The sequence below is a fragment of the Pristis pectinata genome, chromosome 11 (genome assembly GCF_009764475.1).
Source record: "Pristis pectinata isolate sPriPec2 chromosome 11, sPriPec2.1.pri, whole genome shotgun sequence".
NCBI classification, from domain to species: Eukaryota; Metazoa; Chordata; class Chondrichthyes; order Rhinopristiformes; family Pristidae; genus Pristis; species Pristis pectinata.
The window spans coordinates 57,025,977-57,170,155 of record NC_067415.1 but is presented as its reverse complement, the minus strand read 5'-3'; the positions used below and the strand labels follow the sequence as shown (position 1 = coordinate 57,170,155).

General features: G+C 39.7%; 2 protein-coding genes and 1 long non-coding RNA gene across 4 annotated transcripts in view; 1 reads left to right on the top strand and 2 right to left on the bottom strand.

Annotated features, from left to right (window-relative positions):
• Positions 1-23,891: 23,891 nt before the first annotated feature.
• Positions 23,892-37,454, top strand: LOC127576231 (uncharacterized). The gene is made up of 3 exons (XR_007957190.1): positions 23,892-23,965; positions 32,171-32,307; positions 37,096-37,454. It is a non-coding gene; the product is annotated as an uncharacterized LOC127576231 (long non-coding RNA).
• Positions 37,455-57,887: 20,433 nt separating this feature from the next.
• LOC127576214 (ephrin-B2-like) lies at positions 57,888-107,943 on the bottom strand. Of its 2 annotated transcripts, XM_052026642.1 has the most exons (5): positions 107,318-107,943; positions 85,016-85,299; positions 66,803-66,895; positions 65,338-65,436; positions 57,888-61,226 (listed from the first exon to the last, which is right to left on the bottom strand). In XM_052026642.1, the coding sequence occupies exons 1-5, from the start codon at positions 107,434-107,436 to the stop codon at positions 60,814-60,816; spliced, it is 1,008 nt and encodes a 335-aa protein (XP_051882602.1). In that variant the 5' UTR covers positions 107,437-107,943; the 3' UTR covers positions 57,888-60,813. The 2 variants fall into 2 exon arrangements, with proteins under 2 accessions (XP_051882602.1, XP_051882603.1); XM_052026643.1 differs by lacking the exon at positions 65,338-65,436 and having other exon boundaries at positions 57,911-61,226; positions 107,318-107,925.
• Positions 107,944-138,746: 30,803 nt separating this feature from the next.
• arglu1b (arginine and glutamate rich 1b) overlaps positions 138,747-144,179 on the bottom strand; it is a 23,890-nt gene continuing 18,457 nt past the window's right edge. Inside the window, exons 3-4 of the mRNA XM_052026604.1 lie at positions 143,793-143,876; positions 138,747-139,641 (exon numbers count right to left, since the gene is read on the bottom strand). Of these exons, the coding sequence (XP_051882564.1) occupies positions 139,474-139,641; positions 143,793-143,876 (252 nt within the window). The 3' untranslated portion in view covers positions 138,747-139,473. The remainder of the gene's footprint in view (positions 139,642-143,792; positions 143,877-144,179) is intronic.

The following is a 144,179-nucleotide window of genomic DNA, read 5'->3' as shown; positions in this document are numbered from 1 at the left end:
ACACAGGTGCACATCAAGGATGTGTGCTTAGCCCACTGCTCTACTCTCTCTACACTCATGACTGTGTAGCTAGGCACAGCTCAAACACCATCCATAAATTCACTGATGACACCACTGCTGTTGGCTGAATCGCAGATGGCAACAAGGAGGTGTACAGGAGTGAGATAGATCAGCTGGTTGAATGGTGTCATAACAACAACCTCGCACTCAACGTCAGCAAGAACAAGGAATTGATTGTGGACTTCAGGAAGGGGAAGTCAGGATAACATACACCAGTCCGCATTGAGGGGTCAGCAGTGAAAGGGTGAGCAGCTTCAAGTTCCTGGGCATCAACATCTCAGAGGATCTATCCTGAGCCCAACACAAAGATGCAATCATGAAGAAGGCATGCTAGTGGCTCTACTTCATAGGAGTTTGAGGAGATTTGATATGCCACCAAAGACTTTTGCAAATTTCTTCAGATGTATGATGGAGAGCATTCTGACTGGATGCATCACAGCCTGGAATGGAGGCTCCAATGTGCAGGATCGAAAGAAGCTACAGAAGGTTGTAGTCTCAGCCAGTTCCATCACGGCCACCACCATCGAGGATATTTTCGAGAGGCAGTGCCTCAGGAAGGTGGAATCCATCATTAGAATCCTTACTATCCAAGACATGCCCTCTTCTCATTACTACCTGAAGGCCCACAGTCAGTGTTTTAGGAACAGCTTCTTCCTCTCTGCCATCAGATTTCTGAATGATCTGAATCCATAACCACTACCTCTTAATTCCTCTTTTGCACTATTTATTTATTTATTGTAACTTATAGTAATTTTTATGTCTTTATGTCTTGCATTGTACTGCTGCCACAAAACAACAAATTTCACGACATATGTCAGTGATAATAAACCTGATTCAGATTCTGATTCTGAGAATAAGGCCATTCAGTCCATGGCAACTGCCTGGCCATTCAACTATGGTTGATTTTCTTTTTCAACTCCATTCTCCTGCCTTCTCCATGTAATCCTTAACCCCCTTACCAATCAGTCTCTGCCTTAACTACACCCTGCGACTTGACCTCTCCAGCCCTCAATGGCAACAAATTCCACAGATTCACCACCCTCCGGATAAATAAATTCCTCCTCATCTCAGTATTAAAGGGACATCCTTTCTGAGGCTGTGCCCTCGGATCCTGGACTCTCCTACTGATAGAAATATCCTTTCTATGTCCACTCTATTTAGGCCTTTCAGTATCCAGTAGACTTCAATCAGATCCTCCCTCATCCTTCTGAAATCCATCAAGTACAGGCCCAGAGCCATCAAATGCTCCTTATATGTTCCTTTCTTTCCTGGGATCATTCTCGTGAACCTCCTCTGGACCCTGTCTAGGGCGAGCACATTTTTCCTTAGATGCGAGGCTCAAACTTGCTCACAATATTCCAGATGCAGTCTGACCAATGCCTTAAAAAGCCTCAGCAGTATATCCTTGCTTTTACGTTCTACTCTTCTCAAAGTGAATGCTAACATTTCATTTGCCTTCTTTACAACCGATTCAACTTACAAGTAAACCTGAACTAGGACTCCCAAGTCCCTTTGCACCTCGAATTTCTGAATCCTCTCCCTATTTTGAAAATAGTCTGTACCTTTACTCTACCAACCAAAGTACATAACCCCACACTTCCCTACACTGTACCAATGAGTCTGAGTTGATGAAAGTGAACAAGAAGCCAGATTTTTTTGCAGCATCCAGTTCCATGAAGGCTTCAAATCATGTCCAGAAAAATTAGCAAAGACAAACAGCGAGCTTCATTAAGGCTCCTTCAATAATATTAATCCTGAGGAACATCTTCTCAGTGTGAAAATATAAGGTTGAGACAATGTAGCAGTTCTGGCCCTCATCAAATCAAGCCAGTAACATGGTACTTTGGTGTACTTGGACTGTTCTAACTAAAGCGGGTAGTCAATGTATCAACCTTTAACAATCCAAAGGCTGGAGATCCTGGAGATTGGAGATATCAGTGGTTTTTCCTATCCTGTACAGTTAATTTAAGAAGACTGACCTTCACCAAAGCATTGCATCTCTCAACTGCAGAGGAAATTACAATGATTGCACGTGGCCTAACAAAATAAACCCTGGGAACATTCGCTGTGAAGACCATAAAGAATGTGTGCTCACCAAAATGCGAGCAAATTGCCTTAACTTCCCATCAATCTGATCTCAGAACTCCTGCTGGTGGTCATGATCAGAGGACGCTGGTTGCAGATAATTCACTAGCATAGACTTCCAGAAATTGCAATTTCCAGAGATTATCAATACCCTCATATAATCCTGGCTAATTAGGATGATGTAAATCATCATAGCAATCTCGGTTGACATAAGCCTGAAGAGCACATTCCACTGAGCAGAGTGTTGCCACTCGGGAATGACTTTATTGTAGAACCATAGCAAGATGTCTTCCCTACCACAGCAATGGTTTATGGAGTAATACTGAGTCTATTATTATCAATTCTTGACTAAAGCTCAAATCATTCAAACATGTCACTCCTGCATTTAAATAAGATCGCAATTGATCTGTGATGGGATCCACTACAGGAGCCCATCAATTGCAGAGTTTTGCCCAGACTTCAAATACCCTTTGTCAGAAGTTCCACCGACCTACACACAGTTTCCATTGTGCTGAGGAGCAAGGTAACCTGGTGTTCCTTTAAGATAAGATAAGATATGATAAGATAGATAACATAAGATACCTTTACTAGTCACATGTACATTTAACCTGAAGGCCCTGAGCACTACTGACTACAGATGGGGGTGGGGGTGGGGGTGTGGGTGCTTCCTCTCTTCTTCGTAAGGGGGAAGGCCAAAGAAGTATCATCAGCTGAGGCCATGATGTCATATCTTTGTATTTTGAAGCTTGCTTGCCTCTCCTTACTTCAGACATATATGCCAGACACATCACTTTCCACCTGTACAAAATGTATGCAGTTGTGGAAATGGAATTAACCTCCAATAACACATGTGCTACAAAAATGGTCACCTCCAGGATCTACACTTTGCCTCAGTATCCCTCTCTGTCTCTCTCTCGCTCTCTCTCTCTCTTTCTCTCTCTCTCGCTCTCTCTCATCATCTCTGACCATTTTATCCTGCAGATAGAAAAGACTTCCGAATGCTCCTCAATATCCCTCACAGGCTCTCAGGCAAGCAAGGCAATGTATCAATCATATTAACCATATTAACATACTTCCACAACAGCTTGCAGATCTAATGTGCAACTTTACCTGCTGAAAAGCCACCAGCTTCCCTCAGCCTCTTGTTTAAGCACAGCCTGTCCATGCCAGGTGTCTTCCCACATGAAATGCTCTTCTGTATTGTAGTCTGTTCAGTCTTGCTGTACCAGTATCTGAGCAGATGCTCAGCGATGTCTGGTGTGATGACAAGGTAACCTCTTTCTCCTCCTCCTCCTCTTTGCTTGAGCCTTCCTTGACTGCAGGGTGGACCTGTTTCACCTGTGATTCTGGAATAATAATATTGAAATTAAAAACGTAAGAATGGTGAGTTCATGCCATCTTATTGCACCCCATTTAGGAGGAGTGTCCAGCAGACATGTGGATACACAGGGACACAGTGGCACATTTCTGGTGGCCTGATCATGATCTAGGGTGCTGTCTGTGTGGAGTTTGCATGTACTCCCTGAGATTGCATGAGTTTCCTTCAGAAGCCCTGGTTTCCTCCCACATTCCAAAGACATATAGGTTGGTAGGTTAATTGGGCACTGTAAATTGCCCCTAGTAATAGAATCTGGAGCAAGTAAGGGGAATCTAGGGAGAATAAGAAAAATGGAGTAAGCATAAGATTATTGTGTATGGGTGTTTAATAGTCTGCACGAATACAATGGGCAGACAGCCCTGTTCCTGTGCCATATGACTCTGTGACTCATTTGTTGCCCTGAGGGGAGCAGGCATTTAAATGAGTTGGTTGGATATGGGTGTGCTTGTGCTTGAGGTCAAAGTCAAAGTCGAGCTTATTGTCATATGCACAAGTACAAGAATGCATAGGTGCAATGATAAACTTACTTGCAACAGCATCATAGGCACATAGCATCAGAGGCACAACATTCACAAGAAAAGCATAAATTACACATAAATTATGCAAAATTATACAAGGAGAACACAATTAGAACAAAAATAAGCAAAGTCCATTGTAGTGCAAGGTTGTCAAAGTTGTCATAGTCTTGTTATACTGAGATAGTAATTAGGTTTGTACAGCCAAGAACCTAATGGTTGAAGGGAAATAGCTGTTCTTGAACTTGGTGGTGTGGGACTTCAGACTTCTGTACCTCCTGTCCGATGGTAGCTGTGAGAAGATGGCATGGCCCGGATGGTGAGATCTTTGATCATGAATGTTGCCTTCTTGAGGCAGCACCTCTTGTAGATACTACCGATGGTGGAGAGGGATGTGCCTGTGATGTATTGGGCAGAATCCACTACTCTCTGCAGCTTCTTATGTTCCTGTGCATTCGAATTGCCAAACCAGACCATGATGCAACCAGCAAGACATTTTCAACAGTGCATCTATAGAAGATGGTTGGAGTGTTTGGCGACAAACCAAACTTCCTTAACTTTCTAAGAAAGTAAAGATGCTGGCGCGCCTTCCTTGTGATTGTCTCTGTGCTGGACCCAGGACAGCAGTACATGAAGGAGCAGTTGAAGCAGATTTAATGACATCCCTCAATAATGAAAATGAGTGGGAAGAGTCTTGTAGAGAGTACAAACACCAGCATGGACTAGTGAGCCAAAGCCTTGTCTCTCTCTGTAAATACCATGTAATAACCATTACATCACTACAGTAATAATAGTCTGCTACTGTTGCCTCCTCTAGGTTAGAAATGGTTTGAGTAAAGTTTCTGGAAAAGGAATCCAGATGATGGAATAATATATAATTTGTTAAGTAATATTTCTCCGCACACAGGTAGATGGGTTGGCAAAGATAATGTTTGGCACGCTTGCCTTCATCAGTTAGGGCATTAATTACAGGGGTTGGGACGTCACTGGTGAGACCACACTTGAGTATTGTGTGCAGTTCTTGTCGCTGAGCTATAGGAAGGATGTCAATAAGCTGGAAAGGGTGCAGAAAAGATTTACAAAGCTGTTACTGGGACTGGAGGACTTGAGATATAAGGAGAGGCTGGATAGGCTGGAACTTTTTTCCCTAGAGGCTGAGGGGTGACCTTAAAGAGGTTTATAAAATCATGAAGGGTGTAGATAAGGGGAATGGCCATGGTCTTTTTTCCAGGGTAGGGAAGTCTGAAACCAGAGGGCACAGGTTTAAGGTGAGAGTGGAAAGAATCGAAAGGGACTTGATGGGCAACTTTTTCACACAGAGGGTGGTGGGTATATGGAATGAGCAGCCAGAGGAAGCTGTAGAGGCAGGTACAATTACAATGTTTAAAAGACATTTGGACAGGTACATGGATAGGAAAGGTTTTATGTGTAATTTATGCTTTTCTTGTGAATGTTGTGCCTCTGATACTATATGCCTGTTATGCTGCTGCAAGTAAGTTTTTCATTGCGCCTGTGCATACATGTACTTGTGCATATGGCCATAAGCTCAACTTTGACTTTGACCTCACGCACAAACATACACATAGCTAACCAACTTATTTAAATGCAGGCAAATGGGACTAGCTCAGGTAGACAAGATGGTCAGTATGAACAAGTTGGGCTGAAGGGCCTATTTCCATGCTGTATAACTCTATAACTCTATGACACTTTGAATTGTCTGCCTTTTCCAGTGAAATTCCATCTCCTAAAATAACCATCCAGTTTATCAACCAACAACTATTTATATCCATGTGCTTCTTCGGGGAAAACTTCCTGCAAATAAACACAGATTAAATATGTCACCTTATAAGGTTGCTTAAAGGACACTCAATTCCAAAAAAAGATTCAGCAAATAAGCAGGGGGGTGGGGGGGACTTGCAGGGAAATGCTGACAATTCCAAGCTGAATTGTCAGCAATTCATGGTGTAAGTGTCACTGGGTTTGGGATGCTCTTGGGAACATAAAATTCCTGAACTTGTTTGGAACTGCTCACTTACAGTTTATCTAATATGCTCCATCATGGAGGTCCTTAGGGAGTTGTGGGTTACCTGTGGTTTCCAAGCAATTAGTCAGGGATTTCACCTGATGAACTTATCACTGCATTCAGTGTTCCATGTAAGAAACAGCTTGTTGAGAAACTCCCTGGGAAATAAATCTTCCTGATAGGATAATTCATTGGCTATTGAGTTATGTGCAATCAATCAATCTGGCACAGGAGCAGGAAGTCCATTTTTTTTCAGTGGAGTGTTTAGCTGTGGGCAAAAAGGCGAATATTAGTATATTTACATTATGTATTAATTGAGCTTATGTTTGTAATCATTCTCCAGTGTTTTCAAATATTTTAATTGGTGGTTTTTAACTTTTTTTAACTTTTAGAATGTTTCATTAGTTTTTAATTGTTTTTGAAATTTGAATCTTTCTGAATATCAGGGAAATTTAGAAGCATTCAGAGTCCTCAGAAGATTTGATACACGGCTCAGCTAGAGGGCATGCCTTAGGCATCTGTCAAACTTTTATTCAGTTGTTTTGTGGGTGGAGTTTGCTCCGTCCTGCTCACCTTACAGCATTTACGTGCACAAGGCCCTGGCACCACACAGATGTTCAACATTTAGGGTCATGAGGACTTCAGGCAGCAAATCGACACCAGATCTAGAAAAGGTGCAATTGTATTTTCCACACAGCTCAGCCCCAAGCATAGGTGGATCGCCACTGGCAACAGGTTCTGGTCCATTTTCTTTACATAAACACCTGATTTTTTTTCTCCCAGCTTTATAACTCTAACACTCACTTGGGCATGGAAGTCAGTGGGGTCCTGTAGTTTTTAAAGATAGTGGAATGAACTTAGGTCCTAATAGCTTCTGTGAACAAATTCCTATTGGAGGCCACAACACATAAAAACCATTCTTGGTCTGCCATTTCATGAAGTCCTTCCTTATATGTAGAAGTTGTGGGAAAAATGCAGACAGCATCGTGTTATGAATGTCACACACCGCAGTTTCAATGGGTCACTTTTGTAAGAGGTGAGTGCTGCAAAAATACTAATTAAAGCCAGAGTGGTTTCCTAGTCTTGTCACTTAATATATTCCAGACTTCTTTCCCTTCTGATTGACTTGTTTTTAGATCTCTTTTATCACTCCAGAAAATTATATAGCTTTAGATGAGGTAACAGAGTGAACATATATGTTATGTGAGTGTTTGAGACCATACGATGTACAAGGTGGGACGGGCTGGACTGACCTGTTCTTTGCCCTCTGAAATTTCATAAACTCCAATAACACAATATCATAAAAGCATTACTTTGCGTAACACACACTATAAGACGTATGATCCTAGAAATAGTAACAAGTCTTTATATATGAGCTATATGGCAAACATTTTGGTCATGGGTCCACTGCTGTAAAGTTGCTACTGATATGATATTATATTTTTCCTACACAGGCTACAAAGAAGGAAAAGGAAGAGGCTTCACCAAGGTCTAGGGCTGCAAATGGCAGTTCCATTACAGCACTTAAACAAGGACTGACAAGCAAACTGATTAAATGTTAAAATGAAGGAAACAGTGCAATGTGTGACATTCATGAAATGACATGATCTGCATTCAGCCTAGGTATTGAATTTGGACACTGCAAAGTCATCCTCACAATCATCTGTGGACTGGTTTATATTTGGAAGCAACAGCCTGACGCTCACGTGCACAAAATCCTAATTACAGAAACTGTGCCAGCCTCCTGGATATATCCTGTTGAATCAGGATGACAGACCCACCAAAGATGGTGGTAGAGCAGCTGCAGAGTACTGATGAGAGGGAGCAGACCTGGGAGCCCCAATGACTCCACACCCCATCAAGTTTCATGGCAGCAGGTCTATAATGGGTAAGGAAAATGCCTTCAGATTACCACCTATCATCCTCCCTCAACTGACGAATCAGAGCTCCTCCAGAAGTGTCTAGCAGACATGCAGATATACATGAAAGAAGCACTGAAGGCCAGGGAATATTCTTTGCTGAGGGACTTCAATGCCTATCATCGAAGGTGGCTTGGTAGCACCACCACTGATTGAGCTGGCCAAATTCAAAACAGCATTGGTGCAGGTTTGGGTCTGCAGCAGGCAGTGAATGAACCAACGAAAGGGTTAAGCATACTTAACCTTCTCCTTACCAGTCTACCCGTGGCTGCTGCATTTGTCCAAGAGAGCATTGGTAGAAATGATCATCACACAGTGTTTGATCACCTTCAACAAGACTGAGTCCATATTTGACATTCAAGAGGGTTACCATTACCAGGTTCACTATTATGAACATCGTGGGGGGTCACCATTGGCCAGAAACTCAACTGAACCATCCATGGCCACAAGAGCAGGGCAAAAGATGGATATATCCTATGGTGGATGAATCACCTCCTGATACCTCAAAGTTTTTCCACCATCTGCAAGGAATAAATCAAGAATGTGATTTATTTCTCTCCATTTGCTTGGATGAGTGCAGCAGTTTAACACCATCCAGGTCAAAGATGCCCACTTGCATCAACCATCTTAAACATTCATTCCCTGCATCCTGGTGCATATTAGCTGCAGTGTGTAGCATCTATAAATGCATTGGAGTTACTCTCCTAGGTATTTTTCAAACATGACTTCTACTTTTATGAGGAAGAAGAGTTATGGGTCCATCGGAACACCATCACATGCATGTTCCCCTTTAAGTTGCACACAATCTTTGACTTGGAAGTATGTCGCTATTCCTTCATCGACATTGGGTCTAAATCCTGGAAAGCCTTCCCCAACAACATTGGGGGAGTTACTTCACCAAAGTGACTGTGACAGTTCAACGATGCAAAAGGATGCCCCAAAGCAACAAATACAGACTTTATCAAAAGTGTCCAAATCCCAAAAAATGAATGAATATAAAAATACTAGGATATTTTTCAGACCAGGTTCTTCAGACAGGCACAAATTGTTTTACTGTCTGAGGAATTACAAGTCATCAGCAAATATCTCACTTCTAACTTAACTGGTGGAACACCAGAAAATGGTTGAGACCAATACAAAGCTCCATGGAATCCCTGCAATGGTGGCCTGGAGGAGAAGTAATTGTCCTCCAACAACCACAACCACACGGCAAGGCCAGGCTTCCTGTAATGAAGGAAAAGAATGGTTAGGAAAGAGTGACAGGCAAGCTGGTCATTTTCTCTTGAATGGTATCAAGACTTTTTTATTGTTGACCACGTTGCATTGTTCCTGGCAACTCACAAGTACGCCGTCACTCCCAACTCATGCCTTGTGGTTGGGATGTCCAGAGATGAGTTACCTGCCAAAGAATGCACAGCTGTGTTCTGACAGAGTGTGGCAAAGCCAAAATGTTGATTATTTCTCTTCCTACAGATGCTGCTTGACTTGATGAGTTTTTCCAGTATTTTCTACTTGTGTTTCAAACTACCAGCATTTGCAGTTTTCTGATTTTCACATCCTCTAGATTGGGTTAGGAAAGCACATTTCCTTCCCAAAAGACATAAATGAATCAGATGAGTTTTTACAAGAATCCACTAGTTTTATTTTTATCAGCATTAACACAAGTCTTCTTTTAATATTGCAGGTTTTTAAAAATAATTTAATTTTAAGATTGTTCATATTTAAATTCTGTGTAAACCTCTGGAGCTATTTATTTTATCCCAATCTTTCAACATAGCCATCAATCCTCTCTCCCTCAGGCAATTATGCATCTTCTTTTAAAAACATTTCTGCTATCCCCCTTAACAATTCTACATGGTAGCACTTTCCACATTCTAACTCTTCTCTAGGTAAATTCCCCTAAATTTCTTATTCAATTTATTAATAACTATTTTATATTCATAACATTACACACTGATTTCAGTGTCTTCCCAGCAGTCTCTGTGCATTTGCTTGCAATACATGTGGACATCGGAAAAGAATCTTGCAAATGTGCTCTCACAAACCACCTGATCACATTTACCATTTGGCTGTCAAATTTAAACTCTGTCATGTAACGCATAAAAGTATTATACTATGGGATAGAATTTCTTGGCCATAGCTTTTCAAGTTAGCTGAACCTCATATTGAAGTTTTTAACTTTGAAGCATATGAAAGCCATAATTCTGTCGAAGGGGTTCTGCTGATGAATTAACAGCCAATTCACGTTATGAGTTCAGAAGAATCCAACAATAATGTTACGGTAAGTCTTTCAAGAAGTCATTTCTGCAAACATTTTTTCAGTGTTTTATGTTTATTGATTTTAAGGTTTTAGCGTTAAAAGTGGAAACCTGTTCTGGTGCAGTATATTGAGAAGAGAAAATAGGGCAGAAAGTACCGCCCACCAGTTCACCTTCAACCTCCGTATCTTCCTAAAGTCAGAAACGTTTAACTCTTCCATAATCGTGACAAGGTAGGTAGTTCAGTAGCAGGAGGGAAACAGCTCCCATTGTTCAGTCATGAAACTTGCCAGGCACAAAGACTGCAGCTTTCCCCATCAATACTTCGTGACAAAAATCAATGGTAATGTTATCATTGCACATTTTATAGTAAGCTTCTCCCAGTTTAAGCCCAAAAAAACATGAAACCTTCAAGAGAGGAAAAGATTTGAATGTCTATTCAGACAGATAAGTACCAGTTTTCTGCATCGTATGCTGTTACTGCCACACTCATTTCAAAATAATTATTTTAAGAATAATGCCGTAAGCTATATAATAATTATTGTGATAAAGTAACTTAATATAAATAGCCCTGTGGAAGAAAGTATGGGCAATGAATTAATACATTCACTTTAAACAAACATTTTAATTAACACATGTTTCTTGTATGGTAACAATAAGGAAATCCCAATTACCAACAGATTTTTACATATATGCAAATGAATGTATCCAAATGCCAAATAGATTTCTGTCAGGTATGCCCCAATGGTAGTACTCTCATTTTTAAATAAAAATATTTGGAGTAAAAGACATAGGTGAGAGCAATGGTACTCATGGTAATGTGACTTTGGAGCCAGATTGATAATCACCATTAACTAGAATTGCCACTTGACAATTTTATATCCAGTGCACCACCTTACCAAACACACATACAGTCATATTAAATATTTAACTTTATAGTCAAATCCTCATTCTTAAGGGGGGGGGGGGTGGTGAGCAGCAAGAAGTTGTGGTCCACATTGGTACCAATGACAAAGACAGGAAGAGTGACAAGGTCCTGCAATGTGAGTTCAGGGAGTTAGGTGCTAATCTAAAAGACAGGACATCAGGGGTGGTGATCTCAGGGTTGCTACCCATGCCACATGCTAGTGAGGCAAGAAATAGGAAGATAGTGCAGTTTAACACGTGGCTAAGGAGATGGTGCAGCAGGGAGGACTTCAAATGTTTGGATGATTGGCAGGTAGGACCTGTACAAATGAGACAGCTTGCACCTGAAATTGAAGGGGAGAAAATATCCTTGCAGGAAGGTTTGCTAGTGCTGCTCAGGGGTGTTTTAAACTAGAGCTGTAGTGGGTTGGGAACCAGAGTGGCAGGGCAGCAAGTGGAGTGGCTGTGGGGAAAGTGGATGTTAAGCCTACAAACGATGACAGAAATTGACTGATTGATGAGCATGATGGGACTAATGTTCTGAGATATGTCTACTTCAATGTGAGGAGTATTGTAGGTAAGGCAGATTAACTTAGAGTATGGAACGGCACGCAGAATTATGATATTGTAGCCATTTGTAAGACTTGGTTGCGAGATCGACAGGATTGGCAGCTCAATGTTCCAGGGTTCCGATGTTCTAGACATGACAGAGAGGGAGGTATTAAAGGGGGAGGGGTGGCACTACTCATTAGGGAAAATGTCACAGCAGTGCTCAGAGAAGACATACTGGAGGATTCATCTACTGATGCAAGATGGGTGGAACTGAGAAATAAGAAAGAGATGACCATGTTAATGGTACTATATTATGGACCTCCCAATAGTCAGTGAGATGCAGAGGAACACATTTGTAGAGAGATAGCTGACAGCTGCAAGAAATATAAGGTTGTAATAGTAGGTGATTTTAACTTTCCACATATTAATTGGGACTCCCATACTGTAAAGGATTGGACAGGATAGAGTTTGTCAAATGTGTTCAGGACAGTTTCCTCAATCAATATTTAGAGGTCCCAACTGGAGAGAGCACGATACTGGATCTCCTCTTAGGAAATGAGATGGGGCAGGTGACAGAAGTGTGTGTAGGGGAACACTTTGGATCTAGTGATCATAATTCTATTAGTTTCAAGATAATAATGGAGAAAGATGGGACTGGTCATTGGGTTGAGATTCTAAATTGGAGTGAGGCCAATTTTGATGGCATCAGAAGGGATCTGGTAGACGTGGATTGGGATAGGCTGTTTTCCAGCAAAGAGATGTTTGGTAAGTGGGAGGCTTTCAAAGGTGAAATATTGAGAGTACAGAATCTGTTTGTTCCTGTGAGAATAAAAGGCAAGGCTAACAGGTTTAGGGAACCTTGGTTATTGAGGGATATTGAGGCCCTGGTAAAGAAAAAGAAGGTGGCGCATATCAGGTATAGGCAGTCAGGATCAAATGAGGCACTTGAGGAGTAGAAGAAATGCAAGAGGACACTTAAGAGAGAAATCAGGAGGGCAAAAAAAGGACACGAGGTTGCTCTGGTAGACAAGGTGAAAGAGAATCCCAAGCATTTCTTTAGTTATATTAAGAGTAAAAGGGTAGCAATGGACAAAATTGGTCCTCTTGAAGATCAGCATGGTCATCTATGCGTGGAGATGGGGGAGATCTTAAATGAATTTTTTGCATGCGTATTTACCCTGAAGACAGACAAAGAGACTATGGAACTGAGGCAAATGAGTAGTGAGGTCATGGACTGTATCTGGATGACAGAAGGTGAGAAGCTTGCTGTCTTGAGGCAAATTAAGGTGGATAAATCCCCAGGGCCTGACAAGGTGTCCCTTCAGACATTGTGAGAGGCTAGACAGAAATTGCAGGGGCCCTGGCAGAGATAATTAAAATGTCCTTAGGAACATGTGAGGCGCCGGAGGACTGGAGGATAGCTAATGTTGTTCCATTGTTCAAGAACCGCTCTAAGAATAAGCCAGGAAATTATAAGCCAGTGTCTGACATTAGCTGTGGGTAAATTATTGGAAGGTATTCTAAGGGACAGGATATACAAGTATTTGGATAGACAGGGCCTAATTAGAGATAGTCAACATGGCTTTATGCGTGGTAGGTCCTGTCTAACCAATCTTAGAGTTTTTCGAGGAGGTTACCAAGAAGGTTGATGAAGGAAAGACAGTGGATGTTGTCTACATGGACTTTAGCATGGCCTTCGACAAAGTCCTGCATGGGAGGCAGGTACAGAAAGTTAAGTCATTTGGCATTCAGAATGAAGTAGCCAGTTAGATTCAACATTGACTTAGCAGAAGAAGCCAGAGAGTGGTAGTGGATGATTGTCTCTCTGACTGGAGGCCTGTGACTGGTGGTGTGCCGCAGGGATCGGTGCTGGGTCCGTTGTTGCTTATCGTCCATATTAATGATTTAGATGATAATGTGGTAAACTGGATCAGCAAATTTGAAGATGACACCAAGATTGGGTGTATAGTCGACAACAAGGAAGGCTATCAAAGCTTGCAGCATGATCTTGACCAGCTGGGGAAATGGGCTGAAAAATGGCAGGTGGAATTTAATGCAGACTCGTGTGAATTGTTGCGCTTTGGGAGGACCATCCAAGGTAAGACTTACACAGTGAATGGAAGGGCTCTGAAGTGTGTGGTAGAATAAAGAATCTTGGGAATACAGATCCATAATTCCTTGAACGTGGCATCACAGGTACATTGGGTCATAAAGAGAGCTTTTGGCACATTGGCCTTCATAAATCAGGGCACTGAATACAGGAGTTGAGATTTTATATTGAAGTTGTACAAGACGTTGATGAGGCCGAATTTAGAATATTGTGTGCATTTCTGGTCACCTACCTACAGGAAAGTTATCAATAAGCTTGAAAGGGTGCAGAGAAAATTTACAAGGATGTTGCCGGGACTTGATGACCTAAGTTATAGGGAAAGGTTGAATAGGCTAGGACTTCATTCCCTGGAACATTGGAGAATTAAGGGAGATCTTAGAGAGGCATACAAAATTATGAGGGGCATAGATAGGGTGAATGCATACAGGCTTTTTCCCCTAAGGTTGGATGAGACTAAAACTCAAGCTCACAGGTTTAGGGTGAAAGGTGAAATATATAAGGGGAATCTGAGGGGAAACTTCTTCAGTCAGAGGGTGGTGCAAGGGTGGAATGAGCTGCCAGTGGAAGTGGTCAATGTGGGTTCAATAGTAACATTTAAGAGATGTTTGGATAGGTACATAGATGGGAGGGGTTTGGAGGGATATGGTCTAGGTGCAGTTAGGTGGGACGAGGCAGAAGATCAAGTTGGCATGGACTAGATGGGCCAAAGGGCCTGTTTCTGTGCCATAGTACTCTCTCACTCTATGACTATATGAGTCGAAAGGTTTCATCAAATAACTTGCAATAAACTCTGAATTTATCTTACTTATTTCTTGCATGTATTTAAATACTTGGCTGTCAGTTTGATGTATAGTTATTCCTCTGATACATGAGCTTCATGAAGTTGGTTCAATGCTTGAGGTGACAACTCAAAGGAATTCTTTTGTGTGTTGTAGAGTAAGTCGATTTCACCTGTTGCTTTAAATCTCAGATTTTTTTTGAATTGGGCAATCAAATTATCGCATCTTAAGCAGATAAAATTTCTTCCATTATTGGGCACAGAGAAGAAATCATGATTTTCAAACCATTTGTATTTGCCTTCATACCTTTGTTTTCTCATTGCTTTCTCCATTCTTAGTTCCATGCCCACAGTAGAAGGTACCAAAATCCACTGGAGGAATGCATGTGATTTTTCAATGATTTCAAAGTGCTTTATAAATGAGGTCCTGGTGTTGGTAATTTGTAGTGGAAATGTAGTATAATTGCTGTACTCAAGTCTAATACAATAACATTTCATGTTCTAATACAGGAATTAAAGGTCTTGAAGAGCTGTAAGGTATACATCAAAGAGTCACATATGCCTAGTGACTTGTGCTCTGACTATAACTGCTCCAAGGACTACAGAATATGATCAGTACATTGCTGATGATGTGTTCTTCTGTCAACAACAGGTAAGAAGAAAGACTTGCATTTATATAGCACCTTTCATGACTTTGGAGAATCTTCAGGAACTTTACAAATGATCAAGTACTCAGTGAAAAGAAAGAAATGTAGCAGCCTATTCGTGCACTTTGAGTTCCTACAAATAGCAATGTGATAATGATCAGGAAATCTGTTTTAAAGGTACTGACTGATGGATAAGTATAACTAAGACACTTCAGATAACTCCTCTGTTTTTTCTACATTGGCATCTTTTATGTCAATATAGAAACATTCTATTCAGTCCTGTATAAATATCAAGCAATAACAAACATGAGTTGACTCTAAGGGTAATTGTCCACTGAAAGTGTTGCAGTTTTTCTGCAATACAGTAGCAATGGAATTGGACCATGCAATATCATTTATCTGGCACTATGGATGGCAATTTGCTTGCGGTCACTCACGTAACTTGTGCTCCACTGCTGATTGGATGGTCTGGAAACCCATGAGTCATGTGTGCAGTGTAAGCAGTTGGTGGCATCAAACCCTGTGTAAGGCTTATCTGATATCAAGTCCTGACAAACTGGCCTGAGGTTCAGAACCAGAATCAGAATCAGGTTTATTATCACTGACTTGTATGACATGAAATTTGTTGTTTTGCGGCAGCAGTACAGTGCAAAGGCATAAAATTACGATAAATTACAAAATAAATAATTCGAGCAGAAATAAGAAGTAAATGAGGTAGTGTTCATGTGTTCATGGACCAATCCAGAAATCTAATGGCAGAGGGGAAGAAGCTGTTCCTAAATTGTTTAGCGTGGTTATCCAAGTGATGCTTGGATTACAGAGATGCCTCAACCAGAATATACTGCAGAATAATTCTCTCACTTTATCTGCGCTTACATCCTTCAAACTTTTGCACCATAGCGACTCAGCCCTTGTCACAAATCAGGACAAAGAAAAGGAGAAAGAGGTGGAGAAAGACTAGGAAGAAGAAACAGGACGAGAAATATCAAAGGTATCAAAGGGAGGCCTCCCTCCTGATGTGTCATGGGGTCTTCACTTCCAGCAAGGAGCTTAAGCAGCATCCAGCTCAGAATCAGGTAGTTTGTCCCCTAATGTGGCAGGACCTGGTTAACGTTAAGCCCTCTGCTGACCATTGACCAGAATCTCAATTGGACCAGAGATATAATTTGTATAATTGAACTTAAACGGTTTGGCAAGGGAATCATCTCCTGATTCACCAAAGATTTTTCACTATCTATAAGGCACTAGTCATGAATACACTCCACTTAACCAGATGAATTGAGGTCCAGCAACACTGGAGAATATTTTTCACCTTTTTGGGCGTGTGCCAATTCAAGAAACATATGACAGCTAAATGTTGTCCAAGACAAAGCAACTTCTTTATTGCCTCGCTCATAAACTAAGCTTAATATTCCATCGTTCCACCACTTGTTTGTCCAAATGCAGGCTATGCCATTTTCACAATGCCAAAGTTTATTTAACAAATCCTGGAAAAACCACAACTTCTGCTCCCTAGAAAGACATGGGCATTGTGTATGTCAAAAGCACCTGCTGCACATTGACCTTGCTGACTTGGAAAAGTATGTGAATATCTCTTTGTTGCTGATTAAAATCCTACAACATCTTTCCTCACATGGCCAACACTGCAGAAGTTGAAGGGCTATTAGGGATAATCTTAAAATGCTGATCTCCAGAAAAGTTCACATCCCATGAGTAAATAAACATTTTTAAATTCCTGTTGAACATCCTAAAGTTTACATTGTACTTGCTTTCTGTTCCAAATGATTTCAATATCTGACTGACTATCACTCATCAATGCAAAACCAAACCAAATCAGCATACCACATTATGATTACTTACATGCAATCAAAACAAAAAAATAAACATTAACTGATCAATCTTGTGCATTCCCTTGATCTTGCCTTGGCTGTCCAAAGATTACTGCACAGGGCACCCTCAAGCAGTAGGAATCTGCTGACTTGAACTGGAAGAGGCTGCAGATGGTCTTGAAGTATGACCGTGAGCAGCTCAGGACCTAGAATGTACAGGCAGTCGATGAACAACAGCCTTCTCCTCTTGGCCATTCTTCAGAAATGTTTGCAGTATGTTGGAGGAGGAATGGTTGGAGTGCTGTGACACCCCCGAAGCCCCTTTGAACATTTGTGTCCAGAGCCATGATGGCAACTGCCTGAACCTGCCTGCTGGGGGTTTGACCCCCAGCTATAGCAGTCATGTGTTAGATGGAGTCTTCTGAAGTGGAAGCTGCAGCATTGACCATCAGAGGCTGTGTGATGGCTGGTCTGCAGATCTTGAAACAACTGGCACCATGCTGGAAAGAATGTGCTCCAGATTCCACACAAACCCTACACAAATCTGGGAATGAAGCTCCATGCTTCTGGGCATTTTACACAGCACAGCCAATGGCTCAAGCATTGTGGTCTGTGGTGATTGGTCTTCATCTACCAAGTCCACTTCTGAGTTCCCTAGAACAGAATGCATGAATGATCTGGCCCTCAGAGGAGCTGGTACATAGATTCTCTGACCCACCTGCCTTGCCTATAAGTCCCTCATGCAAGGTGGTTCACCACATGCACACCCTACATCTAAGCTACCTTCTATGGTAAGTGAATTGCTATTGTCTGAGCCAGTGACTGCATCTGTCAAATCAAGAGATAGAGCGCCTTCTTCTAGAGTTGCAGGCAGCTCTGCATTTAGTACTTGGCCATGTGAGGAAAGAAAGGCAAAGTGTGGGATCATGGTGAAGACAGGAAGAAAGATGGTTCTTGCGCTACCTGCGTCTTGTAAATCAGAAGAGATTATGGGATGAAGGGTAAGTCAGACGTTGGAAGGCAGATCATGTGGGAAAATAGCATCTCAATAATCGCAGTAGCACTGCACACACCCGGTGTTGTCTGCTATGTCATGGCCAGGACTTTCTCCCTTTGCCATCAGTCTTGTTGGCAATAATTGTCACCCACAAGAGCAAGGAAAGTACATTAATTAGGGTGTTGCAATGGGTGCAAGTTTTGTTCATGCCATGGTTGAAAAGCTGGGGCTGTGCATACACTGTGAAAAGTGAAAAGTGTATGTGTGTGTTGATTGAACTGTGTAAGGATATGGTGTGGCTCTGAATGTCAGGTAGAAGTTTGATTGATAGAGACTATTATTAGGTGAGTGATGAGCATGTATTGTGTATGCATTATTTGTGATGGGGATTCAGTGCATATGGTCAACGGGAGACTTATCAGAAGAGGGACTGTAACGATGTTTTTATTGACCTTGGCCATACGTGTGAGATTGTTAAACTACTCCGGCTCTGCTTCAGTATCCTAGGTGCTCAACTCCTGCTGCTGATCTTGTCAGTGACTTCCTTCCACTGCTGTTTCATAATGGACCCGATTAACTTTCTGGCCACATGCAGGGAAAGGATCTTTCTTCTCCTCTCCTTTTTACCCATTAAGAAAACTGAATGGCCACTCTCTGCCCTAATCCACCATTGCTTCAAGCAGCATTTCCATCCTTTGATTGACTTCCAATGGCAGCTGGGGGCAATGAACCCCCTGCTCTTTAAGAAGTGCAGGCACGGCATCAATCAGCATTTAGTAGCTTCAGCTGGCGCTAGCCACTCAAATGTTACATCCCATGGACATGTGCAAAGCCAATATACATCATGGTTGGTGCTGACAATATATTCATGAATAATTGAACCTGCATTGGGACAAGCAAGCTTAGGTGATTTGTGCATTGCAATTCCTGCTTCATTTTCCAGCTCCAATCAATTTCTCCATGACTGAATCAGTGAAGGGATGAATGGTTCAGTTTAAAGTGAAATTAGTTAAATGGAAATTCAGTGTGCTAAGTTGTGCCAGGAATCTGTCAGGTTAGGAATATCCACTTAAACCTTTGTGCTTGACTAATTCTGATAGTTTGCCATTACAGTTTACGTTTTTTTTATCCCGTTCTCCTGATATCTTTGAAGGTTAGCTTCTTAAAAAATGGAAACACTTTACATTATTCTGAAAGCCATGCTATTTGCATGAAATTTTATTAGTAAAATTTCCACTTGCTGAAATTTTCCATTGCCACAGCAAACTGAAATGGTTGTTTTACAAATATAAAACAATTGATAAAACTTGTCACACCACTTCTGCGTAATTATAACAAAACCATTGAACTCAATTTTCTTCCCACAGCAGCAGTAGGTTAGAAGCAGCTTTCCAACATTTTACCCCAGAGACCACTCCTCACAAGTGAAGTGGTTATTTTATTCAATGAGTGCCATCACAGTTGAGCTACATCCTCTTCTGTATCTGTGCATGAGCCATCTACCAGGACGCGCCAATGGGAGGCAACCAGCAAAGGAAATTAAGATTAATTCCCTAACCACTCTCCAATCGTGCATGTCAATTGGACATCTATAAAGTTGTCTACCTGAGATCAGCTGGCAACTCAAGGCCTAGTACATGAAAGTCAATGTAGAGCTTAAAGTGGTGGAGTAGTATACCAAAGGTCAGTAGTTTAAATCTCATCGTGGCACATTGCAAATTCAGTTCTATGAAACTGAACATAACTGGATGGCACCACTAAAATTAACTTTGAAAGCCGTTGGATTATTGTAAAAATCCAACTGGTCCAGAAGTGTTCTTCATCATTAATCATTAATATCTTATTTAAGCTGCCCTTCATAATTCCAGTCTATGTGGTTGATTTCCAATACCTGCTGAAGTGACCTGACAAGCCACTCAATGACAAAGAAATGAACCACCACAATGAAGGCCCTGTAGTTACTTTCTTACAGCCACCAGCAATGGGCATTAAAAGTGGCTTACTTGCACCAAATATGCAAGACAAATTAACTGCTTAAAAAAAATAAGGAACTTAAATTCACTTAGAACCTTCAGCATTTTGCAACAATCCGGGATTTTATTTTTTGCAGTATAGTCTCTGAGTTAATACATTCAATTTGTACACAGCAAGGTCCCACAGATGACAATGTGATAATGGCTGATAATCACTTCTGGACATATTGGTTGAGGGATAAATGTTACCCAGAGTAATTTTAGAGTTTATTGTGTGAACTTTACTCCACAAGTTCAAACTTCAATAAACTGCTTGTCCGAGCAATTTTTGTGACATTGGTATCACAGGATTTTGAGCAGATTAGTAATGCTGTCACTTTATTTTTGAAATAGACTGTGTTTCTGATATCCCACTAACATAGTTAGGTCATATTACATGACTATCCCATCTATGCAGGTTTAAATAATGCAGTGTGAGTAGAAAATCAATGTCACAAATTGCCCACTGAAGCAAAACCTTTAAAACGATTAAATGTTGAAACATATTTTCAATATCATTGTTGCTGAAGGGAATAAGGAAATAACAGGAGCACACACATTATTCTGTATCTTTGTCAGTATACTCTGTCTTGTATACAATGTAATAACATTTCTGGTAGCCCAGCACATGATGCAGAATTTTCCTCAGGGTAGATTGTTTCAGACATATTGCAATCACTACAGGAGAGTGGAAAAAAACATAATCCACCAGTGGTCTGAAACCGAACTTTCTAGTTGCTGGTTTAATTTCTGTATTCATATATTGAAATTTTTACTGAGCTGATTCTAAATGAAAATAAATAACCACAAAATGAAGAGAGTAGATGTGATCCAGTTTGAACTAAATGCAGATCAATCTTCATGATGCCACCAAAATGGGACAATACTGGTGCCTAGATATTCACCCCCAGTTTCTGGAACGAAATAGTACAGTGTAGTTGTATGTGCATAAGAGAATAACGAATTATACCTACATTAACTGAGCTGGCTGGTTCACAATAAATGCAGATCGTGACACATATATCCAGAAATTAATCAAAATATAAGATCCCAACATGCTATAAAAAAGTTTCTGCAATGTACAAGGTGTAAAAGGAAAAAGACAGGAAAGAGCTGGCATGAATTTGCTGAAATTTAACCTTTTCTTGTCAGAACCCCTGTGCTTCTGATTATCCACAGGACTCTGAAATTCACATTACAATAAGATCAGATTTCTTTATTAGTCATATGTACATCGAAACACACAGTGAAATGCACCTTTTGCATCGAATGTTCTGGGGCAGCCCACAAGTGTCGCCACGCTTCTGGAACCAACACAGCATGCCCACATTTGGAATGTGGGAGGAAATCAGAGCACCCGGAGGAAACCCATGCAGTCAAGGGGAGATCGTACAAACTCCTTACAGGCAGCGGCTGGAAATGAACCCAGGTCGCTGGCACTGTAATAGCATTACGCTAACTTCTACACTACCTCAGTTCTGAAAGGTCTAGATTCATTCCCAAAATCTTTGGAAATAGTTATAGTCAGATTGTTTTTGAGATGAAACCCATTAATCTGCTCTTCAGAATTGCAAACAAACCCAGAGCTAGTTCAATCAGACCACCACTGCAAGGCAAGGAATAGTTTGTTTACAAAATGACATTTCACCAGTAACATTAGAATGGTTAACTCAAGCTAATGCCACAAACAAATGAAATAAGGATACACACCAAAGTAGGGATGTCAGGGAAAATAGCGAACTTGTATTTTCTCACCTGCCGTGTAACTTGTGAATACAACATATATTGAAACTGCATTTTTGCACTTGAAATATAATCTATTTATGACAATAAAGTGTATTGAAATTGTATAAAAGGTGATGTAATGATGACACAAGCTATCACACAGACCTGGTTGTGAGGGGAGTGTGTAGCTTGGGCTGAATTCCTGTTTGATCTAGCCAAAGTAGGAAATTGGAGGGGCATGGTAGTTCAAACTTTTGTAGATGATCTAAGAGGAAGCTACAAATGTTAGCTGGCAACAGTTAACTGGATATCAGGTAGCATAGTGGTTAGCATAATGCTTTACAGCGCCAGAGACCCGGGTTCAAATCCGGCCGCTGTCTGTAAGGAGTTTGTACGTTCTCCCCGTGTCTGTGTGGGTTTCCTCTGGGTGCTCCAGTTTCCTCCCACATTCCAAAGACGTACAGGTTAGGAAGTTATGGGTGTGCTATGTTGGCGCCGGAAGTGTGGCGACACTTGCGGGCTGCCCCCCAAAATCACTACCCAAAAGATGTATTTCACTGTGTGTTTCAATGTACATGTGACTAATGAAGATCTTATCTTATCTTATCAGATAAGATCTCTCAGCTAAGTACTGTAGTGAAAAAAGGTGACCTAAATACTCCTCAGAAGTTATACCTAGAATTGAAGGAAGTCAGGATACTAGGATTTAGAAGAGTGAGAGATGGCTTGATTGAGACCTTAAGATCCTGAGGGGTCTTTACAGAGTGGTTGTGGGAGACTCTTTTGGGAGACTCTAGAACAAGGAATCACTGCTTACAAATAAGGGGCTCATCCATTTAAGACAGTGATGAGGTGATTTTGTTTCTCTCAGAGGATTGTGAGTGTCATCTTGAAGGGCAGTGGGAGCTGCAGAGATACGAACATACAAACTTCAAGCAGGAGGAAGTTATTCAGCACCACAATCCTGCTCTGTCACTTAATAAGATCATGGCTAATCTTATTGAAACCTCTGAATATTTTTAACCTTTGAATATCTTTAAAGCAGAATTTGATATTTTCTTGACAATAAGGCATAAAAGGTTATCAGGAGTAGGCAGGAATGCAGAATTGAGATTATGATCAGATCAACCAGGATCTTATGAATGGTGGGTCAGGCTCAAGGGCCAAGTGTGCTAGTCCTGCTCCTAGTTCTTACTTTCACATATATCAGATCGTCAGTAGATAGACCCTTGAGATTGTGGTGAATAGACAAGTTTCAGCTCAAGACAAAGGCTAGAGAGAGAGAGGCCACATGATGATTGTTTTATTCATTACTTGAATCTGGGCATCATTAGCAAGACCAGCATTTATTACCCATCCACTAAGGCCCTTGAGAAAGTGGTATGAGCCACCTTCTTGAACCACTGCAGTGTTGTCAGAGAGAGGAATTCCAGCATTTAGTCCCAGTAATAGCGAAGAATCAGGGATATAAATTTCCAAGTCAGTATGGTGCACAACCTGCAGTGGAATCCACCAGTGGGGATATTCCCAAGCACCTACTACCCTTGTCCTTTTTGGTGGTAGAGGATGCAGGCTTAGAAGGTGCTGTTAGAGTAGCCTGGACAAGTTATTGCGGTTCATTTTGTAGATGGTACACACTGCACTGGTGATGGAGTGGATGAGTGTTTAACTTTGTGAATGGGATACCTCTGAAGCAGGCTGCGTTGTCCTGGATAATGTTGAGCTTCTTGAGAATTGTCAGTGCTGTACACATTCAGGCAAGTGAAGAGTATTCCATCGCCTCCTGACTTGTCATAAAGTCATAGTCATAGAGTAGTCATAGAATCGGCCTGGGAGCTGTTGCAGCAGCAGGTGCCTCTCAGGTATGGTGAGAGTATTTAAAAAGCTTGTGTGCTTTGTGGACTTTTCTTTTACAGAATCAGCCCAGGAGATATTGGAGCAGCAGGTCCCTCACAGGTAGGGACAGAGTTTTTAAAAAGCTTAATAAACAGAGGTCAACTGAAGGGTTAAACAGAGTGTTGATTGATTGATTAGAGGGAGTTAGTACTTGAGATAATTGGCAGGGACAAATATAAGGAGGGGTAAATGAAGAAGATTGGCCAGTGAGGAGTGGCTCAGGGTAGGAGTGGAGATTTGAGGCTTTGGTTCCAGAGGTTTTAGTGAGCAGAGAGGTAAGGCTGGGTAAGTTCATTTAATTAATGTAGGAGTAGGTAATGAAGGCAGCAGTTAGAGCAGTTGTGTGCTCTGTATGTGGGAAGTCAGGGACAGAACACTTGTCCCTGATGACTACACCTGTAAAAGGTGCATCCAGCTGCAGCTCTTGACAAACTGAGTTAAGGAACTGGAGCTGGATGAACTTTGGAGCATTTGTTAGGCAGAGGCAGAAATAGGTATTTCAGGGAGATGGTCACCCCTAATAGTCATGAGGCAGATAGCTGGTTCTCTGTCAAGAGAGGGAATGGGTATAGACAGAAAGAGCAGAGCACCCCTGTGGCTGTTCCCATCAATAATAAGTATACTGTTTTGGATACTGCTGGTGGGGCTGACCTACCAGGGACAAGACGTAGTGATTATATCTCTGAGGCCAGACCTTCCTCCTCTCAAGAAGGAGGGTGGTAGTGATAGGGGATTTGATAGTTAGGGGGACAGAGGAGGTTCTGTGGGAGAGATTGAAAATCCTGGATGGCCTGTTGCCTCTCTGGTGCCAGGGTCTGTGATATCTCAGATTGAGTCCTCAATATTCTCAGGAGAGAGGGTGAGTAGCCAGATGTCATGGTCCATGTCAGGACCAATGATGTGGATAGGAAGGAAGAGGTGGTTCTGCAAAGAGTGTAGAGAGTTAGGTGTAAAGTTGAAGGACAGGACCTCCCAGGTTGCAATCTCAGGATTGCTACCTGTGCTGCATGCTAGTGAGGTTAGAAATAGGAAGATAATGCAGCTAAATATGTGGCTAAGGAGATGGTGCAGGAGGGAGGGCTTCATGTTTCTGGACAATTGGACTTTCCACCAGGGAAGGTGGGACCTGTTCTGATGGGATGGTTTGCACCTGAACTGGAGGGGGACTAACCTACTTGCAGGTAGGTTTTCTAGTGCTGCTGTTGGGGGGGGGGGGCTCTAAACTAGATTTGTGAGGGGAGGGGAACCAGAGTGTTAGAGCAGATAGTGAGGTGGTTAAAGGTCATGTGAAGACTGCATGTATAGACAAATCAAAGATTTGTATGTGATAAATATTTTCAGGTGCATCTATTTCAATGCAAGGAGTATTCTAGGTAAGGCAGATGAGTTTAGGGTGTGGATTGACCTGTGGGATTATGACATTATTGCTATTAGTGAGACTTGGATGCAGGAGGGGCAGGACTAGCAGTTTAATGTTCTGGGATTGTTGTTTTGGATATGATAGAGGGGGAGGAGTAGCATTACTAGTCAGGGAAAATATCACAGCTGTGCATAGACAGGGCAGCCCAGAGGGGTTGTCTACAGATTTCCTTATGGGTGGAGCTGAGGAACCAAGTATGACCACACTAATAGGGTTGTATTATAGATGGCCCAATAGTCAGAATTGGAGGAGCAGATCTGTGTAATAGTAGGGGACTTTAACTTTCCACATACTGACTGGGATTCCCACACTGTGAAAGGGCTGGATGGCTTGGAGTTTGTCAAATGTGTTCAGGAAAGTTTTCTAAATCAATATATAGAGGTACCAATGAGAGAATGCAATACTTGATCTCCTATTAGGGAACCAGACACTTCAGGTGACAGAAGTATGTGTAGGTGAACAGTTTGGGTCCAGTGACTATAATGTCATTAGTTTCAAGTTAATTATGGATGATAGATCTGGTCCTTGAGTAGAGGTTCTAAATTGGAGAAAGGCCAATTTTGTGGAAATGAGGAAGTATCTAGGAAGAGTGGATTGGGATAAGTTTTCTGGCAAGGATGTGCTCAGTAAGAGGAAGGCCTTCAAAGGTGAAATTTTGAGAGTGCAGAGTTTGCATGTTCCTGCCAGGATTAAAGGCAAAGTTAACAGACATGGGGAACCCTGGTTTTCAAGGAATACTGGTGACCTGGTTAAGAGGTATATAGTAGGTATAGGCAACTAGGCACTTGAAGAGTATAGAAAATGTAAGAAAATACTAAGAAGGAAATTAGGAAGGCAAAAATGAAGTTCCTCTGGCAGATAATGTGCAGGTTAAACCCAGAGGGTCTCTAAGCATATTAAGAGTAAAAGGATATAAGGGACAAAATTGGTCCCCTAGAAGATCAGTGGTGGGCTATGTATGGAGCCTCAGGAGATCTTAAACAGTTTCTTTGCATCAGTATTTACTCAAGAAACTGGCAGAGTGGATATAGAAGGAAGGGAAACAAGCAGTAGTGTCATGAACACAGATTAAAGAGGAGGTGCTTGCTGCTTTACAGCAAATAAAGGTAGATAAATCCCTCAGCTCTGACATGATATTTCCTTGGACTTTGAGAGAGACTGACTAGTGTAGAAATTGCAGGGGCCCTGGCAGATATGTTTAAAATGTCCTTAGCCACAGGTGTGGTACTGGAGGGAAGCTCATGGTCCATTTTTAAAAAAGCTCAAAGTAAACCAAGTAATTACAAGCAGGTGAGCCTGACATCAGTAGTGAGTAAATTATTGGAAGGTTTTCTGAGATCAGATATACAAATTTGGTAAACCAAGGGCTGATTAAGGATAGTCAGCATGGCTTTGTATGTGGTAGATCATGTTTAATGAATCTTGTAGAGTTTTGAGGAGGTTACCAAGAAAGTAGATGAAGGAAAAGCTGTGGATGTTGTCTACATGGACTTTAAGGCCTTTGACAAGGTCCCACATGGGATGTTAGTTCAGAAGGTTCAGACACTAGGTATCCATGGGGAGGTTCTAAACTAGATTAGAAATTCTGTGTGGGAGAAGACAGTGATAGTGGATGACTGTTTCTCAGACTGGAGGCCTGTGACTAGTGGTGTGCTTCAGGGATCTGCTGGGGCCATTGTCTATATCAATGATCTAGATGTGGTAAATTGGATCAGCAAGTTTGCTGATGACACTAAGATTGGAGGTGTAGTGGAGAGCAAGGAAAGCTTTCAAAGCTTGCAGAGGGATCTGAACCAACTGGAAGAATGGGCAAGAAAATGGTAGATGGAATTTAATGGACAAGTGAGGTGTTGCATTTTGGAAGGACAAATCAAGGTAGGACATACACAGTAAATGGTAGGGCACTGAGGAGTGAAGAGGAACAAAAGGATCTGGGAATTCAGATACATAATTCCCTGAAAATGATATTACAGATAGACAAGGTTGTAAAAGCTTTTGGCATCCTGGCATTCTTAAATCAAAGTACTGAGTATAGGAGTTGGGATGTTGTGGTGAGGTTGTATAAGTCATTGGTGAGGCCAAATTTGGAGTATTGTGTGCAGTTCTGGTCACCTAACTATAGGAAGGATGTCAGTAAGATTGAGTTAGTAGAATGTTGCTGGGTCTTCAGGAGTTGAATTACAGGGAAAGATTGAACAGGTTAGGACTTCATTCCTTACAGCATAGAAGAATGAGGGGAGATTTGATAGGTTTACAAAATTTAGGGGTCTAGACTAAATGTAAGTAGGCTCTTTCTAACTAGATTAGGGGAGAAGTACAAGAGGACATGGCTTTAGGGGGAAAGGTTTGGGGGAGCCACTCAGTGGTGGGAGTGTGGAATGAGCTGCCATCTGACATGGTAAATGTGGGCTCACTCAATTTTTAAGAATAAATTGGATAGATACATGGATAGGTCTGGAGGTCATGGACTGGGTGCAGGTAAATGGGATTAGTGAAATAATGTTTTGGCACACTAGAAGGGCCAAATGGCCAGTTTTCTGCTGTAGTGTTCTATGGTTCTACTACAGCACAGAAATGGCCTTCAGCCCATCTACTGCATGCCAACTTGATCTGCCTGGTCCCTCTAACTGCTCCTGGACCATATTCCTCCCAACCCCTCCTATCCAAACCTCTCCTAAATGTTACAATTCAACCAGTGTCTGCCAATTCTGCTGGCAGCTCATTCCACACTCACCACCCTCTGAGTAAAGTTCTTCCCCCCCCCCCCCCCAATTCTCCTTGTATATTTCACCTTTCACTTAAACCTATGACCCTGAATTCTAGTCTCTTCCCCCCCCCAACCTTAGGGTGAATGCATGCATGCCTTTTCCCCTATCTATACCCCTCATAACTTTGTATATCTCTAAGATCTCCCCTCATTCCCCTGCACTCTAAGGAATAAGACCTAATCTATTCAACTTTCTCTATAATTCAGGTCCTTGAGTCCCAGCAACATCCTTGTAAATTTTCTGTGCACCCTTTCAAGCTTATTGATATCTTTCTTGTAGATAAGTAACTAGAACTACACATACAACTCCAAATTTGGCCTCACCGATGTCTTGTACAACTTCAGTATAACATCCCAACTCCTGTACTCAATGCCCTGATTTATGAAGGCCAATGTGTGAAAAGCTCTTTACTACCCTATCTATGACACTTTCAAAGAAATATGGACCTGTATTCCCAGGTCCCTTTATTGTACCACACACCTTGGAGCCCTGCCATTCACTGCAAGTCTTACCCTGGTTTGTCCTCCCAAAGTGCATCACCTCAAATCTGCATTAAATTCCACCTGCCATTTTTCAGCCTAAGATCATGCTGCAAGCTTTGATAGCCTTCCTTGCTGTCCACTACAGCCTCAATCCTGGTGTCATCTGCAAATTTGCTGATCAGTTTACAACATTAGCATCTAAATCATTAATATAGATGATAACAACAGACCCAGCACTGATCCCTGCAGCACACCACTAGTCACAGGCCTCTAGTCAGAGACAACCATCTACTACCACTCTCTGGCTTCTCCCACTAAGCCAATGTTGAATCTAATTGGCTATTTCATCCTGAATGCCAAGCAATTTAACCTTCTGGACCAGCCACCCATGCAGGACTTTGTCAAAGGTGTTGCTAAAGTCCATGTAAAAAAAAAAAACACCCACCATCTTTCCCTCATTGACCTTCTTGGTAACCTCCTCAGAACTATCTAAGATTGGTTAGACGTGACCTACCATGCACAAAGCCATGTTCACTATCCCTAATCAGGCCCTTTCTATCCAAAAACTCATATCCTGTCCCTTAGAATACCCTCCAATAATTTACCTATGATTGATTTCAGGCTCACCAGTCTGTAATTTCCTGGTTTATTCTTGGAGCCTTTCTGAAACAATTGAACGACATTAGCTGTCCTCTAGCACCTCACCTATGACTAAGGATGTTTTAAATTGCCTGACCTGCTAAATTTCTCCAGCACTTTTTGTGTATTGCTCCAGATTCCAACATATGCAGAATTTCTTGTGTGGTTATTTTAAATATCTCTGCTGGGGCCCCTGCAATTTCTGTGCTAGCCTCCCACAAGTTTTGAGGGGTCACCTTGTCTGGCCCTGGGGATTTATCTACTTTCATTTGCCTCAAGATGCCAGCACCTCTTCTGTAATCCAGATACAGTCCTTGACCTCACTACTCTTTTGCCTCAGTTCTATAGTCTCTATCTGTCTCCAGAGGAAATATGGATGCAGAAAAAAAATCTCCCCATCTCTTTCAGCTTCATGCATAGATGACCACGCTGATCTTCAAGAGGACCAATTTTGTCCCTTGCTACCCTTTTGCTCTTATTATAGTGATAGAAACTCTTGATTCTCTTTCATCTTATCTGCCAGGGCAACCCCCTGTCCATTTTTTGCCCTCCTGACTTCTCTCAAGTGTTCTTTTGCGTTTCTTATACTCCAAGTGCCTCATTCAATCCTAACTGTCTTTATCTGATGTTTCCTTTTTCTTTACTAGGGCCTCAATAAGGTTCCCTAAACCTGTTAGCCTTGCCTGTTATTCTAACAGGAACATACAGATTCTGTAATCTCAATATTTCACTTTTGAAAGCCTACCAGATCTCTTCTGATACCATCAAAATTGGCCTTACTCCAATTTAGAATCTCAGCTCAAGGACCAGTCCCATCCTTCTCCATAATTATCTTGAAACTAATGGAATTATGATCACTAGATCCAAAGTGTTCCCCTACATGCACTTCTGTCATCTGTCTTGTCTTGTTCCCTAAGAGGTGATCTGGTATTGCACTTTTGTTGGGACCTCTACATATTGATTGAGAAAACTGTCCTGAACACATTTGACAAACTCTATCCTGTCCAATCCCTTTACAGTATGGAATCCAAGTCAATATGTGGAAAGTTAAAATCACCTACTATCTCAATCTTTTTTGCAAACTGTCTGCTATCTCTCTACAAATTTGTTCCTCTAAATTCTGCTGACTATTGAGAGGTCTATAATATAGTCCCATTAACATGGTCATCCCTTTCTTATTCCTCAGTTCCACCCACTACCTCAGTGGATGAGCCTTCCAGTATGTCATCGGAGTACTGCCATGACATTTTTCCTGATGAGTAATGCCACCCCTCCCTCTGTCACATCTAAAACATCAAACCCCAGAACATTGAGCTGCCAGACCCACCCCCTCTTTAACTAAGACTCTCCTAATGGCTACAACATCAATTCCATGTGCTGATCTATACTCATCTGCCTAACCTACAATATTCTTTACATTGAAATAGACACCTCATAACATTAGTCCCACTATACTCATCAGCCAGTCAACTTCTGTCTTTGCTTGTAGGCTTAACATCTACTGTCCCCACAGCCTCTCCACTTGCTGCCCTGCCACTCTGGTTCCCAGCCCCTGCAAATCAAGTTTAAATCCCCATAAGCAGCACCAGCAAACCTCCCTGCAAGGATATTGGTCCCCCTCCAGTTCAAGTGCAAACTGTTCTATTTGTACAGGTCCCACCTGTGCTGGAAGAGAGCCCAGTGATCCAAAAATCTGAAGCTCTCCCTCCTGCACCATTTCCTTAGCCAAAATTTGAACTGCACTACCTTCCTATTTCTTGCCTCACTAGCATGGTTAGCAATCCTGAGATCACCACCCTTGAGGTCCTGTCTTTTAACTTAGCACCTAACTCCCTGAACTCACTTTGCAGGAGCTTGTTAGCCTTCCTGCCTATGTCATTGGTACTGATGTGGACAACAACTTTTGGCTGCTCACCCTTGAGTGCTGTGGACTCAATCCAAGACATCTCTGAACCTAGCACCTAAGATGCATCATACTATCCTGGAGTCCACAGAATCTCCTACCTGTTCTCCTAGTATAAATGGATCCCCTATCACTACTACACTCCTCTTCACCCCTTCCAGACTAAGTGCCAGAGACCTGGTCACTGTGGCTTTCCTATGGTAGGTTGTTCCGCCCTCCCCCAGTCCCCCCAACAGTATCTAAAATGATATACTTGTTATTGAGGGGAACAGCCACAGAGGTACCCTGCACTGACTGCCTATCCCCTTTTCCCCTCCTGACAGTCACCCAGCTACCTGCATCCTGCAACCTAGGTGTGACTGCCTCCCTGTAACTCCTGTCTATCATCTCTTCAGGTTCCTGAATGGTGGAGTTCCAGTTCCCTCTGTCTGTAAGGAGCTGCAGCCAGATGTGCTGCTTGCAGGTGTAGTCATCAGGGACACTGGAGGTCTCCCTGATTTCCCACATCATGTAAGAGGAGCATATCACTACCATTTCACTGCTCTAGGGTGGAATAAGAGAAAAACCAAGACCTTGCCTGAACCTCACATTAGCCTCTGCCCACTGTAGCCTCCTGAACCAAAGCCAAGTTAATGATGACAACAAAATAAAATAAAAACCTTACTTGTTCTTATCTGCCTCTTTCTCTGAAACCTTTTTTCCTAGCAAGCTGCTACTCTCCAAACTTGGACCACTTACTGTCTCTTCAAGCCAAAGCCTCAGCTCCCCACTCTAACACTGTCCACTCACAATAGCCTCTCCATGTGTTTTATAGATACTGGAAATGCCTCAGGGTGTCAGGATGCCTCAAACTGAGGACTCGGTGTTTTAACCATGGTGTTTGTAGTTGGGTCAGTAGTGATCCCCACCCAGGATGTTGATGGTGGGGGACTAGAAGACAGTAATGCCATTGAGTATCAAGGATGAATGATTAGAATCTGTCTTGTTGGAGATGGTTATTGCCTGGCACTTCTGTGGCATGAATGTTACATGCCACTTATCAGCCCATGCCTGAATGAATGTTCTTTTACTGAACAGTGGGAATGGAAATAAACATTGTACAGACAGCACAAAACACCCCACTTCTGACCTTGTGATGAAAGGAAGAATATGACTGAAGCAGCTGAAGATGTCTGGACTAGAAAGCTGCCCTGATGAACTCCTGCAGTGATGTACTGTGACAATGAGATTTGACTTCTAACAATCACAACAATCTTCCTTTATGCCAGGTACAACTCTATGCACTTGACTAAAGTCCAGAGTGATTCAGCTCTTTTCATGTTTGGAGCAAGATAGTGATGAAGTCTAGATTGAAGTGATCCTAATCCTGGCAAAATGCAACTCAAAATCAGTGTGTAGGCTATTGGTGAGTAAATGCTGTTTGAGAGCACCTTTGACAACTGCTTCCATAACAGTTATTGCATTGTTACTGTGATATCTCAACTAAAGATCACCACAAGGTAAGGAATTCTGCTCTTTTGTCACTTATGAAAACCCTGGGTCAGCTCCTTTACAAAAGGCTAAAGTTCATTCACGACCCATTGTAAAGTGTAGGTCTTCAGGGGAAAACACTCATCCTATATTATTCAGTGTTTCACACTGCCTCAAATCCATTCCACTGACTTTAATGTAATTGAGTTTTGAAGGCAGTGTAAAAGCTTTGCCTCCACTATATGATGTGGTTCATACTACTCACCAGGAACATATTTGTAAGCAGTATGTTACACAGATGTTATTGGCAACATCAACAACTGATCTTTATGTGAAATTATGGCAGAAGGAGTGATAATTTAAGAATATAGATTTGGAATAAATGGCAAAAGAACCAGAGAAGAGATTTCTTTTGTTGCAGTGAGTTGCTTTGACTGAATACACTGCCTGAAAATATATTGAAAAGAGTTGCATTGGTAACTTGCAAAAGAGAATTGGATATTTCACTGAAAAGGATAGGCTATGGGAAGAGTGAAAACTTAATTCTTTGAAAGAGCTGTAAAATTGATTTAATCGCAAACATTATTGGGTAAATGGGCTCTTTCTGTGCTGTACTATTCTATGCTAGAACATTGGAGGGAAAATTTTCAGTTGCTGAAGCATTGGAGAACTTTATATTGCCTGCCAATAATGTTAGAAGAAAATAAACATTTGTGCAACCATGTTCAAGAATGACTGGAAAATATGTCCAAGCGTTAATGCATGTGAGCAGCCTTCCACCAATTTGGCAGCAAGGTAAACAAAATCACAAGAAAGATGAGCAGAAAGGTATATATTAGAATGGTTAACAAACGTATGTTTTTGGTCTCATTTACATTTTTAAATTTTGTTTGGAATACTTATTTGGTTTTGTATTCATGAAAGTGTATTTGGCACCTCTGTTCAAATTAGAACATCCCTGGATTCAGTACTGAGTGCAGTTGCAGAGTGAGAGGTTAGATGTGCCTGCATCCAGGTATGGACTGGCCATCTGGCAGTTCTGGCAAGTGTCAGAGAGGCTGATGCACCCAAGGGTCAGTGGGCCAGTTTTCATCAAAATATTAAATGAAACAGCAAATGTCAAAATAACAAATATTCCATCCACTCCTTGTTTTTATTTCATTTGCTCTGATTTGTGTGTTATTTATGAAGTCCCTGTTGCTAACTCATACAAAGCCTTGCATTTTAATGAGATTTCACCTGTAATTTCCATCAAAAAGCTTAATTGATTGTCCAATCATGGAAAAAATAGGATAAGCTTGAACTGGCTAATCCTGAGCACTGTCATAAATATGGACAATAAAATATCTCAGAAATAAGGAGGGGCACAGAAAATCAGAAACACAAAACTTGGGAGACTACAAAGGCTTCATGTATGAAAATGTTTTACCCATTGGACTAAAGGAAGCACTTTCACTGAAGATATTCCAGTGTCTAGAAATGAAAATGGCACCAAAACACACACTCCTCAGGAAGAGGTAAATGTTCTTATTGAGGAAAGCAAGCCAGAACAGGTGAAAAGTGTCAAGAAAAACAATTTGTGAAGCATACAGGTTGAGTGGCTTCAATTACTTTACATGTTTTGTATAACTGATGAACACAGGGCTATAGACATATGGACTTTAGTAATGTGTTTAACAAAGACCCGTGTGGTAAGCTGCTGCAGAAGGTTAAGTGAGATCCAAGGCCAGCTGGCTAATTGGATCCAAAATTGGCTTGGAGGTAGAAGCAGAGTGTATTAGAGGAAGGATGCTTTTCTGATTGGAAGTGTGATTTGGATAGGTTGGGTAAGTGGGCAGATACTTGGCAGATGAAGTTTAATGTGGATAAGTGTGAGGTTATCCACTTTGGGAGCAGGAACAGGAAGGCGGATTATTATCTGAATGGTGTGGAGTTAGGTAAGGGGGAAATACAAAGGGATCTAGGAGTCCTTGTTCATCAGTCACTGAAAGTGAATAAGCAAGTGCAGCAGGCAGTGATGAAGGCTAATGGAATGTTGGCCTGTATTACAAGGGGAATTGAGTACAAAAGCAAAGATTCTTTTGCATTTGTACAGGGCCCTGGTGAGACCACTCCTGGAGTATTGTGTACAGTTTTGGTCTCCAGGGTTAAGGAAGGATATCCTGGCTATAGAGGGCGTGCAGCATAGGTTTACGAGGTTAATTCCGGGGATGTCGGGACTGTCTTATGCTGAGAGGTTGGAGAGACTGGGATTGTACATGCTGGAATTGAGAAGATTGAGAGGGGATCTGATTGAAACATACAGGATTATTAAGGGATTGGACAAGATAGAGACAGGAAATTTGTTCCAGATGTTGGGGAAGTCCAGGACCAGGGGGCATGATTTAAGAATAAGGGCTAGGCCATTTAGGACAGAGGGGAGGAAAAACTTCTTTTCCCAGAGGGTTGTGAATTTGTGGAATGCACTGCCTCAGAGGGCAGTGGAGGCCAGTTCTCTGGGCACTTTCAAGAAGGAGCTAGATAGGTTTCTTATAGGGGAATCAAGGGATATGGGGACAAGGCAGGAGCAGGATTTTGATTGTTGAGGATCAGCCATGATCTCAAAATGGCGGTGCAGACTCGAAGGGCCGAATGGTCTACTTCTGCTCCTATTGTCTATTGTGTGATCAATGGTGTATTGTAGGGATTGGTGCTGGGATCTTTGCTGTTTGTGATATACATTAGTCTTAGAGGTGAATGCAAGAGGAATGATTGGTAAGTTTGTGGATGACATGACAATTGATGGAGTTTTGGATAGCAAGGAAGGCTCTGGCTACAGCAGGATATCACACTGGTTGGGCTACACTTGAACTATTGTGTAATTCTGGTCTCCTCACCACAGGAAGGATGTGGTTGTGCTGGAGAGAGTGCCAAGGAGATTCACCAGGATGCTATCTGGATTAGGGGACTTTATTTGAGGAGAGATCAGATGGGCTGGATATGTTTCCCTGGAATAAGAGGTTGTGGTGACCTGATAAAGGTGTAGAAAATTACAAGAGACATGGGGTAGATAGTCAAAATCTTTTCCCATGGTAGTGGTATCAAAGCAAAGAGGGCATAGATTTAAGGTGAGAGGAAGGAGTTCTAAAGCAGCAACAAACTACTGGAGGAACTCAGCAGGCTGAGTAGCATCTGTGGGGGGGGGGGGGGGGGGGGGGGGGAGGAATTGTCAACGTTCCTCCAGATTCCCAGATCTGCAGTCTCTGTCTTGAGTTTTAACAGGGATTTGAAGGGAAAGTTTTAAGTAATTGATATCAGGAACTTGCTGCCAGAGGAGGTTATGGAATCAGATACAATCACTATGCTTGAAGATATTTAGACCAACACTTAAATAGGTAAAGCATGGAAAGATACAGATCTAATGCAGGCAAATGGAATTAGTGGAGATGGGCAAAACAGTTACTTAATTCAGAAAACAATGAATTTAAGAGCAGAGGCCTCGGAACTTATGGCAATTTCACTCAAAAACAATCATTCCTCCAAAAAATACAGCAGTGACTGTTACCTGCAAGTTGTTCACTTACAGAATTCTGGTCACCAGAAATAAAACCAGGAAGTTCTGGAAACGTATTTAATGTTTCAGGTTCACTTTTTCTCTGCCAATGCTGCGTGACCTACTGAGAATTTCCAGCACTTTTTTACTTCAGATTTCTGGCATATATATTCATTTTTTTCTTTGATTACTCTGGTTACCAAACTTGACTGACAGGGGAAATGTCCAATCAGCTCCAATTTAGCCAAGGACAATACAATATGGGATGATCACTGTTAACCTACTGGCAATAACATTCTCTTCCACTTTAGAAAGTAAGCCTGTATGCAGTTCTGGAAAAAATTAACTTGAATTCTACAGTGAATTCCATACTATTGTGCTTCTGATCCAGTGATCTCATGGAGTGCACTGTCTTCAATCCAGCACATCACCCACATTTGTATCTTGTGCATTTTCCATGTCTCTGCATGCCTTTTGCAGCTCTGCAGTACCAATCAACCTCATAGCCAGACCACTGTAGCTGTCCTGTGAGACAGGGCAATGAGAAATGACAAAGCCTCAACCAGCAGATGCTGAGGCCCTGCTTCTGGATTTTTGATAGACAATCAGACATTTAAAACTATTGAATTATTTTTATATAATTACATGAAAAATGAAAAGAATTCAATTGCACATCAATCAATTTAGTTACATATAGTTTAAATAACCAGAAATCGATAATAAGAACATAAGCTAAAATAAAGAAATAAACTGCATGCCTGCACTCACCTTTTTAATTGAAGATAGTGAGCCCATTTAAATAAATGTTATGCTACAGATGACAGCCATGGCAAAGTGCATTCTCAGTTCAGGATGTTTGTGCTCTACTCTGGACACAGTGCTGAATCCAGTGATAGAGATGGAGGTCAGATGTCAGTGCATCTGACCTCCAGCTCATCTTGGACATCTGTTTCGATGCATAGTTGCAGATGTCAGATGAGCTGATCAGTAAGGATATTGTTGGTAGTTTTCCACTGAACTATCAGCCTAATGTTATCAAGACATCAATATACTGTATGGGCTGTAGTTCAGTTGCATTTCACTTTAAATAGCTCCAGATTTTACAAGCTGCCTGATGGTGATTTGTAATTTGAACAAATTGGTTCTATCACAGAATCTCCAACTTTTCTAATTGTGGATTTCTAATTTTAGATGTTCTGCTTGGAATGAAGAATGAAGTTGAGTTCTAATGGCAGCTTTCACAACCTCAGGACATCCCAAGGATCCTAGCAGTCACTTGCGTACATATTGCCCTTTAATGAAGTAGGGCAATGTCACCACTAATTTAGCTGCAGTTAGATCCCACAAATAAAATCAAGATAACTAGCTAGAAAAACCAAATTAGTGGTGCTGGTTAAGAAATAAATCTTGCCTGGATACTAGCAACCTCTCCTATTCTTGTTCTTTTGAAGGTATTACATTAGCTAAGAAACAAATTGTCTTCAGTTTAACAATCCAGTGGGCAGCACCTACAATACAGCACTCCCACAGTACAGCACTAAGGTAATTAGCTTGTTGTAGGTATTTAGGACTCAAGTAGAAATGGTATGGAATTAAAACTGACTCTGATCATCATAACAATGTCCTACAAGATTACTGCTATTAGCTAATCAATTTATTATCAGACTCCTTTTACTTTCAATTCAATCCTTTATCAACTTTACAACTTTCTTCATGTTGTCAACTTTCATGATGAATATAACTCCTGTAAAGAATTATTTTAGATTTTTTTTAAATGCTTTGAAGCTTTAGTGCATCACTTCCAAAAACTTCCACAATCTTTTTATGCTTTACCTGTTTTACATGAGAATATGCCAACTTGGATTTTTTTGCCTTTTTTCCATTTGATGTTCTTAAGTTCATTCCCCCAAATGAAGTCTATTTCCCAACTATAAATGTCACACAACTAAGTTGGTAATTCCCCAAGCATCATTGTGACCTTTTTAAATGATTGTGATCACATTCAGTATTTTGTAATCATGTAGCACCATACTTCTATCCAATAACATGAAGCCTCATTTCTTTCATCAGTCATAGCTTGTTTATGCTAAGCTAAGGCCCACACCTGGTTCTATATGTTGTAGTCCTGCAGCAATGAGATAACTGCAGTTGATGGCATATAATGATTTTCAGGAGGCATTTGTTAAGGTGCCATGCAAGAGATTCACTGTACAGATTAGTATTGAAAAGAATGTTGTGACATGCATAGCAGAATGTTGATGACAGAAGTAAAGGCTAGTAGTGAATGTATATTTTAAAGATGTGAAAAATGTGCGTGATAATGAACCTCAGAAATCCATGCTGTGATCTTGTTTTCCATTTATATTAATGGATTGTAGATGGGCACAAATTATTTATCACAGGAGCAGTGTCAATGATTGCTGAAGTAAAAGGTTCATCAATTTGTTGACAGATGTAACAGCACATCCTTCTGAAATTTAGTGCCATTGAAGTTTAATACTTCTGACCAAGAATGAACTTCTAGGCTGGAATTCCTTAAGTATGATCTCTGGACTCCATTTTACTAAATCCCAGATCACCTTCAGCCAGATTACTAAAGGTTATATACTTGGGACAATAGTAACAGCACCAACATGGATGTAGATCACATTGCAAGAATCTATAAGTAATTGGTCATTGTACCAGCACAAATTAAAAATGAAAGAATCTGAACTTGTTTAGCACCTTTCAGTTCAATAAGACATCCCAAAGTAGTTCCGAGCCAAAGAAATACTTTAATTGCTGCATTGCAGGAAACAGGCAACCATTTGGTTTAAAACAAACGAACAGACTGATCATGGCCAGATTGTCTGTTTGAGTATATTGATTGGGGGATAAGAACAGGCACCACCACTCCTTGTTATCAAATAGTGCCATGGCAATTTTCTCATTTTAAGAGAAGATTTTCCAATGTCCAGTAAGTTGCCAAAGTTTGCTGGTCAGTCACTGTTTCTTCCAGCATGTTCCAGCTGCAATCTCCTGTGGGGATGCCAGTCCCCAGCAGATGGGCAAGGTGACTGGCCTTAATAGCCAGCAAGACCTGTCTTCAGGCTTGCTGGATTTAATGAGGTCCTGCTATTCAACTAGGCAAGATTCCAGTTCCTAGCAATTCTGTGATTCCTCTGCACTAATGTGCTCTCTTGTTCTGTCTTCATAAACATCAAAACAATAACCATAATTAATTTTCAAATTGTGGGCCTTACAGGTACCTTATTGGTAGGGTTGTCAACAGTCTTAAATTGTGTGAGGCTTCCCATATCTGTAAGGAGAGTTGACTGCCCTGTATGACACTGAAACAGGATGTCAAAAACAACTGAAGGCAGATCTTAGAGTCCCCAGGACAACCACAACCCCATAAAAGGGATGGCCAGTGACATCATCACCCAGTTTATCCTAAAGACCTGGAGTATCACTGTAGAGGTTGCAGCTGAAGACTCAAGTTAAGAACTTGACTGCCCTTCTGTTTAACCAATTGCTGATGTCTGGCCAGTGCCAAGCCAAGGTGCTCAGGTTCCACCCAAGGATAGCCCCAGGCCCTACCAGCAACTAACCTCATGTTCCAGTACCAGGGGCTGGGCAAACCTCTCACTGGTGCACCCCGCAATTTTGAAGAGTTTTTAAAGAGACGTTGCTGGCATGATACAAATTGCCATCACTGCCCCAGCCTCCTTCCCAGATTTTACTTGGAGATAGACACATGCATGTGGAGAAATTCCCAAATAAAATTGACATTGTAAGGACAATTTTTACTACTACTCTTAGTACTAATACTACTCTTAGTTTTAGTGTATATTTTCTGAATGACATGGAATGTCATCTTTAAAGTTTAATGGTCAGATTTCAGGAAACTGATAGATTCTCAAGTTTCTTTCTTTCATTTATTTAATATAATGTACAATATTCATGGCTTCATAATACAATTTTACACAGTGCTGCCCCTAGAATTTTCTTTTCTACGATGGGGCTTTTTTGGTCCCATTCTGAACTAGTTGCATATTATTGGAATACAATTTTGGCAACCCCACTTGAAGGTCAGACTTGTATAAACATCAAAACAATGCTGTCAATTTTAACTTTGAGCCTCAGGCTGAGTTGCTAGTGCAGTAGCAGGTGGCAGGAAACCTGTAGACTTCTCCAGTGCAACCTCCTCTAACATGTCACAAGTACGAACCAACTGAATTAAGGTTGGTGCTTGAAAGCAGAAACTAATGGGGTTCATAGCTGCAATATTGGAGGACTGTTGAAGTAGTATGGGGGGGGGGGGGGGATAAAGGCAGGAGTTAAAAGCTATACAATTTGGGGAATGTAGGGAGAACAAAATAGGTCAGGGCAGGATTAGTGTAAAGGGTTCCTTGTGATTGGTGTGGACTCAGTGGGCTGAAGGGCCTGTTTCCACGTTTTGTCTCTGACTAATTCAAGTGGTGCCGAAATTGCTGGTAGCAGGAGCTCTCCTCCAACACAGATGGGATTTTCAACTGGAACATCAAGCTCTGAGGATAGAAGGGCATCACAGAAGACACCCCCCCCCCCCCATATTATTGAAACAACTGTAGATGCTGGAAACCTGAAGAAAATTTTAGAAATCTTAGTTCTGACAAAGGGGCTTCATCATGAAGTGTGAATTCTGTTTCTCTTCCAACAAGTGTTGCCTGGCCACTGAATGTTTCCAGCATTCTGTTTTTATCACAGTGGAGGCCATACAGGAGCTGATGAGAAGGTAAGCAAATAGGCACCTGTGCAGGCACAGTGGTGTAGTGGTTAGCATAACACTATTGCAGCACCAGCGACCCAGGTTCAATTCCAGCCACTGTCTGTAAGGAGTTTCTACATTCTCCCTGTATCTGCGTGGGTTTCCTCTGGGTGCTCCAGTTTCTTCCCACATTCCAAAGACACATGCTCAGAAGTTGTGGGCATGCTATGGCGGCACTTGCAGGCTGCCCCCAGAACACTATGCAAAAAGATGCATTTCACTGTTTTGATGTACATGTTACTTTCAAAGATATCTTAAATGCCAGCAATATGGAGTTAAGTGCCTTCAAAAGATCTGACCCAGTATCTTCTCTGAAATATGGTAACTTTTTTTTTCTGTATTCCACTTTTTGGACACATTCTAAGCTCTGTAATCGGGTCTCTGGAGTGGAATTTCGATGCATAAATTGAGAATGGGGCAGTGTTGAGGGGTTAAATAATGGCAGAGTACTTGTCCCTGCATTTGTTTCTCAACAATGTATCCTGATTTTGGGGGCGGGGGGGCAAGGGCATTGGGTGGGGAGGGGTGAACAAATGTGTTATTCCAATTGGCAAACAAGGATACACAGCAAATGCTTGCCAATCCATTAAATGCAAAGGCTGGTGGGGTGGAAGCTGAGGATCTGGGGAACTCTACCAGAACTAGGACCTTAATCATTTCTTTCCACAGTTGCTACATGACCTGATGTTTCCAACGTTGTTATTTCAGATTTCCAGCAATCTGCAGGTTTGTTTTAATGTTCTTAAAAACCTGAAATATTCTTAAGTCTCTAGTTCAGGTCCAAGGACATGATCTTGAAGACCACTGTTCTGGCTGAGTGCCAGATGCCAGGACAAGCTGATGGTGACTAGGCCCCTTGCAATGAGGCCCAGAAAGCACTGTGTTCTCAAACTAAGTTTTAATAGCTTATTTGTGGGACAAGAGAAGCTAGAGTGCTCCTGTGGGCCCCACAAAGATTCTTTGAACTTCTCCTGTATCACATTTCTCCATTCCCCACTTTCAGAACAAGACCCTTAAACCAACATCTCCATCCAACTCCCTAGCCCATCCCTTGCTCACCCCTGCACTGTTACACTAGGATCAGTTCCAGTCAAGTTCAGCCAGACACCCACCTGAAAATCATGAAATGAGTCATGGCAGTTCAAATGGCCCATCAAGACCCAAAGAGTTTGACCAAAAGGTTCACCCTCCCTAAACCACACTGACAGTCTGAGATAAAATCAGCTTTTAAGTTTGCAATAGGATACGCAGTGATCAGCAGAGTGAGCAGATAGGTGGGTGCTGAAGTTCAAGGCATGAAAAAGCAAAATAAATTCAGGTGATAGAACAATAGTGGGACTTTTATTTTAAATGGTCTGGTTTTATCAGGTGGATAGAGGGACATTGCAGCACAGGTTTTAAACATCTTTAAGATTGAAATAGAGGGTAAAATTGACGTTAACAATAGCCATGAGATTTTGAGTTTATGGATTCAAAGAATGATTCAATGAAAAAATTGTTATGATGAAGAAAAACTTGAAAAATCGTCTTTACACAATGGAGCAGTTGGTCTCTATAAACCATATTTAGAATTATCCTTTGAACTTGTTGAAATGGGTTTCCAGGATTCCATACTTTCAAGAGTAGAAAATAAGGATCCATTTCTCAAGGAGAGAAATACAGAACAGTGAAATATAGGATAGCTAACCTGACATCAGTAAGTAGCAAGATGCTAAAATCTATCATGGTAACAGCCCATGTAGAAATCAATTAGGCAGAGACAACAGATCTGTGAAAACAAAATCATGTTTGAAAAATTAGTTATAGATTGCTTAATTTTGGATCAAAAGAACTGTTCTCAGTAAGTAAACAGTGATGTAGTGATCGGTGGTGTCACATGAGTAGGTTTGTTTATTTACATTTGAGGAAATTATTGGGTGTGTCTTTAGGAAAGCACCAAACAAAGCAATCTGTAAATCAGTTGTCTGTTTATGTAGTTATATTACCTTAATGAAAGGTAATTTCTCATTATTGCATGTCTATATATGCTACTTATTATAGAGGAAATGAGATGTGATGGCAGAAGTGGTGAATGTGACTGTCTAAAATGTAAAGTACACTTTGTTTTAGCGAATGTCTTAGAGCTGATACTGTTTAATAATGTTGGAAGTCATGAACCTTTGTAAAACACTGATTTGGTGTATTGTGATAAGTTCTGGGCACCACACTTTGGGAAGGATGTGAAGAATCTGGGGAGAGTGCAGAATGGATTCACAAAAATGATTCCAGGAACAAATGATGTCAGTTATGTGGATAGAATGGAGAAGCTGGCTTCCTCTCCTTGAAATTGAGCATGGTGTGTGGTATGAATGGAAAAGAGTGAATGGAAAAGAGTGAATGGAAAAGAGTGAATAGAAAAGAACTGTCCCTATTGGCAAAGGGGATAAGAATTCAGTGCTATAAACTGAATGTGACTGACAAAAGAATCCGAAGTGACATGAAGAAATATCCTTATACACTGCAAGTGCCTAGAGTTGAGAATGCAGAGTCAGGGATAGTAGTGGAAGTAGATTCAATTGCAGCATTCAATAGAGAGCTATTTAATTTCTGAAAGAAAAGGTAATGTTATGAGTTCAGAATGGGCAACTGCTGGATTGATATTACAAGAGATAGTCTGGACTCAATGGACTGAATGGCTTTTTTTCCTTGCTGTAATCATTCTGTGATCCCTTGCATTTGTGGGGGGAAAAAAACCACTCCCTTTGAGAGGTATAAAATTCAACAGAAGTAGACAAGTTGCTGGTGAAGTGCATGCTCAACAGTGCCACAAAAGCTCACTGCAGGTTATGAGTTTCATGCAATTATACTTGAAGAAATACTCAGACTTGTATTTGGAAATGCAGACTCAAGGGTGCAAGGAAGATTGCTTCAAGAAACAGACTTGACCTTAGAGAAAACAGATGAGATTTGTCATGTAGCAGAAAGCATGGAAGTTCAACTTAAAGTAATTAGTGAGTCAACAGGACAGAATGTCAGTGCAGTAACTAAGCCCAAGGAAATCTCTAGAGGTGATGTGAAAAAATAAGCCAAAGCTAAAAAAACCCCAGGATATAGAAGTGTTGGAATTATGGGAGGAAACTTGAGCTCTATAAGAGGGAATTGTGAACTGCTTTTGGCAAAATATTTAACAAATGCAGGAATTATTTTGCAATGACATGCTGTGGAGAAGAATCATCTGAACACAGACAGCCAGAACAAGTGATGAGGAACCAAGAACAACAGTTTTGTTAATGAGGTCAGTGCTTTTGTTTTGGATAAGGACTGTTGTATTTAAATTAGAATCAAGGAATGACCTGAGATTTCATACAGAAGCCCAATGTAATTTCATTTATAGAAGAAAGCAAAGGCAGAATCACTTAAACCTATGATTAAATTTAGCTCATGTAAACTTGTCTTCAGAGATTAGGATTGACTGTTGGCTCAGCATGACAACTATAAATGTAGATTGAACTTTAAGTTTGTGGTTAGTGGGATATAAGACCTCTTCTACGCAAAAAGGCAAGTTTTGTCAAGGACATTATCAAGTAGAATGACAGCGATGCAATTAATAGGAAAACATCTCCTAGACTTCTGATGAAGGGTCTTCAAGTTGAAACATTAACTGGTTCTCTTTCCACAGATGCTGCCTCATCTGTTGAGTATCTCCTGCATTTTCTGTTTTCCTCCCTCGAGTCACAATATTTACAAGTACAAATGGATGTTCAATGCAGAAATTCCTTGGATGTTTAGTGATGGACTTGAACAACCTAAAGGAAAGTATCAAAACGAGTTCCTTGCATGGTGCCAGTGGTTTTAAGGGTACAAGCTGAAAGAAACACCAGGCAGTCTGATCAAACAAGCTATTCTTGTTCCACTTGTAACACTGCCTGCTTGGATAAGTTCAATGGTAGCGACATCTGAGAAAACTACTTGTATCCTAAAGACCTAGTAGACTGCTGGCTGGGTGAAGTTAGTGCAAAGCAGCCATAGTCAAGTATAAAGTTTAAGATATAATAGCCAAAATTGCAAACAAGAACCAAACTTCATGAACTATTTCAAAATGTAAACTACAAGCAGTAATCAGTTTGAAATTAAAAGCACAGCTGCACGAATAAACACCTTTCTCTGAAGAGAGCTGGCAACTGGCTCACAGCAAGAGACTGATAAAGAGATATGGTTTGTAAACTGACATGACCATGAGAAACTCGTGCATTGATCAAATGTAAGACACAGGAGCTATGTTAATTGGCCTACATCAGGCCAGGCATCAGACATATCCAGCTAAGCAATCAGTAATTGGGAATATTTGTGCATACAGAGACTGAGCCCCCACAAACTAATTTCATGTATCTGGGGTTTCTGTCCTCAAACATTTAGACCATCCATGTGAATTACTTTGTCCCAACAAAGGTGGTTGAATATCCTGAGGTATCTTCCAGTTACAATGTGCTCCCACTGTAAATATGTAATTCAATGGAACCATTCATCTGTGCTCAGAATATTGAAGTGAACTTTGAATACAATTTCAATAATTACAATTGCAATCACCAGCTGGTATCTTTGTTCATAAGGGTATAAAAACTTGATGTATTTTGAGTTCAGGAAAATTCTCATGAGTCCCCAAGAGCTCCTGGAATGCCTGCATTGTCAAGTTGAACAAAGGTCTTTTACATCTAATACTCCAGTCTCCATGTGGCTTATTCAGTCACAGCATGGATTTTGTATGTTCTCCCCTATGACCATGTGGGTTTCCTCTAGGTGATCTGGTTTCCTACTACATCCCTAAGACATGTAGTTGGTATGTTAATTTGCCCCTAAATTGTAGTTGGTGAAATCTGGGGGAATGTGGTGATAAAGTTACAAGAATAAAATGGGATTAATGTAGGGTCAGTAGAAATGGGCAACTTGTAGTCAACATGGTCTGGTGGACCAAGGACCTGTTTCCTTGCTGTATGATTCTTTGACTCTGTTTTGAGTAAAGATACTAACATTAGCATTATCTAGTGGCAATGATAGACAATGTTGTTCTATGCATTCCAGTTGAAGTCTGTTGTTCTAGATATTGGAATAAGTTTTAGAACATGGACTTAGATGAATAATAATCATGAATCACCGTACTCAACTACTTAGGAAGTACCATTAGAAGCATATGCCATTTGGAATCAATTTTGCACCAGGAAAATGCATGATATAGTGAAATATCTAGAACAAAATCATTGATTTAGTGGCTGTACTTTTTGCAGAAAAAAGAATAAAATCAAAATCATGATAAACATCTAGAGGCACTTCTTTGAAGGTGTAGTGAGTGGAAAATAGGCCTAACTAAAGATAAAGTGAAATGTTTTGTAGATCCCAGTTACAGTTGAAGCAATCTTAGAAATGGCAATACCCAAAGATGGCAGAATCAAACATTTGAGACAATGTTCCTGTTAGTTTCTCACACATCTATTGGATGTGATGAAGCCACAGTGATTTAACAATATATAGGATGGTTCTGGAGAGATCCCAAGAGGTAGCTGTAAAAAATTAAAGGTGGTCACCAGCATATCTTAAGGAAGAGGTAATTTTATAATGTGATGCATCTATGGAGAACCAAATACCTATGCAGCAAAGACATTAACAGGAGCAGAAGTGATGTGTGCAAACTGAGATGAAGCTCTTGGTAATTTTGTTTACCTGTGACAAGTGGAAACATACCCATGGACAAGACAGGGAATGTGAAACACAATCAATGTTGCAAACGGTTATTCTCTGACCACTAAATTATGTGCCTTTGGAGCATGCTGCTGAGAATATAAACATGTATTTGAAATTGACCCACAAAAAAGAAAAGTTGTTATTGGCAGGCATCTTCAGCAGACCATACCTGCCAGAGGTTAGTACTTGAGTCTATATATGAGCTTAAGAAATTGATTGTTGTGATCTACACTTCCACACTGGAAATAGTTTAATAATATGGATGTAAATGACCCAGTTCAGAAGCACAGACAGCCTTGGGTCAAGTCACAGGTACCTGAAAATCTCAATCCATATTTTGATCTTCAAAAGGAATTAAATGAAGAAGGAAATCTAATACTCAAAGGAAGACAATTTATAGCTGTATTGTGTAAAGAGCTAATGTTAATTGTTTATTCAGCTCCTAGAAAACTTCACTTGTAGAAGCTGAGATTAACTCTATTGGCACAGGATGACATCTGAGTTTAAGCATTACATTACAAAGTGATATTTAGATCATATCTCTCCACTGCACAGCGCTGTCATTTGGATATTACTGTTACACTTTAGAAATGTTTGTGGTAACAGCTGCATACTACTTTTAGTACCTATTACAATCTACTGCAGTGATCATGGATAGAGTCAAAAAGCACAAACAAGCCCTTCAGACCATCATGTACTCATCAATGCTAATCCCATTTTCCAGCACTTGGTCTATAGCCTTCTATGTCCTGGAAATTCAGGTGTTCATCCCCGTATTTAAATGATGTGAGAGTACCTGCCTCCACCTTCCCAGGCAGTGTGTTCTGGATTGCAACTTCTGGGTGAGAAAAATTCCCCAGATCCTACTAACCCTCTTAGCCCTCATCTTAAACCTATGCTGTCTAGTTTTAAATATTTGTTATGGGGGAAAAAAAATTCTAACTATCTATGCCTCCTCATGATTTTGTATACCTTTGGCAGGTTCCCCCCTTGGAATCTGCAATTCCCAGGAAAACCAACCCAATCTATCCAGTCTCTCCTCATAACCAAAACACTCCAACCCAGGTAACATTCCAGTAAAGTTCATCTGCAACCTCTCCAGTGCAACTGCAAGCTCCATGCCCTTATAAAGCCAAGCATCCTGTATGCTGCCTTCACCACTTGACCTACCTGTGCTCCCACCTTTAAGGATTTATGGACATACATCTCGGTCCCTCTGTTTCTCTATACTTCCTAGAGCCCCAGTATTCATGGTATATGTCATGCCCTGATTAGACCACTGTTATCACCTCACGATTGTCAGGATTAAATTCCATTTGCAATTGTTCTGCCCAACTGATCAATATTGTTCTATAGTCCATGTCTACCCATCCCACTATCACCAATAGCACTAATTTTTTTTTTGCCATCTACCTACTTAAAATTTATTTGGCATATCAAAGTTCACCACTTGAACATTGTGTCTGGGCTGTGGGTGAAGTTTAGTTTGATTTTTGTGAACTACGTAGCTATACTCTACATATTGGGTGTGATTATCACTAACTTTATTGAAGTATCTAGACTTAAACTACTACTTACAGTGTCTTGAAAGAACTTCAAATAATGTTTGATTTAGAAAAACAGATATCCTAGTAACAGATAATGGGCCACCTTTACATTTGTAGAATCTGCAATGTTTGCTTTGGCTAGACATGGAGCTTTAGCTATGTGACATCACCTCCTCTATATCCACAGACAGCTGAGAATGCTGGCAAAACTGTCAAGACTTTTCACAGAATGAAAGGAGTCTGGTAAATCTTAATCTTTACCTTTGTTAGATTGGCACAATGAACCAAATGAAGGAAAAGGAAAGAAATTTATTCACAGGACTAATGGGTCATGAGTACAAAGCTACTTCCTACTACAAATACACAATATTTTATAGAGGAAGACACATACTGATGACCATGAAGATCCATCAGAGTATTATTATAATAATGCTAAAGAACTTCAAGAAATCAGCTTGATGGAATCATAAGGATAAAACTCTCTGGCCAGAGTGCTTGGAGAGCAGGAACTTGTACAGGTATGGCAGGTCTGAGGTGAAAACCTATTGTAATGAAAAAAATCAGTGTTGGTGTAATGGAAAAATCACTGCAATTGAGGAATGTTCCATGATGCAATAGTTTTATGAATTGTTCACCATCTCCATAGCCACATACAATAAATTAAAGTAACAATTGTGGATCTCTTCAGTCAAATGTTAGTGACTGATAGTAGATCTGAATGCTGTGACAATTGAAGGACTTTGTCCTTTTATAGTGACTGCTGCGATAATGCTTGTTTCTGATGAACTGAACTTTTTGAGGGTTTTAGGACTAAGACATAGAAGTAAATGACCTCAACAAGTTAATACTGCTGTTGTGTTCAGCAAGATATTATGAGTAGAGTGGTTATTTAGATACTTTTTAGAGAGTTTTGGGGTGTGCCTCTGTGAAAGCAGCAAACAAAGCTATCTGTAAAACACTTGCCCTCCTGAATTCAATGTAAATAGTTTACCTTAAACAAAACTATGTCTCCTTGTAACAAACCTCAGTATGTTTATTATTAGACTATTTTTTCCATGAGGTAAGAAAAAAGCTGTTGAGAGACTGTCAATAAAGGTGACCTAGTGGATGCTGTATATTTTTATTTTGCAAAAGAATGTTGATAAGCTGCAGCAAATGAGATTATGGTTCAAAATTAATGCTCATAGATCATAAATTAGCATGCATTCATGAATGATTAAGAGTAAAGAAAATGAAAGGAGGAATTAATGTATCCCTTTTGGGAATGCAACCCATTACTAATGAGACGCAACAAGGACCAGAACTGGAGCCTCAGCTTCTAATCTATATCAACAAGGAGGAAGAATTGAAATTGATCCAAATTTAGGCATGACACACAGATAGTCACCTGTTAGCAGGGTGTAAAGGAACACAAGCCTGTTAATGAGTGGACAAAAATGAAGCAGTGAGAATATAATGTGCTGATGTGTGAAGTTAGTGGCCTAAAATTTCTTCAGCACTATCTGTGAGTGCATTACAGTCATAGAGTACAACAGGGTAGATCCATCTGTCCTCCACGCCATCCTAACAGTCCTCGCAGACTCACTTCTGTCTAACCTGGCAGCTTGCCATGCTGGTTTTCCCAGCACTAGGTGTGTCAGCTGTCTCCAAGAATTCCTAGCACAGCCCTAACTCCTTAAAATGACCAGACTGACACATCAGGAGAAGCATATGGGCTCTAACTGGGCCAAGCCTCTGGACCCACTAGAAAATATCAGGCCTTGAAACCTGCCTGATGCCAGGTCTGAGGGCCCTCTCCACACCATCCCTCAGGGCCCTACCAAAACTAGGCCTCAAGCCTCAGCCATTATAATGCCAGGTCCCGCTGCCAAGCCTTGGGTTCCTCTCAATGCCACGTGTCACAGCCTCCTGGCATTGAGCCTCTGGCCCTCTCAGTGCCAGGCCTCCGGGTCCTACCAATGCCAAGCATCAGAGTGAACATTACACCAGGACTCATCCCAAGTACCTGACTGGGTCTGAGGTGAGGGACCAGAGGTGAAATACTCAGGAGCAGGCCCATGAACTCACCTCGCCCAATCCAATCTTTAGGTTTGAGAAGAGCCAGCTGATTAGTACTGTTGGATACAAGTTTCTTACTATAAAATGGGTGCACCACAGGTTAATAAGTCTGTTGATATGTAGTACTGTTGGACACAGATATAGCACTGTTTTGAATCCAGATATCCACATTTGTACTCACGTTTAAAGACACAAACATCATTGTTCTCACTGCTCCTTCACCATCTCCATATCTCCCACTCACTCCTCCCTCACTTCCACCTCACAGCCCCCTCATTCCAACCTACTTGCCTCACTCCCCCCTCAGTCCAACCCACTCTCTTCTCACTCTACCCTCACTGCCCCCTCACTCCCTCTCATTCACCCCTCAGTGGCCCTCACTGCCCCCTCACACTCCCCTCACTGCTCGTCACTGACCCCTCACTCCCCCACTCAATCCTCCATGCCTCCTAACTCCTCACTGCCCCCTCTTGGCCCCCTCAATGCCCCCCACCTCCCCCTTCCCCCACACACCCCTCTCTGCCACTCACTCTGCCCCCCTCCACCTACTATTCTATTGGTTCCTCACTGGTCTTTGGGCTGTGACTTCCAAAACCTTCTTTCGTGCAAGATTTTAGCCCAGTCATTGAAGTATTTTCCCCTTGATGTCCTTTGACTCAGTTTTACTGAGGTTCCTTGATGCCCACTAAATCAAATGCTACATTAATACCAAAGACAGTCACCCTCACCTCAATTCACTAATTCAGTGTTTTGGTCCATGCTTGAACCAATGCTGTGAGGAGGTTTTGTAAACCAAAATGGGCACTGGTGAGCGGATTATTGGTGAGTAAGTACTGCTTGGTAGCACTGTTGATGATGCCTTCCATCACTTTACTGAGAATGAGAGTAGATTGATTGACCATAAGCAGCGAGATTGGATTTGTCTTTGCTTTTTTTGGTAGTATTCTACCTTGTCTTACAGATGCCAATGTTATAACTGCACTCGAATGGTTTGGCTTAGACGTGCAGATCTGGAGTGCAGGTCTCAGTATCACTGCCAGGATGTTGTCTGATCCCATTGCCTTTTCCATATCCAGTGCATTCAGCCACTACTTGTGTTCATGTGAAATAATTCCAATTGACTAAAAACTGGGAACTGTGATGTTGGAATCTCAAGTGGAAGCCAAAATGGATCATCCATTTGGCACTTCTAACCACACAGGGTTGCAAATGCTTGTGCCTTGCCTTTAGTACACATACACTGGGCCTATCATCATTGAGGAAAGGGATGCTTTTGCAGCTTTCTTCTCTTATTAGCTGCCTAATTGTCCATTGCCCTACGTGACTAGATGCAGTTGGAGTGAGCTTAGCTCTGTCTATGGCATGTTGTCCTTGTTGTTTAGCATGAATGTAGCCCAGCTTCACCAGGTTGGCATTTCATCTTTAGATGTACCTGATGCTGCTTGTGGCATGCACTTCAACACCCCTCATTGGTTGTTTGCCTGGCTTGATAGTAATGGTAAAGTGAGGGATATATTGAGCCAGGGGGTTGCCAGTTGTGGTAGTGTATGTTTCTGCTGCTGGTCCATAGGATCTCATGAATGCCCTGTTAGGAGCTGCCAGATCTATTCTGACTCTATTCCATTTAATATACATCAGAGAACAGAATGGACAGTGCCCTCAGTGTGAAGGCAATACTATGTCTTCACAAGGACTTTGTGATGGTTACAGTATCTACCAATGCCATCATGGACAGGTGAGGATAACATCAAGTTGCTTTATCCCTTCTTAAATGCTACCAAGCCACCCTTAGTGATGGATATTGAAGTCACTCACCCAGAGTACTTTCTGTGCCCTTCCTAATTCCTTCAACATGGAGGAGCACTGATTTATCAAGTGAGGAAGGACAGTAAGTGTTCATGATTGACCTGATGCCAGGAGACTTCATGGGGCTGGGTTACTCCCTCCCACCTGTATACCATTGCCCGACCTTCTCTGTGTGTCTGTCTGTTCATTTGTGAGGAAGGAGTCTGACACATCGTAAGGTAGGATTCTGTGAATATGACTATGTCAGGCTTGAATGGTCAGGGGAACAACCCTTGTAATTTAGTTTTCAGTTCCCAAATGTTTGTGAGGAGAACTTTGTGAGATTAACTGGGCTGGACGTGACTTCACTGGGTCTGAATTTGTGCCAAGGTTGAAATTTTCCTGTCTTAACACAGAAGTTTGATATAACTTGTCAGGAGATTTCATGGGGCAGTTAAGAGTCAACCACAGTTCTGCAGTCTGGAGTCAAACTTAGTCCACACTGGGTAAGGGTGACAGATTTCTCCCACTGAAGTACCTGGGTGAATCGTATTGTTTTTAACAACAATTCAATAGTTTCATGGTCATTACCATTATAAATAGTTTCATTTAAATTTCAGATTATTAACTGATAGAGTCATCTAGTTATACAACCCAGAAACGCCTTTTGGCCCAACTTGTCCATGTCGACTGAGGTGAAATTGGTAAATTGGTTTATTATTGTCATATGTACCTAGGCACAGTGAAAAACTTTGTTTTGCATGCCATCCATACAGATCATTAATCTGTACATCAGTACATCAAGGTAGTACAAGGGAAAGCAATAACAGAAAGCAGAATAAAGTGTTACAGTTACAGAAAAGGTGCAGTACAGAGAGACAATAAGGTGCAAGGCCATGACGAGGTAGATTGTGAGGTCAAGAATCCATCTTATCGTATAAGAGGTCTACTCAACAGACTTATAACAGTAGGAAAGAAGCTGTCCTTCAGCCTGGTGGTATGTGCTCTCAAGGTTTTGTATCTTCTGCCTGATGAGAGGGGGGAGAAGAGAGAATGTCCAGGGTGGGTAGTCTTTGATTATGTTGACTACTTTACCAAGGCAGCGAAAAGTATAGACAGAGTCCATGGAGGGGAGGCTGGTTTCAATAATGTGCTGAGCTATGTCCACAACTCCTGCAGTTTCTTGGGGTCTTGGGAAGAACAGTTGCCATGCCAAGCCGTGATGCATCCAGATAGGATGCTTTTCGTGGTACACCTATAAAAATTGGTGAGGGTCAATGGGGATATGCTGAATTTCTTTCCCTTCTTGAGGAAGTAGAGGTGCTGGTGTGCTCTCTTGGCATAGCACCTGCATGGTTGGACCAGGACAGGCTATTAGTGATGTTAACTCCTAGGAACATGAAACTCTCAACCCTCTCGACCTCAGTACCATTGATGTAAACAGAAGCATGTGTACTGCCCCGCTTCCTGAAGTCAATGACCAGCTCTTTTGTTTTGCTGCCATTGAGGGAAAGGTTGTTATCATGACACCATGTCACTAAGCTCTCTATCTCCTTCCAGTACTCCAACTCATCATTATTTGAGATATGGTGTCATCTTCAAACTTGTAGCTGGAGTTAGAGCAGAATCTGGCCACATAGTCCCGAGTGCTTAGGGAGTAAAGTAGGGGGCTGAGGACACAGCCTTGTGGGGTACCAGTGTTGAGGATAATCATAGTGGAGTTATTGTTGCCTATCCTCACTGATTGCAGTCCATTGGTCAGGAAGTCAAGGTTCCAGTTGCAAAGGGAGGTGTTGAGTTCCAGGTCTAGGAGTTTGGAGATGAGTTTGCTTGGAATTATAGTATTGAAGGCGGAGCTACAGTCGATAAGTCTGTAGTCTGATATAGGTGTCTTTATCCCTTCCTGTGTTAGTCCCATTAGCTTGCATTTGCCCCATATCCCTCTAAACCTTTCTTATCCATTAAAATGAAGTTCACTGAAGTTAAATTCCATAACTTACATTGTGGGATTCAAAATCCTATCTCTATATTGTTAGTCAGGTCTTTGGATTACTTATCTGGTAACTTAACCAGTGCACCACCAAGGTACCTTAAAGTCTATTAACTTAATAGAAAGAAGAATTTGCACTTAGTTGGTGTCTTTCGTGACCTTAAGGCATCCTTGGTGCTTTACAAGCAATGTACTTATGAAATGTAGTCACTGTGTAATTCAGCAAATGGGTCAAGCAATTTACACACAGCAAGCTTCCATAACAGCAATGAGATAAATTGCCAGATAACGTGCTGCTGGTAGAGTTGGTTGAGGGATCTATAAACCAGGATATGTGGGCTGGGAATCCTGACACATAAACCAGGTTACGTGAGCAGCTTTCCTTTGATTAGATTATACATCTTTTTTTTCAGCTATGCAAATAAACAGAATGGGTTTAACGTCTAATCCTCAACTTCACTAATTATCAACAAATTACTGCACTTAAAAACCAATGTAGTCAAGCAGATGAGCTTACTAAAACTGCAACTGATAAAATCGAACACATTCTGCTGACTTACCCCCACTGCTGGATCTAAATTACACAATTTTATTCCAAGTGTTGTTTTCCAAAGTCAAACTAAATGCTTTGAATAGAGTACTCATGCTATTCAATACCTTGAAAGCATGTCCTGTCATTCAGTGTGCAGGTTAATGTTCATGCATTTCTATCCTGTTATTGAAGTATTGGTTCTCTTCATGATTTTTATACACTTGCACATTTTAATAACACTTTGAGGACTAAATATGCTTTTAACTATCCCTTTTCTTTTAAATAGAAGACATTTCCCATTATAACTCATCATCTGGGAGACAAACATTTGGCAACTTGGCATAAAGTGTGTAAGGGAACTGGACAACTTCCTGAATTCTATGATTACGTATATTTATAGAGGCCTATGTAAAATGGAGGAAGCAGTGAGGATGGTTTTCTTCCTTTATGGATGAACCTTGTGGAATTTTCCCCTTATTGTCCAGAAGTTCTGTTGTCTCTTCAGAGCATAGTGAGCAGAGGTTTGGAGGAGTGTGAATGGGAGGGGGTATGGTGCGTAGAAATTTTGCAGGGACTGTGTGGAGCAGAGTCAGCCAGTCTTTAATTACTCTGAGTTTTTGTATGTTTACTGTGCAGGATGAAGACAATGGTCACGAGCACAAACTTTGATGCGTGGAATGGGATTAACCCAAGCTGGAGATTTGGAGTGGTTTGTCCTGTCACTGTTGTTGCCATGATAACCCTCTCAAAGCAGCGCAAGACTGTACTTGCAATGAAAATGTTTTGATGTTTTCATTGCACTGTATGTTTAGTTTCATGAAGAAAATATTAAAGCTGATCTTCTTTAAGATTGCCCTTTTCTTCCACACATCATTCTCAATGGCTGGGATGGGTCTACCGACTCTGTAAGTGTGTGGGTGGGTAAGAAAAAGGCATTTAAAGAAGCTGGGGAAATTAAGCCTTATGTATAATACTCTTAGCAGATGGAAATCAATTACTGACCCTGAATAAAAATTAGAATATGATTTAATTACTTAGAAAATAAAAACATAATTTTTTTTAAGCTTAGCAAACCCTCAATTCCTGATTATCAACCTATCTGCATGCTTTCTACTGACTCTTGACCTCAAATTGAAAGTGATATAATGGTTAAAATGTGCACAGTCCCTCACAGCATGACATCAACACTCCCATCCTCCCCCCACCCTCACTTCCCAGCCCCAGCTCCTCACATTCTCTCTGCTGAACAAACTCGACATTTAATGAACTGTCAACTTCAGGCAAGGAGCACTGTGTTCCTATTCATGTAGGTTATTCATATTAGCAGTTGTCATAGTGAGAATGACACTGCAAAATTATCCTGGAGATTTCCTTCAAAATTGCTATGGTAGCAATTTAAGTGTCTGGCACCATTATTTATGAAAGGATGCAGTTCGAAGACAAGCATGCATACAGCAGGACTATTTTTAGAGCTTTCAGAAGAATATAGAAAATTCCCAGATCTGATTATTTTTGTCCACGCTGTAGAATTGTTTCTGGATCATTTCATTTACGGAAGGTGTGCATCAGCTCTGCTGAGAATTTAGCCATCAAACTAGGAAGGATGAAAAGTCTAGGTGCAGTTAGCTGATCTCAACTTGACAGTGAAACTACCCACCTCAATGTGCCTGGGTTAAGAAGGATGAAAACAGGAAGCAATCCTGCTCTGGCTTGCTTAGTGGCTATGGGATTTGGGTCTTTCATGAGAGCAGGATCAGGACTTACTGTAAGATTCTCCAGGAGCCAAAAGCCAGCGTTTATTCAGTGACCAATGAGAATCTGGGTGTGCAGCTGGTGGAAGTTGGTACCTGTGCATACTCAGGTAGGAGTGAGTGGCTAGCAATTCTACTGTCCCATTGAAAACCAATTGCATTAGCACTTAGTGCTTTTGCATTGAAACTGTCCAATGGCCCTTCTCTGACAAGCCTATGCACAAGGCCACTGACGACAGTCGTAACATCAATTGGTGTGCAATATTCACCCCACTGCAGCAACGTTGCATTTACATGTGGGTGGAATTAACCAAGTTAGCCTCAAATGTAAAAGCAGACTTCAACAGGATGAAAAAGCCCTTGTTCAATTGTAAATTCAAAGCTTTCAGGGAGTCCGCCATTGAAGAACACCATGGAAGATCTTCCAGTGGTTGACATGGGGTGCCTGTCTCGGATACTGTGATGTCAGATAACCCACTGGAAAAGGAGGGTGGCCACTCCAGTATCCATCCCACCATTCCCAGCAATAGGTATTTAGATTCAGGACCACTTCTTCAAGCTCCTATTGTGAACTGCCACATCAAGAGCTTCCACCATGTTGGGAGATCATATAGGTCAGTTCACACTTCTCACATGAGGCATGTGTGTTTACCATGCATGATGGCAGTGAGGGGCCGGAATTTGAGACGCACAAGTCTGCAACTCCTTGCACACAATGTATGTGAAGAAAACACCCCCCCCCCCCCCCGCCAATATGGCCCTGCAAGGAACTACTATGGGTCCCTGAGCAACACCCATTATCTGACCATTATAACTTCTAGCTCATTATTGTTTGCTGGGAAAGCAAAACAATGATTTTGGTCACAAAGCCAAAAGTTTCCAGTTTCAGGGCTTAAAGTCAATCTCATTTGATGTAGGTGTGAGGTTAGGTAGTTCTCAACTACATTGCCCAGTTATATAGGAAGGTCTTCTATGTGAATAGAGCTGAGGTGTACCAGTTTCAATCCTCCTATTGTATGGATACCTCCCGTGATAAAGGAGCATTAGCAAGGCACGTTTTCCCAGCTTGGAAGTGGAGGGAAGGATGTCTTCGGTAAAGCCCCAAACACGATTTGCTTTTAGTATCCTGATTCTGAAAATTAATGCTCTTCTTTAGAATATCATGTACTGGAAAATATGACAGGGATTTGGTTGTGCTCTCATGTATCATAAAATTGCAGCAAACAAAATGATGAATCTGTGGATGTATTGGAAAGGTTAAAGGTTCTTCAGTCCCATATCTCACATTAGAGAGTGTTCAGGATGGTTTTTGCTCTCCTGCTCAGTTTGCACCTCACATTCTGTCATTCCTTTCCATATTTCTGCTCGCCTCCTTTAAGCCCACCTTTTTGTCCCAGCTTTTGATCTCTTCTCATTTAGATCAATCACCATTTTTGTTTCCAGATTAGGCTGCCATCAAATGCATCATTTTACATTAAAGGTGCTACTTAAGTGCAAGTCGTCGATGCAGAAGCTTTAACAGTGGTTGCCAACAGGCTTGTTGACCTCAGTGGGATGGAGCGTTATGGCCAAGCCCAATCTTCTCCTCACCTGACAATTACAAGTATACTTCCAACATGATGGCCATCAAAAGTAAGAACACTAGATGACCTACCCCTCTCTCTAACCCAGGGGCACTGAAAACAAGAACTTCAAAGAATTGAATCCTTTACATTTTATTCAAAACGTAACAAGCCATTTTAAAAGACCTTTGTTTTTTTGCCAGATTTCAGGAAGTATAAGAAAGGAAGAAAAAAACTGAACCCCAGGCAGTTTTCCATAGGAAAAAAAATCTTTTATTTAAAAACAATTTCAGTTTGTAACAGACTAGTGGAATGTGATTTTAATTTTGTTTGTTTTTTCTTGGACAGCAGGGGAGCGAAGGTGAAAATTAAACACTTCAGAAAAAGATGATTGAAAGAACAGATTACAAAAAGGGGGGAACATGAGGAAAAGCAACATTCAATATTTATAAAGCAAGCATAATACTGTGTGTACAAACTGGACAAAGGAACAATTAAATAAATATTCATGGCACAAATATGCAGTGGTCAATTTGGTAAATTTACCAATTTTCTTTTATCTCCATTTTTAAACAGTGCAAAGGGGAATGACACTGCCTTGAAAACAAGCTATAGCTAAAAATACGTTGCAAAAAGTTCAGATTTTATACAAAACATCCTCCTTAGAATTTGTTTTAAAAAAAATCTTCTATTTACACAAAACATTTTACTTGAGGGAAAAATCAGGTTCATGCTCTATTGTGAACTTCTGTTACTAAAAAGGTGGATAAGGCTATTTTAACTCTCTCCTCCTGCCCTGCCCAAATCCTTATACACGAAAATATCCAACGTATTTACAGCTTCACAACTAGCATCAGTTTACTGTGTGGTGCAACTTCTAAAACCAGGTGAGAGGGATGATTGTGTCTGCAAGGCAGTTATAGTGACATTAGTTTTGGGAGGGATGGAGCTGAGTAAGACGAACCATAAGCGATCAGTTTAAAGTGCCTTACTCTACATTGGACACAACCACTGCACATTCTATAAACCAGGAATCCCGTCAACTCCCACATTAGTTTTATTTTTAAATTTGAAATTCACCTGCCATTCACACAGTCTATTTTAAAATGACAACACAGCCAGACGCAGATAACCCATAAAATACCTCATAAAGAACAAACACGATCTTGTACAACCGAGAAGTGTCTCTGCTAATATGTCATTGTCCCAAAGGCCCACAAAAATAACACTTTGCATGGAAATGGTAGAGAATCAGACGCACATGTAATGTACTTCATCACCATAGCAACGGCCTAAGTATATGCAAAAGTGCCTCACTTTTGTTGCTAACATAATTTTCAGGTTCAAGGATTAGGTTGGGCAACCATTTTGTAGGTTCCCTTTTGGGATTCCTGAGACCGACTTTTCATACAGCTACTTCTGTGTGATCTTTGAATTTTAAGCTGCAGGATATCACAGGATGGAGATTAATAACACGCTCTGTGCTGCAGCTCACCCCAGGACTGAAGATGATTTTGAAACAGACACTGACAATACCAGGCCACTATTGTTTTAAAAGTATTTTCTTAAAATTAGGCTCAAGTGTACACTAAATAGATCAGGGCTAAAAAGTCCTTTAGTTCTTTGCAAATATGAAGCAGGACTTATTTTCATCTTTTGTTGTTTAAGAAGTCTTATGAGGACTCTATTTTAGTCATATATTTATGGAAACTAGATTCCATTCCCAGAGGCAAATGTCCAAACATTTTGCGGCTGTGTTCTGATTATCCAGATAGTCTAATGTTCAAATGGTCTTCACCCACCCACAATGCATACTTACAGAGCAATTCTGACTACAAAAATTGACCCATAATAACCTACTGACCAGGTCTGGTATTTAATCACTTGGTTCCTTCTACTCCCTTGTCCACTTTATGTAGAGTATTTTTTTTTGTCTAATGAGTATTTCAAGGATAACCCTTAAAGGTCACTCAAGCTGCAGAGCTATGCCAGCTACAGTACGAGAAGCTGTACCATGTAATACGGAGACTGCTCCACAGTCTATTCATACAAAGCATTAAAGGATTCAAACTGTAAGGCAGTATATTTCCTCAGTGTGTCAATATCACTGTTGCACTGTTCTTAAGAGCATCATGAACTAGCCCCACTGATGCCCTTATTCACTGATGTGGGCCCTTCCCTTTAATACCTCAAATAATGCATCATGCATATTGAGGCATTTCACTTTTTTCCTCTCTCTATCAGTTTTGCTCAAAATAATTATTTTAGTTCATTTAAAGTGCAGCCCTACAGCACTGTGCTTGTCACCATGTCTACCAGTCTACATCTTGGAACTTTTAGTACCAAAGTGCTCCCTAAATAATCTATATCTCTACACTTCCTTCTCAGATTCAAAAAGGCAGCAGCATACAACTGCAAATGCAGTTAAATGTCACAGGTAAACTCGTAGTCTCCTGCTCATTTGTAATGTGTCCCCACATCTTTCTGTATAACTGATTAAAATGTAGCTGCTGTGTGTCTACTACCACTGGTGACTGGGATGTTTAATTAAGGTTAGTGTTGTGGTACGTTCTACAAAGTTCCTGAAGTTCTAGTGATTGTGTTCGAAGGCAAAGTGGCCTTCAGGTTAATAAGTAATACTGGTAGCAGGAAAACAATAAGAGGGAGTAAAAATCAAAAGCACAAGAACAAGGACAGAGGTGGATTTATGAAATCCGGTTAATATAAAAGTTAACAGTCTAGGGAAAGTACAGACTGACTATTTTCTATTGCTGAATATCCAAAGCGTAAAACCTTATTGGTTATAAATACAGTGATAGATAGTTCAAACATCTATTTGCATTTTGCTTCCTGGTATGTTTGTAACAATGTGGTCCATAAATTAATGGTGAAAGTAGAAGGTGGAACAGTTTGGTTGAGTCCCTGACTCAACTGTCCTCCAACTTCCTGCTCCTGGTATTTAACTTTAAGCAGATTCCTACACAAACCATAGACACTAACCAGCTCTCTCTTCAGCTGAATTTCCTGCAAAGCTTCCATTTTCCCCTTTAATTCTCCAACATATTTAAAGTCAATCCTGGTGCAAAGAGAAAGAGTCACCACTAATTTCAGCAGAAGACCCAGGTTGCAACAGGCCAAGAGTATTCTTCAGGATCCCAAACTAGCTTCTGTCCTCTTATCTCAGACTTTGTAGTATATATTTGCCGGGCTCTGTGGTGGCATCTCCTGGACGATATACACAGGATGTCCATAGTCTCCGCTGACTTTTTCATAATGTGGACAAAAGGCGCTGTCTGCAGTCCTTAATGGAATGATAATGTCACTGGGTTCAGAACCATTATTATTACCTCCCCGCTTAGGGGTGGCCAGCGTGCTGAGTGATAGAGTGGTGGTATGCTGCGGAGAGTGTTTTCTGTGTCGCCTCTTGTATTTCAGCAGCAGAACCACCAACATAATGATGATGATGATGAAGATCACACAGCCCGATCCAATGCCTGCAAATAAGGCCACATCGGAGTTGAGGAACTTGCTCTCACCCGAATCCTTGGGTGGAGTGGAAGATTTATTGTCACTACTCAATGAGTGTGTCCCGCCTGTAAATAGAAGAACTGGGTGAATAATGTGCTCATGACCAAAGCCTTTTAAAATCATCTTACAGAGAAATATCATTTCATTCCCAACAATGTAAATAAAACCTTGTCTCCATCAAAAAGATGTAGTCTGTGTTTTCATGAAATTACTGGTGAGATTTCAAGGCATCCATTTTACATACAGTGAATCAACCAGCCACCCCCCTGTGTGATGCAGATTTTGGAGAAAAGGGGTGTGTGTCAGAAGTATACCTGAATGTCCCTCAACCTATCCCATCATTTAATATCATTGGTGATCTGTGACCAAACTTCTTTTCCCCATTTTCTCATCTTCTTTAACAGCTTTGATTCAAAAGGTCTATCAATCTCAGATTTAAAATTAACCATTGACCTAGCAACAATTGCCATTTTCAAAGTGTATTTCATACTCTATTGTTTGCTTGCAGAAACACTCTGAGTGATGTTGCCAATAAACACATTGATCTAGAAGTAACTGATTTTAAATAAATAAATTAGCTTTAAATAACTTAAAAAATATTAAGTTCATGCTTGATTGTTTGCACCCAAGGGTAAATTTCTATATGACAAATGAGATTACCTATAGGCTATCTAAATACAATCACGAGTGGTCAGCAATGAATATTTAAGACAACGTATGCTTATATGGTTTCCTTAAGCCACAGTTTTCAATCAATAAATCTTCATCAGTCACTTGCAAAAATGAAGCTGACAGTTTCACATGAAACAGATGTAGACTTTCCTGAGGCAGCATTGGTGAGATTAAGAAAATGTAAATCCGGAAGACAATTGTCCCTAGTCATACTGTCTGATTTGCTTCAGCCTTGAGATGCTGGTGCTTGGTATTAGTCATTCCATACATTGAGAAACAAGCCAGCCCATTCACTCAGGAATGGATCTGTGCACATCATCTCCTTTTACTCAGAAAGCATGCTGGCATTTATCTAGTTTACAACTTCATATCTGATTGATCATTTCAATAAGTTGCATGACAGTTTCTCATTTGTGAATCAAAATGTTATAAGCAAAACTGATGTTTCATCTTCATAAATCCACTTATTGGGAATTATCTCCACCCCAACTACCTGAATCTGGATCATTCCCTGGTGTTTTGGTAGAGAGTTTTATAAATGAGTATTTTCACTTGTGGTCCTTTGGAACTCCTGGCATTAGGCACCATTAAATGGGTTACGATTACTAACCAGTGAATTTGTTTCCAGAGGTCACATCAGCTCAACTTCCCTACTGGCTTTGCTGACATCTGAAATGCTCCCTCTGGAGAGCTGTAGGTGTGAATCTACGTGACACTTTTCTACAGTTTTTGTTAACTAAAAGCTTGTTGAAGTTCCTGACTAAATAGAGGAGGATAGAAGACAAAATAAATCAAGAAGTAGTGGCTAAAAAATTCAATCTTGGAAGATAAAATTGAGAGAGGGAAGGAGTCTCACAGGATTCGCTTGGGTATAGAACTTTGATGGTGTCTCAGTCAAGGTGATCCAAGTGATGAAATAATTCAAAGTGTAAGCAAAGAGAAACCACTTCCTCTGATAGAGAGTCCAGAATCAAGGGCAAAACAAAATTAGAACCAGGCTATTCAAGGGTGACATTATTTCTTCACATAAAGTGAAATAGAAATGTGCAATTCTATTCTCCAAAAGATTGAAGGTTGGGTTAATTACAGGCTTCTAATAGTTTCAGCACTGCCAACACCAGTAAAGTCTTAATAGGAATAGAGAGACAAGGTCAGGGAATTTTTCTTGAAACATATCGTGCAAGATAAAAATATTTTGATAAACTGGAACCCAGGAGATTGCCAGTAAATTCATTAACCATGTATTAGTTTTGACTTGTTGTGAGCACAATAAAAATCAAATTTGTGGTCAAAAATAGGCTAATTAAGCTACTGTTTGTAACCAATTCTTGTGGACACATCATGAGGCACCTCACATGGATGGAGCATAGGTACTGAGGTACAAACAAAGCAACATCAGTTGATTATTGCTTTGTTGGAACAAGGCATTATCTACACAAAGCCATCAACTTTTCTGAGATGCCGATGAGAAGTGGAGTTCTACTGTCCTGCTCGGGTGGAACTATACGCTGAAACTCACACATGTATTTGACAACTTCACATCTGCTAAGAAAAATCAATCTATAATGTGGATACACTGATCTCTTCAGATTTTTATCATTCACAGAAACAGAGGGTGTTATTTTATTTAAAAGAGTTATTAATTTATTTCCTCGTAAGTAAATGTAAAGCTTGAGGTTCTACAAGATGGATTTAAATCCTTGAAATAATAAACAGATCAAAGTGCAGAGTCCAGTTTGAAAAAATATACAATCTGAGCCCTCCCCTTCACTGAAGAAATTCTACTTAGCAGTTCTCGTCCTCTGAATCTGAGGCAAAGCAAAGCACTCTGATAGAGATGATGGAATCAATCACATTTACATTAATGTGATTCTTGTAAGCTGCAGCTGAGTGCTAGCCTGACACAGTGAGGAAGAAGCACAGGAAGAAATTAAAAGCTTTCCTCTCTTGAAACAACAGTGCATACAAGCTCTCATTATCTGTCAAACATCTGGAATTGCTCACAACTCAAACTCCCTTTGGAAGCAAATCAGAATATTAGATTCCCTAATTTTCATCTGGCTATATCGCAATTCCACATTGAAATTCACTTTTCACTAAGGTGGAAAGACAGAGAGAAGGTCCAAAGGGATTAGGAGTAGAGCTTATCAAGATTTAGGTAATAGGGAGGAAATAACTGTAGCATTTACTTTGATCCAAGGGCAAAAAAAACTGCACTAATCAATGTAAAGTTCCAGCTGCCATGCTTGCATCAACTGGCTGCAACTTAAGGCAGGAATTCTGTGGATATCTTGTGAAAATGAAGAATTCATGTTGCTTTCCATAGAATCAGTTTGCGATTGTTAAAGAAGGATAGTCAAGACTGTTAAAGTTTGCAGAAGACACAATACTCAGAAATGTAATAAACAGTTAAAGAAGGCAGCAGACTTTATTGGGACTTAGACAAATTGATGAAATATGCAGAAGTATTTAATGCTAAGAAGTATGATAGAATGCATTTTTGGAGTAAGAATGAGGAAAAGCAACATAAACTAGATGATATAATTTTAGAGGGGGTGCAAATGCAAAGAGACCCAAGGTTGACACACAAATCTTTGAAGCTGGCAGCACAAGTTAAAAGAGCTGATTAGAAAACATGCAGGAATCTTGGATTTATAAACAGAAGCATAGAGTATAAAAGTAAGGAGGTTACGCTAAACCTTTATAACTCACAGGCTAAGCTCCAGCTGGAGCATGCAATTGAATTTTGACACCTCAATTTAGAAGGACATCACGGCACTTTAGATGATGTCAAGGAAATTTACAAGTAGTGTGCATGAGGGACTTCAGTCATGTTGTGAGACCAAAGAAGTTGGCATTCTCCTCTTGGAGCTGAAAAGACTAAATGAATATTTAATGATCAAAATTATGGTAGGATTTAACAGAGCTAATATGGAGGAATTCTTTCCACTGGCAAGATGTTAAGACACCAGAGGACAGACTTAAGACAAGAGCCAAAAGAATTAGAAAGAAGCAGATTTTTTTTTAAAATATACAACAAGTTGTTAAGATCTGAAATGCATTGCTTGAAAAGCCAGTAGAAGCAGAATGATCAGTGACTTTCAAAGTGGATTTGTCTATACATTTGAAGTGGAAACTTTGGCAGGCCTATGTGGAAACGAAAGGGGAGGCAGGAATAATCTGGATGTTCATTCAAAGGTCCAGCACAACCTTGATGGCCTGAATGGCCTCCTTCTGTGCTCTAAGGACAAACTGTCCACATGATCAGCACTTCACGGTCATGCAGAACTGAGCCAAATTAAGTAACAAGTGATTGTGGCTCATGTAAAGACACCTTATGTCTCAAAAAGAAGTCGAGTTCCTCTCAGAATTGCCATTTGCTTACTCGTGTCAATGACTTTGGTGTTTAACTTGCCCATAAAATGGGCCTTTCAGGCAGATGAATGAAGTTCCACAACTCCAGTTCAAAGATGAGGTATCTTCATTATAATCAGCTTCTATTACCTTCATTCTCAGTCTTTTGGGTGGGCTTGCTCGTGGTGCCATCTCGTCCATTTCCAGGAACACTGGTTGCTTTTTCATTTCGTTCCATAGAATTTGCATCTAAAAAGTTTTTAAAAAGGTTGTTTCAGTTACATGCCGTTGCGCTGAGATACCTTCATCAGTCAGACAAAGAGGAAGATCCCTCAACACTGATGTTTTATTTCAAGAACAACAAACTGAGGCCATTGTGGACACCAGCACCATGACTGCAATGAAGTCTGTTTGCTTTTAGCTTTATTTGCTTAAAAATGTGGAAGTCACTGATGAACAAGAATGTTCACTATAAAGGCTTTTATCTATGGATTTGGACTTAACAAAATGAACCAGTAGAATTTCTAATTATTGATAAGGTTTTGGTCAGAATATATTCAGTCCTCTCAAAATATGAGGTGAAGTGTAATTCATTTCAATGCACAGGCACTTGGTCTGGAAAAACAAGCAATTTAAAACTTTCACTTTTACTGAGGCCCTGCTCCACTTGGTCCAGCTGATGTTTATACCCTTATATGCATACCCTTGGCAATAATCATTGTCTAAAGTGGCCATTTCCTGGGCTTGAGCTGAGCTTAAAGAAACTGCAAACACTAGGCATTTAGATGCTGACCACTCAAAAGCCATCTATAACAGCCATTGAGAAGCCTCCCAACAGCAGGCAAAGTTTTTGTAGCTCAATCAGAAGATGTTGACAGAATGCTAAATAGACACTATTTGGAAAGGCAACATAAAATATGAATATAACAAGTTTTTGCTTTGCAAATTCTAAAGATGTAAGGGGATTACTCATGACAACACAGATTGTATTTCAAAATTAAAATTGTGTTAAATGAAACCAACTTAGAATCCATTTATTGTCAACATTTTATAAGAAGTAAACTACTAAAGTTTTTATTCATTAACAACCTTTACATTCAAATGAGCCTCCAGTTTCCTACAAAATAAATTTCTCATTATTGACTTAAAAACAAAGATAAGCACATCAGCATGTATAATTATTTATTTTGTTTAAAAATGCTAATTGAATTTTCTTCAATCATAACAGAAAATGTAAAGTTCTTTTTTCCCCAGAAATTAAAAAGTACTCATGCTTATCCCTTGGTCAACCAACCTTAAGGAAAAGACACAAACAGATTGCTGTAATGCAATTTATTTTGCAACTATTCAATTAAAATTTAAGACAAGCTGTTAGGCTACTTCTAATCAATTTATGTAACAGATGATGACTTGGGAACTCCAGAAAAGTTACAGGACAACAATTAAATGTTGTATTCTCTTCAGTTCTGACATTTACAGAGAACCAGCAGATTTTTATTGTGTTGATGAGACTGCATTGTGTCTTTAATTGTCACTCTGACTAAGCAGAGCTTATAATGAAGTGAGAATAAGTGACAAATGGTCATATCTCCCAAGAAGTCCTGGTGACTCTTACCTTGTCCAACTTTCATTATAAGTTTCATGGCTTTGGTTTGACACACTCCTCCTTCCCGGTTTTCCAGTCCTTCCAAAGTACCATTTGATGTTGCTGGAAATAAAGAAACAAACTGTTTAATCCTCTAAATTCAATCCAGTGCATCTGCAAGGATGTCTATTACTTCAATAAGGTCGCTAAACATCATTGTTGATACGCCAACAAATCAGAACACTGGAACATTTTATCCAATAAGCTCACTTCCCTTCCCCCAATGACATGAAGTAACATGGTAATTTATCAGCTATTAAAATCCAATCTTCTAAAAAGGCACTTAAGAATAGGTCTGTAATGTGCCACCATATCAACAGATTTGGAGAATCGTGGAGACATATCACTGTTAGATGGGAAAATCAATAGCATGAAGCAATTCTGTGTGTAAATCAGGCCTGTCAATGTTGGAAGTGTTCTTTATGACCTATTAGATGACAACAGCAAGGACATCTCTGCTAAAACAGCACCCAAACATGGAACAGCAAACTCAAGAACACTAGAATGGCTAGTAACGATGTTATCATTGTCACTCCGTCAGGTCATTTAATTACAGGTGTACATTTACAATAGTTTAGCAGGTGAAGACAAGCTATGAAGCTAATTCCAAACATCATTAGCTCTTCAAAAACTTTCAGGTACCAATTTAAATGTTCATTGTAATGGAATCTGTTCAGTAGGTTGGCCATTAAAATATGCTAATAAATCAATCTACATGGAGCCTGGAAAACTGTGTGCCTTTCTAGATAGGATCAGACGTTAGTTTAACATCCAGACACTTTTGAAAATGGCACAAGGGCGGGTGGAACAAATACTACAAAGCCTGAATAACTAAAGTAAAACACTACAGAATGTATCAGAAATCCTGAAACAAGCTCCCTCTTACCATCTGTACTGCGTTTAAAAGGAATGAGTGTTTAAGAATGCGACACACTTTTAGCTTTCCACATATCCAATTTTTCAACATACGATAGTTTAACTGGAACTTTCCATTATATTATGCCTTTTACAAACTTAGCATCTCTCAAAGTGCTTTACAACAAATGTAGTACTTTTGGAATGTATTCAGTGCAGCAATATTGCAAAAGCAGCAGCCACTTTATTTATGGAACTGAAGCAGTTAACAGTTAATTTTCTTTCAGTTTTCTGATTAAAAGCTAAATGTTGGCCAGGGCACTGGGGAAAACTCCCCTGCTCATCTTGGATTGATGCCATGGGACCTCTTCCCTGAGAGGACAGTCAGAATTTCAACATATCAGTGAATGCATTGAGTGCAGAACACACCATTACAGCTACAATGGAGGGAAGGGTGTTAGTGGGCCTGACAGTGTGAATCCTCTGAATTAATGCATGCAGTTGAAATTACAACTTTGCTGAACCACCCGGGGTTAATAAATGTATCTACTTATGTTGATTAATTTCCCTTCCAATACAGAAACTCCTCCAAGGCACCATATCACTGTTTACTGTTTAAACGAAAAATGAACAAATAAACACTCAAATAAAACATTTATGGGCTTTAAAAGATTAAATTATTCTATAGCCCAAAATTCTCCACTAGTCATATGAGCTAACTTAACTCACATGTGTGGCACTGCGTGGCCTTTTATGTTGGTGTTGGCCCATTTACTAGTGAACCTAAGGAACGTTATACCAATTGCTTAAGGTTTTATCCACAAACACTGCCCACAGTTGCAAACTGAGTGCATGCATGTGATGGGACCACTGTGTGCTCATATCTATAGCCAGCTAAAATACTATAATTAGGCCAAATCTACTGTATAAAGATGAAGGGAGAATGATACCTATTCCAACGTGGTGACGGCTCAACTCTTCCCACCAATCACTAGCAACGAACTCCAAAAATGTCTTTCGGGTAAATGTGGCATTAAATTAAGTTAATTTTAGATAGCTGCATTGCAAATCGAAAGAGGAAGATTCTTAACTAAGGATCACCTACGTGAACCAAGCAATTCAAGACTGTGTACCTGTCTACTCGATTAAGAATTAATATTGAAAACTTACAACTCTCCCTTTAATGGGGAAAAAAGTGTTTGTAGCAGTTCTTGAAGGCAAATGACACTAATTATGATAGATCTTGCAGCTCAATTCAATGAACAAAAAGGATATAACTTTGAAAAAAGTGCAATTACAATTGGCACAATTTATTTATTTTTGTAACTGATAGTAAATTTTTATGCCTTTATGTTTTGCATGCACTGCTGCCACAAAACAACAAATTTCACGACATACGTCAGTAATAATAAACCTGATGCTGGTTCTGATTCCTTTGTATTCTAAATAGGGTTTGAATACTGCATGCAGCTTCTTCTGATTTCAAATTTGCTGGCCCTCAAGTTATATTGTGGGTTCTTTCCATGTAAATACTTAACCAGACTGTCTGAAATTCTTTCATTGCAGATGTTCACCAAGCTAAATGTCTTATCACCTACACTAAATTACAGACTTTACTGTCATTGCTTGTAACTTGTTAATGAGCTAATTATATTTTGTATTCTTCTTCTCTTCCCCCCTTCCCCATACCCGCTTTTCCCAAATAGCGACTATTAGGAAATTCTGATCCCTCAGTCTAGCCTGTTCCATCTAGGTTGGAGGATAATCGGAAGGAAGCCAGTGCCTTGATCTGTGCACCATTTGTTAGCTGTGAAGTAGGATCAGGCACAGGATGTGGCCTGCTCAACATGTCAGTATGCAAAGTGGCCACCTCGGCAACATAACTTGAGTGCACACTATTCAAAATATATGAAAAAATCAACCGTCTATGTTGTGTAACCGTATACAATGTGACAGGTTTTGAGATCAAGCAACAAAGCAATGAGCAATCTACAACTAAAAATCTCATTTGATTCTTTATGTTTGCTTCAGATGGTGTCTGGTTTCTCAGTTCTGGGGTGGGAGGGTTTTGAAAGCTGGGATGGATTCAAACCCTGCATTGGACAAATAATAAAAACCTGTTTTCTGGAAGTAATCTGACACTCCTCACTGGTGTCGCATTTCAATGCTGCCCACATAATTAGTCTGACAATTAGGCAAGGCTGTTGAGGGAATTATTTGAAAAATTCATAGGGACTGTTTAACTATTGCCTCACATATCCAGCTGCATGGGGTCAAGCTATAAGCAAAGCTTTCCAGTGGAAAGCTCTACTCAACATTTGCTAAAGGAGACAAATCATCTGGTGATGCTCAGGATACCAGAGTTTCATCCCCTTAGTACCTGTTGAAAGCACTGTGTGTGCGTGTGTGTGTGTGTGTGCACGCGCGCGTAACTCAAACACTGGAGGAAGTGCAAAGTATCAAAGTATTCCCAACAGACTGCAGCTTTGTAAAAGACTGGTCACTAAGCAAACACCAACTGTGTCCCTCCCTTTTAAGAAGTTCTGTTTCTCAGCCTTTCAGACGCAACCTGGCTCCCACGTCAACAGTTTAACTGGTTACCTGCTTTGAAAATAAATGTTTTCTCTGTGGTTTTGAGTTTTAAATCCCGAGTAGATCCTCACATACCATTTTCAAAGGCAAAATGACACATTCTTGAAAAAAGTCGATTGGCTTTTTGAGGTGATTCCATATTTCAGAGTCTGGGCAGCAGCACTGTACATTTAGACAGGCAAAATAAACTCAAACCAGTATTTGACCATAAATTCTGGAACTGCCTTATTCCATGACTGCTTTGTGTCGGATTATGGGAACCTTGAGCTCAATCCATCAGTTGTAAAAGACAGCTGAATGCCAACCTATAGTACTTTTGAAATCCCAAAATAATGTCTCATTGTTTCTACAATTCAAAACAAAAACAGCTCAATGTAAGATTTTCAGGTTGAGGGCTAGGCCTACTCATCCAACTAAATCCCAATAGTTTCTCATCAGTAAAACGATGCTTAGAGGTTAGAAAAGCTAAGTAGCAGTACAGGTTGATGTTCTGCTCCAAAGAATTAGTTTTTAATCAATAAATCAAAATCTAGCAGTGCATTTTGAGTGGAGAAAAACATCATATGACAATAGCTTGCAACACTCACTGAAGGTAACCTGGCAGTCAGTTGAGTAGGCCCACAACAGTATCTTTCAGACTGAATCATGACAGCATTAAAACTAACAAACCATGCTGCTGCAAAGATTGCTGAAGTGATCTGAACCAATAACTGCAATGTCTGCTTTTTGCCAGACTGCACCATTTTCACTGTAATGGTGGTGCTGGTCCACACAAGGGCCTAATGAATTGAAAAAAAAAGCTCTTGAGATTTTCATTCGGTTGGAGGGGGGTGGAGTGGGGGCTGTTCATTGTGATGGAGAGAAGGAAGGATGTGATTTACATCATAATTCCAATGAGAACAATATTACTGCTGGCTTCTTACTGTTTATCTAGCTGTTGCACCTGTCAGAAACAGCAACAACTACAGCCGCTGTTACAAGGTTCCTGTCAAAATTGCACACTATTTTAAAATGGGATGATTATATGAATTAATGAACAGAAGAGGAATAGGCTTATATAAGTGCCACTTCTGAATTCTCCCCATCCCCAAAGGAAGGGAAGTAATATTACATTTTAATGCATCTTCATTTGATCATTATTACCCTGCTTCTCCAGAGACTGTGCTTCATAAACCAACTGTGCTTCATGTACACTTGGCTATCTGGGCTTTCTGGTCAGCAGTGCTGTTTAATCACTGGATGAATAAAGCTTTGGATTTGTGCCTGTACCTTTGCTTTCACCGTCAGCAATCTGAGGAACCCAAACTGAAACAGCTGATTTCAGTCCCGCTTTGTTCTTCAATATCCCTTCAACAGAAAATGATGCTTTGACTTTTTCTACTTGACTCAAATTAGCCAGGATGTTCCATCTGCTATTTTGAGGTCACTTCGGCTTCAGCCATAAAATTTGTCTCCGTTTTCCAGCAGCTTGCTGGTCAATTCCAGGTGCATTATGTGAATTCAGCATGGGTCTACCAATTATTAAAGGTCAGGATCCAGAGATTTCAAAACTGGGATACAGTGAAGAGGTTCCCAGACTCCCTTAAAAAACAATCACAGGGGAGCACTTATTTTCTTTCAAAACGAATCAGCAGCTCGAGCCAATTCGCAATGGGAAATTAAAAGTGGAGGGAAAGGATAAAAAAAAGTCAATAGATGTAGTCTGCATTTCAAAGCTGTTTCTTATACCTAAAATAAACTTCTGAGTGTCCACCTGCAGAGCCAGCCTGTTGAAAGTTGTGTTTCTATTTTTAAATCATAATTTCTCAAATCGATTTTCCGAAGTGCAGGACTGAGCTGAGAGAATCTGTGTGACACTGACACTTAATCAGAAGGTGAATGGATCGTACTCTGACATTTAAAAAAATGCAGCTGTGTTTTTGCCTCCTGAACCCGGCATTTGATTAATTTTCCTCACACACAGTATCTTAAAGCATCTGTATCTCTTGTCTTTACACCTAACGAGTACACAATTCAGATGGCCGAATTCTGCCTAAGGTATCAGCTATGCCTCAGTGGAGAATCAATAACATTATGGGTTCAATTCCTACTTCAGAGACAGGAGTAACAAATCTAGGCTGTAACTCTAGTCCTGACTGAGTACTGTACTGACAAAGGCACCATCTTGCAATTAAACCATTAAACCATGGCATCGGCTGCTCTCTCAGGTGGACATTAAAGATCAACTGACACTCTGAGAAAAGTAGGTGAGTTTTTCCCATTAGCTTATCCAACACCGATCCCTCAAGCAAGAGACAACCTTCTCATTATCTTATTGCTGTTTTTGGGAGCTTGTGCAAAATTTGGGTCCAAGATTTCTTATGTTGCACTTCAAAGAAAAGTACATCATTGGTGTATTAATGCAAACCTCAGAGATAAGCGCTAGTTTTTCTTTCACACATCCACACACCCCTCAACCAGCTCTCCTCTCCTCATGATCCTTTATGCATCAAGAATATGGATCAAGATGTCATTTCTTCTCCACTGGAACATGCACTGATGTACATTTGCCAATATTCAATTATAGCCTGTTTAAAGGCTGGACGCTGGCTGTAATACCTTTTCAGCTGTTACCCAAGTGCTGCCGAATCTGACGGAAGTTCTTTGGATGTGTTAATATTGTGCTGCCACATCTAGTTGGATTTAACTGCAGGAAGTACTGCTTCACATCACAACAGATGCCAATTTAAAGTAGTGCACCAACTGGTTAAAGTGATCATTATTCCAATTTTGAACCCTTGGGAAGAGCTATACCTAAAAATATTTTAACATATAATATGATTTAATAAGTATTAGAACATAGAACATAGAAAACCTACAGCACAATTCAGGCCCTTCGGCCCACAAAACTGTCCGAACATGTCCCTACCTTAGAAATTACTAGGCTTACCCATAGCCCTCTATTTTTCTAAGCTCTATGTACCTATCCAAAAGTCTCTTAAAAGACTCTATCATATCCACCTCCACCATCGTTGCCAGCAGCCCACTCCACACACTCACCACTCTCTGAGTAAAAAACTTACCCCTGACATCTCCTCTATACCTACTCCCCAGCACCTTAAACCTATGTCCTCTTGTGGCAACCATTTCAGCCCTGGGAAAAAGCCTCTGACTATCCACACGATCGATACCTCTCATCACCTTATACACCTCTATCAGGTCCCCCCTCATCCTTCGTCGCTCCGAGGAGAAAAGGCTGAGTTCACTCAATGTGTTTTCATAAGGCATGCTCCCCAATCCAGGCAACATCCTTGTAAATCTCCTCTGCACCCTTTCTATGGCTTCCACATCCTTCCTGTAGTGAGGTGACCAGAAATGAGCACAGTACTCCGAGTGGGGTCTGACCAGGGTCCTATATAGCTGCAACATTACCTCTCGGCTCCTAAATTCAATTCCCCGATTGATGAAGGACAATACACCGTATGCCTTCTTAAGCACAGAGTCAACCTGTGCAGCTGCTTTGAGCGTCCTATGGACTCGGATCCCAAGATCCCTCTGATCCTCCACACTGCCAAGGGTTTTACCATTAATACTATATTCTGCCATCATATTTGACCTACCAAAATGAATTATAAACTGCAATTTCAAAATTTCAAGCATAACATTGTCAAGCGTAACAGAAAATGCAGAAAACACTCATGCAGGCGGCATCTCTGGACAGAGAAACAGTTAGATCTGAGACCCTTCATCAAAGTTCCCAGGCCAGACACGGTAACTGTTTCTCTTTCCACAGTTACTGCCTGACCCACTGAGTGTTTCCATAACTTTCGGTTCTTATTTCAGATTTCCAGTGTCTGCAGTTTTTTTTATTTTCATTGTGTATTCTGTGCTGCCAAACAGAGAATCTTCGCTTTTACTTTCCTACAGTACCATCTATGCTTTATTACACAAAACATTCCTTATTACAAATACATCCCCAATTATTTCTTCAATCTCTGCGGCTATTTTCTTTTGTTGGCTCTTCTGATGGATAATGTGGTAGCAAAGTCTAAAGAGTAGAATACCAGTTGAAATGTTCACTTTTCAAGTAGGAGTTCCACATCCAACTGATTTCAATGCATTAGACTGGGACATCAACCTACAGTACAGAGAGAAAATGTCATGTCTCCCAAGCCTCAACCTGGAATCTGTAATGATACAAGAAGCTAGCACAAGCCACCTTCTTCCATAACTACTAGTCCAGTATTGAAACATAAGACACCAGCAGTGTTAAAGCTGATGAGGCCCAAGTTGGAAAATCTGTCCTGGGATGGTAATTTATGATTAGTCTGTGTCCATTCAGTTTGTTGCAGAATGTGCATGAACTTCAACCCCTCCATTCATTATCATGATTTCAGAGACCAGCCAGCCTTGGCACATCAATTCCAGTTTCAGTTCAAGTGTTAAAAGCCTCTGACAGTGAATGCTCTCAGTAGCTGGAACCAGCGGTGGATATCCTTCTGATGAGCTGCAGCAAAACATGGGCAGAGTGGTGTATTGATTTACTGGTGGTAAAGGAGAAGAGAGCGATCCTCTTCCTGCAGAGGACCTAGAAATAGTAAGGCATCAGTTGGAGGAGACATCTTTCAAGGTTGATTAAAATAGTGCAGCCCCAAGGACATCTGATGCAGTGCCACAAGAAGTTCAATGATCTCATACGAGTGGCCAAGGTCAGTGAATACATCCTCAAATTTCATCATGAGCTACTCTGCCACTAATGATGCATGCTGCAAAGTACACAACACCCCCACCATAATTAGCATCAATCAGGACTCAAACTATCTTTAATGTGCCCCACCAGGCTTCACACACTTACCACTCCTCCAAGCCTCACACTGCTTAGAGCTTCAACACACTGCCAGCTATTCAACCATGATAGGCATATCCCCCAGATACAGCCTGAACACTCTTCACTCAGTGATGGTTCAGTTGCTAAAACTTCTGCCTCTCAGTCAAAATATTCTAAGTTCAGACCCCATTCTAGTGATTTAAGTGCAAAAATCTAGGCTGATTTACCCATTCAGGACTGGGCAAGGATTGCACCTTCAAAATGCTGCCTTTCAGATGAGGCATTAAACCAAGGCCCTGCCTTTTCTCTCAAGCAGATGTAAAGGATCCCATAACATATTTTAAAAAATAACCATTAACATTTCCAAAACAGATTCTAAAATTCATCCATGAATTAATAGCATCTGCACATTGTGCTTCACTTTGATACTGAAGTTGAGTACAATTTGCAGGAATTAAAATATAATTCAGAAAGCATCATTAATCCAGTACGAATATCTCCTGTTTGTGGGAGTTTACTGTGCTCAAATTAGTAGCTGTTTTCTGTGATGATTAAACTTCAAAATTACCTAAACTGCTGTAAAAGGTGTTGGAAGATTTGAAACAGATGAGAATGGCACTCTTTAAATGCAACTCCTTTTATTCTTCATTCTGCAGAAGAAAGTGATCCATATGAACAATACAAGAAATGCAGAATTAAATCCTTGGGGTATAGGAAGGCCTCTGGAAGGACTGTGTGCAATGTCACAACATTAGCAGCAAACTGAACCCATAGCATCCAATCATTGGTGCCATGCAACCCAATTTCACTGGCAAAGCAGCTCTTAGAGAAGAATGGAATGAAAAAAATATATAATTTAAAATACTGCATTGCTATTATTTAAGAGCAATGCCTCAATTGATTATTCTTCTGTTTAATTTAGTTTGAAAACTGCCCAGTGATAACATCCTCTATTGGACTGCAGTTTTTATTTACTTATCGGGGACAATCTAGAAAAAGAAAAGTTCATCTCCTTTTGCTAAGAGTTCTGTACCTAGTAGTTAGTATTCCATTAATCATTACTCTTGTTCATAAGTCAATCTGAAGACACAGATCAGTAGTTGATGGGTTTTTGATTTATCAAATTGACTTATAGATCATAGATCAAATGTAGCTTTAGTTAAAACAACATTTATTTATCTAACATCAGCTGCTCATGACATCTCAAGGACAATACTCCAGCTTTTTAAACAGAAAGCAATGTTCACACAGAAGGTTGAAATAAATTGAATGTAACATTTAAGCTTGCTGCAACAAGGAGCAGGAATGACAAGGGCTCCTCCCCCAAAAATCCCTCCTTTGTAAAGCAGACTGTGGAAAAAGGGCCCATTGAACTGCACCACTTGTAATCCCTATTCACTTTTTCTTGATGAATAAAAGAAAACACAGTTCTTTGTACTCTGTATGTTCCACGAAATGCACTCTTGTTTAGTCTGTGATGATGTAAAAATAATTTTATAGGAACTGGGACTAGACATGGAGTAACTGGATTACACAGCACTGATGAATTGTTGAATGCTGAAGAATACTAAAAGGAATATGAGCCCTCTTGGTGGCAAAAACAACCAGGGACCCATTCACCATCTTCAGGACTGCGGAAAACACGAATGAGTGCCCATTCTAGTTTAAACCTTTCAGCTAATTAGCTTGCACCCAATAAAACATCAACCAGCAGTGATTCTGATGCTTTATCCCACAAAATTAGTTACGCTACATTCAAATATCAGTATTACTTTTTACGTGCCTTCTTTAGTTATGACAATTAATAAGTGTCATAAAATACATTGGAATTGATCCAATATTATGCCTTTTAAAAAAATTCTTATATTTTTTTCAATACATGTGGGAATGATGTTGTATTTCGAAGCAGCATCACATCAAAATCTTCATCAGATATGAAAAACTTCCTCCAGTCAAATAAAAGTGAATAAGGTAACTAAATGGACAGAAGATTTTCCAACTCTTGTATGTGTCATTACTCTAAGAGACACCACAGTGCCTTTAACACAGTGGGTCGCTTGACAGGGGCAACTTGATTTGTCTAGCTAACAGGAAAGGTCACTGCCATGTCAAGTTTTATGCAGTCGCCTTTCTCCATCTGGGGGATTTCTGTATACCATGAAACAAAAGCATGGTGGGTGCCTATGAATATTCCTAACACTGGCAAGTTTTTTTTAAATCAGCTCACAAAGACTAACCTTCTATTGGTAAGCATGAGAATATAGTATTCACCTCCCCCACACCCTTCATCAATAAGGCCACTTATCTGAAATGGAAGCAACAAGCTCCGCAGTAATTGTCTCACATTATACCCAAGTCCTTCAAGGACGACAAGGAATTCTTTAAACTCGAGTGTCTCGATTTAATGAGCACAGATTCTAGGGGCCATGATTGTCTTCTAAAATGTGAGCTTCAAACGTTGCCCGTGGCAAAGAGAAAGTGTGCGAGAAGGACACTAGCCACTTCCCATGCCTTTAACAACACTCCTGTATCTGCCACAGCTCTCAGGAAGGATCAAATGCTACCAGCAATTACAAATTGACAATATTTTCACTGTGGTAAAGGAGATTGGACTTTTGAAATTAAAAAGTAATGGTACTTCACAGCTCAAAAGCATTGTTTGGATTCTTTCTTTTTGTGTTTTGTTGGTTTGCAAACAGCACTGCCTTCCCAGATGGGGGACAAGGAGCCCCTGAAACCAATCATCTTTTACATAAATAGTGAATGCAAAAGTAATTACTGCACACATAAATAAAAAGGAGTATCCATTAACTTCCAACATGTTATTTAAACCTCTGGATCATAACTTTAAAATCCAAGACATAAATTAGCTGTTATGATGATCTCAGCTTAAACTGCAGGGATGGGGTGATTTACATCAGAGCAGCAGGAAAACGGTACCATTTGCAGTTCTCTCTGTGAGCTCTGTAAGGTGCAGGAATTTTGAACTGGCACCCTGAGATAAAGGTGTTGGAAAAGATACAAGTCTTAGTTTAATTTACTCTAAGGTTTCGTGCCAATTAAAAAAAAGCCACAAGGTGGAAGATTCTTTACATCATTTGTACACGAAGTCAGCCTACATCACAAGGGGTACTGGGTCACTTGCAGTATGCAGACAATGGAATTTTAGGCTAAGGCCATTATCCCATAGTCTGCGACGTCACACACGAGAGCTGGAACTCTGAAAATACATTTGGCTTCCCTTCCCATTGTGAACTTCAGAACCTAGCCAGGAAGAGGTCAAAATCTATTTCATCCAAAATTCCTCCACTGCCTGCAATTGCACTATTTCTATGCTCAAATGAATCCAGAATTTCTCAGCTCTTGCTCTTTGTACGGTACAATTTGAATTGCCTTGATTGACAGCTAAACAGGAAAGAGGTGTCATCGCACATCCTTTTTGATGTTTCAGTTGAGTTTTAAGCTAAAAAGTCAACTTTCAATAATTGCTCCTTCCACTCAAAGGTCACTTTAGTGCTTCAGGTTTTTATCAGCAGTTGGATAATGTTTTACCCATGACACCTCCACTCCTCCTCTGTCAAATGATGTCAGTCATAAACCTGGTCAGGAGAGCATTCCATTCAAATCTGTCTTCCAGTGGCTGGGTTAAATTCTGCGAGTTCTCAGAGGTCTGCTAAATGAAATGGGAGGAAAGGTTGAAGGCAATACTTTCCCCTGCTTTAATACACCTCATCCAGGCTGGCTGGAGACCACATCAGCATGGGAAATACAGAATTCCATGTTCTAAGCTGTTCCACACTGCCAGGAAGAAGGGTGCATGAGGGAGAAGAGCCAACATGTAAGGAAGGCACTCTGGTTAGATGCACAAACAGCCAAAACTACAAGTATGGAATAGTAATTATTGTGCAAGCAATTTATTCAGCAATACCTTTGTTGACTGAAAAGGTTATTGCATTCTGCAAAATGGACCCATTAGGCTGGAACAATCTTGTTGTGATAATGGTTATTGCCATAGCCTTGTAAACTGTGTTAGCACAGACCAGTAGACAAATTCAGTATTTCCTATTTGATATCATTGAGTCACAAGTCGAGCCAATGCGTCTGTTGCCATAGAGCACAGCAACAGGCCCTTTGGCTCAACTCATACATGCCAACCAAGGTGCTTTCCTGACCTAGTTCCATCTCTCTCGAAACCGTTCCTATCCATGTACCTGTCCAAATGTCTTTTAAGTGATGTAACTGTACTCACCTCTACCACTTCCTATGGCAGCTTACCCTCCGTGTGAAAAAATTTGCCCCTCAGTTCTCCAATAAATCTTTTCCCTCTCACCTTAAACCTATGCCCTCTAGTTTTAGACTCCCCTACCACTGGACAAAGTCTGTGACTATCCACCTTATCTATGCCCCTCATGATTTTATAAACTTCTATAATGTCACCGCTCAGCCTCCTTCATTCCAAGGAAAACAGACCCAGCTTATCCAGTCTCTCCTCATAACTCAGGCCCTTTAGTCCCAGCAACATCCTTGTGAATCTTTTCTGCACCCTCTCAAGCTTAGTCACATCCTTCCTACTGTATGGGAACCAGAACTGCACACAATATGCCAGGTGCAGCCTCACCAATGTCATATACAGCTGCAAATGACACCCCCACTCTTGTACTTAATGCCCCTGTCCGATGAAGGCAAGCATGCCATATGCCTTCTTCAACACTTTGTAACCACATATCATACAAACCAATTTTTTAAAATTTAACAAGAACGTACACTATGCCTAGCTGCCTCAGAGCCAATGTGTCTCTGAAGGGGTCAGAGACTCTGTCTACAGTGACAGCGTTTATGGATTCAGAAGTTAATCTTTTCTATTTCAATGTTACAGTCTGAAAATCCAAATTGTTCCTGTTATTGAATCAGAATGTAAAGTCTCAATTTGCATTTGGTTGATTAATCAGAAATATGAAATAGATTGAATATAAGAAGCTAAGATTTAAAGAAACCTATTCAAGCCATACCCTTCCTTTTATAGACATCCATAATTCTGCATTTCCTGTCGAGTTGTGGATTGCCTCTCTTCCATTTTGAATGATTCCCCTTGACTGACCGTTTCCTTAACTGTTGATTTCCAATTTATGTTAAGTTCAATGAAGCCACATGTTTGACTATTATATTAGCTAACTATTTAAAAGAATTATCTTTCGAAAATAAAGATCTTTGTTATACTGCACGATAATCATACTCCTTATTCTGTTGTTTTGGACAGAGGTATTGCTATGCTTAAAACAAATAGATTTCTGCTGAATGTTAGTCAGGTTCATCTTGATAAGTATGTTTAACATTTCCAATTGCGCGTATCTTTAGAAGATTTCTGTCATTTTAAAGATAGGTACAGGTGTTATCATTCATAAAAATGGATACCCAAGTTAATTATGGAACAGCACAAATCAAAAATTATGGCGCTCCTTAACCACAACTTCTAGACCACTAAAAAACTACAGTCATCAAAATATCAAATTCTATTATGCAGAGCCAATGTTTTTTTCCAGAAAACACCTATATTCAATGGTACAGTATTACCGAATTAAGGAATATTGCGATCTGATCATATGGGGTTCCAGATTTGAAATGGCAGAGGGATGAGCCTTTAAAGGGTTAATAGAAAATAATTCAGAAGCACTAAAATTAGCCTTTTACAATCCAATGGCTTTCACTTCTGAAAACTGTCCAATCGCAAACACATGCAATGATATGAATGACCCAATGATTGCCCTGCGGGCTTCAGTCAGGCAGAATGTACTGTTTTAGGCAGGAGGTCATCGCTTGGTTAGTCGATGTCTACATTCACTGAGATAATGCCGACTGACAGTTTGGAGTACAATGTAACTAATGAGAAAACACACCACTCTGCAGCACAATGGCTGGTTTTAAAACTATGATGTACATGAAGCTATTTGGTTTGACTACAAACAGTACTCCAGTAAACTTAATAAAGTGCCACAGTCAGGTTGTGCCCCACTGATGAACCTTACGGTTTTACAAGAAGAATCTTTACTTGGTAAGAATCTGCAGCAATTTTCCACTTGTCTGCTTCAATAAAACATGTGTTTGTCATGCATTTTTAGATCAAAGGCAACAATATAATGTTTGTAAAACACAATCTGCCATTGATATCATGTGGCTGCCTTTACGCTGCAGTTAACAGGATTACGTTTGCATTTACCAGATTTCTACATTGCCATCTTAAGTGGATGAATGAAGCAACTGCTGCCCTCAACAAAAAATAATCATCATATGAATCTCAAAGGATCAATCTCCATCATACATTAACTCCAACAAGTCTTGTACATCACTAGTGGTGGTCTACATGAGGGGCTGCAGGTTGTTATTCACTGCTGTAGTATTTACCAGCCATTGTTTTCTGGTAATACACCTGGCTTTGAGTCAGAAGCTGTGAGTTCAATTTCACTCCAGAAATCTGAGTGCAAAATTCAGAGACTGCAGCAGATGGAGGTACTGGCTTTTGGATGAGATCTTGGACCAATACTCTGTCTGCTCTCTCAGGTGAAAATTCCCAGAAAATCATTGAAAAAGAATAACAGGTGAATTCTTCTCAATATCCAGGCCAATGCATGCCCCTGAACCAACAGCACCAATCGTCTGATAATAGTTGTGGAGTCTTGCTGTGTATTAATTGCAGCAAGTGCCCTACATTACAACAATAACTACTCTTTATTAGCTATAAATTGTTTTGTTAATGTCCTGACACTGTGAAAATGTGACATAAGTGCATGTCTTTCCTTCTATATATTCCCTTTAATGCACTTAGTTTTCATGTACACTGGCATTCATCAATCTAATTAATATCACTGAATTTCAATTGCAGCAAGTTACATTAAAATCTACTTAAGAGAACAATTTAATTAATACCTAGATCATTTCCATTATTAAGTCTTAATGAACTTTATGTTAGCACAGCAGTTTCTACTTAAAACTTTCTGGCCATCCTTATTAAAGTTTCCTGTTGTAAGCTTCTCATTAGGACAAATGTACAATTCTGCACATCATGTAAAGGACAATACATCATACTGCTGCCCAGAGGTATGGTGCTAAATCCTCTTGTGTAAAACGATAGCTTCAAGTCTTATCTTATTGAATGCTAAAACCTCTACTTTTGAGCCAAATTTAGGATTGTTTCTCATAATTATTGGAAACGTTTTGGATGGCCTGTTTATGCCAGGAACTATCACCAAGATCCAAATTTTAGGATAGGGTTTAACTCCCAGGTTTGGCTTTGTGCAGCTACTTGGACTTACTTAATTAAGTCAGACACTATCAGACAACACATTTACAGAGAGCACTTCAAAACGCCGCATGAACTGAATGCTGTCATAGCGAGTAATCATCATCCAACTGTAAGCTGAACTAATGAGATCTACTTGTTGACCCAAAGCATTTGCATGTTCCCTCATTTCTAGTCCCTGAGTCAGAAGCATGTCCTACCAGAGCAACAAAAGGATTGCAAATTAATGAAGGTGCTGTAACTGGAGACTGAGCAAGACTAGGGAGACTCTAAAGGCCAATTTCATAGTCTTAGTGCTTTGTAAAGCTGAAAACAAGCCAGGACTAAGCTTGTTCAATCCAACTTGTTATGTAGCCGTTTGATATACAAATTTAAGATTGATTGGAAAAACAGACCCAACTCACCAGCATGGGAATTTATATACTCCATGACATCCACTACACATGAGAATGTAAGTAACATTGCTTCTGTACTATTAATAGACATGCAGTGGAGGCAAAATGATACAAAGTATATCCATATCCAACTCTTCATTGCTTCATTCTAATTAAAGCTGGTTGGTCGCACATTTAATATCGTATCCTGACGATAGTTCTCATCGGAAGAAATGGACGAGAATCTAAAATTAACTCCCCGAAATGAAAATAATGCTAGATATTTTAAATATCATTGTACCATTCTGTCTCTAACAGAGTTCTGACCATTCAGTTTTTTGAAATAACTAAATGAATTTGTTGTGGGACAGATATATCACTAATCTCAGCAGGGCTAAATATAGATTAATTGAGGAACTGAGGAAAACTCTTCCAAATTGCCAATTTCTTTCCAAAGCAAAACATGTATTGCTTTTGTTTTACAATTTGTAACACTGTTTTAGCATACAGCCAAATATATGTATAAAAGCACGCCGTGTTGAAATTGCTTACCCTGGTGACCTCTAATATCAAAGCACCAGAATGAAATATTTTAGCAACTGAGATTCTTACGCAGACAATTAACATTAGTATTTTTTCATTCATATATTGTTGTGCAGATTCCATGTATTTTACAGTAAATTGCTTTTGGTTACAGATTTCTTGTATTAGTATGTTAATTTCCTTTGTACTCAATCTCTGCTATGTTTTTTTTAAATTGCCAAGACCTAAGGCAATAATTAGGCTTTTCCTTTACAATTAGTGACTGAATTGTAGACAGCGATTCTATTCGCATTTTAACGAGGATTGAAATTCAGCATGCAACATTTTCCTGCCGAGACTTCCGTTTGCACCTTAAGTGATTAACGTGCGGAATAAGTTGCCATCCATCTTGGCTCTATGTGCCTGTTTTATTCCCTTAGCACGTTTGGGTATGAGGAAATCACCCTTTTTATCTTCCAAGTTTATATAAATGCAGGGAGCTATTAACTCAATATGAATTGCAGAAAGAAAATAGCAGCTGATTCCACAAAAAAAGCTTCCTGCAGACCATGTTTTAGAGCAGAACTTCAGGAGAGGGAGTTGACAGAGGCAGAAGGGTTCAAACAAATGTGGTCGGGTACAAAACAGAATGTAGTGAAAGCAAACGTATCAGAAACTCTAAAGTGTCCTTATTTTATTGAAGCAATGAGTTGGATTTTGCTGACTTTTGTCAGCAGTTCCGCATGGCATTTTTCAGCTTAAGTACTGCTAAAGTTTTGGGATTCGCACATATGCACAGGAGTCCAAACTTACTGACTGAGCTCTGCTGGCAATTTCCTGGAGGTGCTCCACCACCCTACTCCAGATGGAGTCCAATGGTAAAACAAGAGCCTGCGGATCACAGATCCTCTGCCCACACAAGCCCTTCATTTGAATGGAAATTGTAGGGTTGTAGGAAAGAAAGGGGAGAATAGGGCATGTTATCTCACTTCTTTATTATTTGTGTTTGTTTTATTATTTAAACCATTTAACATTGTTTTAAGTGTTTTCAGTTGATTTTATTCTTTTCTAATAATAATATTAATTTTTTTAATGGCTTTAATTATTTCATTTGTAAAGGTTTTCCAATGATCTTTCAGTGACAAACATGGACACTTTGAGATACAGCAAAGCTGGGAGCAGGTTTTTGCCTTTAGTCAAAGACTTTCCAAGACCTTTCTTGAGTATGTTTATGCTGGCCCACCCATGTCACCCCAGAATGTTGATTGAATGCCCTGCCACTGCTAGGTGCCTCATAGCTCAACTCCAAATCCATCTGGGCCAGCAGAATCAGCTTTCTGGATCCAAGGAATTGCGGAAACAGGTAAGAAGGTAAGTTTGTGGGCAGCAAGTATGACGATAGTCTCTGTCTAACAAAATCCAGATTGATATCTCTGAAAAAGACTGGGTGAGTTTTCCCACATCCTAGCCAATATTTATCTCTCAAACAACACCACTAAAAAAGATATACTGGGCCATTATGTCACCGGCATTTGAGAGTCTTTGATGCATGCCAATTAGCTGACATATTTGCTATACTACAACCATGACTACACTTCAAATAAACTTCATTGACTCTGATCTTCCAGTGTCTTGAAAGGTTCTATAGTTCTTCTTAAGTCTTTATTTTTGCCTTCTGTGCTCATAGTTCATTTCCTTTGCTAGATTCAAAGAAAAATACAATAAGTGGCAATACTTACAAATAATGTAGTAGTCCTCATGTTTTTTGAATTCCAGTCCCCAGAGGTTAGGGCTGAACTCCTGAAACTTGATGGTAAACTTGACATCTTGATCTGGCTTGTTGCAATTGAGTAATGGTGTAGGGCTGGGCACAGCATTGCAGTTGTCTGCTTGATCTTTTGACACCATGTACAGTTTAAAGTATTCATACTGTCCAGTAATCCTGGAGTCCACCTTAGGGCAGATAATATCCAGTTTGTCTCCTATCTGCGGGTACATCACCAGTCCTTTACTAGGTAGAAACCTGAAAATAAAGTCACAAGAGAGGAACACATAAATATTACATCACTTGCCAAAGAACACAAACAAATATTCAGATTCACACATTTTTTTTGCCAGGAAGCTGGAACCTGATAAGTACTGGCTGCAATAACATAGTCCATTTGATGAGATATCAAATGAACGCAAAGGAAAATCTTTTTTCATTGATCTTCCTTTGTTGGACAATTTCCCTTTTAAACCATCAACTTCACGGACCTGTTGTAAAAAGATAACTTTCAAAAAACAAATGATTTCTGTTCCTGATTTCTAATTGCCATATTATTAACTGTGCTAAAGTGAGAAAATATTACAACTTAGCAAAGAATTCCAATTAAATTATTTCTTTCATCTTTAACATCTTCAAGCACCTTAAACACCTGTAACATCATAACAGATCCCTGCATAATGCAAGTCAAGCTTAAGGTACATAGTTGGCTAGATATCTTTGGTTAGACAAGAGCACTATTCATAATAAAGTCATTTCATAAAAAGGTTCAACCCAAGAGGATTTTATAAATTGCAATAAAGGCCCTGTGTTGTACAATTTGTTTTATTCAGAAAAGAAGTACATCCAGTTTTACAGGTTGATTTGTCTTGGGAATATATACTCATAAGTTTCGTTTGCTGCATTCATATCTGTACACCATCACTAATCCTTGCTCTTAGATGTATTTGCTTCAGTTACTACTCAGAAGCAGCTCCTTAAACTCGCAGCTGCTGATACAATACCCCAAGGCCCAGTGCTAAGTGCCTTTGCCCCATGAAGCTGATAGATGTTTACACAGCATCTAACCAAAGCTACACATGACCAAACACTGAAACATGAAGGAACAACCTACCATTGAGAAGTACGTGTACTAGTTAAGTCATTTCTTAATTGATCTCTCCTTTAAGCTTATTTGCATGTCAAGGAATTTTCTAAGGGGAACCTAAAAGGATTCATCTCCTTTAGTCTATCTGTATTCTGCTTTAGAGAGAACAGCACTGATATTATAAGACAAATTGTGTTTGCTATTTCCTGAGTCATTAATTTTATACAATGAGGTGGGAACTCGAATTTCATTCTTCTGTGACATCATAGTATCGTGTAAAGCTTGATCTTGGATTTATCTTTATTCCTGTAATCTCCTCCAGTTTTACAAACCCCAGCATTTCCATTGATCTTTCAAATGTGGCCTTTTTTGCCTCCTTGGTTTCCATTGTCCAACCACTGATGGCTTGCCTTCAGGTCCTAACTTTTGGGAATATCCCTTCCTAACCTTTCTGTTTCTTTATTCTTTTTTAAGCGACTTCTTATCCTTATCTCTTTGATTAACATTTCCTAATATTTTGTTTTGCATTTCAGATTCTGCCTGATAACATTCATATAAAGTGCCTTGCAATGTTTTATTCCTCTAGATGCAATTTTTGTTAGGACTGTACATTGCCTGAACTCAAGAATGAAAAGAGCTGGAATATTGCACTGCCTCTCAAATTCTAGGCATAATACTGGACGTGCACTGGCCAATTACACATCCCACCACCTTGCGTTGTCAGGGTAGCTGCAAACTGGTAAAAAAACAATGTTGTCTGAAAACACCTCCTTATCTTATTTGACAAAACTTTGGGAAGCACAAGCCACAGAGACGTGCTACCTGACCATGTAAGACCCATGTCTCTGACATTGACATACTGTTTCTGGATCTAATCACTCTAAATCCTGAATAAACCATTGTGTTCAGCACTGGTTTCTATTGATCACTCAAGAACATACAATGCTGCTTACTCAGTTTAACTACCATTTTTATTTTTTGTTTTAGTCTGTAATATCCCTGCATTCCATAAAAAATTACAAAAAGCAATGCCTTTCCCTGTGAAATTATCCACCAAAATAATTATATTGCATGGATTATTTTTTTTCATTTTGGAACTAAATTGGAATTAACTTGAGGATATTATGACCAAACACATTTGACCAAAATCATTGCTTACAGCTAATTTACAAGGAAAAAGTTGTAATCTCTATAGGATAAAATTCTGCTTTGATTCCACATTTTTAAAATTAATTTAAGTGAGAAAGAGGAATGCCTGAATTGATACAAGGTTAAGGTATTCTAGTGTACTGTGAAATATGCTGAACACAGTAATTTCATATCGCATGGGAGGCTCTTATTGCCAAGTACATGGGAGGATTCATTAAGTCATTAATGTTATGCTCTATAATTTTTAATTATTCCTATAGCCTGATACAACCTTACACTTTTTTTATGTGGAGGATATAATCTACTCTACTCCAACTGGGCTTCTGAAAAGATGATAGGAACCACATGCTGATAGAAACATAGTCACAGATAGCATCTTACAACATAGAAAAGCGACTATTTGACCAGTTATACTCAGGATAATGTGGTTTTTGATGTCTGAGATAGCAAAAAAACTTGGTAGTCAAACAGCATAGCATATATTGAATTATCAGCACTTCCATGATCAGAAATATGGAAACTTGGGAAAAGCACTTTCAAATTTATCTTTTCAAAAGTTGCTTCTTGAAAAAACTTACATCAGTGGTCTCACATTAATTATGTTACTCCATCCATTGCTATAATTGGTTTAGAGCTACATCAATTTTGCATAATTAAATCAAGCTGCCTGCTCACCTTTGCAATACACAATCATGGGCTGATTAAATCTAATTCTTTCAATAACACTTACTGAAGATTGTTAATTCTAATAACAATATGCAAAATAAAAATAAACCATTATTGATAGCAGCACAAGAGATTAGTTTACCCATTTGTAAACATCACTTTTGTTTGGAAGATTGATTCCTCCAATACTCAATCAAGACTTAGATTAAATAGATCACGTCAATGGTATAATGTCACATCAGAAAATCTGGACTTCTAACCCCTAGCCACCTCCACATCCATAAAAGCTGCTCAAAAAAACTCATACACAAAAGGAATCCTGGGATGTGTTAACCTCATGCAGAGTGAGAAAGTTCTAATCTGTCCATCTAGTTCATAACTGCTCTTTGACCCTCATTATATTACTGGTTCCAGTAATATTAACTGAGATCCAATCAGGGGACTTGAGGTGACTGAATAAATTCTGAGAGAAATTTGTCAATATATTTGAACCATTAGCATCCTCACTCATTCATTGATACTCACAAATCTCCAAAAGCACAATATTAACTATTGGCCCATATTTTATTGTCCTTTATTTGCTATTTTGCTGACAACAAGTTTCTCAGAGAGTAGGCGATAGATTATCAGTGTCTGACATTTTATACATGAATTCCGGGATTAAAACTGAACTGAAGTGATTTGCATAACAGTCTCCTCTCTCTTCTGAAGAGAAGGGTGCCATGTGACATAGAGCTTGGACACACTTAACCTAGTTCATAGTTGCAAGGACACAGAACTAAAACCTGGCACACACTGGCAATAAATTGCCAACTGGCAAACCTAGGGAAATAAAAAGCACAGCCGACTCTGGAAAGTGTCAAATGTATGCCAGTGAAGCAGGAAGTGCTCTTTAGATGTTAAAGACACATTACTGAGGCATGGTGCCGGGAATTATATCCACTCAGAGATGACTTAATTACAGAAGTGGATAAAGTGTTCCACTATAGGAAACCAGCAATTCTCACCTTGACTGATGTAAAACAATTGCCAAAATATAAACCATAATAACAATTGGTGAATGTTTAAAAATCCTATTGCCAAAATTTAAACTGTCATAATCTTAAAATCTTAAATGATGTTCATCCAACACTGGCAAAGTGGGCATTGGCACTAATTAAAAGTTGCTGCCTAATTTGTGTAAAAACAACCATGCTTCCCAAAGAGAACTGGCACATAAAGTGCCCACAGCTTACCTCACCGAACACCAGATTCTGGCATTAGATTTCATTGGTTGGCAAAACAGCAATCACAGGGCAGAAACTTAGGAAACCACAAAATGAATTAAAGAGGAAAATGGAATTAACCTTCAAATAGAGGGTAGTAATGATCTGGAATTTTTGGCTGCAAACATGCTATTGAAGCAGATCCATGGAATAGATTTTGACAAAATACAATCATAACTTCACTGGAAATCATGTGAGATATAATACAAGTCTTAAATATGCTATATTGTTTTACACAACTGAACAAGTCAGAATCTAACTCACTGAATCTTGGAAACCTACAGCATAGAAACGGGCCCTTTCAGCCCACCTCATACTTGACAACTATAATGCCTATCTACGCTATCTTATTCGCCAGTATCCCTCTACTCATTTCCTATCCAAGTACCTGTCCAAATGCCTTTTAAACGTTGTAATAGTATCTGCATCCATTACCTCTTCTGACAGCTCATTCCAGATATTCACCACTCTCTGTGTGAAAAACTTACCCCTCAGATCTCCAGTCATACAACTGCATGAATAATTTATTCTTTTAAAAGGGAATTATTGGTTGCAAAGGGAAAGAGAATTGAGTCAGAGAGTTGGGATTAGCCAAATCTGAATAACACTGATCTGACTGGAATATTCAAAGAAATCATTATAAATAGAAATGATTTTCTGGATAGTTTATGTCTGATTATCAACTTATATTTGATTAGATTTTATCTGAGCTTAATAGACCCTCTAAAATCTACTTATTAGTGCAATTGTATGAGTGTTTGGTCCTGGGCCAGTAAACAGATCACTTCCTATGTTCCTGATCTTGGCTCCAACTGCTTCAGTTGAATTTGTTGTCAGACCACCACTTTCTAGAGGCTTGACAAGTAAAATTGCTGGTTTAGTGAGTTTGAATCCAGTGTTGTTATATTGATTTTGTATTAACACAGTATGCAACACTTATATTTGATTACTAGCCTGTTAGGGGATTTATTTTAAATAAAATATAGTCAACACAGTCCCTTTACCTTCCACTAAATGTCTTTAAAGTGTAAGACTGTTTTAAAGGATTAGATGTATTTGGTAGTTTTGCAATATCATTTTGAAAGAAGTCACTATTTTTTACCCTAAAGTGGAAATTATGCACAAACTGTGAATATCAACTATTAGTGAAAAATTGCCTCTGTTTAGGTTTCTGACTGAAACAAATGAAGTTTTGATCAGTGAATATGACATTCTCCGTAGATGTTTTACCCTGTTAACTATCACCCATTTGTGATCAGCACCCTGTCAATATGTGATTTGGACCTGAACAATCACTGCTAGTATTTGATCACAATCTGTTATAGTTGTTTAAGAATGAGATGTAAAAAGTCAGTCCTATTTTTAGAGCTTCCTGGTGGCAGTCTAACCAAGGATCAGATCACTCATCCTCACAGGCGACAAACTGTTAAAATAAATCTCTGATCATTTTCCTTCCCAGTTACCCTCCAAATGCTCCCTAACTGTAATTTAGTCTGCCTTTTTGCTTTCAAGGTGTTTTGAAATATCCAGATGGAACACATCAATTTTTTAGTTGATTTGATCACAAGTACAGATGGGCAAATTCATCTATTACAAAATAAAATCCTTACTGATTATTATTGGCCATTTTCTTTAGATTCTTAGAGGAAGGGCATTTAGTTATATAATTGGTTGATAAAACAGCTAGTGGCCATTCCTGGAGTGTGTTTTTGCAGAAAATTAGCAGAGACCTGCAAACCAGGACATAGTTGAGCTTTGACAGTGAAGCCCTTGAAGAGATGCCGGAAAAATGTGCAATATCTTTCCTGATATTTTGCTTATTATCATGCATTTACATTCATGGAGGTCCGCTGCACTCCCTTCAACATAGCCAATAAATACCTCAGCACTGATCCTAGCAGATAGAATCTGCATAGTTTCTATTAGTGACAAGCAAACAATACACTGGATGATTAACCAGCTCTAAAAGCTATTCAAAATACTTATTTTCAAAGCGGGTTTATGGACTGTACATGCAATGAGCAATTATTATACATGAACACAAATGGTTTTGAATAGCAATAAAGCCTCAAACTTAATGGCCCAGGCTGTCCTGCAAGGTTGCACCAAAACAATGTTGTAAAGTTTACAATAGAATATTTTAAAAATTGAGGAAATTTAAGGATTTACATTGGTTTTTAAACTATGTGGGTGCTTGCAATGTTTTGTGACAATTCATTAAAACATACATCTTAATTCACATTATTCCACACACACAAGACAATAGTGTGCTTAAATGTCCTAATCTTGCTCTAGATCTTTGCAGTAGACTTAACCAAAGACACCTGGGTTCAGCAGGGACCCAAGTTACTATGATGTTTTAAGAGAAGATTCTTATTTCCACACATACTGTTCTGCATCATTGTAAGTGTTAAAGAAAGTGAAAAGCTGTCATAATCATATTTCTTTGTACATGGCTGGTGTACAAATATAATGTTTTTTTTTATTTTTTTAAACTTACAGTGTGGTAACAGGCCCTTCCGGCCCAACAAGTCCACGCCACCCATTTTAAACCCAAATTAACCTACCCATATGTCTTTGAAATGTGGGAGGAAACTGGAGCACCTGGAGGAAACCCACGCAGACACGGGAGAATGTACAAACTCCTTACAGACAGTGATGGGAATCGAACCCGAATCGCTGGCGCTGTAATAGCATCGCACTAACCACTACACTACGTGTAGCTTCAAACCATAATTTTCTAATATTAATGAAAGCAATATTTCTGCACTTTCCTTGGTTTAGATTCCACAAGCCCGTTTTCATAGTTGGCAAATAATCTGGTGTATGTTAGTGAAAAATGTGGACAATTTTGGCATGAGTACTGATTGGTGAACAACACAGTGTCTTCCTTGGCATATATTTCAATTTGCACCAGTCCAAGAGACTCCAAGCTGGGTACAAGTCCCAAAGGACTGAGGTACTCTTCACTCATCATTGTAGGAAACTTACAGGCAGTAAATCTCAGTTATTTGTTACATTCAAAGCCAGAGGCCTCATTTCTGCTTGGCAGACTCATGGCTCTGTTATCACACTAACTTACAAATATATCTTTAATCCATTTATTTCTACTAAATTTAGATTTATAGGTCATGTTGATATTAAATTTCCAACTTCCACCGCTATGCAATTAAACAGAGCCTATAACTGTGAGCAAATAACTGACAGTAGTAAACATTTGCAAGAGTGATTGGATCTAATTATAAAAGGTTGAGAACAAAACTTTCTCAAGCACTGCCAATATATCAATGCATTCCACCCATATTCACTGCATAACCAAATTGTAAAATGGTTCTATGAAATATCTGTGACAGTAAATTTTTGAAAATGCAATTTTTAAAGGTGCATAAATTGGTAAGAATTGAAATAATAATAAAATGAGATGCAACAATAAAGTGCAATACATGTCATCTCTATTATAAAGCTAGGTCTACTGAAGCCAGAATAGAGAGCACAAATAGAAAAATTCTCAACTGTTGTATTTCCCCATGCGTAGTCATGTTCTCAGGAATCCCTTTGGCCAAAAGCCAATTGAAAAGGTACAGAAAACTATTGTTTGAGAGAAGACATCTGAATTCTTTGCCTATCATGATAAAAGACTTCAACAAGTACATTTGGAGTTTCAAAGCCACCACTTTGATGTAAAAGACTTATGGGCCTTGTACAAAACAAGAACTTGAAGTTATATTGGCTGTCATCCCAGTTTTTATTCCTTTTTTCTCTCGTTTGTAAGAACCATGAGTTGGCAAAGGTGAAATAAAATAGAATGATTTAAACTGGTGACACACCAACCCAACTGCCACTGAAACATGCTCCAGAAAGTTAAAATAAATTGCTATGGGTTTGTGATAAGGGCACAGTGGTTCTGAAATAAAGCCTGACATTCAGCAGAAAAGCTCTGACCTAGTCAAATAAACTAGCTGCTTTCCACACAATAAAATAGATAGGATCAAACCAAATAAAGATATTTAGCTGTTTACAAGTAGAACTGAAGGATGCTTTCTTACAATCCATGTGGAGAGCCAAACAATTCCAAATAAGCTTGAATGCATTTTCCTTAAAAAAAAGCAATTCAGTATTCAGAGCTAGGATTTTAGTGGAAGTATTCTGCAAGCATATAACCAGCCTACAGGGCTGATGGGGAAAGGGTCTGGACATGATTCCAGCACTCTCAGCTCCTACAAGCTGCAATCTGGCAGAGGTCCCAAGCCCTAGACTGTAAAGTGGTGGCTGCTGAAATGGATCTGTGTTTACCTTGTTGAGTTACTATACAATTACTTCATGCATCGACTGTCAACAGTTAGAATACAAATTAAGTTCCAGTGGTGAGACAAAAAGACCTCAAAATCCAAAAGAATGCACTTATATAAATCATCTATATAAATTAGTATTACAACAAGCATTCTTCAGCATATCAAAAATCAATGTGGTTAAGAAAATTAAACCTATTAAATATTCTTAGATAAACACAGTTATTATTCTTCCTAAAGTCCTGCAGATGCTTTCTTAAATTGATCTGCCAAACCAAACTGTTTATTTTTAGTGTGCTTGCTTATCAGGTTAATAAAGACCAAATGCTTGAAATTCACAGGGGGTTTCACAAGATTAGTGCTTGATACAATATGCATTTGATGTTGAAGTCTTTGAATAACTGGATGATACATAAAACAAGTTTGAATCATAATTGCTAATTTTGACTCGAACTGTAAGTATATTTTAGACATGAAGTAATCTAGCCTTTAAACATGTATAATATTCTGTTTGGTACAAACAACATTAAAAATGTTTATACTGTCAATGAGTATGAGTTAAAAATAATGATTACTGATTTCTTTCAAATGGCCAAACTGGCCAAATAATATTTAATTCCTTTACAGCAAGCTGACTTAAGATTTTGGATACTCTATATGGCAAGTTTAAATTGCTCTGTTACTGATAACATACTGATGCTATCAACTCAAATTATACACATAACATACTCAGATCACCTGTTATGGTTAGAGAAGGGCCATCAAGATAGCATTGATGTACATAATTTTATCTCCATTGTTTCCTTGACAAGACCACAGAGTAATCCTGTAGAATATCTGATTAGGATAATCAAACAGAGCCTGGGGAACAGTCCATTGGTAATTATTTTAACTTTTGCAGTTAGGCTGTTATAGCAATTTCAAACAGCCCTGCTAAAAAATGCACATTTCAAGATTTCAAGAAGTAAAACTTGTTATTCGTCATAGCTTGCTCCCTGTAACAAAGTGAATATCTTGTGAGCTGCCCTGACCAAATGTAGTCAATAAGGTTAATTCAAAAGTATTTGGATAAGATTTGCTCAGAGGAGAAAGAATAGGTGTTATAATATTTTCAGGAAACAAACTGAGTAAAGCAAGCTTTCATATCAATGAGTTAAGATTAAAAAAGGATTCAGAGAAAGGTTCCACAGTGGATGATGAGTTAATGCAAAAAGAATTCATCCAACCAGTAAAAATACTTCTCTGGAACTTTGTCATCTTAATTTTTAATGCCTATAATGTTGTTTAATGGAGATATCCAAATACTTATAGTCAAGGTGCTATCTGGGCAAGAAAGTATTTCTAATTCTGCTCCTGAAGAAAGCTGCCTTCAATGTTAAATCAACCATCAACACTTCACTAACAGTCTTAATAACAAATGCTTAGAAGTTTTCTTCTGCTTAATTTCATTCTTCCCTTGGAGAATGTCTGATTTCTAGTTACAAAACTAAATCTAAAACTAAGCCTCCATCTGCATATGCAATAATAATTCATCAGAAAATCTCTGGTGAAACCTACTCATTCTGCCTGTTCAGTGATATTGTTTGTTCTGGTAAAGGTGGAACACTAAATAATTTTCACAATGGCATGAAGTTTTCTGTCAATCTTTTGCATAGGTTGGTTTTTCCAACAAGAGCAGTTATCAGAAATGCTGAGAACGGACAAGATTGCCTGGTGGTATTACTCGTCAGATTCCAACATTATTCACAAGCCTCTACATTTTAGCACAACAACCAAATGGAGAATTTAAGGCTCTCTTTTTCAAAACGTTTATAGAAATTATGAGTTTTGCTTTAAACTACACTCTCATTGAAAGATATGTTCACAGAATAGTCTAAACAACTTCCTCTATGCATACAATTACTAATAAAATGATGTTATATTTCTTCTTGAGATTGCTTTGTTAAGAAATTTTGAAGTTTACTGATACTAACTTAGTGGTTCATTATTCAATGAATAGCTGAGCTATACCAAAAAGGTTCCAAGCTTTGATTCTTGGTCTACAGTGAGTTTGTCAATCTTAATTGAGTGTGATTAAGCTGTTGCACTTGTTCTTCAATGTCCCTGAGTTTAGGGGAGTAAAATTAGCCATCTTTACCCCACTAGCCCCAGTGATTAATGGGGCAGGGCAGATCAATTTCTTGCCCCAACTTACCTTCAAGGCTCACAGATAAATAATAGGCACAGAAGAGTTAAAAGTACCATGTTCCACAGCACAAGAACAAAAGGTAATGAGCTAAGAGAAATAATGAAGATTATTGAAGGCAAAAGAATGATTTGTGTTTTTTTTCTTATACTTCCACAGTGGCCAGGAAACCTGAAGTTATCAGTGGAATCTCATTTAAGTTTCTCACAAATAGAAGCTATTTGAAACTTGCTTGTAAATGTGAATCTTCATGTAAATAAATTCTGTGACTGTCTAAAAGTTCTGTTCTATAAAACTCCTTCCAAGTGGCACAAGATTGGTTCATCTTGCTGACATACTCATTAGCAGCCAATAAAACATTTGTCACTAGCTTGTACCTGCAGGGATCCTGAGATGCTCCCAAAGCCCAGTTGTATTTCCTTTTTTTCTCCCAAAGCCTCTTAAGATTGAACAAAGGGACAAAATTTAAGCAAAATCAAAAGGACCTTTTTACTTCTACACAGATTTTGTGCATTTCCCCACCTTCAAAATCTCTTTGGTACAGAATTTAAATTTATTTTACAGAAAGATTATACATCTGACATTTGATATTTCATTTAGTCTTCCTCCTCATTTCCTGAGACAGCTGGATATACTTATTAGGATCATGGGGGAAACTCATTGCCTTGAATACCAAAGATCAATCCATTTCTGTTGGGAGGGAAGCAGTACTTGGAGGAACGTAGTTAACAGAGTAGTGCAGGGACAATGTGGTGTGTTTATCTTTGCCTTTCTCATGGAGGGATAGACCAAAGCCTGTGCCTGAAAGATGGCTGCATCAAAAGCACTGTGTTTTCCTTTCAGATAACCTCAGACCCACCAATTCTTGCATGTTCTGTTGCTACTCAGCATGTTACTCTCTGTGGCATAAATAGATGAAAGAAACAATCTCAAAGTGAGCTTAAACCAACAGAATAGCTACTGCTGGGCCAGGAGGAAAAAAAAGTCTCTTGACTAACCCATGGTACAAGCTGAAGCTTGAGGCATGCGGGACTTCAATAAAGCAGCAAATTAAATCTACCTTTTTCATATTACACACAATGAATGAACAAGAACTGAGCAGCTTTTCTTTACCATCCTCCAGCCCAAGCCTGAAAATACAAGCCCTTTATACATCCTAATCCTAACCTACCCTTCTCGAGCAAAATACTCAACAGCTCTGAACACTGCTTCCCTCCTTTCTCTTTCAAATCACAGTGATAGATGTGTCAGTCTGGACATGAACAAAATCTATATGTTGCCTTGGCAACGCTAGTTCCCACTTATATTTTGTACATAAAATGGTTGCATCACCTTACTACTTATCAGAGTGGAATGGACTGGTGCTTTTCTTTTGGAAAAATTGGACTAGCAGACCTGATTTCTGCTAGATTTGGATTTTCATATTCTGTCCATGCTTTACATTGCTAGTTTTAGCTTCAGCATAAAAAGTTTATTGTCAATACTAAGACTTTCTCTAAAATTTCTACTCCACATTTAAAAAAAGGTTCTCTGAAGAAAACACACAGATGCATTTACAAGAGAACATACAATGTGTCAAACAAGTCATGTCCATAATCTACAAATATCTACATCAATCTAGGGAAGCTAAATGAAAAATTCAGCAACTTAAAACTGTTTTTCTCTTCAGAGATGATGCCTGATCAGCAATTTTTGTTTTATTTTATTTCCAGTATTTTGCCTTTGAGTTATAGAAACTGGATTTAGTTTCATTTTAGTCAAACATTTCTCAGCCTTTCTTCAATAAGGCATAGCAGGGGGAACAAAAACCATATCTGCAGGGAGGGAAGGGTGAATTATTACTGCTTATCTCTCAGTTGCTTAGAATACCTGTGCAACAATTCTTCTACTGTACAAGGTTTATACATAAATATTTGGCTTTAAAATATAGAAATTCAACGAAATGTTTATGACACATGGTTAATCAAGATACACCAGATTATGAAGAAAAAACTCAGCTGTCATGACCAAAGGGTTTCTCTGTTGTTTACCGTTCATGCACAAAATTATCCAACATCAAAAGGCAGTTTTAGCCAAACCCAACTTCAACAATGAGGCCACTGAAGTTGCATTTTCCTTTGTTCTTTCCTCCTTTGTCAATTACAACAAAATTATATGATGTTCTGCACCCATACAAGTACTGTCAGCATTCCTTCAATATTACATAATTTGAATCAACACTCTGTTGCATAAATTATATGCAAACCTCTTCAGTAAAAAGCTGACTGACAAGTTCTCCTTCACATGGCAGGAACTTAAATTTCATTGATTTGACAGGATATTTTAAATTAATATCTATTTTATACTTTCAGATCAGGAAATCTTTCATTACTGGAATGGGGTTGGGGGATGTGATAGAATGAATGACTTTGTACCACAACCCAACTTTCCAATGAGAGGTCAACAGCCATACTTCATAAATGAACATTTTTTGGGACACTTTAATAGATGTAGATCGGTTCTGGAACAGTAAGCAGATTGGTACAGTATCTTTCCCATGACTGATCTCAAATTAGGTAGGATTGAGAAATATGTTTTCATATTTGCCAAAATTAAAATTCCTCAGGGGTTAAGTACAAGGGTGGGGGTGCAATGTCTGAAAACAGGCTTCTCTTGTTTTTTTTTGCTTTAAGGCAGCTGCACTTTCTGTATTCCCATGGTCTCTTACAAAGAACATGGGACAAAATTCACTGCAATGAGGCTTTATTTTAGCAAGACCAGATTTGTTTGTCATTCTCCTTTAATGGGTATTTACAACTACTCATAACACTTCCAGCTGATTCCCATGTACAGTACTTTGTAGTGATTTATTTTATCAAATTATTGCTTTCTTCACAAGAGTACAACAACTTAAGTTTCTCCTGACAATAACACATTGGCCTGATGTTAATAAGCACAGCAACACTTTCAAAAAGCAGCATAAATCACTGCAGAACTGAAAACCCACCATTCTTTTTAAGAACACCAAAGGCACCAAGACAATAATGTACTGTCATTGTCACGTAATGTAAAGTCCAATCATCTATCCAAACTATCACACACCATTGTGACGCAAAGGAATGGCAAAATTGCAAGGTCAGTAGTCTTAGTCCAACATTCATATTAAATGTGACTTCTCCTGGAATTTAACTTAAGTCTACCTGTTTAAAAACAATTCAAGGAACTTTTTATAAGTTTCATTTTCCAGAATATTCAATTTAGTTAATAAAGTTTTGTTAATGTGCATATGTAAGGCACTTCCAATTATACCAGGTAAATGCATGTCATTTTTTCTTCCTTTATCGATTCCCAAATACTAAAGCAAGATAATCCCAGATATGATTGCAATGCTTAATTCTGGGCTTTACTACAAACACAAATATATAGTTAGGAGCAGGAGTCGACTACTCAGCTTCTTAAGCCTGCACTGCCATTCAATAAAATCATGGCTGATCTCGTTGTAATCTAACTCTGCTTTCCCATCAAGCCATGATAACTTTTCACCTACTTGCATCAGGGGCTTCTCTGCTTCTGCCATAAAAATATTCTAAGGCTCTGAGGAAGAGAGTTCCAAAGACTCACAACCCTCTGAGTGAAAAAAACTCAACTCCTCTCTGTTTTAAATGGGCGTGCCCTTGTTTTTAAAGTAACTGCTAATTCTACATTCTCTCACAAGATGAAATATCTTCTCCACATTTACCCTGTCAAAAATCTTCGGGACCTTTTATATTTCAATGAAGTCCCCTCTTACTCTTCTAACCTCCAACAGATACCAAGCCTAAAGACCGTCAATATGTGCCCATTTACCTACAAAAGAGAAAGGTATAATACAAGACACTGCTTTGTATCAACGATCTTCTTGAAAGAGCTCTTCGTAGAATATGATCTAAAATCTAAAAAAAGTATGTTCTGATACATGAGATTTAATATTTCATTTGATGCTTTGTATAGATGAATTTATTACTAGCACGTCAAGCCATTTAGAATTTGCATGATAGTTTTGCACAATATCATTCCCTAGTCCATTTATGTTCACAGATGTTACAATGTACAAATTGAGATTCTCTGTTCCTGAAATCTGATTTTATCAATGTGTTTCTTGCCCAGTGTATTCTTCATACCTTAAGCAACTAATTAATGATGAAACATAACGAAGTTTGATAAAGAGAAGAGATTGGGTACAGCAGTCATTAGCATTCAGGAACTAGAACTTTTATTTAATTAAGACTGCAAAGAAAGGAACTTTCTCAAGTAACTAGAACCATGTGCGCAATACATTTCCAAACCATTTTTTATCTCAGTATATCTCAAACCACCTGATTTTCTTGCTGTTTTAAAAAGTTATGTTCTTCTAAACTTCATAATATTTGCAAGAGTGTGTTTTTACATCTCCATTCATAAGGAGGCTACCTAAAACTTGTGGAGGTTGGGATGTAGCTTTTAAAGTTAGTGACATGCTTAAGTGACCTTTCTTTAAGTGGAGACCTAGATAATCTGATCTTTGCCCACATCACACATGCTTTTACTAACAGAGGCTAATATATAGCAATCAGAAGTGGGACCCTGGTTCTTTCTCCTCCCGGCCCAGGGGCGCAGAGTAAATAGGAGCACCCCATTGCTCTACCTGTGATGTGCAGTGTGTTTACTCACTTAGACAAACCGCCATAGAGCCTGACAATGCAAAACTATTCAATTGCAGATAAGAACATGTTAATACTAAACATACAACTGGTAGGAATGAATCACCAGGGCTATGTGAGGTAGGTGACAGTGAACCGAGAATATGTTCATTGACCAAAACCAAAACAGTATTTTATTCTGCCATCGAATAGCCACATCAGAGCACAACACTCTCTAGTTAAATTATGCCTGAGAATGTAAAAGGCCTCAACAGCATAGATGCTAATGTTGTCTTCAAACTGCAAATGGAATAGCTTGTCAACCAAAAGCTGTCCCCTCTGAAAAGTGCCATGCTTCTTAATGAAGTAAAATTCATTTCCTAGCCATTCCGGTTATGTGAGCAGAAAGCACAGTCTATCAGCTCAGCACCAGTGTTGATGCTTGCATTTCTCATGTTCAATGTGCCTTCAGCTGCTGCTGCTTGCTCACTAGTCTGATATCCATAGAAACAAAAAGCCTGGGTACTTTGTCTAAAATACAGACCAGTCTTTTATTTCTTTGTGGTTAGGTTTATCATGATGTAAACAGGACTATGCCCTGAATCTAGTTCTATCAAGAGTTAGTGGGGGTGTTGCCTCTATATTTGATGATTTGAATTAAACAAACAGGCTGAGGTAATATCTGCTCGGCACAGGCATTTGATGCACGTGAAATCTTACTCTCATCTTTGAATTTTCTTCAGACAGACTTTATATTTGTAAGACTGAGATTCAATGGAAAAATAATTCTACAATCAAATTTTACAGCATCCTCCACACACACTTCTCATGACAGAAATTTTAAAGAAAGGGTTTTTCACAACTAACTTAAGGAATCAAGTCAGATTCAGAAGTGCCATCAGAACAACTCCTCTCAAAGCTCTCACATAAGAAATAGATGCAGGAATAGGCCATTTAGCACTTTATGCTTGCTCTGCCATTCAATAAGATCATGCCTGATTGTTTACCTCAGCGGCACTTGCCTTTACTAACTCTACATTCCCTTGATTCCTTAATTTCTAAAAATCTATCAATCTCTTTTTTGAAAATACTCACCTTGAGAGCATGCTACCATTCCTAAAATTACCTCTGATTTAACAGATTACTTGCATTTTCTGAAATTGTGAATAATCACAGTTTGCTACCTTTGCTACGGTCCTTTTGATCGATCATATCTAAATGATTTTGTCCCTGAGCTTTCTTTGTTCATCTACTTCCCAGAGACTCATTGAACTGCAACAGAACATACTTTGCAGTAAAAAAAACTTAATTCAAAAGGAAAAATGGAAGAATATTTCTTGATAATAAAAGCTGCCCCTCTATTATCATTCCCTATCACAGGAAGGATATTAGAGAGACAAAAGAATTTAAATAATGACAGCAGGAATGAAAGAGAATGTATATAAAAAAAAGTTTTTTTTCTTGGGACAGAGAAGATTAAAAAGGGAATCTAACAGAGACTTAATGAATTATAAAGGGTTTTGTGATGAAGAAGCCTTTTAACTAACTGGTGAATGGAGAACGAGGAGGAACTGACTAACTTCGCTGATATTTTTTAACAGATGGTTATCAAAATATGGATAGCCTTTGTATGAATAACCATTGAAACAGAGGTCCTAACATCAGTTGTAAAGGAATTGGACAAGAAAAGAAAGTAAGCAAAGGATATGAGGAACAGGCACATAAATTAGATTAGGATAATATGGCCCCAAATGAATAACAAGTACAGTGGCAATGGGGCAAGTGGCCTCCTTATGTATATGGCTCTATAATCATTACAGCAATACAGTACATTTCAGAACATTAATAGAAGTGAATGGAATAACTTACGACTAAAACTTGCGTCTTTTATCTTTAAATATAGCTGAAAGAACAGAAGTAAAATTCAAATCTCTCTGTGGCTTTGTGTGGACAACAACTCGCTATCACATTAATGGCTTTTTTGTATATCAGTTAACTAATTTTTTTTAGGTGCATGCCTGTCTGGAAAATTTTAATTGTCAAAAGTTCCAGCTAATTATGATGATTTTGCCCATCTCTTGGGACTTTACTTCACCAGAGAGCTGTTGTAAAAATAACCAAACAGCAGCAATTGAATGGTAGTAAATGTTCACAGGACTTCTGCTTAAGTACAGCTTTGGGAGCAGTGCTCACTGAAACCCCCTATATTGTACCATTCTTTACTTTCAACTACCATGGAGTGCATAATATTAGTGCTCCTGAATTAGTGCATCGAATAACCTCACTGCTGTGTTAAGTCAATTCAACTTACAAAGAAATAGGGCTGAGGTGAAAGAATAGAACTTGGGCGGGGGGGGGCGGGGGGGAGAAAACTGAGAGTTTGCCATTAACCCTCATGAGTAAAATTTAAAAAACAATTCATGTAAAGAAAAATTTGTTCAATATTATACATGCTGTTTTACTATTTTATTGAACAAGTCATCTGATCATATTGTGGACTGGAAGTGTGAAACGCATTTTCATTTTTGAGTTTGATGAGAGCTACGGATTTTACCAGCTGGTCTGGTAAGGAGACAAAGTACCTTCATTGTCGGTCCTTCAGCACTGCTGAGTCTGAATCCTGAAACTTCTTATTCAACAACACTTTGGGAGTGTTGCTACAGTCAGCACTGCAGCAATTCAAGAGGGTGGCTCACCACCAGCTTAGAGATGGGCAGTAAATACTGGCCCTGGCAGGTCCCAAAAAATGAATTTAAGAAATTGCTTTTTTAAATAGTGAATTTATCAAGATTGATCTATGCTTGCTTTCATTACACTAGAACCACTTGATTAACATCACAGCAAGCAAGCAAAACTGTTCCTCTCTCTCCTCACCTGTGAGTGAACAGGCAATGAACCAATTCTTGAGCAAATGTGCCATCTAAAACAATGTGTCTATGAGCAGGATGCTCATTAATCTCAACATGCTACATGGATATTCTCTGGTGAGAGTTCATTGCATCAACCCAATGAGCTGTAGAAAATGATCAGTTCCTTAAAATGCATGAAAACACTTTCTGACACACCACAAAGCAGACTGGGCAGCTAAGACAACCCACCCTTGTCAGGCAGGTTGAAAAGCCCAGTAAACAGATGCACAGCATGAGGAAAGTATAACAACTACAAAGCAAAGTTCATATCCCTTTTGGTTTGCAGTCTCTTGTTAGACATTTCTTGGAGGTTTCATTATCTGACTTCCCACCTCCTACCACAGCCCTTAGTTTCACCTTCACTAATAAATCAAATTACTAAAATAGTGAGAATTTTATTTCGAAGTTCCTAAATGTTTTCTCTAAGTTGCTTAGAGCAGTGTCCAGGAGATTACTTCTCAATTCCATGAGATTCTGGGGCAAAACTGGAGGGTTAGTAAGTACCTCCTGCATATATTAAATAAATTAGCTGATTAACAATGATGATGTTTGACCAATACAATGCACCTTTCAAAGTTTCCAAACTGAATACAAAAATATTTTCAATGTGCAATCAGACATAATACTACAAAGATTCAGAGGGTATTATTCAATTCAGATTGCGAATTTGTTTCAAATTGTTTTGCAGAAATCTGGCAAAAATTACAACAGAATCAACCTCACCCCAGAAACTTCTGGAAAATATAGTTTTAGAAAGCTGAGAAAAATATCAGAATAAACTACAATGAGGAAAATAAAAGCTCCCAGTCAGCTACTGGTCCAGAATTCTTGTTGTGGGTTGGCTGTTTTAAGCATCTGAAGAGTGACCTCTGTAGGACTGCACTGTTTGGAGAGATCCGCATGTCTTCCCTGTGGTGAGCTAAAAGCTAAACTTCAGAAACAAGCATCCACCTTTTGACTGAAATTTCCCCTTGTATTTTTACAAGAAGGTTTCTATATGTTTTTATTTATTTAATAACTAGTGCCAGAATTTCAATCGAGAAATATTTCTTGAGTAGAGATATTAGAAAATGTAAAACTTGACAAAACGTAAATTTAATTTTCAGTTTGCAGACGGATACCTATATCTCTTGTGTTGAATGCCTGAGCTTACTTAAAGTGCATTATTCAGATAGGTTATAAAATGAATATTTAACCTCAAAATACCAAAACAAGCTAAATTTTGAATTTTGCAAACAAGATTTGCTTATATAACCGTTCCGCACAAGAAAAGCATACTTGCAAAGATTTGTGCTTTTTCTGTAAATGGAAACAGAGAATGTTATCAGGTTACCGCAATCACCAATTTGTTGCGTTAGGCCTACACAGCTCGTTTGCTACGTTCATTATAGACATTTTAAAATCTGAAATGTTCCAAATCCAACCAAATGCTTTCCATCCTAGAGTGTCCCAGAACCTAAGAATTATAAGTTGAGAAGTACTGGCTGATTCAAGCAATTTCTACACCAGCTTGTATTTGTCTACTTTTCGCGAGTGTTGTCCTTCAACCACCGAGTTATAACCACTGGTCTTGCCGACTGTCTCTGAATCAGCGACGGCTGGGGTGACCTTGGAGGAAACTGAAGAATGAATCACCTGCAATCCCCTCGCAATTTTGTTTATGGTAACTGACGCGAACACAGAGCAAGCCACCCTAAGTAGTGTTGTTGGAGTGAGACCGCGGTGCATACCCGAGGAAATAGCAGGGAGCGTCGGACTGGCTTAGAGGGAGAAATAACTGACAAATCGATTCTCTTTGGCGACTAGTCGAGCAAAGTTAGTTAGCTCGCGCCTTCTGCTCGCGGAATGTTCCTGCATTTCAATTGACCATTTCTCCCAGATAACGCTGAGCAAAAATTTGCACCTGCCGGCTAACTACTAAATGAAGCTGAAGTCACATCGGGCAAGAATGCCCGCTTGTTGGGATTTTATGAACACTTTATTTGGAGCATGTGGCGCGGTAAATGCAGGTTCCACAACTCTTTCTCTCCAACGTGCCGAAGAAAACTGCCGCAACTTTTATTGAACGAAAGTGTCACTTGGCTGAAGATAAATGGCCAGGCTGTAATGTGATTTCTCAATCAATTTTACAGTGTTTTATTCTGGTCCTAAATCTAATCCAAACCTGGGCGAGTTCGATCACCCTCCATCGATCCCTGATTTACAGCAGCAAACAGGCCCTGACCAGCAGTGCTCCTTCCTACCCATCTCCCACCTCTTTTTGGGCTGACTGCTTCTTTAAACAAGAAAACAGACGGCAGCCTCCGGAGTTTGTGTTTGAGAAAGAGGCAGAGAGAGCCCTGAAGCAAAGAACAAGCTGTATTTGGTACTCCTCGGGGTAATTAAATGCCCCGCCATCTGTGGAATGGAATAATTTCTGCATTTTATTTTTATTCTGTATTCTGCAAACAAGGATCATGAAATGTTACGGGAGCGTTAAAAGGCGTATAGCGCCATGGGGTTTGACTCTTTGGGATTTAAATAACGCTAAACATAAAAATTCTTCCTATACATAAAAAATATTCTACTCTCATTTGTGAACTGGTGCATAAATGCCGGGGGAAATTCTAAGGTAACTTTAAATTAGTGACGGGGCGAGGCTAACAACTGATTAAACTTTGAAGGGATGGGGCAGGAAAGGGCGGATAATTAACACGGTACCAGAGCTGAGCATATTTAGATTTGTCATCAAGCTTCTTATCTTAACCTGTTGTTGGTAGTTGGGACACTTCATTTACTCTAACACTTTAAACAAACATTTGCTCAATGAGTTTCAAACTAAAGATTTAACGAAACTCCGATAAGATGCTGATTCATTGAGAAGGCAGTTCCTAGGCGAACACAGATTCAGATTTAACTGTTCGTGTTTTTCATTCATGTAAAGTGATAGACTGCGCACTAAAATCTAAAAGGATCATTATCCTCCAGACGGAAGCGATGAGACGACAGCATTACAAAACAAAAACAGGCTTGGAGTAAATTTAAATTCTTCGGAGAAATGTTTTGTGCCTCCTTTCCTCTTATTTTACTAAAGGGACCAGATGCAATCTGAAACAGTGATCGGAGAATCAAATTATACTTTAGTAAGCAAGGCAGAAGAGTTTGGGGTAAGCAGGCAAAGGGACGATCACTTTATTTTGAGTTTAAATATAGTCGTCGGCCTTTATTTAATACATGCGTATCGCCCTGCAGGAACGAGGGGAGATCTCTTCAGCTCGATCTTGCACACCGACTATAACCTGCGTTCGCGATATATCAGGAATGAAGTCTGTGTAACAGATTAGATTTCCCGGAGATAATCGCCTTGCAGTAAAAATTCCGGCAAAGCCTCGGATGCTGGTTCAGTATTGGCTGCAGAACCTCATCCAACACACGAACAGGTAAAATCGCTTCACACCGCCGAACATGAGCCTGAATCCTGCACTAACGCCACCTGCTTCCTTGACCATTTGCCCGCTGCTCAGAACAGATATCGCTCCGGGGCTAAGCAGCACGTTTATTAAGAATGGGTTTGCTCCCTGCCTGGTCTCTATTTCGACCCAACTGTGCCCTCTTTCTGTCTCGCCACTCTCCTCTTCTCCCAGCCGAGTCACCCTGACAAACTGAATCTGTGCCGTAAACACTGGTCTACTTTCGATTCCCACCGCTTGTAAATTCCGCCCCTCTCTCCACACACGGTAACATTCCCCTTCGACAAATCAAGGCCAATAATAATTAAGTAACCGGCGCCCGTATAAAACGGACGGCCAACAGTTTTACCGTGCCCCGCTTCTAGCATTCTCCTCCGGCTTCAATCTAAACAAGCAACCCCCGTGTTCACCCTGACTGACTGCTCAAGCCTCCCCGGCAGTTAACTGGAGGGTCTCTTTAAATGCGATATATTGCACGTGTGTCGATTACCACATCTTTGTGATTACAATAGCACTTGAGCTCGGGGTGGGGGCGACCCTCACAGTCACTGCCACCTTGGACCGAGCTGTGCATATTTATATCATAAGACATAAAATACCGAAGTTGCAGGTGTGAAGCCTGATCAGGACCTTCACTTACTTGGGATTTGAGGAATTCCAATATATAGGTGCCAATATTTCACAGTTTGATACAGCCACCCTGCAGAAAACGCACAAAACTCCCAAATAGTATTTCCAAAGCGAGTTCCTTATCGCCATCGTCGCCGATCACTGTTCTCCGACAGTATTGGTATAAATATATATATTTTTGCCTGTCCTTGTCCTGGGTGCGACTCCTCGCAAAGGTCTCAACGGTATCCTTTTACCAAAAACACACTTTTGATCCGAGACTGCCTCGTCGAAACTTGAAATGGACCCCGGCGCTCCTGTCGCCACTGATCCACTGGGGTTGTTTGCTGAGCGGGGGTTCCGGATCTCACACTCGGCAGAATGTCCTCCTCATTCCCCTTGTGTTCCTGTAAATTGCTGCAACTCTTTTGCAGCTAGGCACTTGCTTGCATCGCAACAGCAGAATGAGCCAAAATTTCAGTTGCAACCCTTCTTTTCTCTTTTAACCTTTGCTGTTTGCGATGCCCGAGTCTGTCCGATGGGTTGTCAACAGACGTACGAGACGATGTGCGCGCATGCAAGCGCGCTCTGTGTGTTATGTGTGTGTTGTGTATGTCGCTCTGCTCCCCACTTGGTCACTTTCACGATCCAGGACGTGATGAGCTTGCTCTTTGCAAGTAAGCTTTATACCTCCCACTAACCCACCGTGAGAGCGCGCCCGCGCCTGCCACCCGTTCATTGGTCCCTCCGGCCACCTGCAGCTGTAGCTCCACCTGACTGACAGACAACACCGCGCTCTCATTGGTCGCATGAGGAGTCATTCAAGTCTTTCTGGCACCCCCCCCCCCCTTGTTACTTCGTCGGATTAAGGCTGATCTTGGTGAGTTTATTCGCAGCCTGCCTAACAGCACAGGTAACCAAATAAAACTAAGCAAATAAGCATAGCTGAAGCGTTTCTCTGTAAATCCTTACACTATTTCACTTGCACTTGATAATTGGAAGCAACGCAGTGTATCACAAATCTCATTACTGTCTTATTTGGATAATAGGAGATGGAAAGTGGGTGAGCGGTGGAAATGTCCTTTTGTCATCGCATACAGTACCCCTTCAATAAACTGGGAAAGTTTACACTTTACAATATGGTTCCCCGTGATTCCCTGTGAATTTTTCTCTAATGGAGCAATTATTGGGGGAGGGGCGGGGAAGGAGAAAGGGTTTTCACGAGTCAAACTAAATCGTTAAAATAAAAAAAACATTCATTCTCAGGGTAAATCACTGCGCCGTTCACTGAAATGCGCGGTTATGCACTATTCAGTGACTTGCTGCAGTTCCATGTTGTGCTGCTGTATCGAAGGAATGACACGCCTGGGCTGGGCACTAAATGCAATGATGTAAAGGTAGGACATGCCCGGCGCCAGCCAGGGTCCGACCGACCTTCGCCTTTTCCATGGATCCACAGCGCCCACTAGAGGTTTTACTGAACGTTTCAGAATACGTCGCCTTGATGAATTCCTGGTCTCATCGCCTTCAGTCCGGAGGCACACTCACAGCGGATCCACTGCACGGTAAACTTTTATTTTCGATGTAATATTCATCACTCAAACACTACGAAGACCCCTTTGATTTGTTCATTTAGTTTCTTTCAAACCCGTTGAAATGATTTAGTGTAGCAACTTTCGAGGTTCATGGGAACTGAACATCGGAGAAAAAAAGCTAAAGCCCAGACTTTGAACCCTTTAAGAGATCGGAGTCCTATTTACAATTTTCACTGAATACGATATTTTCTTAAGCAACAACAATCTTTCTGGAATACGTTTGGTTGTTTTCTGTTTATATAACGTGAGTCGTTAAAATATGAACCAGAGTTTAAGCAAAAGCGGTTGATATTCCTCCACTTGATCACTTTCTGCCATAAACCTCTGGCACAATCCTTTCCAATGCAGTTACAATTCTCCCGAAACTATACCAAGACGATACATTTTGGAAATGGGAAAACCTAAATGCACAATCATCTAAAAACACGATTTTCCAATCAATGGCAAATATAGTGTACAATTTGTGGGGTTTGTCTTTGCACATTCAAGTACAGTTAAGTGGAAAATGCAAGAAAGGGTCGCCATGGACAAAGGCCCAAAATAGTGCATGCTCCTTATGGATTGACTGTATTTAGATCTTGGGCAAGGGCTCAGAAGGTGCGAAACGCGTGTAAATTTTATAAATCAAACAAATGTTCAAGTCGACAGACACGATCCAATTTACAGTTCGGCTCGGAGACCCGAGTGTCCGGAATCCTGCGCTCTTAATCCAATTTTAAATTGGATTGGATTTTAATTGTGAACCTGGATTGTGGCATTAAATAAGAAAAGTAAAACAAAAGCAGTACAGGTGATTGAATCATCCTGAACGATGACAAGTTTTCTAAAGGTGAAGAGAAACTTTCCTTTTTGTTTTCGGCTTTAGCTGTCGAGATTTGGAAATGTTGCGAAGTTAGTTTTTGACTCCCTCAGAACGTAATTAAATTAAATTTAATTTCAATTCTTAATTTTACATTGATAGTAAATAGCTTTAAATAATGAATTGAAGGCGGGACATTATGGTGAATCTTGGTTTATGGGTTTCAACGCCCAATAGATTGGATCAGCCCACGTGAAAATATCCTAAATGGTCCCGTACTTCTAGTGATAATCTTGAATTCAAAGAGCTCTCCATGAGGTGAATTTGTGTTAACTCCAGTTGTCTCTCCATGCGTCCTCTATTTCGAGTGTCGTTTTAGCCCCATTCCTATTTAGCCTTCGGAGTTTGTCACGAAAAGAGATAAAACAAAAAGTAACAATGAGTAACTATATTCTGTCATAGTGGAGTGTTGGACATTAGGCTGTACAGTCAAAAGATGGACACAAATCCAAGTTCGCAATTTCATTCCAAATATCAAGATCAATTATCAGCCCATCTTGTATTTAATTAAAAGTGCATTCGCAATTTTTTTGTGATATGCTTCTAGTGATAATCTGGGGAGTTGTTTCCCTTGCCGACCGAACTGGGAATAAATGAGTTAAACAGAAATCGTCACGCGTGTCTCCCAACAACAGCAAAGCATTAGAAACGATCGTAAACCCTTTCAACATCACCCCTAACGACTACGGCTGTCGACACGTTTACTGCAGAATTTTATGCGGCAATTTACACGATGCTCATCAGGTCGGTGGAACGTTTGGTAATTAATAACATAGATGGGCGGGAGAGGAAATAAGCTTTGAGAAGCTTTGGTGAATGCAACAAAATGTAAATCGAACTAAAGACCGGCTTTTTAGTTTGGAGCAGCGCAAAGAGGGTACCCCGTTAACTTGCAGCGTTCCCGTTAGCTGGGACGAATTAAGTTCCAACAGCAGTCGAAACGTGTGTGGTTTTTTTTGTAAAACATTGTATCCACTAAATTTCCTGTTATTTCTCGGCTTGCGTTACGTACGGACCGTAGACTACAATTTGTGAGAACTGTATTTCCGTATTGAAAAAGAAGAATACAAGGGAGGAGCGGGGGATTAGTTATCGCAAATTCACGCCTGCTAGTGCCTTGTAACATTATAAACAGTGGCTACTATATTACTAACAAGTAGTCAAAATAGCCGAAAAACTACGTTATTTTTTTTATTTCCGAGGTCAATCCGCAGGACTGTTACTTTGATCTGTTTTCTGGGCATAGTTTTAGTTTCAACCTCAAACCTACAGGAAATGGCGGATTTGCTAACTGTCTGATCTTTCCATTTTTACTGTGACCCAGACAACAAGAAGAATTGGCAGCACCACGAAGCCAAAGAAATAGGAAATATCAACACTGCACCCGATCTATAAAGAAACTACTCCACGATGAACTGGAATGGTATCAGTTACATATTGCACTGGATCCAGAAAGCTATTTCAAAGGAAATTCACAAGCCCATTAAATCGACATTGTCCTACAATGCTCCTCAATGCATTCGTTATGCGCGGCAGTATTATAAATTATTATTTATCACCTGTCAGAATAACACTAGACCTTTCAAGACCGTTTGATAGTGTGGTATTGGTAGGGTATTACATTTCCAGGTCTATAATATAGAAACGAATTAAACGTGACAGCAGAGTTCAACGTCGAAGTCTTAAATATAAAACATTCAGAATCGAGTTTGTGCCCCTTAAATATTTATCTCACCCCTCTTAAAATAGAACATTTGTTTCGCAATTTATATTAAGCAGGTAGTCACGTAGTTGCCCATAAGATAATTTATTTTGTGATTTTCTTTAATTTTATTGAGATGTCCCCCCCACCCCATTTTTTGGCAAGTCAATATTTTTTTTCTTTAACATTCCGCGACAAATTGTAGAAACGGATCAAAAATCAAAATAGTTTATAAAATATTTGGGATACGTTGGCGTGTTGTTACATTTTGATTATGAGAAATAATTTTAAATGTAGATTTTAATTTTAAATGTAGAATCTGATAGATTTTAATGACTGTTGCACGTGTATTAACAAAGTTATCATGTAATAATTATAATGTAATAATACGTTGGTATTTCTAAATATCTGATAAATTAGTTCACGTGGTGAATCAAATTGAGAATGAAATAAAAACTTCTTTTAAGTTGCTGCAGTTATCTCAGACAAGAGGCACTACTAAAATAAACCGTACGTCTCCAACTATAATGCCAAATGATTTCTCCCAGTCTACTTGTTTATATTACTAAAGCAGAATTCTGTAGTTGATCAAATGGAAAGCTTCTGAACAAGTCTGCTTCAGGTATTCAACGTGAAAAAGAAGTCTTATCATGGTCTTTCACGTACCCGATCGTTTAAAATGTAAGGTAGCTGGATAACTTGAAATGTATTAGAACTGGCTGAATGACAAGGTGAACTAACAACTCACGCTGCACAGAAGGCGGACACTCGGGATAAAATGTCTCGGCTGTGTTTTTTTAAACCTTTTACATTTATTTCCCATTTCCGGTAAACATCCAATTGGAAAAGCACACTTTTTTGTTAAACCTGTTTACAAGTCTTGCACTTGTTTAACTAAAATGTTCTTTGGTGGTGTTATTTAATGGTGACTTAATTCCCGCGCAGACTGCAACCATTGGATCGAATGCCACATGCATCTGGGAGGGAGAGAAGGCGATACGATCTTATTCGCAGAGGGGCTAAAACTAGTTCAAGTGTTCATTCAAGGACAGGTGAGGCAAGTCTGTACAAACTAGCCTTTGAAAGCTGCATGGGTAGATTTCCGGTTCAGTGAACCCAGATAAACGACAATCAGCAGAAATTGATTTAAAAGCTAACCCGGAAATCCTGTCATTTGCATTTAAAGTTTTTAAAGTTTTCTTTGGAAAGAAATTCGCCTTCGTTTTATCTCACGAAAAGCTCCTGAATTCATAAAAGTGCAACAACCGCACACAATTTCATAACAGGGATGATTTTATTGTAATAATTTTAAGAGGACCGTTTATCTAGTTTTGTAGAAGTCATCAAAGCGAGCGAGTGGTAATCCGACGGAAGAGCAGACGGCAGACGGGCGCTTAATCCAACAGAAAGGCTCCACTTTAAGAGACCAGTATTTCAAAGCATTATAATGTCTTGGATACTTTCTGAACCCGAATTCTATTACACTCTATTTGAATTGTTTTAACTGTTGTCATTCTTTCATCTTACTTTGGTCTCGATAATTCTGTTGAACCTTTTATTGTTTTAATGGGTACAAGAAGATGCTTTTTTCCCCTGGAAACACGGGTTCACTTGTTTGAATCAGCTACTTGAAATTTTAATAATGGTGCTCTGTAGTTTCGAAAACTGAGATAAAGGGCCCGGGGCCATCGGCAGGTACCCTGCAGTGAGATGCTGTGAGCTTCTCTTTCGTGGAGAATTAGACCCGAGGACACTGTCAGAACAATGCAATACTGAGGTTATGATGGCATCATAAACCGTGAAAAAGAAATGAACGCTGTTTATTTCTCCAAGATGAAATGTAACTATATCCTCTGGAATCGGTGGGATGGTTTTATTGTGTAATAATTTATTGTTCTGTCAACTATTCTCAGCTTTATTCCTGTTAATTCAAGATGATGTCCCAGCTATAGTTTAATCACTACACCTTTATTAAGTGATGAACCAAATGAAACTTCCAGACATCTATCTCCCCCCACCCCCACCCCCCGCCAATATAGCAAATATTCACTATCTCATAAAAGCAGTGAAAAGCAAACGCGAAGTTCGCAGTCATTACACAAACGGAACTCCTTTCAGGACGTATATCTTTCTTTCATTAAATCATGGTAAGAAATGTGTCTGAATCGGTTTTGCATTCATTGGTTTCTTGGTAGCAGTGTGCATCACAAATAGGACAGTACTTTTGTTTGGTACGTCAAAAAGGCCATTTGATACGTGAAGCTTATCCGTGTGATTTATGGGAGTTCACGTTATTTTCTATTTTGCAAATATTGAATAAATGAACAGAATATACGGGCAGTTATCTGCAGGGTTACATTAATGCACAAAAATCACCATACTGAAGGGTTAGTGTGGATGGTATGATTACTGCATCTTTGTTTTCACAACATAATGTCAACTAAGTTATTTGCTGTAGTAACCTCGCCATATCTAACCAAATTATCTTTCTGGTTGCTTCAGATTTCTGAATTCCAGCCTGAAATAACACTTTTCACGTGGTGGATTAGATCATGTAACCAGGCCAAACGTTTACCGTTTCTTTGTCTCCCCCTAGTGCGAACCCGTGCTGTGAAACAGACAAGCTGGTCATAACATTTCATATTAATTCTCTTCACCGGATGAATTGGTGCCAATTCTTGGGCAGTCATTGATAGATTTTCAGAGTGAAATTCAGAATGGGGGTGAGAAATAACTGTAAATGGACAATGGGAAGATAACAAAGAGAATATAATTATAGTACACACTGGACAGATACCCTGCAGGGTAAAAGGAAGACTTCCCAATGTTAAACTCCCCGAATGACTTAAAATAAGATTAAAATTTCAAAGAAGATATATTCTCATAATTCTGTAGGGAGTCAAGTTGAATACCAAAAGTGGATAAAAGCATGGGATAAAATAATGAGAGGTATAAAACGAAACTCAGAATTTGTAGTCAGTAATAAAGGAACAGCACTTCCCATTTACCTTAACTAAACGTTCCACACAATCATCCAGCCGTCTCAGAAGTGAGCTTCCCACTTTCCCACACTTGCTGTAGTCAGGCATCACTTCAAGGGATTCCCTATGGCCAGCAGCTGTGTTGTCATCAACCTGCCTAGGGAGCTAGTCCCTTTACATAATCTTCACATACGGGGATCCGGGAAGCAATTTTCAATTAACTTTTTAAACATTGTAAGTAAAGATCGTAGCAAATATATGATTAAGGTAAAAGCTGAACTATCATAAAGGAAAATTAATATATATTAAAACACCTCATATTTCAAAATATTCAGGTAAGTACAATATCATGAACTTGGTTACAAAGGGCCAGATAGTTTTCTGTAATTATGGTTTAGTCTTTAAATACTCATTTAGACCTCATGTAACCAAACATATGATTCTCTTTTTAATTGTATTGCTTTACAAATCTTGTCAGTTCAAATAATTTCAGTTTACCTGTGGCATAGAAGGCTACAAACAATGCACCCTGTGGAAACATGGTGAATCACTTTAATCCAGCTTTAATATTGCTGCAAAAATCCTGAAATTGCTTTCATTCAGAGTAATGATGACTTTGGTTATTGCTCTGTGAACCAAGAGATCATCTAATGTGTGCTCACAGTAATAGAGTCATAAAGTCATACAGCATGGAAACAGACCCTTCTGCCCAACTCATTCATGCTGACCAAGTTGCCTACCTGAATTAGTTTGATTTGACTGTGTTTGGCCCATATGCCTCTGAACCCTTCCTATCCATCCACCTGTCCAAATGTCTTCTAAACGTTGTAAGGACAATAGTTGTGGATTTCCATTCATCAGGATGAGCAGCTGTCATCTTCCAACCCACTGAGTAATGACAACAATCATCAATATTTCACCGTAGTCACTACTGCAACATTTATAAATACTTAAAGATAGAAGTCAAGCTAAAGTAGGGCTGTTTAAGGAGCAAAAAAAAAGAAAAATTTCTTGTGGAGGCAGAGACAATCTCCAGGGTACTAAATGAGACCTGTATCTGCATCTTCACCAGATTAGATAGTACTGTCAACGTAATTACAAAGATGGAAGTCGTGAAATAAAATCAGAGGATAAAACTGGATAAAGCGGAATGAGTTCTGAGGTTGACATTACCCAAAGTAGAAAAGTTACTCAGTCTGGATACAATGCACCTCAGGTTGCTGAAAGAAGTAGGGCTGGAGATAACAGCTGCTTTTCATCCTCGGCTATCAAACAGTGCCAGAGAGTTGGAGGAATGTTTTAAAAAGGGAAAAGATCAACAATGATATATTTGATATATTATTGTTGCTTTTACCTTCCCCACCCTCTCCCCCATCAGTGGATGATTGTGTTCAATTCTGGATGTTACCTTTTAGGAAGGATGACCAGGCACTAAGAGAGTATGGAACAGATTTATTAGAATGGTCCAAGAGATGTGGGATGTTGGTTACATGACAGATCAAGAGAAGCTGGAATTGCTCCCTTCTGGGCAGAGAAGTTGCAGAAATAATCAATTGAGATGTTGAAATCATGAAGGATATTGATAAAAAGCCAAGATATTTTCAACAAAAAAGTTTCTCCTGTACAAGAAGGACAGATTGCACTTGAACCGGAGAGGGACCAATATCCTTGCAGGGAAATTTGCTAGTGCAACATGGGAGGGTTTAAACTAGATTGACAGGGGGGTGGGACTCTGAACAGGAGCAAGTCATGGGATAAAGCAGTAGCCAGCGAGAGCAAGTTTAGTAATCAGGATAGCCAGGGCCACAGTAAAGGCAGTGAAAGGAATGCTCAGTTAAATTGTATTTCAATGCATGAGGTTTAACAGGTAAGGTGGATGAACTCAGAGCGTAGATTGGCTCTGAGGACTGGGATGTTATAGCCATAACAGAAACATGGCTGAGAGAAGAGCAAGACTGGCAGATCAGTGTTCCAGGATACGGATGCTACAGGCGTAACAGAGGTACAGGTAAGTGAGGAGGGGTGTTGCCATTTAGATAAGGGAGGACGTAACAGCTGTACTTAGAGATGACATTCTTGGGGGATCATCCAGTGAGACCATATGGGTAGAACTTAGGAACAAGATGGGGAGCATGTCTCCAGTGGGGGCTGTATTATAAACCCACAACAGCCAGTGGGAACATGAGGAGCAGGTGTGTAGAGAAATTGCTCATTGTTGTAAGAATAATAGGATTGAATTAGTGGGAGATTTTAATTTCCCCAGTATTAACTGGACTACCCAGAGTGTTAAGGACCTGGATGGGGCGGAATCTGTGAAATGTGTCCAGGAAAGTTTCCTGAGTCAATATATAGAGGGCTCTACTCGGGACGGTGCAATACTAGGTAGAAGGTACAGGAGCCTGAAGGCACATACCACCAGACTTAAGGACAGCTTCTACCCCACTGTGATAAGACTATTGAACGGTTCCCTTATACAATGAGATGGACTGTGACCTCATGATCTAACGTTGTGACCTTGCACCTTATTGCACTGCACTTTCTCTGTAGCTGTGACACTTTACTTTGTACTACTATTGTTTTTACCTGTACTACATCAATGCACTCTGTACTAACTCAGTGTAACTGCACTGTGTAATGAATTGACCTGTATGATTGGTTTGTAAGACAATCTTTTCACTGTACCTCGGTACAAGTGACAATTATAAACCAATACCAATGCCAATACCAATTTGGATGGTATTGCGTGCCAGCAACAATAGAAACACAATGAGCCATGTATGTGTTAGAATCTATTTATTAATAACTACTTGTAATAATAGAAATAAAAATGTTAGATATTAAACATTAACCCCAAAAATAAACTCGAAGTGTGTGTGTGGCAAATTCCCAAACCCCAAGTCTAGGAATAGTTCTCAAAGTTCAGTTCAGCAAGTCATAAGGTAGAACGATGAGCAAAGGCTTCTGACAACCACAGTAGATTGTAGAGAGAGTGTAGAGAGAAAATTTACAAAATCCACAAGTTCCACGATGGAACCCATACGACACCTCAATCACTGATAATCTCCATTGCTCTGATTCCGAAGTATCTGCCACCCCAAAGGCACTCGATTCGTGGCCGTCCACAGATATACCATACAGGTTAACGACAAAGTGGACTCCACAGATTGCTCCAAATATCCATACATGGATTGTATAGTGACAGTCACAGCTATTGTTCTTCATCCATAGATACAGAGACCGGCAGTCAGTGTCTCTCTCTCTCTCTCTCTCTCTCTCTCTCTCTCGCTCTCTCTCTCTCTCTCGCTCGCTCTCTCTCTCTCTCTCTCTCTGTGCAACAGCCAGTACACTCCAGATATAGTCTTTTTTTTCACTTGTCGTAGTCAGATAACACCACACACACACTACTACACTACTCTCCAGGTCCTTTAAAGGGACATTCACCAAGTAGTAACCTGGCTCTTAACACCGCCCCCTAAAAGAAAAATTTTGATCTGCAAGAGCAAAATTTTTAACTGCACATGCAATTAGTAAAGCAATGTGTTACAATCATCATACTACATGATTATATAAAATTACATTAGTAAAGATACATTTCAAACTTAACATCTGGAAAAGCAATTGCTGATCGCCTTCAATGTGACCTATTATGTGATCACACTCTTGCAAAATTAAACTCCAATTTAACCATTCTCTAACATATACTCAATCTCTTGATCAACAGGTTTACTCTTTTCTACATTCATTCGATATGGGCGTTGCTTTATCAGTTCTGCATCTCCAGCATCAACATCATGATAAACTACTGGGGTTCTCTTCAGAACATCAGGGAATAAATTTTGAAATTTTAAAATTAACTGCTTCGTTTGTTGTTTTTGCTGAGGTTGTAAATGTGCCAACTTTCTCTCAAGGTTTTTCAACACATCCTCATTCGACAGTCTCACTGACACCATGTTTGGTCTAACATGACTTTCGCCAGAATCAACTTGTGAGGTTCCAGACAATTTGGGTCAACAGCTATTGCCACAGCTGTAGATTTTTCATAATAAGGTTTAAGCATGTTTACATGACAGAGCTGTGTATGTTTTCTCCTATCAGGTGTTTTGACTACATAACTTATTTCATTAAACTTAGATTCAATTTCATAAGGACCATGCAATCTCGCTTGGAGAGGATTTGTCTGAATGGGGAAAAACACCAAGACGTTGTCTCCTGGTTTAAAAGTCCTTGAGTGGGCATGTTTATGATACCATGTTTTCATCTTACTCTGAGTAGCTTTTAAATTTTCCTTTGCTAATTGGCAAGCCTTCTGCAATCGTTTTTTAAATTTCAGAACATAATCCAGCAAATTCAAATGCATGTCTTCATTAACCCACTGTTCCTTTAGTAATACTAAAGGTCCTCTAACCTGATGTCCAAACACAAGTTCAAAGGGACTGAACCCTAAGGATTCTTGCACTGACTCCCTTACTGCAAACAGAAGCAAATGAACTCCTTCATCCCAATCCTTCATGTTTTCAAAACAAGAAGTCTTTTACATATTTTTGAGAGTGGAATGGAATCTTTCTAAAGCCCCTTGAGATTCTAGATGGTACACAGATGATACAATCTGCTTAGCTCCCAGCTCATAAACTAACTGTTGAAATAGCCCTGACACAAAATTACTTCCCTGATCCCTGAATTTCTTTAGGCAAACCAACTAAGGTGAAAAATTTTAAAAAAGCCTTTGACACAGTCTTGGCCTTAATATTTCTGAGTAGTATTGCCTCTGTAAATCCAGAAGTTGTACACATGATGGTTAACAAATACTGATTCCCAGCCTTAGACTTTGGCATTGGGCCAACACAGTCCACAATCACCTTTGAAAAGGGTTCACCAAATGCAGGAATAGGCTGCAAAGGAGCCACAGAGGGACTCTGATTAGGTTTACCTACCATCTGACATGTGTGACAAGTCCTACAAAATATCACAACATCCTTTCTCACACCAGGCCAAAAGAACTGTTTCAAAACCTTTCTTAAAGGCATACTATAGGCCAGGCTTAAAATCTCATTCCTATAAATTTTAGGAACCACAACCTGGTGAACAACTGCCCATTCCTCACTGGCAGGGATATCAGGAGGTCTCCACTTCCTCATTAACACTCCATTTTTAAAATAATACCCAACTGGCACTTTCTCAATCTCATCAGTTGAGAGTGCTTTTTCTCTCAATTCAGTGAGCTCAGGGTCTTCAGTCTGCTCCATTATAAATTCTTTTCTGGATAGAGACAAATCTTTACACTCGGACTCAATACAAGGATTTTGATCCTCAAGTGAAGACAGAAAAGTCTCTGACAAGTCATCATAACTTGCATCCTGTTTTGGGCTGTCACAGGGAACAAAGTCAGGCTGCACAGGACTACCTGCATTGGCCAATTCCTTAGCCCTAGCTCGAGTCACTGCACAGGATGGATAAACATCTGAATCGATCTTTGACTCATCAATAGTTGGTTTGGTCGTTAGCTGTACCACAGGGACAATTTTACCACCTGCAAGGTCATTTCCTAGTAACAAAGAAACTCCTTCCACTGGTAACATAGGTTGTAGTCCTATCTTAACAGGTCCTTCTACTAACTCTGACTTCAAAATTACCTTGTGCAGAGGTACAGACACAGTGTCACCTGTAATGCCTCACACTAGATTTACCTCACCAGTAGCAGTCTCCTCACCAAAATTTAAAACACTGTCTAACAAGATAGACTGGGAAGCCCCAGTATCTCTAAGGATTTTCACTGGCACTTGGGGTGACACAACTTTCAGTGAGACAAAACATCTGACACAAAAGAACGGAATTCATCCCTAACTCCATCCAACATCTCAACATTTGCCTCTGGAAAGGACTGAGCTTTAACAACATGTCCAGAACCCCTTTGATTTTTAGTTTCAACTACTCACAAACAAGCATTTGGCACTGCCTCCTTTTCTTTCTTTTTCTTCAAGAGGGAACAATTAGCTATCACATGACCAGGTTTCTTACAATAATAACAAGTACATTCAGCAGGTTTCTCCAGCACTTGCTTCCGATCATTCTTCCCCTTTGGACTCCTTCCCAATTTAATCTCCGGTTTACCTGGATTATCCTTATAACTCATTTGGAAGGTCTTAGTTTGTCCCCACTTAGATTTATGGGTTAAAGCAAACTCATCTTCCAACCTAGCATTTTCTTGCAAAGTTTCCACCTCCTTCTCATTTAGATATGTTGTTATTCAAATGGGACACACCAGTACCCTTTTAATAGGTTAATCTTCGTAAGAAATTTAACTTTTCCAGCCTTGTCTATATAATCATCCACCCTAGGGATAGGGTAAGCATCTGACATGGTTATAGCATTATCGATCCCAAGATTGGCAAGAGTGGTCCGAGATCGAGCTCAAGATTAGTGCGAGAGGTCCCGGGTTCAGATCCCGGACGAGCCCCCAATTTTGTTATGTACCAGCAACAATAGAAACACAGAAAAATAGAAAGTTAGGGTCTTTTTCACTTGCCATAGTCAGATAACACCACACACTCACACACTACTACACTACAGTCCAGGTGCCTTAAAGGGACATTCACCAAGTAGCAACCTGGCTAAGAGTCTAATTAGGAGGAGTCAGCATGGCTTTGTCCATGAAAAGTTGTGCTTGACAAACCTTTTAGAGTCTTTTGAAGAGGTAGCAAAAGGGTAGATGAGGGTACGGCAGTGGATGTTGCCTATTTGGACTTTAGCAAGGCCTTCAACAAGGTCCTACATGGCAGGCTGGTCTAGAAGGATAGGTCTCACGGAATCCAGAGAGAGCTATTTAGGTGGACTCAAAATTGGCTCAGAGGTAGAAAGCAGAGGGTGGTGACTGGAGGTTGTTTCTTGGAATGGAGGCCGGTGCCTAGTGGTGTGCTGCAGGGGTCGGTGTTGGAACCCTTGTTATTCATTATTTATATAAATTATTTGGATGCAAATGCACAAGGCTTGATCAGTAAGTTTGCAGATGACACAAAATTGGGAGGTGTTGTTGATAGTGAAGAAGATTATCATAGATTACAGAGGGATCTTGATCAGTTAGGGAAGTGGGACAAGCAGTGGCAAGTGGATTTCAATACAGATAAGTGTGAGGTGAGGCATTTTTGAAAGTCAAACCAACGTAGGACTTGTACTATGAATGGTAGGGCACTAGGGAGTGTAATGGAACAGAGGGACCTATGAGTACAAGTGCATAGTTCGTTGAAAGCAACATCACAGGTAGAGAGGGTGGTGAAAAAGGTGTTTAGCATGCTGGCCTTCATCAGTCAGGGCACTGAGTATCGGAGTTGGGATGTTATGTTGCAGTTGGACAAGTCATTGGGTGAGGCTGCACTTGGAGTACTGTGTACAGTTTTGGTCACCCTGTTATAGGAAAGATGTGGTTAAACTGGAAAGAGTGCAGAAAAGATTTACGAGGATATTTCCAGGACTAGAGGGCCTGAGTTATAGGGAGGGGTTGGCCAGGCTAGGTCTTTAGTCCTTGGAGAGTAGGAGAATGAGGGGTGACCTTATAGAGGTTTATAAAAAAATTAGATGGTAATTGTCTTTTCCCCAGTGTAGGGGAGTCCAAAACTAGGGGGCATAGATTTAGGGTGAGAGGGGAAAGATTTAAAAGGGTCCTGAGGGGCAACTTTTTCACGCAGAGGGTAGTGAGTATATGGAACGAGCTGCCAGAGGAAGTTATCATTTAAGAAGCACTTGGATAGGTACATGCAGGGGCGGGGCTTGAGGGATATGGGCCAAACGCGAGAAATTGGGACTAGCTGGGCGGGTACTGTGGTCAGCATGGACTTGTTGGGCCGAAGGGCTCTATGACTCTATAACATCAGAGATATCAGTAACCACAAGATAAGATTTCAAGTAATTGCCAAATAAATCAGGGAGACTGAGAGAATGTCTTATTCCTTGGAGCTGCTGATGACCAAAGGGTTAATAGGTGTATGTCACATCTGGCTAGCACTCTCAACAGGATACATTGAAGAAATCAATAAGCTAAGATGCCGGTTGATTAATACCACCAAAATTCCATTTGGCGTATTGTCATTTGCACACCTTCACACTTCCATTGAAATTAAAACAGAAGGGCAACTGAACTTCCCAACATGAAATAGTTACCTCAATGGTATTATAAGAGTCCATACCGTACAGGTGGTCAGATGCTTAGCTGTCACAATCAATAAAGAACTGCTGAATCCTGTTGTGTGCTGCAACCCAAGTGTGAAATATAACAGCACAAGATTACAAGCTGTCATGTCTCCCATGGGAAGGTTAGTAAGTATACCTTATGGCATTTAAACTGCAAGACACTGTGATTGCAAGTTATATTATTAAATAATTCAGTGTATATATTTTAAAGTCAAACTTCTTTCCCAGATCTTACTGTACAATGCTTAGTTAATGGGTTGGGCAGCTCTAAGTTTTGAATGTCTCTGTGACTGCAATCCACACAATTATTTGTTTGGCACATTCAGAGGTATATGCCAAAAGAGTTCTCTCTGAGAAAGTCAGTTATTTTTACATTGTAATTTTTTATACACCTCATATAGTAGATCTATCATTTTCACTGATTGATAGGGTAAAATTGGTATTAGGTTGTTGCTTTACTTAAAGGACATATGTTTCTCAAAATCTTTTTCTGTTGGCTAACAGAGCTAACAGTAGTGAGTCTACTTCTTGAACTGTTTCAGTTGTGTGTTGTAGGTACTTGCACAATGACATTAGATAGGGAGTTCTGAGATTTTGACTCAGTAATAATAAATTAATGGGGATATATAACAAAGTTCAGATTGTGTGTGATGTGGAGGTGAATTTAGAGGTGATTGCACTCCCATATTACATGTCCTGCTCGGCAGTGACGGACACGGGTTTGGGAGGACACTACCAAAGGAGTCCTGACAAATTGCTCTGAGAGTTAGATATTGCAGCCATGGTGTGATGTTGGAGGAAGCAGGCATTTTAGGTGATGGAGGGGAAATCAAAAGAAAGAATTATTTTGTCCTGGATTGTGTTGAGCTTCTTGAATATTGTTGCAGCTGCCTCCATCCATCAGTGTAAAGAGTATATTATACTTCTGATATGCATCCTTAGATGGTGTAAAGGTTTTGGGAAGTTGAGAGTGACGCAGGAACCCAGAATGCTGAAATGGTCTAACAGTCACACCATTTTTTATGGCAAGTGTATTTGAGATTCTGGCCAATGGCGACTACTGTTGATAATGAGGAATTCAGTGATGCTCCTTTGATGATGCTTTGGAGTACCAAGGAGAGGTAGTTCACCTCTGTTTATTGAGGATAGTCATTACTTAGCACTTGCTTGGCACAAGTGTTGTTTGGCCAAATTGGAATGTTGTCCAGGACATGCTGCATGCAAGCACAGATTGCTTAATTATCCAAGGAATTACAAATAGAGCTGAACACTGTGCTCCATGAATAGCTCCACTTCTGATTGCACAGTGGAGAGAAGTTCATTGATGAAGCAGTTAAACATTGTTTGACCCAGGACTCAGCCCTGAGGAGCAATGTCCTGGATCTAGGATGGTTGGTCTCCAATAAACATAATCATCTTCCTTTCAGTTAGGCATAACTCCCACCACTGGAGGGCTTTCTTACTGATTCTCTTGAGCAGTTTTTCTAGATCTCCATGTTGTCACATCAGATCAAATGCTGCCTTGATTGCACTCTCACCTCATCTGTGGAATTAAGACCTACAATGAAGTTTGAGTGAAGTGGCCCTGGTGGAATTCAAACTCATCATCGGTGATAATGTTATTGATGATATGGTTTATTCTCTCTGGAATGTAGGAGGCTGAGGGGTAATCTTATAGAAGTTTATAAAATTATGAGAGGCATAGATAGAATAAATAGTCAGAATCTTTTTCCCAAGGCAGGGGAGTCTAGGGTTAGGTTTAAGGTGAGAGAGGAGAATTTAAAGGAGATCTGAGGGGTAAGTTTTTCACACGGAGGTTGGTGAATATCTGGAATGAGCTGCTAGAGGAGGTGGTGGTGATGTGTACAATTCCAATGTTTAGAAGGCATTTAGACAGGTACTTGGATAGGGACAAATTGGGCCAAAAGGGCCCGTTTCTGTGCTGTACTCTTCTACTGATTCTATGATAAGATGATTCTATGATAACAGCTGGCTGGGTGGGAATTGTTCTGCTTTTTATGGACAACATATGCCTGGGAAACATAACACATTATCAGATAGATATCAATGTAGATTTGCTGGAACATTGTGTTACAAAGTGGAGATTATTCTGAAGTGCAGGTGTTCAGCACTACAGCAGGGATGTTATGAGTCCAGCAGTATTTCATTGTGCACCTTGATCTCACAATGATGGTCTCTCACAATATGGTGGGATCCTAAGAAGGAGACCAAGATGGATGGTCCACTCACTACCTTTTGTTAAAAATGGTTGCAAATGTTTTGGCCTTGCTTTTTGATTGATGTTTATGAAGGTTCCTCCACCAGTTAGTTATTTAATTTTCCATCATAATTCAAACTGAATATGGCAGAACTCTATAGCTTTCATTTGACCCATTAACTGGGATCATTTTGGTCTCTTGTAGTTTGCTGCAATGCTTAGGTGGTCTATATTAATGAACCATAGCTTCACCTGGTTGGTACCTAATTTTCAGGTACCTGTGGTACTGCTCCTGGCATGTTGTCCTACACTGAACTAGGCTGGTCAACTGGTTTGATGGGAATGAAAAGGGTAGGGATTTACCAGACCATGAAGTTAAAAATTGTAGTGATGACCCAGAGCATCTCATGAATGTCCATTTGGACTGCTGGATCTATTGCAGTTAATACTATGGTGGCAATGCACTTGACAATAGGAATATCAATAATTGTGAAGGTGGGTCAAAGTCCACCCGAGAAATATACACTCACACACAGGCAATTGTATCAGCAACTAGTGGATTGTTGAGGCAAGACCAATTAGACCACTCCCTGTTGCCGGTTCTCTCTGGCCCACCCTGGAATCAATTTTCTTCAGAACTCAGACCAGTAAGTCAATGATATTATTGAGCTATACTTGGGGATAGGCATTGAAGATCCTCACTCTGGTTGGTTTATTTAAGTAAAACAAATATCTTCATCCACATTTTAATTAATTTCCAGTTGTTTGAGGTATTTTTGAGTAATTTTAAAAAATGTTATTTTTTAATTATTTAAATCTATTTCAGCTGTTATTTTAATACTTCTGTCACAGACATTTAAAATATTTTAAAGACTTTTGTTGACAGTGAACTGTCAAAAAGCTGTTATGGCATCCTGGAGGCAGAGCCTCAGAATCTGCCTCCTCAGGTCCAGGAACCACTTAGAACCATAGATTGAACCATAGGACACGACAGCACAGAAAACAAGCCATTCGGTCCTTCTAGTCTGTGCCAAAACTTTATTCTGCTAGTCCCATTTACCTGCACCCAGTCCATAACCCTCCAGACCTCTCCCATCCATGTATCTATCCAATTTATTCTTAAGAGCTGAGAGTGCGCCTGCATTTACCATGTCAGATGGCAGCTCATTCCACACTCCCACCACTCTGAGTGAAGCTGTTCCCCCTAAATCTTACTGATATCCTTCTTATAGTTAGGTGACCAGAACTGCACACAATACTCCAAATTTGGCCTCACCAATGACTTATACAACCTCACCATAACATCCCAACTCCTATACCCAATACTTTGATTTATGAATGCCAGGATACCAAAAGCCTTTTTTTACAACCCTGTCTACCTGTGATGCCACTTTCAGGGAATTATGTATCTGAACTCCCAGATCCCTTTGTTCCTCCGCACTCCTCAGTGCCCTACCATTGACTGTGTATGTCCTACCTTGATTTGTCCTTCCAAAATGCAACACCTCACACTTGTCTGCATTAAGTTCAATCTGCCATTTTCTGGCCCATTTTTCCAGTTGGTTCAGATCCCTCTGCAAGCTTTGAAAGCCTTCCTCGCTGTCCACTATGCCTCCAATCTTAGTGTCATCATCAAACTTGCTGATCCAATTTACCACATTATCATCTAGATCATTGATATAGACAACAAACAACAATGGCCCCAACACAGATCCCTGAGGCACACCACTAGTTACAGGCCTCCAGTCTGCGAAACAATCATCCTTTACCACTTTCTGTCTTCTCCCACACAGCCAATTTCGAACCCAGTTTACAACCTTTCCATGGATACCTAGTGACTGAACCTTCTGAACTAACCTCCCATGTGGGACCTTGTCAAAGGCCTTACTAAAGTCCATGTAAGCAACATCCACAGCCTTACCTTCATCTACTTTCTTGGTAACCTTCTCGAAAAACTCTACAAGATTTGTTAAACACAATCTCCCACACACAAAGCCATGCTGACTATCCTTAATCAGCCCTTGGCTGTCCAAATACTTGTATATCCGATCTCTCAGAACACCTTCCAACACTTGTTCCCCATTCTGTCTTGTGAAATGTTTACAGCAGCTTGGTCTGGAAGTGGATTGTACTGCAGGGCCAGAAAACTATGTGGAACTTTAGAAAAGCATGAGATACAAGAATGGGCAGAGGCCCAAGTCAAAAACACTTCAAGTAGATTTAAATAATTAGAAAAACAACATTATTTAAAATCAATGTGTTACAACAGAGACAGTCTCACTGCAAACCAGTGTCAAATGAGTCATCGTCCTCCTACTTTTTTCAGTCTTTTTCACTGCATTGTTGCAACTCACCTCCATTAAACTTCTTGTGGAAGCGGAACTAATTTTCGGAACAAGCGGGAAACTATTCCACCTATGGTGAATACACCCCAGAACCAGTCTCCCGAGCCTCAGGAGTCAAGCTGCAGAAGGCAGATGGTGTTTGTGTGCACACATTCAGAAGCCAAGCTACAAGATAGTGTCAATCAAAGCATAGGAGAAAAAGGGGTTTTACATTCAACATCACAAGACAAAAGTTCTTTACCAATCTGTACCCCGTCCCTGCTCCACACCACATACGGTAAAATTTAGTGGTGAGACCCTGGAAAACATTTGCCATACCTCAGGAGCCACCTCTTAGCAAAGGCAGATATTAATGATGAAGTCATTACTGCCTTCAATGCACAACACAGCTTTTGGCTAATTGAGGAAAGGAGCATTCGAAAATCAAAATCTCAGACCTCAAAACTCATGGTCCACTGGGCAACAATGATCTGCTTCTGAGATATATTTCAAGCTGACCAAACAGACGGAAGAAAAGATTCAAAGGTATGCTCAAACTTCCTTGAAGAAGTACAATATCTCTACTGACTCCTGGGAATTTCAAGCCCATGATTTCTCAAGATGGAGAAGAAGGATTTGGGATGGTGTGAAAAGCATCGAGTCCGTACATTGGGTGCATACAAAATCCCATTGTAAGCAGTGAAAGGAGTGCACAACCTCACAAACCACCCACCTGCATGTCCTGCCACCCAACTCCTGCCCATCTGTTGAAGAATCTGCAGTTTCTAACCCACAAAACTAGAGTGAATGCAAGTCATCCTCAATCTTTCACCTAAGAAGAACACTCACAAAGATGTTAGATGCCATTATTAAGGATGATGTACAGACCCCAGAGAAAAACTCAAGGTAATTAGACAAAGTCAACATGTAAAAGGAAAGTCATGTTTGACCAATTTATTGGAATTCTTTGAAGAAGTAACATGAAGGAACTGATGGATGTAGTATACTTAGATTTCCAGAAGGCATTAGATAAGGTGCCACATCAAAGATTGTTGCAGAAAATAAAAGTTCACAGCGTAGGATGTTGATATGTTAAGTGATTCAACAAAGATCTGGAAAACAGTATAATGTGGAAAAATGGGAAATTGTGCATTATTTAAAGAAGCACACTGAGTATATGGCAAGAAATTGCAGAGCTTGGATATGCAGGAGATACAAGTACTTAGGAAGGTTAGCATTTTAAGTATGTTATTTATTGCTAGGAGAATTGAATACAGAAGTAGGGAGGTAATGCTTCAGTTATACAGGACACTGATGAGACTACATTTGGAGCAGTGTACAGTATTGGTCTCCTTATTTAAGGATGTGAATATGTTGGATCCTTTTCAGAGGGGGTTTACTAGACTATATCATGCATTGGTCTCATTAAGGCTGGATGTAAATGAATTGGAAGCGTTCAGAGCAGGTTTACTGGAATGATATTTGGAATGGTCAAATTGTCATGAGAAAAGTGAACAAACTAGTCTTGTTAAAAGAGTGAAAGGAGACTTGATTGAAACATATAAAATCCTGAGGGGTTTTTACATGATAGATGTGGACAGGATGTTTCCTCTTGCAAGAGACTATAGAATAAGAGCTCACTGTTTTAATATAAGGCATTGCCTATTTTTTTCATCTCAGAAGATTTGAGTCTTTGGAACTTTCCTCAAAGGATGATGGAAGCAAAGTCTTTGAATATTTTTAAAGCAGAGGTGGATGGGTTCTTGATAAGCAAGGGGATGAAAGGTTACCATGGGTAAATGGGAATGTAGAGCTAAGGTTATAATCAGATTAGTCATGATCTGATTAAATGGTGAAGCAGCTTTGAGGGGCTGAATGGCCAACTCCAGCTCCTAATTTGTTTGTTCTTATGATTAGTACACTATCCAAAAGTCAATGTCTCCAATGTGCACTCTGTCAAGACTGCATTCAATTGTCTGCCATGATTTATGTGCTCAAGTTTCTTCACTGGGACATATTCCATGAACTTCTGACTCATTTCTATCATTGAGAAACATATATATGTTTGAAGCAGCTTTTTTATAAATGTGCCTTTCTTTCTTATTTAAGTGACTTTGCTAGGTTATTGTCAAAGGTCTTTAAGAGTCAGTCACGTTAACATGCGACTGGAGTTATATATGGGCAAGACCAAATATGGATTATAAGTTCTCTTCCCCAAGGAAATTAGTGGTGTTTTTAAAATGAGAATCAAAATTAAAATTGCATTTGCTGGAAAACTGAAATACAAACAGAAAATACTCAGCAGGTTGGGCAGAATGTGTGGAAAGAAAAAGAGTAAACATTTCAAATCCAAGATCCCTCATCAGAATAATGATTACTTTACTGATAGTAGTTTTCTGTTCCAGATGTATTCAGTTTCTTTTAAGATTCAAATTCCCACTATAACAGCAAGAAAAGGCAAGCTGACTCCATTTGGTAATAGTTCTCAGCTAGTTAAATACTTCAGGCACCTATTAGGACCATTTTTAAGGTGATGGAATTTGGCATTACTACTTATTTTCATGCAGGTATCAAGCAAGTATATTTTACAACAGATAACTAAGCAAATAAGCAACAGCTATATGTTTATTTATACTTAAAACAACATTTCTGAGCTAATTTGTCAAGTAGACAAAATATTGGAAAGGATCACAAGAACTAAGATCTTGCAAAAAAATTGAACATTAATTCTTTTCCTTGAATTTCTTACACTCTGGAAGTATGTCTAACATATATTGGAAACTCATTAAGGATTTTTATATCTGCTTCAGAAATTTAGGACTGGTTATATTTTTCAACTTATTCCTCTAACCAACTCAATCAATTCCTTTACACACTTTAGATGCTTAAGTTTTGAAAATGCTAGTATTCTGATCCACAAATGAAAAAGAAAATACAAACTGAAGTAATCAGCTAGCGTTAAGTTTAATCTATTTCTCTTGACTGTCTGCAGTCAGCAAATCTTGCAATATTATATTAAAACAGCTTTTATTCAGGACTGTGAAGCAGTTCCTTCATTCAAAAAAAAAGCTGCTTATGTTCTGCAAAATGGATTAAAGGCATGGTGATTAGACCAAAAACTTCACAATATGTCTCATTTATTTGATATTGAGTCAATTTGTGCAAAGTTAATTTGGACATTTTTACTATTAAAAGCAGGTTTTTCAGTAAACATAATGATTTTTTTCCCAGAACGATTAAATTTTCTCATTATCTGATCAATATTTCTGGTTGTACATGGTAGTAAGCCCCAAATCATGAAGAAAATAATATGGATAATATGGTTTTGATGGTTTCTAGCTAAATAATGCTGGATTTAAAAAGGTGGAACATAATTTAACTTTCTTTTGCTAATTATGTTCCTCATTCAATTTTATATAAGTACTTTTTAATTTGTTCACATTTTGTCAATCAGTTATTTGTTGACTAATTTGACATGCCAGGATACTTTAGCCAGTATTTTTGTCCAAATGGCATGTGACGCTTGGAAGTATAATGGCCTTTAGAGAAATACATTTGATGTGTGACGCCAATGAAAAGTGCATTGTGAAGGAAATATGATAGATGCATGGATTTTAATTATATACGTATTTATAGATCAGCAATCCCAGTTTCCTCTAATTAGACAAGCCCCTTTCACACAGAAACATTTTAATCCTAGGCCCCAAGGATTTTTATCAATGTCAAGGTAGAGGTAGTCAAGGAATCCAATGGCAAAATATAATGTTAACAAATGAACATTAAGATTAGCTGATGTTGAGAAAATCTTTGTGACTGTTTCAACAAGTGAATGCCTTTTGCAATACAGAAATAATAAATCGATTCTTTTGCAGCATAAGTACTTATGATTCTATCAACCATAAGAGAACTCAGAATGTGTAAATTAAATCTAATTAGCACAAGCCAATAATGCATTAACTAATAGAAAAGCTGACAAGCTTCCAATTTTAGCAAAAAGCTGTGTCTTATGATTTTTGAATTATAGGAGAAAGCATAGCAAAGGGACACAATTTATATATGTAAATTAGGCTAATTAACTTCATCATACCATAATAATCATATCCTTGAACCAGCAGAGAGAGAACCTTACCCACAGAAACGACAATTGAGCCCTATTCTCTTCTGCTAAAGAAAGTATTTTGTAATTAACCCAATCTGTTTTACGAAATTGGAGTCATTTGCATAATTTATGTTAGCCTAATAACAACGGTGGTAAATTTCTAACTTCTGGGAATGATGGATCTTTAGGGAAATGAAAAGCAATGATGTCTAGAAATTTATCTCCATTCAGTACCACTAATCCCATTATATTGTAGAAAAAGTGCAATATATTCTGTCTCCAAAATATATTCCATTTTTCCATGCTGGTTTTTCCGTTATTATACAGAATTTCGCACTACTGACAGGAGATGAATATTAGGTACGTAGGCCTGCATTTGCCACTCATCTAGGATTGGGGGAAATCATATTCATGATCCGACCATTGACCTTACACCTCAGCTATCTCACCAGCTCTATCAGCTCAGTCACAAACAGGGCCACCTCTGATCCCTTCCTTCTACTTCTCACCACCTACACCTACTTCAGTCTCCCACTTCAACTGCCTCTGTAACTTATCCTGTAAGAAGTTTTCTACTATTTTACTTGGGGTTTCATTTTTAAAATTTCAGTAGCATGTTTATTTTTTCATTTGGCCTGATGTTTTTGCAACCACCAATCTGCCCAACTGCATGTTTTCTCCACTTTTAAGCCTCAAGGCCTTATCAAAAGACATTACTCTTCCTTTTCCTGGCTTCTCCCAGACAAAGTCCTCAGCTCTGCTTTTGGAACTTTGAGGGATTGTGGGAGGAGCTGACCTGATCATTATCATCAGGTCTGGACGACAGAAAGGACTATTGAGACCCATTCTCTTCTACTAAAATAATTCATTATTCCATGACTGGCTTCTTCTCTCATCTGTTAACCATCTTCTTAAGAACATAACATTGTAAGCAATAGGAACACACTTGCAATGAGATCATCTCTCATTCTTCTAAGCTCAGAAATCTGGAAATTATCTACACAAATTCCTTGTGGGATCTGTGAATCAATCTTTTTTTCAGTCCTACTCAGGCCCCCTCTGACCTATTTTTTCCCCAGATTTGGTGCTACTTACTTCTCGCTCTGCTAAAGAATTTGTAAGTTTAATCACCTTTGCTGCCAAATTTCACCCTGTTCTCACTTTTACGTGGTCCATCTCAATTACAAGAGATTATGAAACAAAATTATAGCACATGGCTTGGGCTAATATCCCATTGTGGATTGAGGATTAGTTCATGTTGGGAGGCTGCAATTAGGTCAGCGCTGCAAAGATGGCTAATGGCGTCCCAGCTGTTTACTATAAATATTAGTGATTTAAATGAGGGAAGCAAGTGCAATCAATTCAGATTTGCTGATGATATGTGCCACTTAGGTTATGAGAGGGATGCAGAGGCTTCAAGGGGATTGAGACAGGCCAAATGAATGGACAAGAACATGGCAAATGGAATATAACGTGGAAAATGTGAGCTCATTTCTTTTGGTAGAGAAAATATAAAACTAAAGATTTTTTTTAATAGTAACAGGTTAAAAGAAGTTGTGTTCTGAGTGATTAGGAAGGCAAATGGAATGTGGGCTTTCTTACAAGAGGATTTGAGTACAAGACTAAAGGCATTCCTATTATAGAAGAATCTAGTGGAATATTATGTACAGGTTTGGTTTCCTTATCTATAGAAAGATATGCTTACAATGGAGGGAGTGAAACCAGACTGATTCCTGGACTGAGAAGAGATTAAACAGACTAGACCTAATACCCTCCTCCGTTTTGAAGAATGACAATTTCATTGAAAACATAGCAAAATGCTTATGGAGTTTGACAGCAGATGCAGGAATGATGATTCTTCTGGCTGGGGTTCCTTGAACTGGGATCAGTTTCAAAATAAGGGGTCAGTCATTCAGGGCAGGGATTAGAATACCTCCTCCCAAAGGGTACCAACTCTGGAATTCTCTATACAAGTCTGTGAGAGAGTTCGGTTGTTGAATGTCATTAAGGGATAGAGGATGAATACAGGAAAATGGCACTGAGGTAAAGGATGAGCGATCGGGATTGCTGCCAGTGCCATGCGATAGTGAAGGTAGGAATAGGAGGAGATGGCAAATAAATGCGTGGCTGAGAAGTTAGTGCAGGAGGGAGGGTTTTAGATTTTTGGATCATTGGGATCTCTTCTGGGGATGGTGGGACCTGTACAGAGAGGACGGGTTACATCCGAACCTGAGGTGGCCAATATGCTTGCAGCCAGGTTTGCTAGGGTGGTTCAGGAGGGTTTAAACTAGATTGCGAGGGGCAAGGGAACTGGAGAAGTAGGTCAGAGGAAGAAGGGGATGGGGAAAAATCAGATTTGACAGGTAGAGAGGCTTTGAGGAAGGAGAAGCAGAGTACAGGCTATAAAAGTAGTAAGGTGGATGGGCTAAAGTGCATTTACTTAAATGCAAGAAGCATCAAGAATAAGGGAGATGAACTGAGAGTTTGGATAAGTACATGGGACTACGATATTGTGGCTATTACAGAGACATGGCTGACATCAGGGCAGGAATGGATTTCAGTGTTTTAAAAGGGATGGGGGGGGGGGGGGAGGACAGGTGGTGATACTGGTCAAGGACACTGTTACAGCTGCAGAAAGGGTAGATAATGTAGAATGATCCTCTCCAGAGTCAATATGGGTGCAAGTTAGGAACAAGAAAGGAGCAGTTACCCTCCTGGGAGTATTCTATAGGCCCCCAGGTAGCAGTAGGGATACTAAGGAGCAGATTGGGAGGCAGTTTTTGGAAAGATGCGAAAATAACAAGGTTATTATAATGGGAGACTTCAACTTTCCAAATATTGATTGGCACCTACTTAGTGCCAAAGGTTTAGACGGGGCGGAGTTTGTTAAGTGTGTCCAGGACGGATTCCTGACAGTAAGTTGACAGGCCGACTAGAGGGAATGCCATATTAGATCTAGTTTTAGTTAATGAACCAGGACTGGTGACAGATCTATTGGTGGGTGAGCATTTGGGGGGACAGTGACCATTGCTCCATAACCTTTAGAATTGTTATGGACAGGGAGAGGAGCAAAGAGGACAGGACGATATTTAATTGGGGAAAGGCGAATTATGAGGCTATAAGGCGAGGACTTGGGAGTGTAAATTGGGATGACATATTTGAAGGGAAATGTAATATGGAGATGTGGTCGATGTTCAGGGATCTCTTGTAGGATGTTAGGGATAAATTTGTCCTGGTGAGGCAGAGAAGGAATGGCAGGGTGAAGGAACCATGGGTGACGAGAGAGATGGAACAACTAGTTAGGAAGAAGAGGGCAGCATACATAAGATGTAAGCAGCAAGGATCAGACAGGGCTCGTGAGGAATATAGAGTAGCAAGGAAGGAACTTAAGAAAGGGCTGAGGAGAGCAAGAAGGGAACATGAAAAGGCTTTGGCAAGTAGGGTTAAGGAGAATCCCAAGGCTTTTTTCTCGTACGTGAAGAGCAGAAGGATGGCTGGAGTAGAGGTAGGACTGATTAAAGACAAAGGTGGGAGGATGTGCCTGGAAGCTGTGGAAGTGGGTGAGGTTCTCAATGAATACTTCTCTTCAGTATTCACCAAGGAGAGGGGTCTTGATGATGCTGAGGACAGTGTTGGTAAGGGTAATGTTCTATATGTAGATATCAAGAGAGAGAATGTGTTGGAGTTGTTAGAAAATATTAGGACAGCTAAGTCCCTGGGGCCTGACGGAATATTCCCCAGGCTGCTTCGGGAGGTGAGGGAGGAGATTGCTGAACCGTTGGTTAGGATCTTTGAGTCCTCGTTGTCCACAGGAATGGTACCGGAGGATTGGAGGGTGGCGCATGTTGTCCCCTTATTCAAAAAAGGTAGTAGGGATAGTCCAGGAAATTACAGACCAGTGAGCCTTACATCTGTGGTGGGTAAGCTGTTAGAAAGGATTCTAAGAGATAGGACCTATGAGCATTTAGAGAATCATGGACTAATTAGGGACAGCCAGCATGGCTTTGTGAAGGGAAGATCTTGCCTCACAAGCCTGATAGGGTTCTTTGAGGAGGTGACCAGGAAGATTGATGAGGGTAGTGCAGTGGATGTGGTCTGCATGGATTTTAGTAAGGCGTTTGATAAGGTTTCGCATGGTAGGCTTCTTCAGAAGGTCAGAGGGCAAGGGATCCAGGGAGGCTTGGCAGTGTGGATTCAGAATTGGCTTGCCTGTAGAAAGCAGAGGGTTGTGGTGGTGGGAATGCATTCGGATTGGAGGGCTGTGACTAGTGGTGCCTAACAGGGATCGGTTCTGGGACCTCTACTTTTTGTTATATTTATTAATGACTTAGATGAGGGGGTGGAAGAGTGGGTTAGCAAGTTTGCAGATGACACAAAGATCGGTGGTGTTGTAGATAGTGTGGAGGGCTGTCGAAGCTTATAGAGGGATATTGATAGGATGCAGAGCTGGGCTGAGAAGTGGCAGATGGAGTTCAATCCAGAGAAATGTGAGGTAGTACACTTTGGAAGGACAAACTCCAAGGTGGAGTACAAGGTAAATGGCAGGATTCTGGGCAGTGTGGAGAAGCAGAGGGATCTGGGGGTTCATATCCACAGATCACTGGAAGTTGCTTCACAGGTAGATAGGGTAGTTAAGAAAGCTTATGGGATGTTAGCTTTCATAAGTCGTGGGATCGAGCTTAAGAGCCGCGAAGTAATCACGCAGCTTTACAAAACTCTGGTTAGGCCACACTTGGAGTTCTGTGTCCAGTTCTGGTCACCTCATTATAGAAAGGATGTGGAGGCATTGGAAGGGTGCAGAGGAGATTTACCAGGATGCTGCCTGGATTAGAGAGTATGGATTATGAGGAGAGACTACAGGAGCTAGGGCTTTACTCATTGGAGATGAGGAGGATGAGGGGAGACATGATAGAGGTATACAAGATATTAAGAAGAATAGATAGACAGCCAGTGCCTCTTTCCCAGGGCACCAATGCTCAAAGCAAGAGGACATGGCTTTAACGTAATGGGTGGGAAGTTCAAGGGAGATTTCAGGTTTTTCACCCAGAGAGTGGTTGGTGCATGGAATACGCTGCCTGGGTGGTGGTGGAGGAGGCTGATACATTGGTCAAGTTCAAGAGATTGTTAGATAAGCATATGGAGGAAGTTAAGTTAGAGGGATATGTGGGAGGAAGGGGTTAGATATTAAGTGTGGTTTGAAGGGCAGCACAACATAGTGGGCCAAAGGGCCTGTATTGTTCTATGGTTCTATGATGTTATTTGAATGCCGGACCAGGCATCTGGGGGCAAATGGCATATTCCTGCTTCTATTTATGTTCTGAATCCTTCCTACCCTTTCCTGACTACCTATATCTCACAGAATAGGTTAAAGAATTTTTCCACAAGTGTTGCTAAAAGTTGCATTGCAAACTATTTGATGTTATTTAAATAGGATTTTTCCATGCATGAATACACTACATACAGGAGTTACAGAACAAATTTCACAACCTATGTGACAGGTGCAGTTTGTATCTAATTGGTTCAGCAGTCAGGTTTTTGATTAAATTCCTTCCTATAAAGCACAAAACTTATGCAAAATTTCTAGGCCATCATGCATTCATTACCACACAGGCAAGTTATGCAAAATTGAAGTGTAATTACCATAACTGTTGATTTGAAGCAAAGTAGCTTACCGATTGATTTCATGTGTTTACTCACTGTACCTTCTAAAGAATCGAAGAAATATCCATACTGAAAACAATTACTTAGTACAAATCACAAGGGAGTAATTGGGTCATCTAATTGTACCCATTAAGTAAATGACAATGCAGGTCAATTAGAAGGCATGCTGGCATTAAACATATGCATCAAAGACCCAAATTAGTAACAGAATATATCCTAATTTTCATTTTTAGTGAATAAGTTTAATATATAGGGGTTATGCAGGCTTTTATGTGATGCATCCTTTGTTGCCAAGTAAGGTGGATATTGAGTAGCTACTTGCCATGAGTTTCCAATTATTCTTGGATATGGAGATGGTGCCAGAGGACTGACAATTACAAATATTACATCCTTGTTCTAAAACAGGAGTAAGCATAAACCCAGCAACTACATGTCATCAGTTTAATCTTAATGCTGGGGAAGATTTTGTTTTAAATAATCCAGGACAAAATAAATTCACTCAGACAAGTATAGATTAATAGAAGCCAGCATATTTGAAGGCAAATCTTATTTAACTAACTTGATAGACTTTATTTGATGAGGTAACAAGATTGATGAGGTAAATACTATTTAGGTTGTGTATCTTAAATTCCAAATGAAGTGCTATATAACGGGTTTGTCAGGAAGGTTGAAATCTTTGGAGAAAAATAGCATGACAACATTGATGAGAAATTGGTCCAAGGATGAAAAATATGGCAAACAGTTGCTTTTCAGGCTGGAGGAAGGTACATAGTGATCCTTGTCAGGATGTTTAATGAATTGTGTATTCTGCGGGCATTTTCAAAATCTGCAGATGACACTAAATTTGAAAATAGAGAATAAGGAGGATAGTGTTAGACTGGTGATTATGGGCAGGTATGTGGCAGAAAAAATTCGGCACAGAAAGAGTACAAGTGAAACAATTTGGTAGGAAAAGAGATAAAAGGTAGAATTCTAAAAGGGGTGCAGGAACAGAGAAACCTGGATGTATCCATGTATAAATCTTTGAAGGAGGCAGGACAGGTTCAGAAAATACATACCAGAAAGGCATCAAATACAACAGTGAGGAAGTTATGAACTTTCAAAAAGCAATGGTTTGGTCACAACTGGATTATTATATCCAATTCTGGAAAACATGTTTTAGGGAAGATATAAAGGCCTTTGATGGGAATGCAGAAAAGACTTACTTGCAGGGATGAAGAATTTGTCCTACAGAAGCTGCTTTTAATAACAGGTTGACAGATGTGATATGTTCAAAATAATGAGCCTAGACAGCATGGACTGAAAACCTTCTCATTGGTGGGTGGATTATAATAGATTTGAAGTAATTGGTTAAAGAGCAAAGGATGATGTTAATTAAAAAATATATAGTGTGTAGTAAGTATCAGATGCATTTACAGTCCAGTGGCGGTAAATTCAATTGTAGGTTTCTACAGGGACCAGGATCAGTGCTTGAAAGAAAATTGAAGGGCTATGGGTAAGAAGCAGGAGAGGAAAAGGAACAGCCAGCATAAATTTGGGATTAAAGTCTGGGATTCAATGTAATACATAAATGTGCATCATAAGCACAAAACATAATAGGCACGGAACAGGCACTGATTTGATTTTAAAGTGCCAATGTATAGTAGCAATACAAGTACCAAACAGAATACCACTAGTTTTTGTGTGGCTTAAGTGGAGTGCAGAAATTTGACTGGACATTCACACAGCTGTTAGGTCTGATGTTTCTGATCCTTGTTTGCATACTTTCACAAATTAAACTATATGACAATCTGCAAATGCAATGTTTTGCAAAGTGGTTTAAAATAAAAAAGTACACTAGTTCTTTCATGCATTTAAGACCTTATTTTATTTGTGAAGTTTGTACATTTACAATATGGGGAAAAAAAAGCAGGCTAACTCTTGCTAAATGATGAAAAACAAATCAGAACATTAAGGTGTGTGTACTGCAGATCCAGAACAATAATTCTTCTCACCCCCAGAAATGTGGTTATTTTCCTTACCTGTGAATGACGGGAGCCATTCCACTGACAACAGCAATATATTTGTTAACACCACAGAAACTCCAAAGTTCATTCAGGGTTGGTTGGGCAGTCAATTTTGATTACAGATCCAAAATGTTTTTAAAATGGTATATTTTCCAATTTGTTTCATTTACAGTTGATATTACTACATCATCCCAATACTACTTAACATTTACATCACATTGGGTTTGCTAAGTTAACTACAGCGGAACCCATTTTTAGATCATCTCTGTGAAGATCCCCTAAATCTTTCAAAGTCGCAATCTGCTGCAGCCAATTTGTTATGGAAACTGATAAGGATGATCTCTGCGTGATAACATTTTACATCTGCAAATCAGAGATGCTCTATACAGGGTTCCATTGTACTGATAGAAGATGTTTGAATTTCAGTTTTAAAATCACATTTCTCATTCTGTTAAGAAATGTTGTAGAGCACAGCCCACATCTGATCATTCGAACTTTGTCTTTCCCAAAAACACTTCAACATGAAGCTACAAGGTTTAAAAAAAGAACACAAGCACAAAGTTATCCAACAGAGCTTTTCAGTGAGAAGGACAGCTTTGGCCTGGACTTCCCCTTGCCCAGGATCAGTTTTTGTTCTTCCTTTTGCTGACGCTGTCTTTCTTGCTCAAGCTTCATCCTTTCTTCATGGATTTTTCTTTGCTCTTCAACAATTTTCAATTGCTCCTCAGCCTGTAAATCGCAAATATATTGTTTGACAATAGCATAATATCAAGAGTTTTCCCCATATAAACTGGTAAAATTATGTAATTAGCTCAAAATAATTGCTCATTCTTTAGAACTACTTTAGCTTCCACAATTACTAGAATATAAAATTATCCTACAGTCTATTCATTTCAATAAAGGTATTCTGAAGGATTAAAATCTAACAAATTCAGATAAACACTTCTTGTACCTTGCAATTCCCAGCTTCTTTTGTCTCACCAATAACACCTGTGGCTATACATCTAAACTGTTGGATGATTTCCCCCCCTAAATCTCTTTCCACCTTTTTATGTTCAAGGTTCATAAAAATTTGGTTGGTTGGTAACGGGATTAAGGGTTACAGGGAGAAGGTGGAAGAATGGTTTGAAAAAAAAGCCATGATTGAATGGTGGAGCAAACGATGTGCCGAATGGCCCAATTCTGCTCCTATGTCTCATGGTCCATCTTTTCTGATCTCTTTCTGAATTTTTTTTGTCTGAGTTCACTTCCGTGAAATGCCTTGGGGGCATGTTATGCAAAAAAGCCAGATAAATATTTATAATTATTAATGAATTAATACTAGTCCATGTTTCTAGGGACACCTTATTTGCATTGAAACAAATGATTGTGATAATTATGTGAAAAGATTAAACAGAAATTTTATTTTCTGCAATATAGACTTTTCCAAAAATGTTTAGAGGAGGTTGGATATTTTGCCCATACAGAACACCAGCTACATTTTAAAACTGACTTTAGTTATTTAGCTTATGGATGTTGTACACCTTGGCAGATTTTCACATAGTATCACAGGGCATGCTTTACAAACGTCCTGCTGCATCACTAACAACAGTTGTAAGCCATAAAATAGAGACACTCAATTAAGCTACTTGTATTATCTTTTTAATTATATTTGGAATTTAGGGCAATTCAGTTAAATGTAGAAAGTCTGAATATTCAAGCGCACTTTAATGAATATTCTGAGTTGATGTACTAGAATAAGCTATGATGTTCCTTCAACTTCAGCCAGGCTGTGAGATTAAAGGCTGTAATAGAATTCTGCTGATGATCACAGCAATTCTTTGATACTGACAAATTTTAAAACTTGAACCTGCAATTAATCAGTGACTATGGTAGAATTAATGCAATAATTACTAATTATAAGAACTGATACTGGAAAGAGAATGTGGTTAAAAACTAACAAGAAAGTTAAGTGTTCAAGTCAATATTGTGTAATTGAGATCTGCTCAGTTGGTCAAAGTGACCAAAACATGCAAAAAATTCTCCAACCATTTTTACTGAATAATGGAACTGTGTACATTGAGGGTGATTTAGAATTCCAATTTGAAATAAGAATAGAATGTAGAAACCAAAATCATGCCATCACTCTTGGTTTTTAAATTTGCATCTAATAGAATATATTACACAATACATTTTAACAACCCTACAAGTCTATTGTGAACAAAAATTTGAAAGAGAGTTTTTTTCCTTTTAATCCAGTAGTTTCTGGCAGGTTTGTAATGGCAGTCAGCAGAGTGGTAAACTCCCCCGGGGACAGGTGGGAGATCAGGGCCTCTGATGACTACATTTGTGGGAAGTGTGTCCAGCCACAGCTCCACTCAGACTGCGTGGATTGGTTGGAGCAGCAGATGAACTGAGGAGGAAGTGTCATAGATAGGAGCTTCAGGGAGATAGTCACACCACAGGTTTTATCAGAGTAGATGGGTGACTGCCAAGGGGTGCAGGCAGTTAGTGCTGGAGTCCCCTGTGACTATTCCCCTCTCTAGCAGGTTTGGATACTGGTTGGGGTGGGGGAAAGAGGTGAATGGACTCAGAAAAGCAGCATCAGCCAAATCTGGCTCTGCTGTACAACAAGGAAGGATAAAGTCTAGGTGTGTAGTAGTGATAGGTGACTTGATAGTCGGGGACAGACAGCAAGGCCACGAGTGAGATTCCAGGATGGTGTGCAGCGTGCCTTGTGCCAGGGTACAGGATACCTCAGAGCAGGTACAGAAGAATCTGAAAGGAGGTTGAGCAGTCAAAGGTGGTAGTCCATTTTGGTACTAACGGCATAGGTAAGAGGAGAGATGGGGTCCTGCAAAAGGGAATGTAGGGAGTTAGGTAAAAAATTGAAAAGCAGGACCTCGAGGGTTGTAATCTCTGGATTATCCCCATGCCACCAGCTAGTGAGGGTAAGAATAGAAGGATAGGTCAAATGAATGTGTGGCTGGAAAGCTGGTGCAGTTGGGAGGGCTTCTGGATCATTGGGGATCTCTTCTGGGGCAGGGGTGACTTGTACAATGAGGATTGCACTTGAACTGGAGGAAGACTAACATCTTTGCAGACAGGTTTGTTAGTGTGACTCGGGAGGGTTTAAAGTAACAACGTGGGGGTGGGGGGAAATGACTGTAGCTTTGATCAGGGAAAATGAAGTGTATGTCAGGGATAGGAAATTGGGATCGAACATGACATGAGGTTTACAGGGAATATAGGAGAAATCTTAAAGAAATGAAAGTGGCAAAATGGGGCCATGAAATTACCTTGGAAATGGAACTAAGGAGAATCCTAAAGCCTTCTATATTAGAAGCAAGAGAGTACAGAAAGAAGGAAGGAATAGGTCCCCTCAGGGACCAGAGAGATAATGTATGCATGGAACCAGGGGATACAAGTGAGATCCCAAATAAGTACTTCTCATCCGTATTCATTAGTGAGAAGGATGTGGACACTGGAGAGATAAGAGAAGGGTACACCAGTGTTCTGGAGTACGTTGGTATCAGGAAGGAGGAAGTGCTAGAAATAGGGTGGATAACTCCTCAGGGCCTGACAGGATCTATTCTAGGATTAAACAGAAGATAGTTGGGGCTCTGACAGAGATTTTTGCATATTTGTTAGCCACACATGGGGTACCAGAAGACTGGAGGATAGCTAATGTTGTCTCCTTGTTCAAAGAGGGCAGTAGGGATAAATCCAGAAACTACAGGCTGGCGAGGCTTACATCCATACTGGGGAAGTTGTTGGAGAAAATTCTGAGCTCATGATTTATGTTCACTCAGGAGTCAACATGGTTTTGTGCACAAGAGATCATGCCTCACAAATCTGACAGATATTTGGGGAGGTAATTAGAAAAACTGATGAAGGCAGGGTGGCACACATGGTTTACATGGACTTTAATATGGCTTTTGACAAGGTACCACATGTTTGTCTGGTCCAGAAGGTTGAGGCAGAAGGGACCTAAGGCGTCTTGGCAATCTGGATCCAAAATTAGCTGGGTTTTGGAAGACAGACCGTAATGGTGGATAGGTGATCTTCTGACTGAAAATCTGTGGTGTACTACAGGGACCTTTGTTGTTATACACATATGAATGACTTGGATGAGAATGCAGGGAGTATAATTACTAAGTTTGCAAATGACATGAAAATTGATGGAGACATACAGAGCAAAGAAGGTTATCCAAGGATACAGCAAGAGATAAATCAACTGGAAAATTGGGCGGAGTGGCGACAGATAGAATTTAATCCATACATCTGTGAGGTAATGCACTCTGGGAGATCAAATTCTGTTAGGAAATATAGAGCAGATGCCAGAAAGCTTTGGAGCATTGACACACAGGGAGTCTTTGGGATGCAAGTCCATAGCTCCCTCAAAGTGGCAACAGGATAGGTAAGGTAATGAAAAAGGTATTTGGTATGCTTGCCTTCAGAAGTTGAGGCACTGAGCACAAGAGCTGGGATATCATGTTGTAGTTATACAAAACACTGGTTAGATCACAAGAGTATTGTGTACTGTTCTGGTCGCCACACTACAGGAAGGATATGGTTGCAATGGTGAGTACAGAGATTCACTAGGACGTTGCCTGGAATGGAGAGCTGTAGTTAAAAGGAAATAATGGATATGCTGGGTTTATTCTCACTAGATGTAGGAAGCTGTGTCAAGAGAAGGTAGTGGATGCAGGTACAATTACGATGTTTAAAAGGTTTGTGGATAGACACTTAAATAGGAAGGATACAGGCCTTATGTGGGCAAATGCGATTAGCATGGATAGGCATCATGGTTGGCATGGATGAGGTGGGCCAAAAGGGCCCAATTCTGTGCTGTGTTTCTATGATCCTATTAAATAAAGCAATCATACATCCATACTTACCAATTTAGCCTGAGCTTCTGCTATTTTTCGATTATTTTCCTCCAATATTCGCTCTAGTTCTTCCCGTTTAGCTCGTTCTTCCTCCTAAATAGGAGACAATAAGATGTTAATGGAGTGAAATAATTTTAAGATTGCATCTAACTAGCTGCTTCTTCCCTTAGTATCCTTTCCTTCTTCACTATGCCCAAGACAGTCACTTTTATTGCCAGTCATTCTGGTGAACTATTTTGCCCCTAGTTACAATTCTTCCTGGATTATATCATACCCCCAACCCCCAGCCCTCAAACGGCAATGACCCACACCCTTTTTTCAGTCTTGCTGATATTACTACTTTCTTTAAACCACACATAATACAACTTCTAAAGAAACTTTACCAATTACATTAAA

Excerpts from the sequence above, each read along its gene's own strand:
- LOC127576214 (XM_052026642.1), bottom strand. The coding sequence starts at position 107,436 with ATGGCGATAAGGAACTCGCTTTGGAAATACTATTTGGGAGTTTTGTGC. Across the intron at positions 65,437-66,802 it reads TATAATGAAAGTTGGACAAG|ATGCAAATTCTATGGAACGA; the intron begins GTAAGAGTCACC and ends AAAACTTTTTAG. Across the intron at positions 61,227-65,337 it reads CCAAAAGACTGAGAATGAAG|GCGGGACACACTCATTGAGT; the intron begins GTAATAGAAGCT and ends TTCTATTTACAG.